The 144,179-nt window shown below is 42.8% G+C and overlaps 1 pseudogene; it reads left to right on the forward strand.

The window, feature by feature from the left end:
• Positions 1 to 5,431: 5,431 nt before the first annotated feature.
• On the forward strand, positions 5,432 to 116,819 carry LOC140202412 (equilibrative nucleobase transporter 1-like; annotated as a pseudogene).
• The last annotated feature ends 27,360 nt before the right edge of the window (positions 116,820 to 144,179 follow it).

The following is a 144,179-nucleotide window of genomic DNA, read 5'->3' on the forward strand; positions in this document are numbered from 1 at the left end:
TTCATCTATCTTGATGGGCCCTTTCGAATTCAAATTCGGGTATCGTCTGCTGTACCCAGACCAGAAGCGGAGTTGGGGGTTCATTCAATGGACCAATAGTCCAGAGATGTCGCCAGGAATGGGTTAAGGCGACAGGGATGTTGTTGGCCCTTTCACCGCAACAAGACCAGGCCAACCGCTGTAGACGATAGGTACCAGTACTTCCTCCCGGTCAGCGACTCTGGCTCTCAACTACAAATCTGCTCATGTGGGTTAAATCTGGAAAATCGGTCCCTCGTTACATCGATCTGTTAAAAATCCTGCGAAAGGTCACTCTAGTTACCTATCCTCTCCAACTTCCAAGCGCCATGAGGTTTCACCCCACATTCCACATATCCCGACTCAAGCTCTTGACTGCTGGCCCCTTGGCTCTGGTTCTCAAGCCATCTCCACTTCTCAGAATTGCTGAGGGATAATGCCCTCTGACTGAAGACTGGCAGACATCCAAGTTTCAGCGCTCCTGTTCCATAGCTGTCAGTATCTCTTTATGACTCCAATTGCCAATTATTGATGCCACATTTTTTCATTAAAATCTGTACTTAAAGAAAATCTACTGAGCATTCAATGCTCTACCGTGAGAATTCCAATTCAAGTACTGCCTTTGGCGATTTTTCTTTATGATTTATTTTGTGTTGTCTTGTTTATTTTCAGTCTGAGATTATTCTACACCATACTCAGCACTTGAGGTCACCAGAATTTTATTGTATTAGTAGGTTATTTGCTCATGGTAAATTGTCGTATGATTGGACTAGTGTTAACAGGTAGGTTGATAGGCAGCGCGACTCAATAGGCCGGAAAGGCCTGTACCTCATTGGACAGACAATGTAAATATAATGTAGACAGATGAAAGCATAAAAGACAGCGCAAAAAAGATCTTAGTGCAAAAATGAGACAATCAAAGGCAAAGATGTGGTGTAAAAGAAGTTCTCGGTATTGTTTCATTTCTAGATATGTGATAAGGTTCGGAGTGAGTTGGCTAGTTGAAGAAGCTGATAGTTGTCGGTATCATAATCAAGTTTATTATCACTGACATATGTCATGACATAAGTTGTTTTGTGGCAAGTCAATAAAAAAATAAACAAACAATGCAAAGGTGGATGAGCAAGATAGACTTAATGGTTGCTGAACCATTTGCAAATTAAATGGCAGAGGGACGAACCGGTTCCGAAAGCACTGAGTATGCGTTGTCAAAATCTTGCAGCTCTTCGTTGATAATAGTAATGAAAAAAGAGCATGCTCCCGGTTATTAGATTTAAGATTCAAAAAACTTTACTGTCATTCTAACCGTACATCAGCTCTGCAGGGCAGAATGAGACAGCGTTTCTAAGGAGCAGTGCAATCACAACATAACAAACGCAACACTAAATAATAAACATAACAATAAATAGTAAAACACAACAGCCACATGTCAGTTAAAATCAAGTTATGTGTCCAGTGCAAGTTAAAAGTGTCCAAAGCAGAGTCAGGTAGAGCAGCTATTTAGCAATCTGACTGCCTGTGGGAGGAAGTTTTTTAGTAGCCTGGTGGACCTTATTCGTGCACGATGCTTTTTTGACTTCCCCTATGGTGGGGAGATGTGCTCTTGATGGGGTTGACTGAGTTTGCAACACTCTACAGCTTCTTTTGACCCTGTGCATTGGAGCCTCTAAATCAAGGGGTGATGCAAGCAGTCACAATACTCGCCATGTACTTTAGTGAGCATGTTTGGGTGACATAACACGTCTCCTAAACTTCGAATGAAGTATAGAGGCAGGAGTGCCTTTTTCATCATTGCATCGGTTTGTTGGGCACATGATTGACCCTCTAAGTAGGTGACACCCAGGAAGTATATACTGTTCCCCTTTTCCATGGCTGACTTCTCGATGAGGACCGATTTGTGTTACCCCGACCTCCCCTTCTTGACGTCCACAATCAATTAAATGGTCTTGCTGACGTTCAGTAGTATTGTAGGAAAGTAGCTAAGAGGTTGAGTGGGAGCTCAGGCTTCTGTATCTCCTGCTTGACTGTAACAGTAAGAAGAGAACATAACCCAGATGGTCTATTCCTGTAGATGCAGTCAACGGTGTGTGTGCTACACCCGTGCTGGGCAGTGTTGTGTCGACTATACACTACAAGCTCTTGTTATTTGCTAATCTGTTGACCACTCTCTCATTTTTGTCAAGATCACCCATCCCGTTAATCCAGTTACACTGAACAAAACAATTTAGTTTCCATACCATCCACAATAATCATTTCGCATCAGTACATCTAGAGAATAATTTGATTTTATTTTGCGTCTAGGTTATTCCAGAATTGGAGTGAAGTGGGCAGGGTTAGGTAGAATGTGCAGGGATAAGTGCAGATGGCACCAGTGATTGTAACCGAATCAAAGCCGCCCTGTAAAGTTTCCAGCAAAGAAGCAAATCAATAAAAATATTACTTGCGATACAGTACTTCCTGAACGAATAATACGGTTGCCAGCAATTTCCAGGACAGCTGCTTATAAGGACCAGTTGATGACCTGTTTCGACTTTTCTAGAAAGTGGGGTGGCAGCGATCAGCCGCAATTTTTACCCAATATGTGTAAATGAATATTTCATTCATAAAAGCTAGAGCTACAGCCATAACTACCAGAAGAGCGTTTGATTGGACAGTGTAGAGCATGGAGTGATTGAATGTCACATATCTGAGAACACCGCCGAACAAATACAGTTTGCCTCAGTTCCTCAACACGCTCGCCAAAGCCGTAGTCACATTCTTAAAACATTAACACGTATTGCAAATACTCCTCATTCCAATGTAAAATGCACTCAGCGAATCCAAACAACAAATCCTTGAAGGGAAAGTGAACAACTCGATTGAAACGGTGGTATGTGTCGTGGTGTCTCGTTTCTCACAAACGGCAAGGAGACGCAGAAAATCTTCCATGCAGTTTTAAACTTTAAATTGCAAATCAAAGCCTAGACAATCAGAAAGCTAGATGCTGACTGTCTTTCGAACCTTGTACATAGCATTTTTATATCAATTCTCCTATCTTAGCTGCATTATCATATCCAATCGGCATGTGATTACATATCATCGAGATATCCGCTCTTGACTTTCCACTATTGTTTTACTCCCCAACTTAATTATGTCCTACTTTACATTTTTGGACCATATGTCTTCTCATCCCTAACCACATTTATTTCTTAATTAGCCTTGCATCGACATACTGCCACCCGTCACCGTTATCTTTCTACTTGGTTTCATTCTAGTTCTCTTCATGAATTAATAGTGAACAGGTCAAAAGTCATGGCTACATAGTGAATACCTTCTAATGAGCTAACAGTGGTTACGTAGTAAATATTGTAGAAAATACAATGTGTGCATTTGAGTGAATACTGTAATACTATAGAAAATACAATGTGCGCATTTGCATTTTCCAATATAATCCGCCCTCTGAGACCCACAGGGTCTCATAGAGAGAGAGAGAACTGGGAGTCTATGCACAAAAAGCTCAAATAAAGCCCAGCATTTTACACCCAAATTTGGGTTAAACTATAATTTCCTGCGCTTAGGACTCAAAGTGCTTGAGCATGCATTCAGAAGGCTGTACACTGAACCGCAAAGCAAAGCCAAAAAGCTATTCCCCACCAATCCACGAATGATATAGAAAACAATTGATAAGTGAAGAGAACATGAGGGAATTACTCGTGATATCCTCGAAGAAAGTATCGAAATTAAATCCGTCAATATTCAAGGTAGTGGGTTCACGAAATTTGCAAATGACACCAATATTGGTGGCGTAGTGGACAGCGTGGAAGATTATCACAGCTTGCAGCGGGATATGAATCAGTTAGGAAAAAAACGGGCTACAAATGGCAGACGGAATTTAACGCCGGCAATTGTGAGGGGTTGCACTTTGAGAAAACAAACAAGCATAGAATTTACATGGTAAACAGTGAACTGAGGAATGCCATCGGGCAGAGTGGTGTGGGAATGCAGATCTATAATTCCTTTAAAGTGGTGTCAAGGTAGATAGATACGTAAAGAGAGCTTCCTCCACATTGGTTTTCATACATCAGCCCATTGAGTTAAGGAGCTGGATATCATGTTGAAGTTTTATAAGACGTTGGTTGAGCCTAATTTGGAGCACTGTGTGTACCTCCGGTCTACCGCTCGCAGGAAATGCATCAATAAGACTAAAAGGTTAGAGAAAGAAAGTACAAGGATGTCGCTGTGACTTGACGAACTGAGTTAAAGGGAACAATCAACAGGTTAGATTTTTATTCCCTAGAGTCGAGGAGAATGAAGGGAGACTTGATAGAGGTACACAAAACGTTGAGGCAATAGACAGCGTATAGGCAAGCAAACCTTTTTCCACTGAGGTTGGCTGAGTCTGGAAGTATGTGAGGTTTGGTATCGGAAGGGTATGGAGAGCTATGATCCAGGTGCGGGCCGATGAGACTAGGCAGAATAATAGCAGACCACTCGATTAGCTGAAGGTCTTGTGTTTGTGCTGCAGTGCTCTGTATGTTCATGACTCTAATTTCATTGTTTGAAATACTACAATATCTTGATGATTTGGGTTGATGGGTGCTGATAAACAACAGTGTGCTCAATAAGCTTTCTATTTCATGTATTTATTATGTGATCTGCTAGATCCACTCTTCATTCTGTACACAAAACAATATCACTTCCAGCTGGAATCAAGGTAATCACCAGCCCTTGTCAACCGTTGACCTTCTCGGCCATCGCGTCTCCACGGAGATCCAAAACCCCTCCCATCAAAAGTAGCCACAGTTATGGGTTTCGTACCGTCCCACAGTACAAAAAAAAAACTACCGGATTGCATAGGTATCGTAAATTTCCATCATCCTTTCATTTCACAAGCTGCCAAACTTATGCTCCCTCTGTGTAGTGAGCTTAAAGACAATATCCCCAATCAACTGTTTGACTGGTCAGCGGATATGACCATCCCATCTGATGACACCAAACAAGATCTTTCTAATACGATCCTACTGCACCGATAGCTATTACTACTGACGCCTCAGAAAATACTGTAGGTGCTATGCACGAACAGCTAGTTGGAGGTGTGTGGCAGCTGCTCGCCTTCTTCTGCCGGCAGCTCCGTCCACTCGAAAGGAAGTACAGCACGTTTGACCGTGAGCTTCTCGGGGTCTATCTGCCTGTGCGTCATTTTCGTTTTCTTCTAGAGGGTCGATAATTCACAGCGTTCATTGACCACAAAGCACTCATGGACTCGTTGGCCAAAATATCAGATCATTAGCCTGCACGGCAGCAACGCCACCTGGCCTACGTATTCGAGTTCATAACTGATGTACAGCGTATCAAGGGGAAAAAGAATGCCGTGGCCGATTGCTTCACACGGCCAGCCGATGAGATTGCACACATAATGGTTGACTATGCCGGCATGGCAGCCGACCAAGTTACTGACTCAGAGGTCCAGACTACCGAACAGCAGTCACAGGCCTGCGGTTGTCTGACATTAAGTTCGGGAAATTGGTGTTTCTCTCCTGTGCGATGTCTCAACTGGTTGCATCATGCCCGCAAACCGTTTTCGACTCCATACATGGCGTCTCGCATCCGGACCGGAAAGCATCACCGAAACTGGTTGTACGAAAGTTTTTTCGTCACGGCATCAGAAAGGACGTTCGTGATTGGTGTGTAGCTTGTGCGGAGTACCAACGGGCAAAAATTAACCATCAGACTCAGGCGACATTGGCAACTTTGGAGGTCCCTGAGCGACGGTTTGACCATGTCAATGTGTATCTTGTTGATCCTCTTCCCTCCTCCCGCGATTTTGCGCACCTTATTGCCTTATTACCATCGATGACAGCTGCAGACGTGGCTCGGGCGTTCGTCGGTTTGGCACCGCATCTGATATTTCCTCTGACTGCGGTCGCCAATTCATATCAAACCTCTGAGCTGCGATGGATCAGAACCTCAGCGTTAGGCTACAAACTCCACAACGTATCACCTGCAGTCGAATGGCCTATGCAAACCGCTTTACCGCTCCTTAAACTTCTCAGGTTTTCCATCAACCCGCGCACCCCTCTCCACCATTTGGAGACAACGAATGGAAGCCAAGATGAAAACCTCAAGGGCAAAGATCAGCAGTCTAACTGAGCTGCAGAAATGTCTGAAGATCAAAGACTCATCCCGGCTGTTAAGGAAGTACAGAGGTATGTCCAAAGCAGTGGCAGCGCCAGAGATTTTTTCTTGCTGGTGCTACAGTGGGGCTGAATTATTCAGTGATGGTGCTGAGGGATGTACCCTATGGTAATATGTATTCGCAAGGCCAGATGCGTGGCTTTCAAAAGTCAGTTTCAAGCAATATGTGCCTACTATAAATGCTTCTGTTGATTCACAATCAACAGCAATTGATAAATATAATATAGAACTGAACGGTGACAGTATCAACAGCATCGGAGACAACCCGGGCTACACAAAGCATAAACAAATTAACCAGCAGAGCATCCAACCCACAGCGTACAACGTGAATCATGCACCAATCCCGCAATCAGCGTCAAATGCGTGCTTTTCAACTGAAAAACACAACACTATCCCACAATGTCCACTGCTATTCGCATTACATCGACAGACAATGCCAAAAGGTACACCTTTATTAAAGTCAAATAAAGCAAACAACAGATGAAAGGCTTTACCAGGAGTTGGACAAATCGTACTCTGATCATGCAATACTTCAATTAATTCGGCTACTGAATTTAAAACAAAAATCAACAGCATCACCGCTTGGAAGTCTAAGCAAAACCAGTAGGCTTGATAGCAGTAAATGTAATGATTTAAGATTTGCAGGAAATATAAGGACTATGGGGTATCTACCACAAAATAATAATAATAATAATAATAATAATAATCAGCATTAGTCTTGGCCCATTTTTTTAAAAAAAAAATCAACTGCACTCACCATTGATGTTTTCAAAGAAGCACAATCCGTCTGTTGTTGTGATTGGTGGGGAAAGCATCAATGATTTTCTGGATGTCAAGTGCCTTGGTCCTCCAGCTGTTTATGGCCAACAGGGCCAAGTTGCTGTTCCGAGCATCGCCGCTGCTATTCCTTAGGTAGTTTATGAGGCGTCTGACGCAAGAGAAACTCCGTTTGCATGAGGCAGATATCACAGGTAGAGTCAGTGATATGCGATTAGTTTGTATAAATCTATAAATGCATCGCGGTAGGGTCTCATTGGAACTAGAAATTCCACTGTGTCATTCACTGCCTGTCCTTGCCAGAGACTCAACCACAGCTCTCATGTACTCACGCTTTTCTTGGACAATCTTTGCATGTCCTTTGTCAAGCATATTTCTCAATCTTAAACCGTCATGTTTTCTATTCTGAATTCGGCCCGTGCCTCGATAGCAAACTTATGAGCTGCACTTACATGGTGGGTTTTGAAAGCTTTTGCAGCTTTCCGCCAGTTGCGGTAACCGGTGACAGTGAAGGTAGACTCAAAATGGAACCCATGTCCTCCACACAGGAAAGGCCTGCATGCGAAGCAGAACGTTGTATCTTTCGTGATCGAATATTCCAGTCAGTCAAACAAACCACGAATAAAACTCCTTTGCTGATAGCCAAACTTGTTGCGGGCAGCGAAGGGTATATTTTCAATGCTGGCCGATGGGGTCCTTCCTCAGGCTGCTGGCCAACATCGCTAACAATATTCCCACTAGCACTAAGAGCAGCTTCATCCACGTTCTCTTCCGAATCCCGCTCCATTTCTTGTTCTTCTACTTCGCCCTCACACTGCTTTGATGAATTGATGTTGTCCTCATCCCCACTTACTTCTTTCTGCATGTCACTTTCAATTAAGACAGACTCAGGCTGAGACACCACTGATTCTTCTGGATGAGGTCGTTTTCTCACTAAAAATCGACCCATTTTTCACGCCGCCAAAATAATGCACGTAACAGGCCCACGCTAGCTTGCAAACGCACAATGTGTGTGTGTGGGGGGGGGGGGACATCCGTTAGTCTCGCGAGACCATGGATCAGCGGCTGGTTGTATACTATCAATCTCTCGCGTGAGTGAGAGAGAGTGATATCACCACCTTAAGTGATCTTCGATCAGCTTAACTGATCTGAGGACAGCAACGGCAAGACATTGACAACGAACGAATAAGCATAAGTGTAGAGTGGATCTGACAGAGTTTACAACTTTATTGCTGCGTGGGTGCTATGGTAATTGGGGGTGCTGTTTCACTAGATCAACTGGAAAAACAAGCTGTATTCAAAGTTATGCAGAGAAAGCAAAGTAGCTGCAATTTGTATGTGAAATTTCAGTAAATTTCTTGGTGGTGCTACGCTGCTGCTATTGCAAATTCTGCTGGGGCTATAGCACCAGCTAGCACCACCTTAGCGCCGCCCCGGTCCAAAGCCTAAGCCCCGTAACTTGCAGAGTAACTGTTAAAAGCTCTGGCTCTAGACTACAGAGGTACATTCACGGTGCAGAGGACAAGCGAATAAATGCATTCTTCTTCGATAAACCAGGAAAAAAGTATTCGCACACTTCCAGAAAATTAATATGCCAGGACCTGAACCAACCCGAACAGCAACTGAGGAGTACAGGAAGAGTATATGTGAGAAATAAGCATGACATAATACCAGTGCGCAATGGCTGAAAGACAAACATGCACCCTGTTTAACCTCGCAGTGGAAGAACAGTTACCATCACAGCCAGTAAATGTCCAGCAACAGTTAGCAAGTATGAAGAACTGGATATCACCAGGGCCTGATATGACTCACGCCTATTGTCAAACAATATGACATACACGGCTGACAGCTCAAATGAATCAGAAGGACAATACTCATAATGAAGGATCCTCACAAAGAAGCAACAGCACGAAACTGCCAGGCTATACCCGAGCTGTCAACAACATGGAAGCTCCAATCACGGATCATAGAGGCCTAGCTGAAGGAAAATGTGTGTAAATATCTGAGCCCTCCTCAGAGGGGGATTGGTAATGGTAACAGAGGCTCCAAGCACCAACGACTGGTATAAAATGCCGTCATGTGAGACTCCAAGACCAGGAAAACCAACCTAAGCATCACCTGCATCGACTACCTGAAAGCATACGACTCAATGTCCCACAGATGGATCTTGGAATGTCTCTTTATGTACAAGATCAACAAGGCACAAAGGACCTTCAACAAGAACTCAATGGTCTTCTGGAGGACAATGCTAGAAGTTAACTAAAGACCAACTGCAGAAGTATCCATCCGATGTGGAATAAACCAGGGTGATGCATAATCCCCACTGCTGTTCTAATAGGCTTGAACCCCCTCAGCCAGACCATCTCAAAGAGTGACTATAGGCACAGTTTCAACTATGTAGCGGCCATCCAGCCAGCTCCGATACATGGATGACATCAAGCTGTATGCCAAAACTAAATAGTAGTGAAAAGTGGCAAAGTGTCAAAATGAGGTATTGAATTGGTCGACTTACAGGAAGACCACAAACCAGATGTAAAGGACAGCGACAAATACGTGAAGATAATGCAGGCGCATAAAGTCACCATCAGGGCATACGGAACGCTTCAACATCCAAGTACCTCCAAAGAGTGGAACAGGTCAGAAAAAAGCCAGTTGAATGAGAAGAACACGATCAGGGCCATAAACACATTCGCCATACTAGTCTTCAGATACCCTGCCACAATAGTGTGCAGGCAAAGAAACGAACTTGAAGCCGCTGACATCAAAACCGGAAACTACTAAAAATAAATGGACGATTCTACCCAAAGTCCAGCATCGAGCGGCTGTACACCCTCTGGAATAAAGGAGGGCGTGAACTTGACTGTGCCAAGGACACAATCCTGGAGGATGCGAAAACATCCATGAGTATTTCAATAAGATGGTCCTTATGAACGATCGGCTAGGAGAATAACTCAGGCAGGAGGCGGGTGGGGGGGGGGGGGGCATGTGAACGGAAGTAGGTGAAACAGAGCCAGAGGACAAGAGGCCATGCCTTGACGAGTCACTGCATGGAATGTACCATCGCGAGATATCAGAGGTGGCTGACATAAGAAAGTCCTACAAATTGCTGAAAATTTCAGGGCTGAGGGAATGCACAGAGGCGCTGCTCATGCCTGCACAAGAACAGATGCTGAGCACAAAGCAAAATAAGACAACGCCGATGGCAACTGTACTGTCAGATTCATCTCAACCCACATCATCAAGTTCGCTGATGGTACTACAGTGGTTTCTCTCGTTAGCAACAATAATGAATCAGCATAGAGAGCGACCATAAGTCTAAAAGATAAAGGAGCAGAATTAGTCCATTTGGCCCATTGAGTCTGCTCCGCCATTCCATCATGTCTGATCCAATTTTCCTCTCATCCCCAATCTCCTGCCTTCTCTCCATATTCCTTCATGCTTCGATCAATCAAGAATGTACTAAACACTGCCCTAAGTAGACATAAAAACTTGACCTTCACAGCTAACTGTGGCAAATAATTCAACAGATTCAGCACTCGCTAAATAAAGAAATTCCTCCTGATCTCCGCTGCAAAAGGACGCCCTTCTATTCCGAGGTTTTGCACTCTGGTCTTAGACTCTCCCACCATAGGAAAGATCTTCTTCACATCCACTCTATCAAGGCCTTTCACCATTCGATTGGTGTCAATGAGGTCACCCCAACTTCCGGTTTCTAGTGAATACCGTCCCAGAGCCGGAAAGCTCTCTTCATAAAACAAGCCATTCAATCCAGGAACCACTTTTGTGAACCTCCCTTGAACTCTTTCCAGTTTCAAAACATTCTTTCTAAGTTAAGGGGCCAAAACCTGCTCACAATATTCCAAATGAGGCTTCACCAGTGCTTTATTAAGTTTCAAAATCTCACTATCGTTTAGATATTCTAGTTCTCTTGAAATGAATGCTAACAGTTGACTTCCTCACTACAGACTTAACCTGCAAATCAAACTAAACATTTAGAAAATAGTCAATTCTTTCAAAGTGCATGACCATGCACTTTCTAACACTGTATTCCATCGGCTATGTTTTTGCCTACTCTCCGTTCTGCTATCTATCATGCAAACCACTGACATACAACGTAAGAGGAATTGATCCCCACACAGATGCCTCTGGATCACCAGCAGACACAGTTAGCCCGCCAGAGAAGGCTCCATTTATATCCTTTCTTTGTCTCCTGCTAATTAGCAACAATCTTAGTTTTGTAGATCATGTAAATGGATATCAGTGCTTGTCTTCGTCAGTAGAATTTGAAAATCGTATTGTAGAAGCATAAACTGTTGGTGCTCTCTCGTTTGAAGTATTGTGTCTGCCAATGGTAGACATTAAGAAGAGGGTGAAGAACAGATGCACTAGGATTTGCCTGAATTAGACAATAATAATAGTAAGAAGAGACTGTACAATCGTAAATTGTTTGCTCGGAGTTTTCAGTACCTGCGTGCAAACAAAATATGCAGTTATGAGAAACATAAATAGTCGGAGTCTATTTCGCAAGGCGGAAATTTTTTTTTCTTAACGGCTTACTAAGATTTAAGGTGAGGTTTACACAGATGTCGGTAAATATCAGAAGGTGCTCCTAGGGAAGTGGTAGAAATACTCACCATAGCATCGCTTAAGGGACATTCATGAGGAAACGTGTACAGTTAGATGCAAATAGTTTTACTTATCATCATGGTCAGCACGGAAACAGTGGCTGAAGTAACTGCTCCTGCCCGGTACTATTCTGTATGCCATGTTCTCTCATCTCTGTTCTATGTATACATTATGTTTGAAATGCTATAATATTCTGAAGGTTGCATTGGTCTCAGATGGTTGCAGCATCTTTGGTGATTTATCAGATTGAACAATTTATCACTTTACCGAAGTGTGTTAGTTTAAAGTGATTAACTAATTTAGTTTTTTTTAGTCCGTGGATATAAATAACATCTACAAGCTATCTGGCCCGAGTGGAACTCGGCATTGAGAATTGCATTGATGGATGAGCTGCTTGTACGATATCAGGTTCACAACTTGAGGTAACCTTATGGTTCACAATTGAAATTCTGACCACTCTTCTGGCAGAATGCTACTCTCAACTTCAAACAATTGTTGCAATCAGATATTCCATTACTTAGTTTTTCTCAGTTAAAACACGAACAAAACAATTTTTCAAAGAATTGCTTTCGATTGGCGTAATCTGTTGGCAGTTTAAATCACTATTTTTAGTTCAGTTCCACATCATTGACACTTGGGACCCGTAGCAAAACCTATAAAGCGGTTGGGAAAGTTTACTTTTGCAAGATATTTCTCGGATTATCTATAGTTCAGAGACTGCTAATGCTCAACAGGAAAATGCTGAAAATCTACTGCAGTGTCGAGAAAATATTGTATGTGATCATTGCCATCATACGCGTCCCTGGTAAGTTAGTACAAATATAAAGTTAAATTCTGTTGGAATTTGTACTAGGCAGAAATACAATGACAAATGCATAAGTAAATACCTTGGATCAGCTTTTTTAAATGGCATAGAAATAACTTTCTCGACTGAGGTCGAACAAAAGAGGGTAATTAAAGAAATGAATTTGTGGAAAATATTGCTGGAGAAAGTCCGCTTTGATTTTCTGAATTTCAGAGTACGTTAAGAGCCAGCCATGGAAGTAAAAATCGTATCTCGTGCATCTTTAACTTACTGCGTATAGTGGAGCTTTGCCTATATATTGAATTGGGGCACACCTTTGCGGAAAGGGACAGACCCACCTGCGAGCTAAGCGTCCAATGATCGATCGATCGATGCAGGAGCCCGCGAGAAAACTCGGAGCAATCAGGCATTGAACTCTATGTCTGTATTAGTAAAGGTGCCTGAGTTCATTTTAAAATACTGCAATTTAAAAATATCCCTTTGGAATGCATCAAGTATATTAGGCAAAGACGTGTTTGAAAAATCCTCTCGAGATCTTTGAGGTTGGAAACTGTGAAAGATGCGATTGACTGGATATTTATATCGCCTCTGCACATTCCAACTTAACAGGTTTGCGTGCACTAAAAAATGGATATCGGTTCGGATGTTACAGTATATCGGCATAGACTGAAAAATAATTGAAAAAGAGAGTAGACGTTACCGATTATTTTTCACGGTGGCAAAACGAAACTGCAATATAGATGTGCTGAGAGTGCATATCATATTCCTATGTTTGCTGACGACATGAAGCCAGTAGAGTTATGATTGGTGAGGAAGGATGGGAAGGGGCTCAGAGGTATTTTAAATGCGAGGAATTTAGGATGCTAGAGTGTAAGAAGGTAAATAATTCCTACGGTATTTTAACAAGGTTTGGAAAGCCGGGTGCTGAGATAAATAGCAATAGTAATTGTTGGAGTAAAATGGATCTGCGTGTTCTAGTACGCTGTAAAAGCAAGCGTTTTGGTTCAGCAAGAAATTAATAAAAATACTAAAATGTTGATTTTCATAACAAAGCCGAATGAGATTCCCTTGGGCTTTAGAGCCCCTGTGGTTTTATAACTTAAGAAACCAGAAGCTGTCGCCTCGGAGACCGTTATACCAAAACGCAACTGTTACAGCGAATCAAATTGAAATTACTTAATCACTGCTGTCCTTGGTCACATTCGGTCAATCAACACTAAACATTTGCTCGAAAGGGTTAGCAGCTTTAAATTGCTGGACAGGTGATCTGTCCACGACCTACCACGTAAATGTCATTGTGAAACAATCACTACAAAGATTCTACTTCCTTCGGAGCCTGCGGATATTCGACATATCGTCTAAAACCTCTATAGGTCTGTTGTTAATTTTTTAAAGTGGCTGCATCACAGGTTTGTATGGAAACACCCATGTCCTTGAATGGAAGATCTTACAAAAGGTTGTGGGTTCGTCCCATCACGAGTAAAGCCTTCCAACCATTGAACACTTCTGCATCAAAGCAGCTTTGTTGTCGCAAAGCAGCATCCATCATCCGAGATCACTCACCACCAAGGCCATGCTCTTTTCTCCGTGCTGACATCGCAACACTAGGTTCCTGGATAGTTAATACTCCTCACCCATCAGGCTCCAAAACAGAAGAGGATAAGTACATTCACTTACCCATCCATTGAGCGTCCCCACAACCAATGATCTCACTTAAAGGACTTGTTGCCTTGTTATTTCATATTATTGTTATTTATTGCTATTTATTTGTTTGCACTCCTGCATTTGATCATACTCTTTTTCCTCGCTCTCTTGTAGCTGTATTGAAACGTTAAAAAGACTACTCTGCACCACCGAATGTTCGCCTATAGTCCCAAACTTGTATACTGTATTTCAGTTTCTCTCTTTCAGAAGCAAGCAGTATACGAACCATTAACGCTATATCTGTGATTTCTGAAATTGCTACAATGTACCCACTCTAACATTCTCCTTATTCTGGTTCAAATATCGAGATCTTGCTCAGTCTCTTATAAATATTTGTGTAATGATAGCTATTATCTTTTCTGTTTCTGTAGTGAATTTCGTGGCAATTTTTATCCTTTCCCGGGAAAAATGCGGCCTCTCTAATTGCACCACTCTCTACTTGGTGGCCATGGCAGTGGCGGATCTACTGCTCATTACCACGGAAGTTATTTTTCGTAAGATCAAGGATCATTATTTTCCAATGTGTTTCCTGGACATCACCATTGTTTGCCGTACGAACCTTGCGTTGACATATCTAGGTTTGGATTGTTCTGTCTGGCTCACCGTAACTTTCACCTTTGATCGATATGTTGCCATTTGTTGCCGGAAGCTGAGAACAAAATATTGCACCGAGAAAACTGCACCATTGTTCTATCAACAACAGGCATTGTGCTTTGTCTGAAAAACATTCCATTTTACTTCTCACGTGAACACAGAGAGATTATCAACAATGTATCGTGGTTTTGTGTGACGAAATCGAGTTATTACATTGAAATAATGTGGGTGGGATTTGACTGGTTTGGGGCGTGTTTGAACCCGTTGCTCCCTTTCGCAGTGATTTTGCCGCTTAACGCCCTGACAGTTAGGCACGTTTTAGTGGCTTATCGAATACGTAAAGGCTTGAAGGGTCTGCGCAAGGGAACGAACTGCAGTGACCCGGAAAATGAGAACAGGAGGAAGTCTATTGTTCTACTTTTTGCCCTTTCCGGCAGCTTTATATTCCGGTGGCTAACTTCTTTTGTAGAATTCTTCTATTATCAGATCACCGGAACTGGAGGAGAGTGGAACGACCCTGAACTTATTGTTCACGAGGCCGGATATTTGCTGAGCAACGTAAGTTGTTGTACAAATACATTTATTTACGCGGCGACTCAGACCAAGTTCAGGGAGCAATTGAAGAATGCGGTGAAATATCCAGTCAGCTCAGTACTTCAGAAGATTAATAAAGTAACCCCTTAGGTAAGCCGGGACTCTGTTATTCAACTTACAACATCCCGGGGTGTGAACCCTGCACTGACAAATTCCGAGAATGCTGAAACACATCATGAACAGTCATGTTCCCGATGCTGCATAGAATAACCTTTAGCAGCGAACCGTACCCATAATGCTGCGTCTAAACTGCAACTCACCAGCACATGATATGCGTTTATACTTGCAGTGGTCCTGTGCTGGCTCTTAATACTAAATCCTCTGGCCACTGACTTTGTGCCAGAAAGGCCTTAAATAATCGATTGTGAGCCATCAATGCTTGGAGACAATGATGCTCTATAGTAATGGCGACGTCAATGACCCAAAGTGCAACGTGGCATTTGTGATCCGCCTGTTCCCCGGTGTCACTGGCACTGATGGTTGTCTAAAGTTAAAGTGCTCGCAGTGAACTCAGTACGAATTCCCGTTGACGCTTTGCCTAGCGTAGCTTGGTCCAAAAGAATTTTATGCAAATACGGATGTCTCACGGTGTCCACGAGCCCTAACATTTGTTTCTAACAATACCCGTGCTCCTTAGTAGTGTGTACAAAGTGTTCATTCTTTTCCTGTGTCTACAACCTCAACTAAATAATACTTCTGGTGATTGTCCGCTCTTCTTGTTGTGCCCTTCAATCATCTGCTCCCAAAATTCAAAGCAGATCAATGTTCTTTCAAACATAAAATAATGTAAACAGTATCATTATCTGTTTCTTGTTGAGCGAAGTTAGTATTATGTCCTTTCCAGTCTCCAGTCCATCTTTCTCTCTCTCTCCCACTATCTTACTTCGCTTGTCATTTCAGTTCCGAATTTTATATTATTCATTTCTTTGAGGCCAGTTCACCCCAGACAGCTCTTCGTCGAAGAGCGCGTCTTTTCCCCTTGCTATCAAGACATTTTACCGCTACCTGTCTTGTTGCAATATTGACAGCGTCTTTTCATCAGTCTTAGTTTTTACTGTTTCTTCACAATTCTGCTCGCGTTGCTGTCGCTGTTTCACTAACTGAATCACTGTCAGTTTGTCAACGATGACTCGAAATGGACATTGTCAGCAAAGTGCATTCCCGAGATAAAACAGACAATTTTTGGACGTCCGTGATGCAGTTAATTTCATGGAAGTGAATGCTCCTAATGTGAGGGGATCCTGGAGTACCCCTATTAACGGTGCTTTTGAAGAGAGAGAGAGAGTTATTTACCACCGATGGTTTGCTTTGAAAAGGGAGCGAGAGACGATGATTAACGGTTAGACTGTCACTTTAAGGCACTGGAAGTAACTTTGGATTTCTACTGAGTTGGGTTTGGAGATAGCGCCGAGCAGCTCGAAAGTTGCTATGGTAACCGACGGCAAATTATTGATGTTACTTTCAAGGACAGTCTGTCTGCTTGCATTTCTTACACAGACAAAGGAAGGAGGGATCATTTGAATGACGGTGAGATAAATAGGAGGTCAGATGATACAGACCTCAGACACATGATCTGGACACTGAATGAGCATTGTTGTGCCCGCAGAGAAAGTGGGTGTGGGTCTCTCTCTCCCTCTCCCTCTCCCTCTCCCTCTCCATCGCTACTCAACTAAATACCACGAAATGAACTGAACTGAACTGAACTTTACTCATCATCGTAAGACTGTATCTTTTCACCCCGAGACTTTAAGAAGCTTGATTTTTCTTACATATATATTACACGCTTACTTTTATATAATCATTGCTAACCTGTTTGATTTATCTACATTTATATTACTGTATTGCGTAGTTACTAATAAATTTTATTAGTGTGTAGCAATACTGGACTTCAAAGTGTTTTCCATCTCTGCTGGTTCTTTATTCCCGTCACGGGGTTCGTGATACTAAAAACCTGGGGAGCATCCAATGTGTTCCCGATGTAGGTGCAAAGGGACTGAACAAGGGGAGACGAGGCAAAGCTGAGGTATGAGGAGCTAAATTTAATAGGACAAGAACACACAGAAACAATGGGCCTTTTAGGAAAATACCGTTAGTAGGTCTTCGGTAAAAAGGTAGAAGAAGCGATAAATGTGGAGCTTGGCTGTCAGGTCAGAGTATTAAGTTGAAGGTGGTGCAAGGGAAATCTGTCGTGAAGACATCAAAAATTTTAACTACATCTGCTCCGCTTGCAAGCCCTGTGATCATTAACATCTCTGTCAGGTTAATTGTGTTCCTCTTTGTGAAGATAAACTCTTTTTGGGTAATATATTTTAACTCTCTCATTTTAATTTAGACACCTATATCAGCTTTCCTGAGCATATATATTCGAATATTTTTAAATAGCTGTTTTAATGCTCGCCGCTATTTTTTCTCCGCCGTTTATAAATTAATCTTCAGTGCTTCTGCAATGGGTTTCGTCCTGCCACAGTCCTCATGTTTTCTTTTTATTGAAACTAAGAAAACCCATAATTTGCGTTTTTTAGCCTCACTTTCTTGACCCTTATTGTTTTAGGTGAATGCCAATGTGGATAAATATTATCTTTGAGTTGCAAAATATTCGCTTCTAACCACGTGATTATGCAGTAATTAATATATTTGCGAGGGATTACTTTTCAGGATAACATATTCAGCTCTACGAAAGTAAGCAGAATTTCCATGGCACCTCTACTAGTAGAGACGGCTACAGACGACAAATGCAAGGGTCGGCCAGGGTCATGACCGCAGATCAACGTGAAACTCTCTGCAATTGCAACAAGAGACAGTCTTTTCTCAGATTATTCTGGGAAACTGACAGCAACGAATGCAACGTAATTTTCTTTGTTTATTGTTCTTTCCACAAAATTCTAGCTGTGGAACTCTGCATCATAGGAAAATCTCATGCTTTTATACTGGAGAGCCAAATAATGTATTGTTACTTGGTAATTCCTTCCAGTTTCACCGAAAATGATTAGGACAAACGAAAATTAATTCGATTATTAGGCGTTTAACATAAACACACTGGTGGTGTTGTCAATGTTAGATGCACATGTCGAAAAATATTTTTAAAAATATTAGAATATGTAATTTCGGCATTGTAAACCAATTTCATATTTTGCTGTAAATTTCTGAATCGCAGTGGATTCGCCCCATGAGATTTCTACCCTATTTAGTTGCCCAATAATCCCTTTTTACTGCCTATTTAAAAGCACGGTGACTTACTTCCCTATTATACAGTACAGAAACCTAAGCTGTGCATTATTTAATGTAAAACATAACACAATTTGTATGCTCTATATTCTAAATTCTGAAGCACGTCAGACATCTATCCGTAATGAATGTTTTTCATCCATCTCTAAATGATCTCATTACATACGGCTTTATTTCTGGCAGACAGCTGGTCACTGAAAACAAAACTTCATCATTTCAAATTCTAAGCATTTCAGTACATTAGCACTCATCTGCTGTCGGTTCGTCCTTTGCCATAGAATCAATTCATTCCACTCTCGGGAGCTCAGAATAACTGTAGCCTTCTGACAGATCGGAGTTTGGCAATTTCTTTTTGTGCACGGTTTCTCACCATTTAACAATAACAGGTTCGGTTGCCGATACCTCACTATCTCCAATTTCGGTACTTTCGGTATTTTCTAAACCCGCCTCTTCATCAAGCTGTTCTGCTGAACAACTTTCACATTGAATTCTGGATATTCCTGGCAATATAGTTTCAAATCCTTGGCGATATTTTGTTTCTGTAGCGATAAGGGTGTGCTCATGTGCGCATTCAGACTTAACACAATTTCGTTTCTCACATCAATGCTTGTAAACTTGTAGAAACTTTCCTGGATGTAATTCACGTCCCTTTAGTCTACTTGAAAAAGGATGTCGTCAGTTTTAACCCAATGGATGAACATATTGTTGATTTCGCCATACTTTCACTGCGTTAACAATCTCTTCTCAAATTCTCCTCTAATATTCTCGAAGTCCCCACTTTGCATGTGGCTCCACTTGGTTGGACACCGTTATTATAGTAAACTTACTTCGTGCTTGCCAGGAGTCTCTCGTTCTGTCCTGTAGCCTCGCCTATCCCTGTCTCCCAAGACCACATCATGTCTTCGCCTACTTCGGGAGTCCGAGCCCCTGTCAGGGCCTAGGTTCTGGGTCCTTGTCCAGTCTCTGGCTCGGCATCCGAACCCAAGCCTCGTCATATCCTCGCCTCGAAGAACCCAAGCCTCGCCGTGCCCTCGCCTCGAGGAACCCAAGCCTTGTCATGTCTTCGCCTCGAAGTACCCAAGCCATGTCCAGTCCTGTAGCCACGTCATGTCCTCGCCTAGTTCCGGGGTCCAAGCCCGAGTCAAGACCCAGGTTCTGGGTCCTTGTCCAGTCCCCAGCTCGGAGTCCAAGTCCAGGATCCTAGTTCATATTTAAATCTTGGTGACTAAGTAAAATTTAATTTGGTGACGTGGATATTCAAATCTTGCTGACTGAGTAAAATTTAATTTTACAGTTGACTCGCTTCCACGGTGAGATTTATTCTCTGCCGCTGGATATTATTTAACAATCACAGGTGAACTATTTAGTCAAATATACTTCCACTCCATACATTTTCTGAAGCAGCCCATGGCCTCTCGCCCACCATCCCACACATACGGTATGAAAGCTTCTGCAGAGTTATCAGCTGCTCGAGGCTTATGGTTTCACAGTGAGTAAGGTTTCCGTGAAACTGGTCATTGAGAAATTTATCCACAAAAACTGCCAATCGCCGCTTGACGAATCATCACAGACAATGGAAGGTTCGCAGAAATATTGAGAACTTGCTGGCCAAGTTATTGAAGCTGAATCTCAAATACTAGAGCAAACAAACAGAAGGACAGTCAACTGAGGAAACTACAGCTGAATAGTGAAAGCCATTATTGTGAAAGAAAACCACGAGTGGAGTGGGAACGTGAGAAGCGACTGAGGACACAATGAAAACACGAACTGCGAATCACGATTATAATAGTGACGTCTAGAATTCAGCGTACTCATTTGAAATACTGGACAAAACAGACACAATAACTGAACAGGCTACATATCTGCTCAGTCTTAATACAATAGTGGACATCTCGGTGTTTGAGATGGTTTTCGCCAGTCGGCCAAGTACACGTTCCTTTAGCATATGACGACAGTAAGGGGCGGTGATGAAAATGACACTTGTTTTCCTTTCCCACCACTTAAAAATTTGGCAGCTTATTACATGGTGTCATATTCCATTTGACATTCTATCTCGTGTCCTGTTCTCGTTGAAGGACAATTTCCGGTACCGAATGGCGTTAACAAATTTGAGCCATAAAGAAAAATATACGAGGTTGTTTTTCAATTTGATGCGGCAGTGGGCTCCGTTGTTGCTTGCTCGCATTTGAAATTACATTGCTCAATAAAGTACATTGAAACCTGGAGACTATGAAAGGAAAAGAAAGTGGCCTACTGGTCTTTAAAGCAATAAATCCAATTCTGGAAGAATGCCGCTTCCAACTTTTACGCGTTATTTTATTCAGATCATCGGTCCCTCTGGTATCTCACGATACCTTCGAGGTACAACAAAATCTGTCATGGAGATTATTTCAACTCCCCATGGTAATTTCATTTCTAATTGTACTCAACGTTCAAAGTCCACTTGCCGTATGAAATTGCTCCCAATATTCAGATCAAAAATTGTGCCTTCAGCCTTAGCGGACACAGCGATTTGTGCAGAAAATTTGTCAGTGAGACATCACGTTAGAGAAGTCTGCGTGATTATGCACGTCATTAGAAAATGTCTTTTTCTAATTAAATTAATCGAACATCGGGTATAAATTTATTGCAAGGAACAGGTTGGTGCACAGCAATAGAAAAGGTGGTTTGTTTCCATCTTCAGAGGAGATATTTAATCATAAACTAATACAGAGTAGGAACGAACTTTTTGTCCTGCCCGACCACTCCGACAGTTAAAACTATTTAAAACCAGCTCATATGGCCTTCGTCATTCAAGTGTTAGCCTTGATGCCTTTTAAACAGTGTTGATTGAATAGGCCTTTGCAATCGCATCTGTGTGCAAATTCCGATATCACTAGAATTCTGGGTAGAAAAGCAATCCTTGTCCTTGACCTTTCCAAAAATCTCCTCTCACTTTAAATAAGTGATCTCTATCTTGGACACACTCAGCATGTGAAACATTATATTATCTCCTCTATCAATCAAAATTTTCTGTAAAGCTCTCACTCTGTAGCTTCCTGTGCTCATCCATTGACGAAGGAAATTTCCTTTCTCGAAAACCCGCGCAATTTATGCAGTGCCCTGATGAATGTCCTTTAAACTTTCTACAGGCTTCTCACACTGCTCAAAGCGTAGGAAACAGATATCTGTAAATTTGTAATCTAAATTTGTAATCTATTCCGTGCTCCATAAAATGAAAGGAATAATGCCTTCTTCACTACCCTGTCTAGCATTATTGCTACCCTCAGGAAAATATACTTTAAATTGTATCCGAAGTTGGTTCAACGATACTCCTCTGGGCCTTGTTATTTACTCGATGCCCCACCTTTATTCATACAGTGCATTCTCCTTGCATGTTCCGATTGAATTCCATCTGCTACTCCTCGGTCTAGCTTTACAGATAAACTGAATATTTAGACAAACTTTTTTTTCTTTATCTACCACATCGTCTATTGTGTCTTTTATTAGCATGCATCTTAGATTCTCGATCAAGTCGCAAATAGGTTTCACAATGAACAATAACGGTCTAATCAAAACCTTTTAAAGCCTCAGCATTACATCCTTGCTCTTATTATCTAGTCCTCTCGAAATGAGTGTTAAAACTACATTTTCCTTTCTTACCAACGTCTTAACCTGCAAGTTAACGTCAGGGAATACTGCTGAAGGACTCCCAATTCCCTTTGTAACTTAATCACAAACAAGAGAAAATCTGCAGATGCTGGAAATCCAAGCAACACAAAAATGCTGGAGGAACTCAGCAGGCCAGCCAGCATCAATGGGCATGACCCGACTTAGATTAGGAGACCGCTTCGCCGAGCACCTACCCTCCGTCCGCCAGAAAAAGCGGGATCTCCCAGGGGCCACCATTATAATTCCACATCCCATTCCCATTTGGATATGGCTATCCGGCCTCCTTTACTGTCATGATAAGGTCACCCTTAGGTTGGAGGAACAACACCTTATATTTCGGCTGTTTAGCCTCCAACCCGACGGCATGAACATCGATTTCTCGAATTTCCGGTAATGCCTCCCAAAACCCCTCCCCCTTTACCATTCCCTATACCCTTTTATCTCTTTCACCTTATCTTGTTGCCCACCATCGCCGCCCTCTGGTGCTCCTTTCCCTTTTTTTCTTTCTTCCATGGCCTTCTGTCCTCTTCTATCTGACTCCCCCTTTCTCCAGCCCTGTATCTCCTTAACTAATCAACTTTCCGACTCTTTGCTTCATCCATCTCCCTTCAGGTATCACCCATCACCTGTGCTTCTCTCTCCCTCCACCCTCTTACGGTGGCATCCGTTACTCTTGCGAGACCATGGATCTGCGCCTGGAAAGTCTTGCTTCAGGAGTGTCCTCCCCGGGGCGCCGGCCTGGGTAAGGTTGTATGGAAGACCGGCAGTTGCCCATGCAGCAAGTCTCCCCTCTCCACGACACCAATATTGTCCAAGGGAAGGGCAAGGGCCGATACAGCTTGGCACCAGTGTCGTGGCAAAAGTTGCCAGAGCGAGGTTGAAGGCAACAACGGACTGCCTTAGGGACTCCAGCTCCGGATTTGTCCTCAGGGTTTACTCCCGAAGCTTTTCCCATGAGTGGGTATGGACGCAAGGTAGCGGAGGTTTGAAATCAGACTTCTTCCTCTCGTAGATAGACTGCCTTCCCAGGCCGACGAGCTCCATCTACCGGAAGCACTGCTTTTAAGGCGCCAGGACCCGCCTTCTTCCCTTCTCCTGTCAGTAGAAACAGTTCCGCCGGGCTTAGAGGCTAAGCAACACTAGAAGGCCAGGAGTTGGACTTGGTTGTCAGAGGCTATTTGAGGCGCATGCCGTGAGGAGCATTTTAAGTAGTGGGAGCCTATTCCCACTACCACTCATCGGCTTGACAGCCTTGGAACCAACACCCTCCTACACACACCGTATAAATGTACTCCTCAGCTTTTTTTCTCTAGTCCTACCGAAGGGTCTCGACTGGAAACTTCTACCTTCCTCTGTTCCATAGATACTGCCTAGCCTGCTTGATTCTTCTTGCATTTTCTGTGTGTCCCTTTATAACTTCATGTTTTTTTTTTCCTCACCGATTAGAAAATGGTCTACGGCTCTATTCCTTCCATCAAAATGCATGACCAGACATATCCCTACACTATAATCTATCTGCCACTTCTTTGCCCTTTCGGCAATCTGTCTAAGTCCTGCTGCAGACTCCCTACTTCCGCAACACTACCTGCCTGTCCATATATCTTTGCAAACCTAACGACAAAACCATCAAATCCGACACCCCGATTGTTTACATACATTGTGAAATGAAGCGACTCCATTAACGAACCCTACGGAACTGTCATGGTCCCGGATGGCAATTCCCCATTTTGCTATTACCTCCTTAATTGGGCCTTAATCTCCTTGTCTGATTTCCAATCATTGCCAATTCCACTAATTACAGCACACCTGGTTCCCATTAGCGAACACAGGATAGAACTCGGGCGGCACAGCTGGGCGTTGCCCGTTCGTTGGTCAACTCTAGCGTGAGTAAATCTCGTTTCCTGATTCCTTGGGACTGTCAGTTCTAAGCTCCGCATCATTTCCCGGATACTCTACGTAAACCTCGTCTCCGTGTAAAGACTCTCCTGGACACTGGTTCCCCGTTCGCGGCGGTGCTAACGCCTCACGACTCTGCCTCCGCACCTGTGTCCTGCACTTGGGTTCGTCCTCAGACTCGTCCTTGAAACAGGAACACCACTAGTCACCGGCACCCAACCAGCGTAGGCCTCCTTTATTTTCACTCTTTGCCTCCTACCTATCAGTCAGCCTTCTAACCATGCTAGCATTTCTCCTGTAATTCCATCGGTTCTAGTCTTATTATGCAGCGTCGTATATTGCACCTTGCCAGCTACCTTCTGAAATCCAAGTGAATAATCTCCACTGATTCTCGTTTGCAATTTTCCAGTCCTCCGGAAGTAGTCCAGAATTTCGTGATTCTTGGAAGATCATTACTAAAGCTTCGGCAATCGCTTCAGTTACCTCTTTTCGAAACCAGGAGTGCAGTTAATCTGATCCTGGTTACAGTTTCCCAATACTAATTCTCCATACTAATAGCAACTTCACTCACATCCATCCCCTGACACTCGCTAATTTGTGGCATACTGTTGGCGTCATCCACAATAATCACAGACACAAAATACTTACTTAGTTCGTCTGTTATTTCTTTGTACCCCATTACTACTTCTCCAGCGTCGTTTTCCTGCGGTCTAGCCTCTCTTTTACACTCTACATGCATTAAAACACTTTTGGTACCCTCTTTTATATCATCGGCTTCCTTGCCATTATATTTCATCACTCCTGTCCTTATGGCTTTATATTTGCCTTCTTTTCTCCCCCCGCCCCCCCACCCTCACTAATTATTATTACATTGTTTAACCTTTCTTTTGCATTTATGCTCTCTTTGGGTCCCCGGATTAGCCACGGTTGCGTCATTCTCCCTTTAGAATACTGATTCTTCTTTAGGATGTACCTATCCTGCACCTTCTGAATTACTCCAAGAAACTCCAGCCATTGTTTTTTTTTTTACCGTCACCTTCCAAAGGAGTTGGTTGAATCCGCTTCCAATCAACACTAACCGACTCCTCTCCCAGGCCTCTGAAACTCCATTTACTCCAATGTAATACCGAGACATCTGATGTTCTCGCTCTCAAACAGCAGCTTGAAATCTATCGTATTATGAACACTCTATCAAAGGGTTTTTTTTTTTTACCTTAAGTTGCTAAGTGAAACCTGGTTCATTACACAATACCCAATCCAGAATTATCTTTCCCTTCGTGGGCTCAGCTACAAGTTACTCAAAAAATTCATCTCGTAACCATTCTACAAATCTCCTGGGATCTAGGACCAACCTGATTTTTCCAATCTACCTGCATATTGAAATCACCCACTACTATCTCAATATTTCCCTTATTTCCCTTATTGCATGCCTTTTTTCCCACCCTTTGTAAGTTGTCTTCCACATCCTTGATACCGTTCGGAGGCCTGTATATAAGTCCTATTATGGCCAATTTGCCCGTTCGGTTTCTACACTCTACCGACAAGGATTCTGCATCTTCAAATCCTATGTCACATTAATTTAAAGAATTGAATTATATGTTTTACCAACACAGCAACCACACATTTTTACCTACCTACTTGTCCTTCGATATAATGTGTATCTTTGGATGATAAGCTCACAATTATAAGCTTCAATTAGTCACAACTCAGTGATGCCGACAACGTCATACTTGTCGACCGCGCTACAAGATATTCAACCTTACTCTGTTTACTGGCGTACACTCCACTGTTCCAATTTACCCCAACGTTACACGTCAACTCATTCCACTAACTGCAGATTAACTGTACCACCTGCCTTCCTTCCTGACAGTTTCACTATATATATATATATAATGGATTGCCGTGTATAGCCACCTCCCCTTCCTCAGCCAATCACTCCGAATTCCATCCCTCTCAATGTTCAAAGTTCAAATTAAATGTATTCTCCGAGTGCATATAGATAGCCATATACAGTCGTGCGATTCGGTTTCTTACAGGCATAATCAGAAAATCCAAGCAGCGTATTAGAATCAATGAAACAAAGCATCCAACAGACGGACAGGCGACAAATGCGCAAAAGACAACAAACGGTGCAAATACAAGAGAAAAGAATAATAAGAATAATAAGGTGGTTAACAACAAATATAAAAAATGCACAATAAAAGACCGACAAATTCAAGATGAACAATACAACGCATTACAGGATCCTGTGGCAGTCTAGCACAATCTGATTACCTTCACAAGCACAATGACCAATCAGTTATTACAGGTAGAACAATCATTAATAACTGATATAATCAGAATATAATAATACAGGATAAACAAGCAAGAACGACCTATGTAATAGATAGTCTGTAGCCATTCCAAACATACATAACCGACAGAAATCAAGAACTGAAAACACCAGAAATATGCTAAATTAAAAGAGGAAATTGAAAGACGTTGGAACATGAACAAGGCATACATTGTCCTGACAGTAATATCAACAATTAGTGTCATCCTGAAGGCACTACAGAATAGAATTAAACAATTAGAACTATACAGTATTAATTATGCAAATCCTCAAAAAGCTGCAATACTAAATACCAGTAGATTAGTTCAAAACTTCCTAGCAATTAACAAATAAGCATATTTGGCTATGCCCACTCCTCAGGCTGCAGCAGATTCTGAGACAAAATAAATAATAATGATGTAATACCGTGGTTCATATTTTTGCTGTTATTCGTGTGTATTTCATTTAGCAGTTCTCTAAGAGCAGTCTGATCTGTTTCAGCTTGTATGGGTTCTTGTTGAAGATAAGAGATGAGAAATGTGTGCTATCTAATTAGGATGGGAATTAAGGGGAGGTTTCTTTGGTGAGGGACACTAAGGTTGGGCTTGGGGCTTTTGTTTGAGAGGAGATGAAGAGGGAAGGTGCAGGAGAGAAGAGGTCGTAAGATTCACCCTGGAGCGGGACCATGATTCGACAAAGTCAGGGCCGAAATTGATTGAGGATTGGTGACTATAGAGAAACTTTGAGCTCCAAGTAATGCACGTTTCACTGTTTTATTAAAATGGGCCCTTTTCTTTTTTTGTTGTTCTTTTCTTTAATCAAATTAAGATTCATAAATATAATCTTTTAATCGTATGCAGTGTTCTGTCTGTTATTTCGTGGCATTATTTCCTGACAGAGTAGCAAATTACACACCATCTACACTAGCAGGGCCTTGGAATGGGAGAGCGCCTCTATTTCACGAGTTTGGCGGGGCCGGAAGTTGTCTTCCCCAGACTTACACAGGCAAGGAAACCAGGGATTTCAATAATAAAATACAGCTTTGTTATTTTGGCATAATATCTTGGTCTGAACCCGATCTGGGGAACTTGATAAGAAAAATTAGAACTGAAAAGACAAATTTCGGATATTTGAATATGCTTTGTTAAACACTACGTTGGGCAGAAGAGGGAAGAGGAATAACAGACATTATAAAGCTACACAACATTCAGGTAGAACTTCTAATGATATACTTTCATCAACGAAAGCAGGAATCAGCACTACAAGCTAGCATATGCAATTCTGATAACAAGTATCTATCCCTAGACCTAAATGACAGCATAACCCAGTAAAATGAAGACATTATCAATCTTGAAGATAACATTAAACAATGGAAGACATCCGGACGATCTGAGCAGCCTGGATGTCGACAAGGAAGCTTTGAATGCTTGGCTCAGAGTTCGAGACCTCTTCGCAGAAACAGAAGGGTTCCTTCGTTGTTAATTTGTTATTAGTTTTGTCATAATGTGGGCGTTGACGGCGGACCCAAATGCAAGACACAGACACTGAAGTACTACGAACCGGACTAGGGATATCGAGGTAGCAAGGTGTGACAGGAAGAAACGACGCTGGACATGACACAGGCCCTGGCCGAGACAAGGATTCAGGGCCTTGGCTAGGCTTGGACTAGAGACACGGAACCTGGCCATGGAACTAGGAACGGGGAGCCTGGACTAGAACCCCGAGCCAGAGACTGGACAGGGACGCAGAACCTGGGTCTTGACTCGGGCTCAGAACCCGGATCTCGGCGAGGACAAGACATGGCTACAGGACGGGACGTGAGACTCATGGACAGGACGAGGGAGCTCCAGCCCAGGATGAGGAATCTCCAGCAGCGGGCTGGTCGAGGTACTCCTGGGCTGGGCGAGGCACAAGGACAGGGCGAAAACACGAAGTCTTGACTTGGTCGCGGGAGACTGGAATGCAGAGCCATGGTAATCTTGGGAGACAGGAACGCAGAACACAGAGCCTTGGTAATATTGGGAGACAGGAACGCAGAATACAGAGCCTTGGTAATATTGGGAGACAGGAACGTGGAACAAAGAGTCGGGACCCCTCCTTGGTTACAGGACGTAGGGCCGGGATTCATACACAGAATACTGAACACGACGAGACGGTTCTCAACACAAGGTAGCAGCAAACGGTCGGACCTACCTAGCGAAAGCGTGGACACAGAGACAGTTCCAAACAACGAAATAGAGCTCCTTATCTAGACACAGTAAGGCTCCGGTCTTGGTCCTGCGGTAGAACTTGATGGCGAGAACAGGAGAGGCTTTAGTCGAGGCTCAGCTGAAAGGTAGCAGGCGAGGCTTCAGGTGAAAGGTAGCAGGCACAGCTACAGAAGGAAGAGAAAGGGAAGGGAAGGGAACAGTCCAGCAACTGAAGCTGAACCCAGGAGCTGTTTATGTAGCCAGCCCAAAATGAGAATCACGTACCTCAATTAAGGCACTAACAGAGGAAGGGAAAACCGGAAAGCCTGGAATAGGGATTGATGGACTGGTCCGTGAACCGGAATGCGGACTTCACGGACCGGACCATGACAAGTTTATTATTTATGTGTGATTAATCTGTAGATTTTATTCTTACCTTCATTTGTTATTGTGTGTTATGTGTGTAAAGTATTTTACACTCTGTTTCGAAGAAACGCTATCTGGTTCCGATATACATTTATATACGTTATATACATATATTGTTGAATGACAATAAACCTCACCTGTGACTTGTCACTCGTCATTACAGGACCTGGTGCTTAACAAAAATACATAATGAAAGAAGAACAAATTCAAGGTAATAAAAGTAAAAAAAATGCCGAGGGGAAAAAAATCAGAAACAATCCAACACAATGTCTAAAACATAAGGCTTTTAGAGATCTACACAGCGAAGAGGTATTCGCGGGAAGCAGAGGAATGGTTGCACAATTGCCTTGAGTTAGTGAGCTGGGCCGTGTTCAAGCGCTCATCTGAGGATCTGAAAGACTACACCAGGGTCATAACATATTAAACGAAATCTAAGGCACAATCAGAAGCCCTAGATAAACCAGGTAATTGGGAATATGCTGAGGTGGAGATCAGAGGCATTCTTCTGGAGGCCAAGAATATTTCAGGAGGTGCAGTTATGATCTCTGGAAAGCCAACGGATGGGCAAAGTGGATATTCCAGACTAGACTGGAATCAAAGAGGGACTCTCGACAACTGGGGCAGGGTTCGAATGCCATAACCTCCTACAACGTTAGCCCCAGAGACAAAGGGGACAGCAGAGATTCGAGGCCACCACATAGGTCAATGCCTTCTATGATTGCTTTGACCACTAGAACAGGTAGAAATAATCGCACTTCCCCATGTCCCCCTATACAGAGTGGTCCCAGTATCCGAATGTAGCTTGCTGGCTGCGTTCAAGAGAGTGAATACAAGGAAACCATGTGTTCCAGACGGAGTACCTGGCCGAGCACCGAAGATCTGTGCTGACAAGCTGTCTGCTGGATTCACAGATAGCTTCAACCTCTCGCACCAGCAGTCTGCGGTAGCAACGAATTTCAAGTGGGCTCAATCATACCAGTACCTAAGAAAAGCATGTTAACCTGTCTCAATAACTATCGCCCAGTGGCACTTACATCCACAGTGATGAACTGTTTTGAGAAACTGGTGTTGAAACGTATCAGCTCCTGTATGAGTGGCGACTTGGATCTGCCTACCGAAGTAACAGTTCTACAGCACATGCCATCTCATTGTCTCGTCACACAACCGTGGAACATCTGAACAGCAAAGATCCACATAACAGTATGAACTTTCTCGATTACACCTCAGCATTTAATATCATCAACTCCTCTAAACTAATCATTAAACTCCAAGCCATGGGCCTCAATACACTCTGGTGCAATTGGATCCTCGATTTCCTCACTTGCAGACCCCAGTCAGTTCGAATTGGCAAAAAATATTTCTTCCACAATCTCCATCAGCACAGGAGCACTACAAGGATGTGCGCTTGGCACCCTGCTCTACTCGCTTTACGACTATGACTGTGTGGCTAGGTACAGCTCCAACACGATATACAAGTTTGCTGATGACACCACTGTTGTGCGCCGTATCAAAGGTGATGGTGAATGGCATACTGGAGGGAGACTGATAATTTGGCGGAGTGGTGTAATAACAAAAATCTCTCACTCAGTCTCAACAAGGTCAGGGAACCGATTGCAGACGTCTGGAAGGAGGAACTAGAAGTCCATGAGCCAGTGCTCATCGGAAGATCGGCGGTAGAGAGTATGAGTAACTTTAAATTCTCGGATGTCGCTATCTCAGAGCACTTGTCCTGTAAACCTCATGTAAGTGTAATTGCAAAGAAATCACGACAGCGACTCGACTTTCTCAGGAGTCTACGGAGATTCGCTAAGTGATCCAAACCTTGGCAATCTTCTATAGATGTGGTGAAGGAAGTGTATTAACTACCAGCATTACGCAATGATATGAGAACACCGATGCCTTTCAGCAGAAAATCTTGCAAAAGGTAGTTAATTCAGCCCCGTACATCTTAGCAGACTTGCATAGATGTGTGGTAGAAAGTGTATTAACTGGCTGCATTACGGCCTGGCATAGAAACACCAATGCCTTTGAGCAGAAAAACATACAAAAGGTACTGGACAGCCCAGTATATCACGGGCAAAGCCTCACGACTATTGAGTGCACCTTCATGAAACATTGCCATAGAAAAGCAGCATCCATCGTCAACTGTCCTCACCACTCAGGACATGCTCTTTTCCTGCTGCACCCACCAGGTAAAAGGCACAACTGTAACAGAACTCGGACCACCAGGTTTAAAACTCTTCAACTATGAGGCTCTTGAGCAAAAAGGGATAACTACACTTATTCTATTTCTGGCGTTCCCCCAACCGATAGAATCACTTTCAGGACTCTTAATTTCGTTCTTTCATGCTCTCGTCATTTATTGCTATTTATTTTTATATTGGTATTTGCACACTTTGTTGTTCATTGATCCTGTTTACAGTTACTGTTTTATAGTTTTGCTAAGTATGCCCGTAAGAAAAAGAATCTCATGGTTGTATGTGGTGACTGTCTGTACTCTGATGATAAACTTTACTATGAAGTTTGAGGAATTTAAATCTGTTGACACTATCTACCTCGGATCTTCCGATAAGGACTATATCATGAGGCTCTGGTTTAGAAACATAGAAACATTGAAAACCTACAGCACAATACTGGCCCTTTGCCCCTCGATGCCGCGCCGAACATATACTTGCTTTAGAAATTACCTAGGGTTACCCATAGCCCTCTATTTTTCTAAGCTCAATGTACCTATCCATTGGTGTCTTAAAAGACCCTATCAGATCCGCCTCCATCACTGTCGCCGGCAGCCCATTTCATGCACTCACCATCCTCTGGATAAAAAAAACTTGCCTCTGACATCTCCTCTGTACCTACTTCCAAGCACCTTAAAACTGTGCCCTCTCGTGCTAGCCATTTCAGCCCTGGGAAAAAGCCTCTGACTATCCACACGATCAATGCCTCTCATCAACTTATACACCTCTATCAGGTCACCTCTCATTCTCCGTCGCTCCAAGGAGAAGAGGCCAAGTTCACTCAACCTATTCTCATAAGGCATGCTCCCCAGTCCAGGGAACATCCTTGTAAATCTCGTCTGCACCCTTTCTATAGTTTCCACATCCATCCTGTAGCGAGGTGACTAGAATTGAGCACGGTACTCTAAGTGGGGTCTGACCCAGGGTCATATATGGCTGTAACTCAATACCTCGGTTGATAAAGGCCAATGCACCTTATGCCTTCTGAACGTCAGAGTCAACCTACTATATTCTGCCATCATATTTGGCCTACCAAAATGAACCACCTCACACTTGTCTGGGTTGAAATCCATCTGCCACTTCTCAGCCCAGTTTTGCGTCCTACCAATATCCCACTGTAACCCCTGACAGCCCTCCACACTATCCACAACAACCCCAACCTTTGTGTCATAACAAATTTACTAACGCATCCCTCCACTTCCTCATCTAGGTCATTTATAAAATTCACGGACATAAGGGGTCCCAGAACCATTCCCTGAGGAACACCACTGATCAACGATCTCCATGCAGCATATGACCCGTCTACAGCCACTCTTTGCCTTCTGTGGGCAAGCCAATTCTGGTTTCTTCCTCATTAAATCAATTATTAGCTCCTTGGTCTTGCTGACACTGACTGAGAAGCTGGCACCACTCAGCCAAATTTTAAATCTGCATCTTATATCCTGATTCGTCATCGCATTTGATTCGGACAACAAGAGTGGTGGCCTTAAAGAAAACTGAAATATGGCATTGGAGTTGTGCTTAGCCTTATAGTCATAAGTATAAAGCGTGTGAAGCAGGCCCTAAGCACGAAGCCTTCTGGAGCACCTGTGCTGATAGACAATGCAGAGGAGATGCTGTTGCATCTGAATTGATTGGGATCTTAAAGTGAGGAAATTGAAAATCCAATTTCACAAGGAGGCTTTTCAAGGAATTATAATAGTTTTGACCGCCCAACTGTAATTGATAAAGTGCATCCTTGTGTAGGGTCCTCAGTAATATTAAACGTAATATTAACTGCTAACTGCTAATAATGAAATGGCTTCTCTGGAGTGTTAAAATGAAATGGCTTTTCTGTAATGTTAACTGATGAGGTAAGGTTCTCTGTAGCAGCATGTTTGAGTTATAATTAATGATAATGGGACGTGTATTCATTTGCTAGCCAATGAAAGAGATGTTATTCTTTCTGTCTGTATGAAAACCATTATTTTGCGCGGGCTTGGGGGTTTTCAGCGAGGAAGCACGAAGAGGAAGGACGTGCTGGACGCGCTCTGGTAGACCACCGTGGTTGGTCCCAGTCGGAGGGTCGAGTAATTCGGAGGAGATCGAATGGTGGAGAGAAGACTCCGTTAATTGAGCTCCAATGGTTGTGCACGAATTGGTTGATTCTGATAAGTTTGGCGCTTTTTTCTTTTCCTTTTGTATTTGTATCTCTATTAACCACATAGTCACATTAAGATTTATAAAGCGTAATCAGTTAATCGTACCTTTTGGGCTGTCTGATATTTTATGTGTGAGCTTGTACCGGGGTGCATTACACAGCATCTACGTAAACATGAGACACGGTTTGGCGGGCGGATGGGGTTTCCCCTAGACAAACGTGAGTCGATAGCCCTAAGCGTTACACTTGTGTATGCATTGTTGCTGTTCAGAGGTTCCAGAAATGGGCGAACAGCCAATGAAATGGTACCTGATGTAGTCCTTTCTTAGCCACTAGGCAAACTGGGGAGCACAGAAGTCGCTTCTGAGGCAGGAGTTGATACGTTTCGACACCACCCTCTCATAACACGTCATCACAATGGATGTAAATGCTACAGGACGAAGGTCTTTGAGGCAGTTACCACGTTCTTCTTAGGCACAAGCATAATTGAAGTTTGCTGAAACAAATGAGTACCTCTAATTGCGCAGGCCGGAAGTTAAAGATATCGGTGAACACTCAAGCTAGTTGATTAGCACATATCTTTAGTACTTGGCCATGTACCCATCTGGGCCGGGTGCGTTCAGGGTTTCACCCGGAAGAATGCTCACATATTGGCTACGGAGATTCAAATAACAGGGCGATGGGGGTCTGTTCCGGTTCGTGAAGGTTCTTCCGAATTTTGACGGTAATAGCGAACACAGGATGTGTTGAACTTTTCTGGAAACGAATGCCTGGTTTCACCTTTGTCGCTTGCTTTCACTTTGAAAGAGGTAATAGCTTTCAAGCTCTAACACAGCTATCGAGAATCCTTCAGTGATTCAAGTTTAGTCCGGACTTGCCACTTGGCCTGTGAGATGGTTTTCCTGAGATCGGACCTGGACCTCTTGTACTTTACGTCATCGCCAGACATGAATGCTACTAATGGATCTGAGCAGAATCAATTCTCATGGTTTATCCAGTGTTTCTGGACTGGGAAGAATCTGAAAGATTTTGTGGGGACACACTCGTCAAATGCTGTTAATACAATGTCAGTAACAACCGTGGTGAATTCAGTTAGATCCTCTGATGAACACAGCCTAGTCCACCAACTCGAAACAAGTCCGTAGCCGCGCTTCCGACTCCAGTGACTAGCTCTGCATTATCCTTATTTATGGAGCTCTTTAGCCTCTGCCTGTGTGCAGGTAGGAGAATGGCAGCCAAATGATCAGATTTCCCCAAATACAGTCTGGACATTTTATCGTACGAAAGCAGTGGTCTAGTGTGTTGGGCTGCAGGATATAGGCTGGTGGTACTTGGGAAGAAATTTTATGAAACAATCCTCATTGAAATCCCCGGTGCAGAAGTAGAACCCCTTCCCGGATATATATTAGTCACCCTCCAGTTCAAATGCAAACGGTCCCGTTTGAAAAGGTTCAACCTAGAATTATGTCAGCGCTCCTAAAAGAGGGCTTATAGAGAGAGTCAAACCCAAAGACCAGAAAGTGCATAAATAATAGAAAGGTGGAGAAGAATTGCAGTTTTATTAACCGGAAGCATTGGGAGGCTTTAAAGCAATTTATAAAGGACTATACAACTTTGTGACAAAGATGGAAATATGCAGGGTATAGTCACAGAATCCGATGTAGCACAAAGTAAGTTTACTATAGTTAGTAAACTAGTGACGCCGAGTAAAACGTGGGTACTGTGAGAATCTTAGAAAAAAAATTGAGAAGAGCTCGTTAAAGCAGTGAAATAGCAGGGAACACAACAACAATATATTCATCCATTGGGTTGAAACTGACGATATCCTTGTTCAAGTAGACTAAAGGGACGTGCAAGACATCCTGGAAAGTTTCTACAAATTAAATGTTACAAGCATTGATGTGAGAAAAGAATTTGTGTTAAGTCTGAATGCGCACATCAGCACACCGTTACCGTAACAGAACCAAAATATCGTCAAGGATTTTGATAGCACATTGCCAATAATACCCAGAATTTGATGTGAAAGTTCTTCAGCAGAGCAGCTCGATGAAGAGGCGTGCTTGGAAACTACCGAAACAGGAGATAATGAGGTATCGGCAACCAAACATGATAATGATGAGACGCCGTACACAATAAATCACTGCCAAACATTCATTATGGATAGATAGCCGACGTGCTATCGAATTTAGCATATAGAGCATATACATAATGCGCAACTCAAGTATAATAGGGAAGTAAATCATACTGCTTTTAAATAAGCAGTAAAAGAGAAAATCCAAAAAATATATGGAACAAATCTCATGCAGGGAATGCACTGTGTTGCAGAAATTTGCAACTTTGAAACTGGTTGACAATGGCGATGTTACATGTTCTAGTTTTTTTTTTAATTGTTTTGGGACATGTGCATCTAACATTGATAACACCACCAGTGTGGTTATGTTAAGTGCCCACAACCGAATTCATTTTCGTTTGTCGTCATGATTTTCCGTAAAACCGGAAGGATTTACCACGTAACAATACATTAGTTGATTCACCTGTGTATAAGCATGAGATTTTCCTTTGATGCAGACCGCCACACCTAGAAGATTGTGGAAAGGGGCGTTAGCAGAGAAAATTACATTGCATTCGTTGCTGTCCGTGTCCGGAGCCCATAACAATTTGAGAAATGTTTGTCTCTTGATTCAATTTCACGGAATTCCATGTTTAAAAGCAGTCATGGGCGGTATGAAAGACTCTTGGTGACTCTTGCTTTGGCCGTCTGCAGTGGTCACTGCTCGCAGCGGTGCGATGGAAATTGTCTTACTTTCACAGAGCTGAATGTGTTCTTGTTTTAAGTAATCCCACGCAAACATATTAATTGGAGCCTAGACATGTTGTTAGAAGCGAATATTTTGCAACATAACAATAATATTTATCCACTTTTGCAATAGTGGTCGAGCACATGAGGCCAAAGAAACAAATTATGGATTTTATTCGTCATAATGAAACGAAAACATGGGGACTGTGGCAGGATTAAGCCCATTGCAGAAGCACTGAAGTTTAATTTATAAGGGCCGGTGAAAAATTGCAGGGAGAATTAAACAACTATATTTTTAAATATTTGATTATATAAGCTCAGTGAAGGCTGATGTAGGTGTCTAAATTAAAAAGAGATAGTTACAATATATTACATAGTGAGAGTTTATCAACATCAAGAGGAACACAATTAACAGAAATGAAAAAAAATCACAGGGCTCGTGGAATTGAAATTCGTAATGTCTTCACATCAGATCACCCTTGCACCGCCTCCAACCTAATACTCTGACCTGATAGCCGAACTCCACATTTATAGCTTCTTCTACCTCTTACCGAGGATTTCCTAATGGTATTTTCCTAACGGCCCGATAGTTTCTGCATGTTGTTGTCTTATTTGCCACCCGGTTCGCATATGGCCCAAGTGTGGAGTGAGAGACACTGAAGCAGGTCGATAGTTCACAGACTTTAATGCGAACAGTGTTAAAGGGAAAAGAAAACAATAAACGCTAGGCCAAACAGGGTCGTTAGCTAATACTCTCAAATGGAAAACGTAGCCTACACTGCGACTGAAAAGAACAACTAAGGATAAAACGAATACCACTGGTCTTCAGTGTCAGTTGACTCGACAGTCCAATTTCTCAGACAAGGCGGAATGCAAACAGGCAGCGAAGTGTTGCTGTTTCCAAGTCTCGACAAATACAGCAACGGAATGCATGGAGTTAAATATTATCACAATGAAATAATAATTAGCTGGCACGTACATAATCACGAACGCAATTGCCGAATCTGCTGCGCTGCCGAATCCGTGGTTGTGACACTATTAGATTCATGTCCTCATACCTCAGCTTTGCCTCGTCTCCTCTTGTCCAATCCCTTTGCTCCTACATTTGGAACACATTGAATGATCTCCATCGTTCAAGGAGCATTCAATTCCGTGAACTTAACAGCATCATGGGCGTCCAAGAATTGTCTAAATTATCTTGGGAGTGTACTTTGATGGCAATGTCCATGTCCAGTCACCGTTGAGAAAATGGTTGTAAGTTAGTAACGCGAGCAGAATTATGAAGAACATAAAAAACTAAAAATTGTGAAAAGGGGTTCTCAATATTGCAACAAGAAGGTTAGCGGTAAAAGTGTCTTGACTGCAAGGGGAAAAGACGCGCTTGCTTTTGACTTCGACAAAGAGGGGTGTCGGCTGAACTTGAATGACAGAAACAAATAATATAAAATTCGGGACGAAAATGAGAGGGTGGGAGAGAGGGATGGAATAGAGACTGGAATGGGCTTCATACTGATTTTGCTAACCAACAAACAGATAATGATGTTGTTTGCATTATTTTATGTTTGGGAGACAATTTAGCTGTATTGGATTTTTGGAGCAATTGATTAGAGGGCAGACACAAGAAGAATGAACAATTTCCAAAAGTATTGTTTCGTTGAGGTTCTAGATACCCGACGCAGTGAGCAGTTGTACACACTACTAATGAACAGAGGGATTTTTAAAAATAAATATTAGAGGTCATGGACACTGTGTAGCATCCGCATCTAAACATACTTCCAATGTACCAAGCTACATTTGGCAAAGTGTCAGTAGGAATTCTCGTTGGGTTCACTGCGAGTATTTAGACTTCAGGCAACCGTCAGTGCCATTCAGACCGAGGAATGGGCAGATTATCAACACCACGGTGTACTTTAAGTACAGGTTCATTGTCCGCGGGAACTAGTGAATCAGGGTAATTATCGTCACCATTGCCATAAAACATAAGTGATTCCGGGCATTGACGGCGCACTATCAATTATCTAAGGAATTACTGGCGCAGTGGCAATGAGGCCCGGGGATTCAGGTCACTGCGGGTGCTGACCACTGCTAAAGGTTATTCTGGGCAGCATCAAGAACACAGGTATTGATGATACGTTTCAACTTGCCCCGGATTTGTCAGTATAGGGTTCACCCTTCGGGATGAAGCGGGTTCAATAACAGAGTCCCACCTTACCTAAGGGGTTGCTGTATTAATCTTCTGAAGCACTGAGATGACTGCATATTTCACCGCATTCTTCAATTGTTCTCTGAACTTGGTCTGAGTTGCGGCGTAAATAAATGTGTTTGTACAACAACTCATATTGCTCAGCAGAAATCCGGCCTCGTGAACGACAAGTTCACGGTCGTTCCACTCCCCTCCAGTTCCGGAGATCTGATAATAGACGAATTCTACCAAACAAGTCAGCCACAGGAATATAAAACTGGCAGAAAGGGCAAAAAGTAGAACGATAGACTTCTTCCTGTTCTCAGTTTCCGGGTCACTGCAGTTCGCTCCCTTGTTCTGACCCTTCAAACATTTGCGGACTCGACTGGCGACTAGAACGTGCCTAACTGTCAGGGCGTTAAGCGGCAAAATCACTGCGAAAGGGAGCAATGGGTTTAAACACGCAACAAGCCAGCCAAATCCCACCCATCCGGGTTCAGTGTAAAAATTAGATTTCGTCACACAAAACCACGATACGTTATTGATAATCTCTCTGTGTTCACGTGAAAAGTAAAAGGGGACGTTTTTCAGGCAAAACAGAATGCCAGTTGTTGATAGAACAATGGCTGCAGTTTTCTCGGTGCAATATTTTGTTCTCAACTTCTGGCAACAAATGGCAACATATCGATCAAAGGTGAAGGTTACGGTGAACCAGACGGAACAGTCTACAGCTATATATGTTAATGCCAGGTTCGTACGGCAAACAATGGTGATGTCCAAGAAATACATTTCAAAATAATGGTCATTGATCTTACGAAAAATAACTTCCGTGGTAATGAGCAGTAGATCCGCCGCTGCCATGGCCACCAGATAGCGAGTGGTGCATTTGGAGAGGCCGCATTTTCCTCGGGACAGGATGAAAATCGCGACTAAATTCACTACAGAAAGAAAAAAGATACTAGCCATCATTGTACAAATTTTCATCCGAGACTGAGCAAGGGTTCGAATTTTGAACCAAAATATGGAGAGTGTTAGAGTAGGGACATTTGTAGCAATTTCAGAAATCACAAGTACAGCGTTAACAGTTCATATACTGCTTGTTTCTGAAAGAAAGAAACTGAGACATATAAGGGTGGGACTACAGGCAAGCCTTCGGCTGTGCAGAACAGTCCTTTGAAAATTTCAATCCAGCTACAAGAGAGCGAGAAACAGGAGTCCGAACTGATGCAGGGAATTGAATAAACCATTGATTTCTACGTTATTTTCATTCCGATGTACATTTGGCGTTTCACACAGCTTGTTCACTTCAAATTTCCCAACATCTTTCCATCTTCCAGTGTTCTCTCAATACCATGACATCAGCAGAATTGGAAGAAAAATGACGTGTGGTCCCCATCCACTAAATATTTTGCATATATTATTAGGTCATTCTAAGTAATTGATAATCGGGCATCATACTATTGACATCTAAAATTTGACCAACTTCGACAGGTGTGTGGTGGAGAGTATATTGACTGGCTGCATCATAGGCTGCGATTGAGAGACCAATGCCCTTTAACGCAAAATCCTCCAAAAGTTCGTGGATACGACCCAGTCCATGATGGGGTTGTGTATGGTGATAAATACGTATCCTGATAAGAAATTACTTTGAACTTTGAACACCATGCTAACCCAAGAATGGTACAGATTTTACAAAGTTTTTACATGACTGCCGTCTGTGTGGTCCTCCCAGTTCCATCGGCATCAACCTTGCTCAACGATTTCCTTCTTAGGACCTTATCAGATTTCTTCTGAAAATCCAAAGGGCGTCCTGCCTCATCGTTCCCTATTGTCTTCTATCTTGTAATCACCATGAATAATTTTAGTAGAGGAGACGGGGATCTTTGGATGGATCTGATGCTTTTGTGGATTTTGTTACGACTGGCAGAGTTAACAGAGCCTCCAGAAACTCGATATCTGAAGGGCTATGGGGGAGGGGCGGGGGGTAAAAATTAGCGGAAACGTTAAAGAAGGTTATCTGGCCAATGAGTGAATGGCAGCAATTTCTTCCTTTTTTTGTATCAATGGATTATCCATAATGTTACCTCATTTTGTGGGTCGTTCTTACCCTCGCCATCATCTGTCTTTATTTTTGTATTTCTTCTGAAAGAAGGGGACATGCGCACTATTCAACGAGACATGACTTTCTACTCTGAATTTCGAAATTCTTGCATTTTGGTTTCCCTGTTTCTTTGTCGATGTGATCAGTCTCTTACGCTCCCACTCAATCACTTACCAGATAGATTAGTTTTGCATCTTAGCCTAATTGTCACCCCGCTTTTACCATCTCACAAACATCCCGCAAAACACCCTACTTGCAGTTTAACAAGCGCCTTTCCCGGTCTGACGGAGGGTCAGAAACATCATTGATGTTTTACTTCCTGCAGATGCGAACAAACAAACAGAATGTTTCCTAGTTGTTTTTTGCTTGTTTCAACAGGGGCTAAGTACTATTCTATTTGACAAGCTGCCTCATTATCATACCACGGCTGGTTCAAAATATACATTCCAGGCAGACAACACGAATCCGTACCACCCGGGTGTGACACGCTCCGTCTAGAGGCCTCCGAAATATTCGAAATTCTATGACAAACCGTAAGTTTTCCAATGCCGTATTGTACCATTAATATAGGAACATAGAAAAATACAGTACAATACAGGCTCTTCGGCCCATAATGCTCTGCCGAACATGTACTTACTTTAGAAATTACCTAGGGTTACTCATAGCCCTCTATTTTTCTGTGCTCCGTGTACAGTTGAAGTCAGAAGTTTACATACACGTTAGCCAAGTACATTTGAACTCAGGTTTTCACAATTCCCGATATTTAATCCTAGAAAACATTCCCTGTCTTAAGCCAGTTAGGATCACTACTTTATTTTAAGAATGTGAAATGTCAGAATAATAATAGAGAGAATGATTTATTTCAGCTTTTATTTCTTTCATCACTTTCCCAGTTGGTCAGAAGTTTACATACACTTTGTTAGTATTTGGTAGCATTGCCTTTAAATTGTTTAACTTGGATCAAACGTTTTGGATAACTTCCACGAGTTTCTCACAGTAAATTGCTGGAATTTTGTTCCCTTCCTCCAGACAGAACTGGTGTAGCTGAGTCACACGCATTTTCAGTTTTGCCGACAGATTTTCTATCGGATTGAGGTCAGGGCTTCGTGATGGCCACTCCAGTACCTTGAACTTGTTGTCCTTAAGCAATTTTGCCACAACTTTGGAGGTATACTTGGGGTCATTGTCCATTTGGAAGACCAATCTGCGACCGAGCTTTAACTTTCTGGCTGATGTCTTGAGATGTTGCTTCAATATATACACATAATTTTCCTTCCTCATGATGCCATTTATTTTGTGAAGTGCACCAGTCCTTCCTGCAGCAAAGCACCCTCACAACTTGATGCTGCCACCCCCATGCTTCACGGTTGGGATGGTGTTCTTCGGCTTACACGCCCCGCCCTTTTCCCTCCAAACATAACGATGGTCATTATGGCCAAAGAGTTCAATTTTTGTTTCATCCGACCAGAGGACATTTCTCCAAAAAATAAGATATTTGTCCCCATGTGCACTTGCAAACTGTAGCTTGGCTTATTTATGGCGGTTTTGGAGCAGTGGCTTCTTCCTTGCTGAGCAGCCTTTCCGGTTACGTCGATATAGCACTCGTTTTACTGTGAATATAAATACTTGTCTACCTGTTTCCTTCAGCATTTTCACAAGGTCCTTTGCTGTTGTTCTGGGATTGATTTTCACTTTTCGCGCCAAAGTACGTTCATCGCTAGGAGACAGAATGCGTCTCCTTCCTGAGCGGTATGACGGCTGCGTGGTCCCATGGTGTTTATACTTGCGTAGTATTGTTTGTACAGGTGAACATGGTACCTTCAGGCGTTTGGAAATTGCTCCCAAGGATGAACCAGACTTGACATCATTTTCTGACTTCAATCCGATAGAAAATTTGTGTGCAGAGCGGAAAAAGCGTGTGCGAACAAGGAGGCCTAAAAACCCGACTCAGTTACACGAGTTCTGCCTGGAGGAATGGAACAAAATTCCAGCAACTTACTGTGAGAAGCTTGTGGAAAGCTACCTAAAAATTTTACCCAAGTTAAACAATTTAAAGGCAATGCTACCAAATACTAACAAAGTGTATGTAAACTTCTGACCCACTAGGAAAGTGATGAAAGAAATAAAAGCTGAAATAAATTATTCTCTCTACTATTATTCTGACATTTCGCATTCTTAAAATAAAGTAGTGATCCTAACTGACTTAAGACAGGGTATGTTTTCTAGGATTAAATGTCAGGAATTGTGAAAAACTGAGTTTAAATGTATTTGGCTAAGGTGTACGTAAACTTCTGATTCAACTGTACCTATCCAGGAGTCTCTGAAAAGACCCTACCGTATCCACCTCCACTACCACCGCCGACAGCCCATTCCACGCACTGACCACTTTTTGCGTTAAAAAAAACTTAACCCTGACATCTCCCTTGTACCGATCTGCAAGCTCCTTAAAACTGTGCCCTCTCGTGATAGCCATTTCAGTCTTTGGAAAAAGCCTCTGACGATCCACACTATCAATTCCTCCCATCATCTCATACAACTCTATCAGGTCACCTCTCATCCTCCGTCGCTCCAAGGAGAAAAAGCCAAGTTCACTTCATATATTCCCATTGAGCAATTATACTCAAGGTAATATCGCCGTATAAATTGTTTCCCCAAGTTAAAAAGTTCAAAGTCAATTTTATTATCAAAGCACATATATGTCACCACACACAACCCCGAGGTTCATTTTGCTGCTGGCATAGCCAGCAAATCTATAGAATAATATCTATAACAGGTCAATGAAAGATCAAACCAGGAAATTATATGCTGCCGTAAAGAGAAGAATAGTCCAACGAATTATAGGCCAAAGTGCAGAAGACAACAAACTGCGCCAATACAAACAGAAATAAATAGCAATAAATAACGAGAATATGAAATAACAAGATAACAAGTCCTAAAAGTGAAATAATTTGTTGTGGAGACATCTCAATGGATGGACAAGTGAGTGTTGTTCAAGAGCCTGATGGTTGAGGAGTAGCAACTGTCCTTGAACTTCGTGGTGCGAGTCCTGAGGCTCTTGCACCATCTATCTGACGGCAGTAGGGAGAAAAGAGCATGGCATGGGTGGTGGAGGTTCTCGGTGATGAATGCTGCTTTCCTACAACAGTGTTTCATGTAGAAGTGCTCAATAGTTGGGAAGGCTTTATCCGTGATATACTGGGTCGAATCCACGACCTTCTGAAGGATATCCGTTTACAGGCATTGATAATTCCATACCAGTATGTAATACAAGAATTTAAAAATTCTCCACCACTGATCTATGGAAGTTTTCTAAGTTTTAGATGACATGCCGAATATCCGCAGACTCCGAAGAAAGAATAGGCGTTGCGGTGTTTTCTTCACATTTACACCAACGTGCTCGGTGGAAGGCAGATCTTCTGTGATAGTAACACCCAGAAATGGAAAGTTGCTAACCCTTTCTAGCAAAGGTTTCGTGTTGATTGACAGAATATAATGAAGAACAGTAGAGATTAAGTACTTTCAATTTCACTCGTGACAGCAATTCGTGGGACTTTGTAGAGTGGTCTCCAAGGCGACAGCGTCTGGTTTCTATCGTAATCAAAGGAAACCCAACTTATAAAATCAAAGAGACTCAAAAGCCCAAGGGAATCCCATTCGACCTTGTTATGAAAGCAACATTTTTTACCTTTATGAATTTCTTGCTGATCCCACACGCCTCTTTATACAGTGTACTAGAACACGCAGGTCCATTTTACTCTAACTTTTACAATTCCATTTATCTCAATACCCGTCTTTCCAAACGTTGTTACAATAACTTAGCAATCGTTTACATTCTTACATTCGTGCAATATTTACGTTCCTCTAATTTATAATACCTCTACGCCCCTTCGCTTCTTCCTCACAACTCATAATTCTGCTGGCTTCGTAATATGACATATGCCCTCAGCACAGCTCAGTGGCAGTTTCGTTCTTCCACCATGAAAAATAATCAATCACGTCTACTCTCGGTTTAAACTAGTTTTCAATCTATGCCGATACACTGTAACATCCGACCCAATGTCTGTTTATTGTGCACACTAACCTGTTAAGTTGGAATCTGCCGACCCGATTTGAATATCCAGTCACTCACATCTTTAACACGTTGCAACTTCAAAGATCTCCAGAGGATTTTTGCAAACACAGCTTAACATTCGTAAATCATTGTCGACTGCCCCTAATATACATGATACTTTCTGAAGGAATATTTTAAACTGCAGTTTTTAAAATGGACTCTAGCAACTAATACCATCATATAGTTAAAAGTTTTATTGCTCGGGGTTTCCTCGCGGACTCCTGTATCGATTGATCAACTGATAGCTCAGTTTACAGGTAGTTCTGTCCCTTTCCAAAAAGGTGTGACACCATCCAATGTGTAGACAAAGCTCCACTACATATAGTAAGTTGAAGATGCATGAGATACGGCTGCTATTTCCGTAGTTGTCTCTTAACGTACTCTGGAGTTCAGAACATCAAAGCACACTTTCTCTCGAATTAATTTCTTTAATTACCCCCTTTTTTTCGATCCTAATGTATTAATTTAATGGTTTTGCCATTGCATTCCTGCCTAACACAAATTCCAAAACAATGTAACTTCATATTTCTACTAACTTACCAGAAATGCCTATGACGGCAATGATCACATACAATATTTTCTCGACACTGTAGTATATTTTCAGCATTTTCCAGTTGAACAATAGCAATCTCTGAACTATAGATAATCGGAGAAATGTTTTTCAAAAGTCTACTTTCCCAAAGGCTTTATATCCTTTGGTACGGGTCCCAAATGTCAATGATGTGCAACTGAACTAAAAATAGTGATTTAAAATGCGAACGTATTACGACAACTGAAAACAATTTTTCTTTGACAAAATGTGCTTGTTCGGGTTTTAACTGAAACTGAGAAACACCAAGTACTTGAATATCTGATTGCAAGAACGGATTGAAGTTGAGAGTAGCGTTCTGCCAGAAGGGTGGTTGGAATTTCAACTATGAACCGTCTGCTAACTTCAAGTTCTGCACCTGATATCGTACAACCAGCTCATCCAGCAATACAATTCTTAATGCCAAGTTTCACCCAGGCCAGATAGCTCCAGTACTTGTAAAGGGGATTGATATCCACGGACTAAAAGAAAAGTTCATCAGTTTAAAGTAACACACTTTAATAAAGTAATAAAGTGTTCAATCTGATAAATCACCAAAGATGTTGCAACCCTCTGAGACCAATACAATCTTCAGCATGTTATAGCATTTCAGTCATAATGTATACATAGAAAAGAGATCAGAGAACCAGGTATACAGAATAGTACCGCGCAGGAGCAGTTATTCAGCGACGATTTCCGTGCCGACCATGATGACAACCAAAACTATTTGCATCTAACTGTACCTAACTGCATCTAACTATTTGCATCTAACTGTACTCGTACCCTGTTGAACATTTCCACCACTTTCCGCAGAGCACCTTCCTAGTCTTCACCAACATCTATGTGAACCTCACCTTAAAGCTAAGGCCTTCAGTAATGGAAATTTCCACGTTCCGAAAAAGACTCCGACTTTCTATCCCTCTCATAATTATATGTTCAGCGTATGATGCACACATTGTTAGTTACAATCAAATTCAAAGCCGACAGTTTTGCTAAAGATAAATTTATTTTCATGAATGCACGCTGACACAATGCACGATACATGATTTTGCTTTATCTTTTTTTATTACTTTCGATGAGCCTCGCTAGCACGTTTTACTTGGGGATTCCAGCGTTTTCTTAATGGCTAACGGTTTACAGCAAAATGCTCCACAACTTGCTGTCTTTTCTGTGGGTTCTTTCTCAGGAAGCCGAGTTAGTCCTGCGTCCGCCCAAACTTTGAATCGTAGGAGGATCTGCAGGGAAGACCCACCATCCACTTTGTTACTCTCTTTGTAAGGGGAAAGCAAAAACGAGATTTCAAGTCAGATATTCGTCATCACAACCACGAAAGAAAGAGGAACGGGTAAATTTAATTCGCAGTGAAATTTACTCCGATGATAAATGGGGTATAGGGAATAACTTGGGGACAGATTGAAGCCAATTGTGCTTTGTTGTCCGTGATACGTCTTGCCAATACCCGGAATGTGGGACACAACAGGAAGTCAGGCTGTACAAACAGAAAACAAGGAACCGAAACATCGTCATAGATGGGTAACATACAGCAGAACCAGCCAGCGCTGACACCGATATAAAACTTACATTCTTCAGTTCTAACGATCGGAGGAAGTAGAGAGGAGACAGTGGATGCTACTAATATTCAAATCGGACAATGTTCTCAGCCAATTTGTGACTCCATGTATTCAAGTTCAAGTATATATACACTGTCATAACCACGGATACACCCTGACCCCCGAAGTCGACGATTGGAAACCAAGATGAAAACCACAAGGGCAGAGGTCAGCAGGTTAACTGAGCTGCAGAAAGGTCTGAAGACCAAAGACTCATCTCGGCTATTTTGGAAATACGGAGATATGTCTATAACCGAACCCTGGAAACTACCAAGCAAGGGTTAACAGCTCTGACTCCAGAACTACAGAGGTATATTAACTATGCAGAGGCCAAGCGAATAAATGTACGCCTTCCAAAGAACCAGGAAAAGTATTCGCACAATTCCAGAATGATAACATGCCAATACCTCAACCAAACAAAACAGCAGCTGAGGAGTACTGGAAAAGTATATGCGAGAAAGAAGCACCACATAACACCAGTGTGCAGCAGTTGAAAGATCTACAAACAAGCCTCTGTAACGTCCCAGAGGAAGAACCAGTCACCATCGCAGCAGAAGATGTCTAGAAACGGTTAGCAAGTATGAAGAACTGGATAGCACCAGGGCCTGATATAATCCACGCCTATTGGCTGAAAAAAACTAACAGCATTACATACACAGCTGGCAGCTCAAATGAATCAGCTGCTTGAAGCAAGCTCCGACCCTGACTGGGTAACTTCAGGATGGACAGTACTCATAATGAAGGATCCTCACAAAAGAGCAACACCATCAAACTAACATCCTATAACCTACCTGTAAACAACATGGAATCTTCTATCAAACAACATAGCCACCTAGCTGAAGGAACATGGGTGAACATTCCTGAGCCCTCCTTAGACGGGCATTGGTAATGGAACCAGAGGCTCCAAGCACCAACTACTGTAAAACAAAGCACTTATGCAAGTCTCCAAGAACAGGCAAACCAACCTAAGTGTAGCCTGCATCGACTACCAGAAAGCATACGACTCAATGCCCCACACTTGGATCCTGGAATACCATTCTCTGTACAAGGTCAACAAGACTCGAGGGACTTTCATCAAGGGCTCAATAAACTGCCGAAGGACAATGCTAGAAGTTAACTCAAAACCAACAGCACCAGTATCGATCAGATGTGGAATATAACAGGGTGATTCGCTATCCCCACTGCTGTTCTGATAGGCATGAACACCCTCAGCCAGATTATCTCAGAGAGTGAATATAGGTACAGGTTTAAGAGTGGAGTGGCCATCAACCATCTTCTGTTCACGGATCACATCAAGCTGCATGCAAGAAATGAGAGACATTGACTCACTAATGGTTTACAGTAGTGGTCACCAACCTTTATAAGCCCAAGATCCCCTACTTTGACCTCAGTGAAAGACAAGGTCTACCTACTAAATCATTCAGAGAGAAAACCATCTCAGGTTGTACTTCCAATTTGAGGCATTTTATTTGGGCGAATTGTATTTGAATAATACAAAATACTTTTGTCAATCTTTCAAATTAATTCAAATAAGAAAACATTGTAACTAGCAAATCAAACAGGCCACAGTGGTCTTTCCTTAAGAATATTGCAATACTTCACACTTTTAATTCTAAGTTTCATTATTTAATTTTATTTCAACACGAAAAATAAATGAATAAAAATTGACTGTTGCACTCAGTGTGATGACTGGGGCTGAATACTTTCTGCTAGTTCCCTGAAATTTGGCTCATAACTACAGACAGCCAGTCTGTGAGGTGTAGGGTTGCCAACTGTCCCGTATTTCCCCCGCTAAGGTAGAATGTTCCTATGAAACCTTTCGTGCCGAAAAACTTTATGCCAAAGAAGCAATTACCATTAATTTATATGGAAAAAGAATTTGAGCGTTCCCAGACCCAAATAAATAACCTACCAAATCATACCAAATAACACATAAAACCTAAAATAACACTAACATATAGTAAAATCAGGAATGAGATGGTAAATACACAGCCTATATAAAGTAGAAATAATGAAGATTAAGCCAAAACCGATTTATTGGGTTAAAGAAAAAAAAAATCGGCACGTACGCGCATGCGCACACAGGTGCCCACGAAAGGCTTCATGGTCATGGTAGTCTTTCACGGGGTAAACACAAACGTCCCGGGATTTGACTGCTACTTTTGTCCCTTATTTGGGAGTGAGGAAGTTGGCAACCCTAGTGAGGTGTCTGTCAGTAAGTTAACTCCTGTACTTAGATTTAGTAATTTTCATCTGTGAAAATGCAATTTCACATAGATAAGTTGACCCGAAATAGGCATTGACTTTTAGTGCTATAAAACCAACGTGCACACTGTGCATTGCTCAGCCCCGTCTGTAGTAATTGCCACCAGTTTATGAATGGGGATGTCATTTTCACGGACATATTTTTTAAACTCATTGCAAATATCCTCACCTCTCGTTCTTTCCTTTAATTGCAAAAGAGTGAGGAAGTGCTCCTTTGTTGGAAAATCCTGGAAATCCATTCTGACAAATACAACAAGCTGAGCTGTTTGCATTACATCCAGGGACTCATCGAACACTAGTGAAAAATATCCATGTCCTCTGACAGTGACTCTACCCTCCTTGTCACTGTTGCAGGGCCAAGCAGTATATTACATATTGTGGTTGTGATGCCGTTATTGTTTTTAAAGTCATTAAAAACAGTCTCTGCGGTAATGACCATTGCTTCCTTGAATAAATCGCCATCTGTAAAAGGCTTCTTGTGTTTAGCCAAAAGGTGACTTACACGAAATGCTGCTTCAATAGCAGCCTTATTTTGAGCAGAATGTTTTGTGGAAAATGATTGCTGGGCCTTCTACCCCGATCTCAGCTCAACTTTCCAGGCACGAATTGTGCTCTTTGGGGGGTAGGTGTCTTTAAATTCCTGGTGGTTAGTGATTCCCTCTTTTAGTCAGTGAGTGCTTGTGTTTGGTGTGTTACATGCTCAAGGAGATCTGTTTTTTTGTGAGAATGCTGTAATTGTCTTTTAGAGGTCACCTGATGTGATTTTTCCGGCCGTTGTGAGGTCACGTGATGACATGTGCCGCCCCGCCCCCCCCCCCCGTGACTATATAAGGGTCGACTCAGGTGACGCAGCAGGGATTTTGAGTTTGTAGATTTCTGGGTAGCACGTGTTGTGCCTCCGTTTTTGTTGCGTGTTTGTTTTTGTGACGCAATTTCATTTTTAAAATGGAAAGTGCGTTCTCTTACAGGATTTGTATTCTTGAACTGTGAATTTGTGGCTGGAAGTGTCAATTTACTCAATTCCGACAGTTTTGAAAGGAGAGTGAAGAATTCGTCGAAGTGAAGGATCGAGAAAAGTCGGCATCTGTTTGGCAGTTAATAAAGGATCGACCTTATTGAGTCTTCGCTGAAGAGAAGTTGCATTGAGATAACTCTTGTAAAAACGCAATGAGTTCATGCACAAAGGCTCTCTCTCCCTAAACAATTTAAGGTCAGTCGATTTAAACTGTTTATTTTCGGTATCGGGAATCCTGTGGACAGAACCGGCAGTAAAGATGCACCGGTGAAGAAATCGTTCTCCAGAGAAGTCTCTCCCAATTGAATGCGTAAAACTGTTGGACTTTTGAAGTTATCGCTTTAAGAACTATATCTGACTATCACTTTAAGAACTGTTTCCGCATTTAACTCGTTAAGAGCCAGAGCCGAGTGGAGTTAGTGAACGGCTGCGTACCTGTTTAACCTCCGGTTAAAGTTTTCCTTTGTTTTTTTTTCCCCCTATCGCTTATACGTGTTTAATAAATGTTTGGTTGTTTTTATAAAACTTGTCTCGATCAATACTCATTGTTGCCGGTTACGTAACATAATTTTCTGGGGGCTCGTCCGGGATATGTTCCGATTTTGAGTTTAAGTGCTGATAATTGCCATTTTGATTTGGTACAAGAGAATACTCGATATTTTTCGGTTTGATTGGTGTGTGTGTGTGTGTTGTATTCGGTAACAATGGATATTGACGAGTTTTTGAAGAGGCCTGACCCGGGATTCATAGAGACTTCGAGAAAACCTGTGGTATTGGAGATTGCTAAGAGGCTGGATATTAAAGGAATTATGAGAAATTCTATCAAGGCTTTCATACAAAGAAAAATTGCTGAACATTATATTAATTTAGAATATTTTGAGGAGCAGGTATTAGATAAGTTTTCACTGAGTAATCTGGAAATGCAGTTGCATCTTGAACAGTTAAAGTTTGAAAGATTCAAAGTGGAAATGAGAGAAAGAGAAGCTGAAAACCAGAGGAAATTTGAGCTATAGAATGAGAAAATAAGGTCTGGGAATCGGTCTTCTGGTCGCACAAAACAATTTATTGCTAGTCGTGTGGTTGTTTTGGCTCCTCCATTTAATGAAACTGATGTGGATGCATATTTTCAGCATTTTGAAACAGTTGCTCTGAGTTTAAAGTGGCCGAAGGACCAATGGCCAGTGATGTTACAAAGTGTAATTAGAGGCAAGGCACAACAAGTTTATACAGTTTTAAATGCTGAACAAGCACTGGATTATGATATTGTTAAAGAGAATATATTAAAAGCATACGAGATGGTTCCGGAAGCATATAGAGAAAGATTTAGAAGTTTAAAGAAATCGGTGGAAAACACTTATGTGGAATTTGCCTATGAGAAATCTGTGTGTTTTGAGAGATGGGTTTCCTCTAAAAATGTGAATGGGGAGTATAATAAATTGAAGGAGCTGATTTTGCAGGAGGAATTTAAAAGAAGCATTTCTGTTGAAGTGAGAACATACTTAAATGAACGGGACACTGCTACATTGCAGGAGATTGCTAAATTGGCTGATGAGTATGTTTTAATTCACAAGAATAAATTTTCTCCAGATAAAAGTTTTAAAAGGAGAACTAGCACAGAGTGTCAAGGTAAATCAGACGTTAAATTTGAAGTTAGTGAGAAAAGTAAGGATGAAGGGAGACATGTGAAGGAAAGACATTTTGGTATTATTTGTAATTATTGTAAGAAACCTGGACATGTAGTGGCTAACTGCTTCCGATTGAAACGGAAATAGAAAGAAGTGGCCCCAGATGCTTGTGTGCAGCATATTGGAAAACCTGTAAAGCTACAGGGTTTTGAAAATATTAATAAAGATGTGTCAGAGTCTGACCAAGTTAAGAAGGGATATGAGACTTTTATAACAGAAAGATTTGTATCCTTGAAAGAAGGATCCAATGCAGTACTGATAAGGATACTTAGAGATACTGGAACTTCACAATCACTAATATCAGATAGTGTGTTAAGGTTTAGTGATGAGTCTGACACTGGTAGGGTAAATTATATAAGAGGAGTAGGGAATTCCCTTATGCCAGTACATTTACATAGAGTAAATTTAAGGTCAGGATTAGTTACAGGGGTTGTTAAAGTAGGACTACAATCCAGTTTACCTGTGACTGATGTTTCTCTTTTGTCAGGGAATGATCTAGCAGGTGGATAAGTTTTTCCTGAAGTGTATTTGACAATAAATTAAAATTCTGAGGAACCACAGAGGGATTCTAACACAGATTCTTCCTGTGTTGCAACAAGAGCTATGGCTAAAAGGACTGATGTAAAGGATGTGGTTGTTACCCATGACAGTTCAAATCAAGATTTGAATTTTGAGGATGTATCAGAAACATTCTTACCTACCTTATTTGATCAGGATTTTGGTAGTAAGTCTGATCAGGAAGATTTGTCTTTATCTCGGAAGGAGATGATAGCAGAGCAGGGTAGGGATTCTGAGATAGTTAAATTAAAAGAACAAGCTCTTCCAGATAGTGAAACTGGAAAAGTACCAGTTGGATATTATTTTGAAAAGGGGGTATTAGTGAGAAAGTAGAGATCGCCTACAATTCCCGCTACTGAGGAATGGTACGTTAATCATCAGGTTGTTCCTAAAATTTACCAAAATGAAATTTTGACTATGGCTCATAGTATTCCTTTGGGTGGTCATTTAGGGGAAAAGAAAAGTATGAACAAAGTTTCTAAACATTTTTATTGGCCTAGTTTAAGACAAGATGTGGTGATATTTTGTAGAATGTGCCATACAGGTCAAATTGTTGGCAAACCTAATCAGGTTACTCCAGTGGCTCCACTGCAACCAATTCCTGTATTTGGTGAGCCATTTTCAAAAATCATTGTAGACTGTGTAGGTCCTTTGCCAAAAACTAAAACTGGACATCAATATTTATTAACTATTATGTGCACAGTATCTAGGTTTCCAGAGGCAGTACCTCTTAGGAATATAACAGCCAAAACTGTGACAAAAGCTCTTATAAAATTCTTCACTTATTTTGGGTTGCCTAAGGAAATACTATCAGATCAAGTAAGTAATTTTATGTCTGGGTTGTTTCAGCAGATAGTTTATAAACTGAGAGCAAAGCAGATTATTTCCTCAGCCTATCATCCAGAATCACAAGGAGCCTTGGAGAGATTTCATTCTACACTAAAAACTATGATTAGGACATATTGTGTAGAAAATGAAAAGGATTGGGATGAAGGCATACATTTACTACTTTTTGCAGTCAGGGAGGCAGTACAGGAATCATTAGGTTTTAGTCCTTTTGAACTTGTGTTTGGACATAGAGTTCGAGGACCTTTGGCTTTGTTGAAGGAACAGTGGATTAATAAAGAAGTACACACTAGTTTGTTAGATTATGTTTTGAAATTTAAAGACAGATTGTACAAAGCTTGTAGTTTGGCCAAGGAAAATTTAAAGATAGCTCAAGAGAAGATGAAGATGTGGTATGATAAGGAAGCATTTAAGCCTGGAGATAAGGTATTGGTTCTTTTCCCAGTGCAAACGAATCCATTACAAGCAAAATTCCATGGTCCTTAGGAGATTAAATCTAAAGTAAATGAGGTGGATTATGTGATAAAAACCCCAGACAGGAGAAAGACAACACAGTTGTGTCATATAAACATGATAAAACTGTATTATGAGAGAGAGGTTGCTACTGTGACTGTTAAGGAAAAGGATTAAGGAAATTAAACTCCAATTTAATAATCCAGTTTAATGTTACAGAAGTACAATCTTTTGATCACTCATATCAACGGTAAACATAATGTGATCAGTGACTGTTTGTCTAGATGTTAAATGTACAATGAAAATTTGTTTTTTTTGGAGTGATATTTTATCATTTGTAACACTCCTACTGTACATTAGTTTGTAAAGGGCTGAAAGATAATATTGTATATATTGTGTATTTTGTAAATTTTATACCTTCATTTTTTTTTGTATAAATTGTTAAATTTTTGTTCTTCAAGAGATCAAATTTTTTTTTTGGAGGGAAGTGTTACATGCTCAAGGAGATTTTTTTGTGAGAATGCTGCAATGGTCTTTTGGAGGTCACCTGATGTGATTTTTCCCGCCGTTGTGAGGTCACATGATGACATGTGCCCCGTGACTATATAAGGGTCGACTCAGGTGACGCAGTAGGGATTTTGAGTTTGTAGATTTCCCAGTAGAACGTGTTGTGCCTTCCGCTTCTGTTGCGTGTTTGTTTTTGTGACGCAGTTTCATTTTTAAAATGGAAGGTGCGTTCTCTTACAAGATTTGTATTATTGAACTGGGAAGTTGTGGCTGGAAGTGCCAATTTACTCAATTCCGACAGTTTTGAAGGGAGAGTGAAGAATTCATCGAAGTGAAGGATCGAGAAAAGTCGGCATCGGTTTGGCAGTTTAATAAAGGATCGACCTTATTGAGTCTTCATTGAAGAGAAGCTGCATTGAGATAACTCGTGTAAAAGCACAATGAGTTCATGCACAAAGGCTCTCTCTCTCTAAATAATTTAAGGTCAGTCGATTTAAACTGTTTATTTTCGGCATTGGGAATCCTGTGGACAGAACCGGCAGTAAAGGTGCACCGGTGAAGAAATCGTTCTCCAGAGAAGTCTCTCCCAATTGAATGCGTAAAACTGTTGGACTTTTGAAGTTATCACTTTAAGAACTATATCTGACTGTATCGCTTTAAGAACTGTTTCCGCATTTAACTCTTTAAGAGCCAGAGCCGAGTGGAGTTGTTGAATGGCTGCGTACCTGTTTAACCTCCGGTTAAAGTTTTCCTTTTTTTTTCCCCCTATTGCTTATACATGTTTAATAAATGTTTGGTTGTTTTTATAAAACCTGTCTCAATTAATATTCATTGTTGCCAGTTACATAACAGGTGGTGCAACATACATACACACTTGTCTTTCACCAAGGTAAATAGAAATTCCTCTTCCTATTCTGGATGGAATTTGTATGTTTTCGCCTTCTTTCGTGGAGCCTCCGCTATGCTATCAGGATATCACGAGACATTGCCCATTGTGTCGCCTCTGATCTAGGCCGACATTTACATGCCGGGCGGCTCCTAATTAATTAGTTTGTTTATTTCGGCATGTTTGTTCTTAAAGATGTGCTGGATGCATCTCGACTACTGCTGCACCCCTGCATTCTTCGCGGCCCGGTGGTTGGGGACCACTGCCGTATATTGATGTTTGCGACAGTCTGTACTCTTATCTAATCTGATTGGTCACTTTGATGCAGCACAGTCTACGCTGAAAATGCGGTGCATGGCGGGGGAACTACACACCTGTGCACTGGGCAGAAATAACAGAACTGAACCCCCGCAACCCAGAAACAATCTCTCTTTACAAACAGCTATTTAGCGAAAATGTTGCTATATTACCATTATCCTAATTAGTATTACTTACTTTTATTATGCTCACATTACAACAGTATTTGTGGATTTATTTTTGCTTTTTCTTCTGGATCTACTGGGAAAGTCTCAAAGATCAACCGGTCGTGACGACGGGTTGGTGACCCCTAGTGTACAGCACAGACTTCGAGATCTCATCTGGACTCCAAAAGTGCAGTCGGATGGTAATGAAAAGAGGAAAACTCTCAAAATGAGGATGTGAAATTGTTGAGTCCCATGAAGGACACAAAACAAATGTACAGTTCAGCTACAAATACCCAGCAATCCAGCGAATGCATGGAAGACACGATGATGACTCAAGGAAGGCTGCAACATCCAAGTACCTCCAAAGAGTGAAACAGGTCTGAAGAAGGCCTGTTGAATGAGAAGAAGATGATCAGAGTTATCAACACATTCGCCCTACCAGCCTTCAGATACCCAGCCACAATAGTGTCCTGGCCAGGGAATGAACTGGTACCCATTGACATCAAACCCAGAAACTACTAAAGGTAAGTGGAGAATTCATCTAAAGTCTAAAGTTGACTGACTGTACACCTGCCAGAGTAAAGGAGGACAGGGATTTAGAAGTGTCAAGGCCACAGTCCTGGACGAAATACAAAACATCCATGAGTATGTCAGTAAGATGGCCTCAAAGGACAGCCTGCTTGGGGAACACCTCAGACAGCAGGCAGAGGGCATGGAAATGGAAGTGGGTGAAGCAGAGCCAAAGCACCAGAGGTCATGTTAGGACAAGCCACTGCACGGGATGTACCATCACCAGATATCAGAGGTGACTGACATAAGAAAGTCCTACCAGTTGCTGGAAATGGTAGAGCTGTGGTTCTGCACAGAAGCACTGCTCATGTCTGCACAAGACCAGGTGCTGAGCATGAGCAAAAGAACAAAATGTCGCTGGTAACTGTACTGTCAGATTCACCTCAAATCGTATCATTATGTTCGCTGATGGTACTACAGTAGTTGGCCTCATCAGCAACAATGATGATTCCACATCTAGAGAGACTATAAGACTATATAGGAGCAGAGCCTGCTCCGCCATTTCATCATGGCTGATCCAAATTTCCTCCAAGCCCCAATCTCCTGCCTTTCCCAAATCCCTTCGTGCCCTGACCAATCAAGAATCTATCATCCTCCACAGTTGCCCATGGCAATGATTTCCACAGATTCACCACTCTCTAGCTAAAGAAATTCCTCAACATCTCAGTTCAAAAGGATGCCCTGTATTCTCAGGCTGTGTCCTCTGGTCTTAGACTCTTCCACCATAGGAAGCATCTTCTTCATGTCCACTTTATCAAGGCCTTTCAACATTCAATATGTTTTGATGAGGTTACCCCTCATTCTTCTGAATTCTAGTGAATACAGGCCCAGAGCCATCAAATGTTCTTTCTTATAACAAGCCATTCAATCCAGGAATCATTTTTGTGAATTTCCATTGAACCCTCTCCAGTTTCCACACATCCTTTATAAGATAAGGGCCTAAACCTGCTCACAATACTCCAAATGAGGCCTCACCAGTGCTTTTTACAGTTTCAACATTATGTCCTTGCTTTTATATTGTAGTCCTCTTGAAATGAATGTTAACTTTCATTGAATTAATGCTTTCCTCACCATAACCACGACCTGCAAGTTAACCTTTGGGGAATCCTGCACAAAGACTTCCAAGTATCTTTGTACCCCAGTTTTTTTGCATTTTCTCTCCATTTAGAAAATAGTCAACCCTTGCATTGTTTCTACTTCTCAACACTGTATTCCATTTGCCATTTCTTTGCCCATTCTCCTAATATATCTGTCCTTCTATAGCCTCTCTACTTCAGAACTAGCTGCCTCACCACCTTTCTTCACATTGTCTGCAAACCTTGCAGCAAAGCCATTAATTCCACATCCAAATCATTGACATATAACGTAAAAAGAATTGGTTCCAACACAGATCCCTCTGGAACATCAATAGTCACCAGCAGCCAGCCAGAAAAAGCTCCCTTTACTGCCATCCCTTACCTCTTGCCAATCAGCCAATACTTTATCTATGTTGGAATCTTTCCTGTAATACCATGGGATCATAATTTGTTAAGCAGCCTCGTGTACAGCCTTGTCAGAAGCCATCTGAAAATCTAAGGATTCAGCATCAACCAATTCACCTTTGTTTATTCTGCTTGTTACTACTTCATAGCATTCCAACAGATTGTCAGGCAGGATATTCCTGTGAGGAAAGCATGCTGACTGTGACTTATTTTTAATGTGCCCTCAAGTTCCCTGAGATCTCATCCTTGATTATTGACTCGAACCTCTCCCCAACCACTGATGTTAAACTAACCAGCCTATAGTTTCCTTTCATTTGCCTCTCTCACTTCTTGAAGAGTAAAGTAACATCTGCAATTTTCCAGTCTTCCGGAACCATTCCAGAAACAAGTGGTTCTTGAAAGACCATTATTAATGCCTCCACAAACTCCTCAGCCACCTCTTTCAGAACTTTGGGGTGTACCCCATATGGTCCAGGTGCCTTATCTACCTTCAGACCTTTCAGTTTCATAAGAACTTTCTCTCTAGTTAAGGTAACTTCACACACTATGACTATCATAACATTGCATTATTACGTGCCTTCTCTATTTCCCATCAAAATTTATATGCCACATCCTAGCTGTTGTTTGGGGGCCTGTATATAACTTGCAAGGTCATTTTCCAGTTGCAATTTCTTTACTCTACCTACAAGGATTCTATATCTTCTGATGCTATGTCACTTTTTTTTTTTACCAACAGTGCCACCCCACCAGCTCTGCCCACTTCCTGTACTTCTGATACAAGGTGTATTCTTTGATATTAATCTCCCAATTTTGATCTTCTATCACCCACAACTCAGTGGTGTCACAACGTCATACCTGCCAAACTCTAACTGCATAACAAGACCAGCAATCTTATTCCGTATAAAGATTGTGTTCAAATATAACACCTTGAATTCTGTATTCGCCCTTTTCAATTTTGCCCCCATGTTATACTTTCTTTTCAACATATTTTGAGCAACTACTTTATATATCCAGAATTGTCATTGGTAGAGGTGGAGTTAGCAGAGTAGTTAAATCCTGGCATACCTAAATGGCTACAAATGAGAATTGCAATAAAAACAGATAGCTGCGGAGTTAGTAAAATGGGGAGAACTGGAGGCATCCTTCATTGTAAAGATTTGAAGGCTAGGACTGGATTGCTTAAAGAAATATTTAATTGTAGGTACTGCAAATCAGTAAGCAGATGTTAAGAAAAATAGGGCTGACAGTTTCTTTTTCCATTCTCCATTCTGGCATCTCCCTTACCCATTTTCTACTCTTCACCTGCCAATCCCTAATGCCCTTGAATGCATCTCCTCTTTCCCTTTCTCCCATGGTCCACTGTCTCTCCTATCAGCTTTCTCCTCCTTCAGCCCTTTACCCTTTCCACTAATGATCTCTCAGCATCTTATTTCATTCCACACTCACCCAGCTACCATCTCTACCATCTCACATGGCTTCACCTATCATCTGCCAACTTGTACTCCTTCCCATACCAACTTCTTGTTTTGGCTTCTTTACCCTCCCTGTCCTGTTCTGATGAAGGGTTTCAGACCAAAAAGTCCACTGTTTATTCTTCTCTATAGATGTGCTCAGACATATTGAATTCCCCCAGCATTTCATTTGTAGATTCTCTTGTGACTGTAAATGTTGCTACTTGGCAGCAAGTACATCTATGTAGTGCATTGATTTCCAAACTTATTATTAGAGAAAAAACTGGAGTTTGCAATCTTCTCTACACAACCATTTAACAAGATTGTAACAGACACTATGGGAAGGATGTGGAAGCATCGGAAAGGGTACAGAGGAGACTTACCAGGATGCTGCCTGGTTTAGAAAGTATGCATTATGATCAGAGATTAAGGGAGCTAGGGCTTTACTCTTTGGAGAGAAGGAGGATGAGAGCAGACATGATAGAGGTGTACAAGGTAATAAGAGGAATAGATAGAGTGGATAGCCAGCGCCGCTTCCCCTGCTCAATACAAGAGGACATGGCTTTAAGGTAAGGGGTGGGAAGTTCAAGGGGGATATTAGAGGAAGGTTTTTTACTCAGAGAGTGATTGGTGCATGGAATGCACTGCCTGAGTCAGCGGTGGAGGCAGATACACTAGTGAAGTTTAAGAGACTACTAGACAGGTATATGGAGGAATTTAAGGTAGGGGCTTATATGGGAGGCAGGGTTTGAGGGTTGGCACAACATTGTGGGCCGAAGGGCCTGTACTGTGCTGTACTATTCCATGTTCTATGTTCTAATTCTCTTTCGTTCTTCTGTAAAGTGAAACTATATACCAACTGGAGAGGCTTCAGAGGACTAAATTCAGGGAGTTCAAGAAGAATATACTGAACATAGTGCAAAACCAGTACAAGTAATGTACTGTGCATTCTGTCACTGTTCACCAATGAATAGGACATGGAGACTAGTGAGGAATATTATACTGCACTATGCTTAAGACATTTTGAGATTGCATAAAACCATTTGGTCTGTTGAAATAATTAACATTGGTAAGTATCCAGTGTCTGAGGGGATATCCCCCAGGTTATTGAGAGTCATAAGAAATGAGAGGACAAGAGAGGATTTATATGTCCTCTCTAGCCACAGACAAGGCCAGAAGACTAACCAGTAGTTAATGTTGGTCTAATATTCAAGAATGGAAATAGGGATAATCCTGGAAATGTTTTACCAGAGAGTCTTAGATTAATAGTAGAGAAGGTATTTGAGAGGATTCTTGGTGATATGATTTATGAGCAATTGGAAAACTAAATGCCAAATGGACTAATTCTGCTCTTGTGTCTTATGTCTTATGGCATTAGGACTCTCGCCATGCAGGAAGTGCCTCCTGTTCTTTATTAACACCAGGCAGGAGAAGCAGGAGCTTGAAGACACACAATCAAAGTTTTAGGAACAACTTCTTCCCCTCCACCATCAGATTTCTAAATGGACAAAGAACCCATGTATACTACCTCACTTTTTTACTCTCTGTTTGCAGTACTTATTTGATTGCACTGCTGCCAAAACAAAACAAAAATTTCACATTATATACCAGTGATACTAAAGCTGATTCTGACTCTAGCTCTGATTCTAATGAGAGGACACTCAACAGCATTGGTGCACAGAGGAATCTTGAGATCCAAGTTCATCATTGCATGAAAGTGGCTGCATAAGCAGATTGGTTGGTAAAGAAAGTGTATGGCATCATTGTGTTTATTAGCTCAGGCATAAGTTCAAGAGTTAGGACATTATAATGTAGATATATACAACTTTTGACCACATCTGTATCAATACTTTCACTTTCTGGTCACCCCATTGTAAGAAAGATCTGGAGGATCTGGAAGGAATGCAGACAGGATTATCAGGGATGCTGCCTGAATGAGATAGAATGGTTTACAAGGAGAGGATGGACAAACTGAAGTTGTTTTTTCTCTCTTTGGAGAGGCAAAGGCTGTGGGCAGACCCAATAGATTGCCTGTATCTTTATCCCAGGCTTAAAATGTACAATGCTAAAGAGCATGTATTTCAGGTGAGAGGTGCAAATTTCAAAGAAGATACTGGCAATAAGTATTGCAGAAAATTAAGAGTGGTAGGTGCCTGGAATGCACTATCATAAATTTGATGAAGGAAAGTAAGATAGATGTGTTTAAAAGGCACATGAATATGTAGAGAATGGAGAACTATGGACTTTATACAGGACGAGGGGGTTAAATGTCATTAGTTTAATTAGTTCAGTGCATTAGAGGGAAGAACAGCAAAGTGAAAGCCACATGCTGCTTGAGGAAAAATTACCTCTTTCTACTAATGGACCTTTTTTTTAATTTAAGTTGTTTGGTTTCCAAGAAAGATTAATAAAATGAAAGAGTTGCCTAATTGGCTTTTCGGGTCTGTGCTGTCATTCAAAAATATGGTAGCTGATCTTTTACTACAGCATAACTTTTTCTGCACTAACCCAATTCCCTCTTTCTTCAACATTGAAAATTTATTGATCATGCACTAACAAAGTAGTTCTTTTAAGAACCCTGTCAACATTTAAAGGAAAAGATAATATAGAAGGGGCTTATGACCATCAAACTCAGAGAAAATGGATGGAGCTAGTATGGACAGGAATTGCAAGTGGAACATCTACAGTTAACATTTAGGATACAGCAGGACTGAATAAGCATACTGAGCAGTTAAACTGTAAAATTAAAATAGAGATAGTAAAGGGCTATCAGGATACGAATGAGATAAGCAGAAAAATGCCTGCTCCTGGAGAATGGATTCTAAAGCCTAAAGAAGAAGTGATAATAACTACTATAAATGCATTAAGGAACATATTTGGAAAAAAGCAGACATAGTGCATGATCCATGCATTCTGCATGACTACATTCAAAAGTACAAGGTGGCTTGTCATGCAATCCTTAACTGGATATCAACCCAAAAGCTTAAACAATTGAGCCATAACACGCACCCGACTGAAGCCACAGACCTTTGAAGTCAACCAATATGTTAATCTTAGTTTGGAGCTCTACATTTAGTACAGTCATTATTACTCTATAAAGAAATGTTTCTTAAGATTTCATTTCTAAACATGCAATTATTACAAATGAGCTTAGCTTATAAAGTAAATTCAAAACTTACTAAGTTTATGATTAACTTAATGATCACATTGGAGCAGCCATGGATGATTCAAAAAGGTCCATTCTCATTGGCTAAAAAAGCCATTCTGAAAAGCATCCCTGATTAGCTAATTGTAAGATTATAGTCAATAAGATGGTTGCCATAGAAAGGCCGCTCCATCTTCAAAGACCCTCACCAACCAGGTCATGCACTGCTGCCATTATGTAAAAGTGTAAGTGCCTCAGGACTCACACTATCAAGCTCAAGAACAGTAACTACCCCTCAACCATCAGGCTTTTGAACAAAAGGGGATAACCACACTCATTGAAGTACTGTTTTACCTTGTTATTTCAATTTAATTATTGATTGCTATTTACTTCTGTCTGCATTTGCAGTTCATTGTCCATTGTTTACAATTACTGTTCTATAGATTTGCTGAGCATGCTGGTTGAAAAAGACTTCCAGGTTTGAATGTGGCAACATGTATGTACTCTGCTAATAAATTTTACTTTTTGAACTTTGAACTCTGAGTAGAAGACAGGATTCAGTAGAGCAGCAGTTGTGAGAGTGAGCTAGCAGATAGAGGAAAGTAAGGAGATATGCTCAGCTTATCTGCTTACCCCAAAAGCCTTTGCACATCATCATCTACGCATGTTCCCACTTAGTTTTCTGACACATTGAAACTTCAGAAGGTGACCTTCAATCACACCAACTCGATTGTCCATATAGAATCTAAATATTATGGCTCCACACGCTAAAGCTTACAGCTTTCCAACCCAAGTAGGACTCTTTTTTTATTTAGCCAAGCAACGCTTGGTCCTCATTCCTACCATTCCATTATTTCTTGCTCACCAATCTCCTGAGGATAATGTGGATAAGTTTTATGAAAACTCACTTACACCATATCTACTGGCAACCTTATCAATTTCATCAGATCCATTTCAAAAAACTCAACCCTATTGCTCAAACACAATTGCCCTTCATTAGATACCATGACAAAATATGACACAAGTTCAGTCTCATACATGTGTGCACAGAGATCTGCCATGATATTGAGAAATAATTAATTTGGAGCAACTTACAATCTGCTTACCTGTTTCAGTCTTGCTCACAGTCACAGGTTTCCTTAATCAGTCTCTGAGAGATGGAAATGCTTCTACAGGGCCAGTTCCTGCAGACTGATCTCTTTCCCTTGGGGCAGACCTCAACTCAGACTTTCTTCAATGGTGTCTCTGGAAGGACCATTTCCCCCAATGAATGAACTTCCACTTATCCACTTCATAGCCAAATAAGGCTCGCCCCCATTTATCTTAACTATGTTTTTATAGGAGCACCATTGAGAGTGTCCTGACAAGTTGTATCTCTATCTAGTATGGGAGAAGTTGAGCATCAGACCAGAAGTTTCTACAAAGGACTGTGGGAACAGCTGAGAGGATCATAGAGGTCTCCCTACTATCCATCAGGGACATTTATCAGGAGCGCTACATACGCAGGGCCCTTAGTATTGTTGAGAATTCTACGCATCCGTCCAGCATACTCTTTGACTTTCTACCATTAGGCAGAAGACTATGATGCATAAAAGCAAGAATGGTCAGGATGAGAACCAGTTTCTTCCCCCTGGCCATTAGGCTCCTGAACTCCCTGCCACATTGTAATCGTAGTGTCACTGGTTAATCTGTTCCATATGTAACAATATTTAATAAAAATGCACTTTAGTTTGTTATTTATGTGTGATTCATCTATATATTTTATCCTTACCTTCATAAGTTAACATGTGTTATGTGTGCTACGGTTCTTTACACCCTGGTTCAGAGAAATGCTGTCTCCTTTCTATATACATTATATGTTGTTCGTCCATCGTAGACCTCGATGAGGACCTCGACACCATTATGATGGTGTCGAGACTAGCGCTGTGATTTGGATTTAAGTGAGGGAGGGTTGTGCAGCGTCAGCCTCACTCTCTCTTCCCAATTCCCATCTGGATCCAGTGATAAGACAAGAGTCGAGACGGCTGGAGATGGGACTAGGCACAGCGGATGACCAGGACGGCTTCTGTGTCTTGTCCTGCTCTACACGTTCCACGACGCTTGCAGAGACCGCCTTCTTGACCGTTGGACCTTCCATAGGTCTCGTCCACTCAATCCGCCGGAGTCTGTCTTCATATGCTGGGATAGACAACTCCCTATCTCACCGAGGATTTGAGACCCGTCGGCTACCCTCACCTGGTTTAGCCGGCTTGTTGAAGCCACTGCCCAGGCTGTGGCCGCTGTCGCATGCAAACAGCTACGGGGAGCCACGGGTGAGAGCTGAGTGCCAGGTGGGGACCAAAGGTGGACTAACCGCCCTGAAAAGGACGTAACACATTCCCCCACCAGAGGTGCTACCCCTCCCTGACACCCTATACACCCCATATAGTTATATATGTTATATATAACATATAGTTAAATGACAATAAATTTCACTTGACTTGATCTGTTACCTACAAATTACCAGGCATTTGAACAGTAAAGTGGTGAACCATACTACATGCATTCTTCATCCTGAAAGGAGAATATAGGGAGCTAAGAAAGGAGTTGAGAAAAAGGACCGCAAAGGTAGTAATCTTGGGATTACTGCCTGTGCCATGCGACAGTGAGAGTAGGAATGGGATGAGGTGGAGGATAAATGCGTGGCTGAGGGATTGGAGCAGGGGGCAGGGATTCAAGTTTTTGGATCATTGGGACCTCTTTTGGCGCAGGCGTGACCTGTACAAAAAGGACGGGTTACACTTGAATCCTACAGGAACCAATATCCTGGCAGGGAGATTAGCGAGGGCTACTGAGGTGACTTTAAACTAGAATGGTTGGGGGGTGGGAATCAAATTAAAGAGGCTAGGCGAGAGGAGGTTAGTTCACGACAGGGGGATGGGAACGAGTGCAGAGAGACAGAGGGGTGTAAAGTGAGGGTAGAAGCAAAAAGTACTAAGGAGAAAAGTAAAAGTGGCAGGCCGATAAATCCAGGGCAAGCGTTAAAAAGGTCCACTTTTCAACATAATTCTATAAGGGCTAAGAGAGTTCTAAAAGAGCGCCTGAAGGCTTTGTGTGTCAATGCAAGGAGCATTCGTAATAAGGTGGATGAATTGAAAGTGCAGATTGTTATTAATGATTATGATATAGCTGGGATTACAGAGAAATGGCTCCAGGGTGACAAAGGATGGGAGCTCAACGTTCAGGGATATTCAATATTCAGGAGGGATAGACATGAAAGAAAAGGAGGTGGGGTGGTGTTGCTGGTTAAAGAGGAGATTAACGCAATAGAAAGGAAGGACATAAGCCGGGAAGATGTGGAATCGATATGGGTAGAGCTGCGTAACACTAAGGAGCAGAAAACGCTGTTGGGAGTTGTGTACAGGCCACCTAACAGTAGTAGTGAGGTCGGAGATGGTATTAAACAGGAAATTAGAAATGTGTGCAATAAAGGAACAGCAGTTATAATGGGTGAATTCAATCTACATGTAGATTGGGTGAACCAAATTGGTAAAGGTGCTGAGGAAGAGGATTTCTTGGAATGTATGCGGGATGGTTTTTTGAACCAACATGTTGAGGAACCAACTAGAGAGCAGGCTATTCTGGACTGGGTTTTGAGCAATGAGGAAGGGTTAATTAGCAATCTTGTCGTGAGAGGCCCCTTGGGTAAGAGTGACCATAATATGGTGGAATTCTTCATTAACATGGAGAGTGACATAGTTAATTCAGAAACAAAGGTTCTGAACTTAAAGAGGGGTAACTTTGAAGGTATGAGACGTGAATTAGCTAAGATAGACTGGCAAATGACACTTAAAGGATTGACGGTGGATATGCAATGGCAAGCATTTAAAGGTTGCATGGATGAACTACAACAATTGTTCATCCCAGTTTGGCAAAAGAATAAATCAAGGAAGGTAGTGCACCCGTGGCTGACAAGAGAAATTAGGGATAGTATCAATTCCAAAGAAGAAGCATATAAATTAGCCAGAAAAAGTGGCTCAACTGAGGACTGGGAGAAATTCAGAGTTCAGCAGAGGAGGACAAAGGGCTTAATTAGGAAGGGGAAAAAAGATTATGAGAGAAAACTGGCAGGGAACATAAAAACTGACTGTAAAAGCTTTTATAGATATGTAAAAAGGAAAAGACTGGTAAAGACAAATGTAGGTCCCCTACAGACAGAAACGGGTGAATTGATTATGGGGAGCAAGGACATGGCAGACCAATTGAATAGTTACTTTGGTTCTGTCTTCACTAAGGAGGACATAAATAATCTTCCAGAAATAGTAGGGGACAGAGGGTCCAGTAAGATGGAGGAACTGAGCGAAATATATGTTAGTAGGGAAGTGGTGTTAGGTAAATTGAGGGGATTGAAGGCAGATAAATCCCCAGGGCCGGATGGTCTGCATCCCAGAGTGCTTAAGGAAGTAGCCCAAGAAATAGTGGATGCATTAGTGATAATTTTTCAAAACTCGTTAGATTCTGGACTAGTTCCTGAGGATTGGAGGGTGGCTAATGTAACCACACTTTTTAAAAAAGGAGGGAGAGAGAAACCGGGGAATTATAGACCGGTTAGCCTAACGTTGGTGGTGGGGAAACTGCTGGGGTCAGTTATCAAAGATGTGATAACAGCACATTTGGAAAGCGGTGAAATCATCGGACAAAGTCAGCATGGATTTGTGAAAGGAAAATCATGTCTGACGAATCTCATAGAATTTTTTGAGGATGTAACTAGTAGAGTGGATAGGGGAGAACCAGTGGATGTGGTATATTTGGATTTTCAAAAGGCTTTTGACAAGGTCCCACACAGGAGATTAGTGTGCAAACTTAAAACACATGGTATTGGGGGTAAGGTATTGATGTGGATAGAGAATTCGTTAGCAGACAGGAAGCAAAGAGCGGGAATAAATGGGACCTTTTCAGAATGGCAGACGGTGACTAGTGGGGTACCGCAAGGCTCAGTGCTGGGACCCCAGTTGTTTACAATATATATTAATGACTTGGATGAGGCAATTAAATGCAGCATCTCCAAGTTTGCGGATGACACGAAGCTGGGCGGCAGTGTTAGCTGTGAGGAGGATGCTAAGAGGATGCAGAGTGACTTGGATAGGTTGGGTGAGTGGGCAAATTCATGGCATATGCAATTTAATGTGGATAAATGTGAAGTTATCCACTTTGGTGGCAAAAATAGGAAAACAGATTATTATCTGAATGGTGGCCGATTAGGAAAAGGGGAGGTGCAACGAGACCTGGGTGTCATTATACACCAGTCATTGAAAGTGGGCATGCAGGTACAGCAGGCGGTGAAAAAGGCGAATGGTATGCTGGCATTTATAGCAAAAGGATTCGAGTACAGGAGCAGGGAGGTACTACTGTAGTTGTACAAGGCCTTGGTGAGACCACACCTGGAGTATTGTGTGCAGTTTTGGTCCCCTAATCTGAGGAAGGACATCCTTGCCATAGAGGGAGTACAAAAAAGGTTCACCAGATTGATTCCTGGGATGGCAGGGCTTTCATATGAAGAAAGACTGGATGAACTGGGCTTGTACTCGTTGGAATTTAGAAGATTGAGGGGGGATCTGATTGAAACATATAAAATCCTAAAGGGATTGGACAGGCTAGATGCAGGGAGATTGTTCCCGATGTTGAGGAAGTCCAGAACGAGGGGTCACAGTTTGAGGATAAAGGGGAAGCCTTTTAGGACCGAGATTAGGAAAAACTTCTTCACACAGAGAGTGGTGAATCTGTGGAATTCTCTGCCACAGGAAACAGTTGAGGCCAGTTCATTGGCTATATTTAAGAGGGAGTTAGATATGGCCCTTGTGGCTATGGGGATCAGGGGGTATGGAGGGAAGGCTGGGGCAGGGTTCTGAGTTGGATGATCAGCCATGATCATAATAAATGGCGGTGCAGGCTCGAAGGGCCGAATGGCCTACTCCTGCACCTATTTTCTATGTTTCTATGTTTCTATGTTTCATGGGTCCTATACCCAGACACTGCTAAACTGCATCTTCAACAGAGCAGTCTCAATCACGGTTGCAGTTATACAGTGTTGCAGTCAATAGAGAAAATTTTCAAGCAATGTTAGATTATCAATGGTCTGATCCCCCAGGGCCCATCAAACATGGCTCTATGTTTCTGGTCTCCCCTGCGACCGACACTTGCCATGTCGCACACAGTTGGACCACCTGCAACTCAGCCTCCACAGACCAAGCACTTTATAAAACATTGATTAGAATACAGATGGAAGGATGTTCCTATTCTAGCTGGCATATTCTGGGAAGGATACAATTGCACTACAGAGGAGATTCACCAAGATGTTGCCTTGGACTAAATATTTCAACTATCAAAAGACAGTATTTTCTGAGCTCATTTACCTTACAGTTGGGAGTGACAAGGGGAAATATGAGAAATCTATAGAAAATTTTGTGTAGACAGCAAAATCCTTCTTTGTGACTGCAATGGTGTCTAAAACCAGAGGCATAAATTCAAGGTGAAGAGCAATCTCATGGATTTTTTTTCTTATTCTGAGAATAATTGCAGTCTGAGACACAACCTAACAAGGTAGTGAAGCAGATAATCTCACAACATTTTTGGAGAATCTGGATGAGTATTTGAATTGTAAATGCACAATAACCCACAGATCGTGTGCTGGTAAATAGGATTAGCACAGAAAGACTAATGGTTGGCATAGGCACCATGGGACAAAGGCCCATTTCTGCACTGTGTGATCTGTGACTTCAGATGCCAACATTCTTATTAAATGATAGGCATACACCTACCATTTGTTTAAAATCTCTACTTCACTTACTTCATTGAAATCAACATATTTTAACCTTTGGCCAACACTTTTATCCCCAATGTTAATATGTGTCTGGGGTGATATTCACAGAATGGTCTTTTTTTGCAACTTGAACCATCTCACTCAGATCCAAGCCTTGCACTCTGTACATGAAATCACATCTTCCCTTAGAATTATTTTTGATCTTGTTCTTTTTATTTGGATTGGAGAGCTACAGCACATTCAGTTCATTAGACCCAACTATGATGACAGATTGCCCTCCTCCATCCCACAAGAAGACTATCTATTCATGCAACATAGGATCTTCTCCACCTTCCACACACACATCACTACCACTGTCCTATTACTGTGTCTGATCTGCTCACTACCACTGCTCTCATCTGGGTATCCATATCTAACTTTCTCACCTTCACTGCTTAGTTGCCTTCTTCTTCCAGGCTCACTCTATTCCTCAGGAACCCGCTCTACTAAATCACTGATTTTGTGTATTTATAAGTAATTTTTTTAATGTTTTGTTGGACAGTTTCTGTTTCCCTCCATCCATTACTATGTTTCCACTGTAGATGCTAACATTCCCTTCCTGGCCCATGCCCTCCACCCCTCTTCTTTTGTGAAGTTTGTCAATTTTCAGCAGATTCAGACCCACTGTATGGAGTATATTAACAATTTACAGAAGGCTGCACAGATCTATAGTATGTGTCGCCTTGATTGGGAAGTTCACTACAGCTCCTTCTTTCTTGGCATCTTTTGGCATGATAGTGATGGACGTTACAAAATTCTGATCCTCTATTATAAACAATATTAACAAGAGGTTTAAGGAATAATTGATATGCGAGGGGAATCATATACTGATTGGTCAAATGGACCAGATCCTCCCAGTCTGTCTCACTGCATCACTATCCCTGGTCACACAAATTCAACCACCCCAGGGTGGCACACTGTTCGATCCCCCAGAATGTTAATCTTCATAGGTCATACCCTAACCCATTCCCGTAGCCCCCATCATTCTGGGCCACACACTGTCCAAAGATCTGGAACTTGGTGTGTAGTCATTCCTTCTGGTGAATTCCCAGTATTGCCACATTAAAGTTAAACCCTGGACCAGAAAATTTATGGGACCATCTGCCCTGATCTTCCTGTTGATTCTGATTCACAACTACGAACCAACCTAGACACTGAATCATGATTGGTCAGTCCTTACTGTTATAAACACACTTAAGGAGAATACAGGTAAGAAGAAACACTTCCATCAGTATTACAGGCTCATAGATTCAGACAAGACACAGAACATAACTTACACAATTCTTTGTCATTAATGACATACATATTGTGTCATTATCAGACTTGGAATTGTTGTGTTAGCTCCATCATCCAAATTGTTGACACAGATTGGGAACAACTGGGCTCCTAGCACAAAATCTGACAAAACCCAATGGTGCAGCCTGCCAACCCAATAAAGGTTTATTTATTCCTTCTATTTAAGCACATAGATACTAGAAACAGATGTAGGTCATCTGGCACATCCAGCCGGCTTGCCAATCAAAACGATCACACCTGTCCCAACCTAATCCCCAACAGCACTCCCCTTACCTCACTTTTCCCAAACCATTGGCCCCACCTGCAAGTCAACAGTCTACTGGTGTCTACTACCAATACATTGAATCACTCTGCTCCCTAAACTTTCCACAGTTGAACCTCTTAGGGAGAATCAGCCTCTCCTGCTCACCTCCCCACTGTCAAAGAGCAGCCTCCTGTCATCAACCAGTGATATTATTCATTGAACTCCCTCTAGCATAAATTTCCACTCAACCCCCATCATCTTGCCACTTTTCCCATTCCAAAAGATTCCAATTGTCCCCCATCCCATGCTTCTTCTGGGATCTCGATCATTTTCCTCCGTGGATGCCCATTCCTCCAGAATATTGTGTATGTTGCTCAAGATTTTGAGCATAGGTAGAATCTCTTGTGTTTACTAATTGCCAGTTTTTTTTTCCCAACACAACCTACCAAACTCTGTATGATACTTGGATAAAAGCCGGTATTCCCAGTTGTAACAAGGAGAACAATTGGTATATTTGAAGCTGAAGAGGGGTGGAGCTTTGAAACAGGCAGTTTTGGTGTCAGTATTGTTCAAGCCTTTTCATCTTGTGTTCTCGATATTTATTGCTTATTGATTTATTATTATTATTATTTCTTAGAATCAGAATTAGGTTTAATAAAACTGGTGTATGTTGTGAAATCTGTTGTGTTTGTGGCAGCATGACAATGCAATACAAAATAGAGGTAAAAACTAAATTACAATAAGCATGTATACATTAAATTGTTACATGAAGTATGTAGTGCAAAAATGAAAAATAAAAAAGTAGTGTGGTAGTGTGCATGGGTTCAATGTCCTTTCAGAAATCGGATGGCAGAGGGAAAGAAGCTGTTCCTGAATCACTGATTGTGTTCCTTGAGGCTCTTGTTCCTCCTTCCTAATGATAGCAATGAGAACAGGGCATGTCTTGGGTGATGAGGGCCTTTAATGATGGATGCTGCCTTTGTGAGGCATCACTCCTTGAAGATGTCTTGGATACTACGAAGGCTAGTGCCCATGATGGAGCTGACTGAGTTTACAACTCGCTGCAGCTTATTTTAATCCTGTGCAGTAGACACCCCGCCCCCCCCCCACCCCACCACCCCTGCTTACCAGATGGTGATACAGCCAGTTAGAATGCTCTCCATGATACAACTGTGGAAATTTGTGAGTGTCTTTGGTGGCATACTAAATCTTGTCAAGCTCCTAATGAAATATAGCCGCTGTTGTGCCTTCTTTGTAGCTGCATCGATATATTGGTGAATGGAACCTGGAATAGATCCTCAGAGATATTGACACCTAGAAACATGAAAACGTGCACTGTTTCCACTTCTGATCCCTCCATAAGGACTGGTGTATATTCACTTACCTTGCGCATTCTAAAGACCACATTGTTCTATAGTCTTTCTGATGTTGAGTGCAAGGCTGCTGCTGTGATACCACTCAACTAGCTGATACATTTCGCTCCTAAACACCCTCTCGATACCATCTGAAATTCTGCCAACAGTAATTATGTTGTCAACAAATTTATAGATGGCATTTGAGCTGCGATTAGCCACACAGTCATGGGTGGAGAGAGAGTAGAACAGTGGGCTAAGTACTTTGTATTTGCAGTTTGTTGCATTTTGCACACTGGATGAACACCAAATCGGTGTGGTCTTTCATTATTCTATCATACATTTATTGAGTATGCCTGCAAAAAACAACCACAGGATTGTTTTTGGTAACATGTATGTACTTTGATAATAAACTGACTGTGAACATTGAACATTTAATCTAGCATGTCCAGTGTCATGGATCATACAGCACAGAGGCATGCTGTTCATATTCTGAGCATCCACTTACTCTGTACACTGGTCCCATTGATCAGCACTTGGTTCATAGTCCACTGGCAGCTTCAATGCTCATGTACTTTGTAAATGTTGTGAAACTACCTACATCTTCCTGCTCCTCCTCAGGCACTGTGTTCCAGATTTCAACTACACTTCGAATTAAAACAAATCTTCCTCAAATCACTCTCAGCCTCTTAATAATTTGCTTCAATCTGTGCTCTCTGGTTTTGAACACCTCTGCCCAGGTATATGGTCTATATGGACTTCACTAAGGCCTTTGATAAGGTTCTGCATGGTAGGTTTATAAGAAAAATTAGATCATATGTGATCCATGAAGAGCTGGCTAATTAGATTAGATTAGATTAGATTAGATTCAACTTTATTGTCATTGTGCTGGGTACGGATACAAAGCCAATGAAATGCAATTAGCATCTGACCAGAAGTGCAAAAAAATAGTATTATTTACAAAATAACTGCGAATAAAAAGCAAGTGCTACAGCACACAAATATAAAAGTACTGAGACAGACCAATATGGGTGCAATACTGCTTAGCGCTGTGATGTGAGGTTCAGCAGAGTAACAGCCTCAGGGAAGAAGCTCTTCCTGAGCCTGCTGGTGCAGAAGCGAAGGCTCCTGTAGCACCTACCGGGTGGGAGGAGAGTAAAAAGTCCATGGCTAGGGTGAGATGCATCCTTGAAAACGCTTTTCGCCCTGCCCAGGCAACGTTTATGGTAGATGTTCTCAATGGTGGGCAGTTGGGTGCCGATAATCCGCTGGGCAGTTTTCACCACCCACTGGAGTGTTCTGCAGTACGATACGGGACAATTGCCAAACCACACTGAGATGCAGTTGGTGAGTATGCTCTCAATGGTACAGCAGTAAAAGTCCGCCAGTTTCCTGGGACAGAGGTGAGATTTCTTGATGCTCTGCAGGAAATAAAGGCGCTGTTGTGCCTTTTTGATCAGAATGGAGAAGTTAAGGGACCAGGTGAGATCATCGGAGATGTGGACAACAAGGAATTTGAAGCTTGATGTAGATGGGACATGAGTGTGTCTCCTAACATGCCTGAAGTCTACAATGATCTCCTTGGTCTTCTGGGGGTTATGGGCCAGGTTGTTATCGGCACACCACACCGCCAGGTGCTGGACTTCGTCCCTGTAGGCCGTCTCGTCATCCCCCTCTGATCAGGCCAACCACCGTGCTGTTGTCTGCGAACTTGATTATGGAGTTCGAACCGTGTACGGGAGTACAGTCATAGGTGAAAAGGGAGTACAGAAGAGGGCTCAGCACACAGCCTTAAGGCACGCTGGTATTCAGGGTGAGACTGGAGGAGAAAAGGTTGTCTAACTTAACAGATTGGGGTCTGCTGGTTAGAAAGTCCAAGGTCCAATTGCAGAGGGATGAGCTGATACCAAGCTTGCGAAGTTTGGCTATCAGCTTGGAGGGGATCACAGTATTGAATGCTGAACTAAAGTCAATGAACAGCATTCTATCGTAAGAGTTGGGACTGTCCAGGTGGGTCAGGGCAGAATGAAGTGCCATGGAGATAGTGTCCTCTGTAGACCTGTTGTTGCAATAGGCAAATTTCTTTCTCTGTTCCAGATATACTAGATAAACAAATTGGCAGGATAGTAGCAAGCAAAAGGTAATGCCAGAAAGTCATTTTTCGGATGGGAGGCCTGTTGCTAGTGGTGTTCCTGAGTTCATCGCTAGTAAACTATATGGACAGTTTGGATGAGAATTAGTTAGTAAGTCTGCAGATGACACTTAAGTAGGTGGAGTTATGAACACTGAAGATACTTGTCAATATTTACAGAGGGATGTTGATCAGTTAGTATGCAGAGGAGTAGCAAATGGAGTTTGAATTGGATAAGACATTTACAGACGTTTACAGCACATGCTGTACCCGCAAAGCTAACAGCATTGTGAAAGACCCCATGCACCCTTCACACAAACTCTTCTGCCTCCTGCCATCTGGCAAGAGGTACTGAAGCATTCGGGCTCTCACAACCAGACTGTGTAACAGTTTCTTCCCCCAAGCCATCCGTCTCCTTAATACACAGAGTCGAGACTGACATCTACATCATTTATTATTATATTGTAATTGGTCCTCTACTCCGCCTATTGTCTTGTTTATTAATTATTGTACTGACCTGCACTGTTTTGTGCACTTTATGTAGTCCTGTGCAGGTCTGTAGTCTAGTGCAGTTTTTATGTTGTTTTACATAGTCTAGTGTAGCCTTCTACTGTCTCACATACTCTAGTGTAGTTTTGTGTTGTTTCATGTAGCACCAGGGTCCTGGAGGAACGATGTTTCGTTTTTACTGTGTACTGTACCAGCAGTTTATGTTCGAAATGACAATAAACTTGACTTGACAACTTGAATTCTCAGTCAAGTAATTAAAAATAATTTGGGATCTAATTATGGAAGGTTAATGTCAGTAATATTGGGAGTGAAACTGTCAGATTATCCTGATGAGTTAAGTGGTGCAATCAAATTTTGGAATTTTGATCTGGCCCTTTCCCCACACCTTGCTCCTGAGGCAAATTTTCACTTGCCCTCAGTAGTATATTAGGGAAAAGCTTTGTGCTAATTAGAACTTTATCTCAGTGGTGATGGGGAGGAGTGATGACAAGTTGACGTATTGGTCGTGTATTACATCTTATTCGATTTTGGATAGTTGAAATGCATTTGAATGTGAAAGGGGAATGTGTGCCCTCAGTTTTAGCTCGAGAATTTTACGATGTGATTACATTTAAATCTATAGCCCTACCCATGATGCATACTGTGTTTATAAACAAAGAGGAGATTAGAATAAATGTTTCAAACCTATGCAATGGTACAATGGAAGGAAAGGCACAAAAATTTGTGCTAAAGTTGGGAGTAATTACCATTTGTTCACAGAAAGTAGGTGTCTCTGGGAGAAGGATGTAGATACCTAAATTTATAGTAGCAGGACACTAGCCACTGTGGGTAATGACATTTTATTTTGGATTATTTAATTATTTGTTTAATTGCCTACAATTAAATTCCTAGTATCGGGCATAAAGACCACTCTGTAACCAAAGACCAGTGGTCTCTGTACAGTGGGATTTAATTTATGTAGAATTAGTGAAAGTTAAATGATGCAGGATTTGAAGCCTGAGAGTGTGGGAATATGTTTACTATATACACATTGTAATGGAGACATCTGATGGGCCTTTATTGAGATCTGACCATGGATCAATTGAAAAGACCATGTGTGAAGTCAGATAGAATTTGTTGATGTGACTGTGTGACTTTGTCAGATGGAAGGATGCTGCCTGATAGCGGATCAATATTTGGTTTGCTTTTGCACATTTTCTTCAGATTTGAGGACTACAGTTACTGAGTGTGTGGCAAACTGGGACATGTCAGATTCATCAACAGAGGTGAAGGGTGTAACCCAGGAAAATAGGAATGGAATGACCCGGTGCAGGATGCGTGGTTGGTACCTGACCTGAGAAGGCAGGATAGTTGGGTCTCACAGGGATGGGGTGGGAGAGGTTATAAATCAGGGTGGAGTGGGTGTGACCTGATTAGGAGAATAGGGAGATTATTGTGTGGCGCCATGGGTGGAAGGGGTCAAGTAACCTGGGTGGGTATGGGCTGGTGTGATCGAGTAGGGGATATGCATGCCCAGGAGAGTCAGACAACTTGTGACCCAGGCAGGTTTTTCATGTGGAGAATAGTAACAGCAACATTTGCCAGCACCCCTGTGGTAATGCCAGTAAGATCCACTATCAGTGCATTTACTTGTTTTGTGTTATGTACTCTGTCTGCCTGTTTTTCTTGCTCTGTTCTCTGTGTGTACGTGCATTTATTCACCCTACCAGTCACCCAATGAACATTCATTGGTGTTGCCTTGCTCCAGAATATGCTCACCTAGAGCCCTGGCTCAGCTCTAAATCATTCTGCTGTAGCCTGCGGTTTATGGTGTTTCGCGTGGGAATTATCCCTGATATTGAAAGTTTCCAAGTGATTTTTACTACTCAGTCAATCAAAGAAAGATGATCAGGACATGGGAGCCATAACACAAAAGCAAAGTCATACTGAGGATAATATCATTGTGGATCCAGCAACAGAGGAAAGGGAACTGGAGAGAGTGATGTGAGAAACACTAGAACTGGCCCAAGTAAGGCAACTCCTCTCATCAGAGACACAGTCTCAACTGACGAACTAGTGAGGAGAGTGGGGTGGGGGGGACAGACATGAAGGCAAACAAGACATCTTGTTGGGGGAAAAACAGTAGGTGAGAGAGAAAATTGTGTGCTTGTGAGGGCAAAGATGTACTATATGTAATGTAGTGTGGCAGGAGAAAGGAGGGGTTGTGGAGGGTGGTAGAGCTGGGAGTTGGACTGCGGAACTTGCTATGTGTATCTCATGGATGTGTATTGGAGGAGGTGTAGCTGCAAGATGAGGGTTCCCCTGTATCCACTGCCACTAGTGCAGGGTCCTATTGGTTTAGGAGGATTTGTCAGAACAGTTCAGGGAAGTAACTACAAGCCATTTTATAGTTGGCAGCCAGTTTCAGCACAGTATACCCATTGGTGTATTGAGTGAATGTTAATAATGAACATGAGAATAAAGAATTGCACATCACATGCTCAACATACTTGCTGTTTAATGAGATCTGATTTGCTCCAGCTGTGTCCTCATTGCCACTTTCCTGCTCTCCCCATGCCCTTTGATTCTTAGTTCATTCCTTGGTCTACCAATATTTGTCCAGAATATATTTTGAGCATTCACCTCAACAACTCTATTGGGTAGAGAATTCCAAATGGTTGCTGCTGTCAAATTAAAAATTCATTCTTGCCTGTTTAAACGAGTGGCATCTTGTTTGGAAATTCTGCGCCTTAGGGTGGGAGGAGGTCAGTGGGGCAAAGTCTTATCTGAAAATAAACATTGTCAGTTTCCCTCAGTATCATGTTTATGTTAATCATACTCACACCCATTTTATTCTCCCACACTCTAGTCAACCCCTTGGAGACTCTATCACCACCCAAGCACATGGGTCAAAGTACAATGGCCAACTAACTTGCCAACCTGTAAATATTTGGGATGTAGGAGGGGTCAAGCATCCAGAACAAACCTATGTGATCATCTGGAGACTAGCAAACTCCACACAGCTTTGAACTCATGTCGTTAGAGCTGTCAGGGAGATTTTAGGAAGATGCAAAATTAAGTGATGATGTCATGGATGACTTCAACTTCCCTAATATTCATGAGAACCTCCTTAGTGCAAGAGGTTTAGATCAGGAGTCCCCAACCATATTATGCCATGAATCCCTGCCATTAGGCAAGGACCCCAGGTTGGGAACCATTGGTTTTGATGGAACAAAATTTAGTAAGTGGGTAGCAGAAGGATTCTTGACAGAAAAGGTAGATAGGCTGAATAGAAGAGATTTGGTGCTCAACAACCAACCTGGTCAAGTGAAAGATTTTTTATTGGGTGAGCATTTCAGAAACAGTGACCACTAGTCCCTGTCCTTTAGCATAGCCTTGAACAGGGGTAGGAGCACTACAGAGAAGTATTAATTGGGGGAGTGCCAATTACAAAGCTATTAGCCAAAAACTTATGAGCATAAATTGGAAACAGACATGCTCAGGGAAATGTACAACAGAAATACGAAGATTGTTTAGGAAGCACATTCATGGGGTTATGGATATATTTGTCCCATTGAGGCAGGGAGAGATGGTCAGGTGAGGGAACCATGTTTGGCAAGAGAATTGGAGCATGTGTCCAGAGATTGTGATGGAACAGATTATTTTTCATGAGATTAAATGTCCCTTTGTCCCCTTTGTCAGGTTTTGGTGGACTAGGCTGTAACAGCTTATCCCAAGTGTTTCTGGGGAAAATTTTGTAGGACACGTGAGCCTAGGCAAGTTTTGGCCTAGGCTAGACTAGTTTTAACTTTTTTTGAGAAGTCCGCTTATCAAATAGTTTTGAAGCTATGATTCACCAGTTCCAACATGTGAGTTTTGAGAGTTTTGCCACAGAATTAGTTGTTTGATTTAGTTGTGTCCTCATGTATTTTGGCATGGCATAATTGCAGCAGGTTTACTAATCCATTTCTGTAGGTGTGCTATTGCTCGTGCTATGCAAATCTGGAGCTGGCAATTAATTTATTGAGTGCACCAAGAGATCTGATAGTTGATGTAAAGGCAAGTATTGGAATTTCACAGTCAGAAAATATGTTTGAATGTTCAATGTTTGTCTCTGTGTTAATGAAACTTTGAGGGTAGGATGTTCTGTTTGTTATTTTATTGTCAGCTACTTGATGTGGTTGATGTTCTCCCTTGCCCAAATGCCTGATTTATTCAGCTGTAACATGTGTTACATATTATGCTGCTCACTTCTAATTCCCCCGTAAGCAGAGGGAGTGACCTTGGGAGCGAATGCAACAAAATGATTTACCGGACACTCCACTTACCATGTTTTTGACTCAGATGGATGACTTTAATTTCCATCTGCCATGTCCTTGTCCATTCAATTGACCTGTCAATCTCCCTAATGCCACTCTTTGAACTCCTTGCAGCCAACATAGTTGAGGTTGCATTATCATCAAGCTTAGATATGTAACATTTTATCCCCTATTCCAGTTAGTGACACACACTGTCTAGAGCAGAGCCCCAGCACTGATCCCTGTGAACCCTTCTTCCACTCAGTAACACACTGTGTAAAGCTGGGCCTTAGGACATTGCATACAGCTGGGCCTGACCCCCATGGTTCTGCATCCATTACAGCTCACAAACCAAAACTCAAATGCTTTTCAAATGCTTTCTCTTCATTCCCCAATTAACATTTTTATACAGATCCTTTAATTTTATTTAATAATCTTTATCATTGATGAAAGATTTAAATTTGATTGATATATGGAGAAGAATTAATCCTAAAGAAAGAGACTATTCATTTTATTCTAATAGACACAAAACTTATTCAAGGATAGATCTTTTCCTATTATCAATGCATATTCAACACAGAGTGAAAAATATGGAATATAAAGCAAGAATATTGTCTTCTATTAATGACAATAATAATGACTGATAAGGAAGAAGTGGCTTATAGATGGAAATTTAATTCAACATTATTAAAATGTCAAGATTTTTGTGATTTTATGAAAAAACAGATCCAATTTTTTTGGATACAAGCTCTCATTCAATGGATGATAAATTTATACTATGGGATGCGATGAAAGCATATTTGAGGGGTCAGATAATAAGTTATACGTCTAAAATTAAGAAAGAATATATGGCAGAACTAGATCAATTGGAGAAAGAGATTATAAAATTAGAAAAAGAATCTCAAAGACATACGTCAGAAGAAAAACGAAGACAACTTCTCAATAAGAAGTTACAATATAATACGCTTCAGACATACAGAATGGAAAAAGCATTCATAAGAACTAAGCAAAGATATTATGAGTTAGGTGACAGAGCACATAAAATTCTTGCTTGGCAGTTGAAAACAGAACAAGCTTCCAAAACGATAAATGCAATTAGAACAAGTGCAAATAAAATTACTTAGAAACCTTTAGAAATTAATGAAACCTTCAAAAATTTCTATTCTGAATTATATCAATCAGAATCACAAAATGATGTTAATGAGATAGAAAGGTTTTTATCACAAGTATCTCTTCCAAAATTGAATTCGGAAGAACAGAAGGGATTAGATATGCCTTTTATATTAAAAGAGGTTGAAGAAGCTTTAGTATCACTCCAAAGTAATAAATCTCCAGGAGAAGATGGTTTTCCACCTGAATTTTATAAAAAGTTTAAAGATTTCTTATTTCCTCCCTTTATGGAGTTAATACATCAAGCAGAAAAAAATACATAAACTCCCAGAATCCTTTTCAACAGCAATTGTAATAGTATTGCCAAGAAAAGATAGAGATTCTTTAAAACCAATATCATATAGGCCTATATCTTTGTTGAACACGGATTATAAAATAATAGCAAAAATTTTATCAAATAGATTATCTAAATATTTACCAAAATTAATACATATGGATCAAACAGGATGTATTAAAAATAGACAATTGGCAGGCAATGTAACTCGGCTACTCAGTATAATTCATTTGGCACAAAAAAGGGAGTAGATGAGTATAATAGTAGCCCTGGATGCAGAAAAAGCATTTGATAGATTGGAATGGGATTTTTTATTTAAAGTATTAGAAAAATATGGACAAGGAACATCTTTTATAACTGGATTCAAACCTTAAATACTAACCCTAATGCTAAAGTAGTGAGAAATACTCAAATTTCAACACCATTCCAGTTAAAAAGGTCAACTAGACAAGATTGTCCATTATCACCTGCTTTATTTGTACTGGCGATAGAGCCATTAACAGAACTAATTAGAATTGATCCAGATATTATGGGTTTTAGAGTTAATCAGGAGGAATATAAAATTAATCTTTTTGCTGATGATGTTTTGATTTACTTAACAAACCCACAGCATTTGTTACATAAATTATCTTCTAGATTGGATGAATATGGGAAAGCATCAGGGTATAAAATAAATCTGGATAAAAGTGAAATTTTACCTCTTACTAAAGGAGACTATAGCCAATGTCGATTAGCAACCCAATTTAGATGGCCAGTAAATGGCATAAAGTATTTAGGTATAAGACTTGATAATGATGTAAAAAATTTATATAAATTTAATTATGTACCACTATTGAAAAAAATTCAAGAAGATCTTGACAAATGGATGATACTACCAATAACATTAGTGGGTAGAGTCAATGTTGTAAAAATGAATATATTTCCTAGATTACAGTATTTGTTCAACCATTACCAATACAATTGCCACAGAAATTTTTTCAAGAGTTAAATAAATGTGTGAGAAAATTTCTTTGGAAAGGTAAGATGTCAAGAATATCATTGGAAAAATTGACAGGTAAATTTGAGTTAGGAGGGTTACAACTTCCAAACTTTAAGAATTATTATAAAGCAAATCAGCTTAGATTTATTGCATCTTTCTTTGATGATCGAAAACCGGCATGGATTAGAATAGAATTAGATAAGATAGGAGAAAATAGACCTGAAGATTTTATATATAAATGGGAATCTAAATGGATACGGGAAAAGAAAGAATCTCCTATATTAAAGCATTTGATTGATCTATGGAATAAGATAAATGTTGATAATGAAATACAGAAATCTTTATTAGCAAGGAGACCTTTGTTCCAAAACAGACTTATTCCTTTTACAATGGATAATCAACTTTTATATAATTGGTACCAAAAAGGGATTAGATCTACAGGAGACTGTTATGAACGAGGTATATTGATGTCATTTGAACAACTAAAGAATAAATATAAAATATCAAATAACACTTTCTTCTGTTACCTTTAAAGGCAAACTGGGTCAAACAATATTTTTGCCAAAACCTAATGAAATTGAAATTTTAATTCAAAAAGGAAAAATTTAAAAATGTATTTCTTGTATGTATAATTTGATTCAAAAACAGACAATTAAACAAGGAATCCACAAGTCAAAACAAAAATGGGAAACGGATCTGAATATTAATATTGATGAAACAAATTGGTCAAGACTTTGTCTTGACAGTATGACAAATACAATAAACGTTCGACATAGGTTAGTACAATATAATTTTTTACACCAATTATATATTACACCGCAAAAAATAAATAGATTAAATTCAAATCTATCGGATCAATGCTTTCGGTGTAATCAAGAAATTGGTACTTTCTTACATTCTACTTGGTCTTGTTCTAAAATTCAACCTTTTTGGATAAATTTAAGAGTCTTATTGGAACAAATTACTGGAACTCAATTTCTACATAACCCTGTATTATTTCTATTAGGTGATATTGAAGGGATAAAACCAAAACTTAAATTGAATAAATATGAGAAAGTATTCCTAAAAATTGCACTGGCAGTAGCTAAGAAGGCCGCAGTTACTTGGAGATCTGATTCGTTTTTAAGTATGAATTGTTGGAACAATAAAATGGCTAGTTCTATTCCACTCGAAAAAATTACATATAATTTAAGAGATAAATATGAAACATTTTTGAATATTTGGCGTCCTTATTTACAAAAGATAGGATGGCATATTTAGTTGCTCCAATGATAAAAATCTTGGTCCCTTGGGGAAAGTAATAAATAAATATACTAAATTTATTTTGAATTCCATGGAGCATGTGGAAACCTTCCAATATCCAGGCGGTTCTTCTCTTTTTTTTCTTCTTTCTTTCTTTTTTTTCTTTTTAGGTAGGAGTATACACTGGGAGGAAGGGTTAAGGGGAGGGGGGAGGGTAGATATTATCTTTTCATGTATTCATTTTGAAAATTCAATAAAAATTATAATTAAAAAAAAACAAATATTTGACATTCACTGTTTGTCTCTCATTTATATTGCTACTTAGAATCATAAATATAAGCTACTTTTAAATGTGGTTTGCTTTCAGAAATATTTTCATTTCTGATCATAGATTGCAAGTGGACAATTTCCCAGTATGTGGTGTAGTGGAACAACTACCAAAAGATATTGACGCAGGAGATTGAAGAAGGGGTTTCTCTGTCCACCAGAGAAAGCAGGATCTCCCAGTGGCCACATATTTTAATTCCACATCCCATTCCAATTCTGATATGTCTATCCACAGCCTCCTCTACTGTAAAGATGAAGCCACACTCAGGTTGGAGGAACAACACCTTATATTCCATCTGGGTAGCCTCCAACCTGATGGCATGAGCATTGACTTCTCAAACTTCCGTTAATGCCCCACCTCTCCCTCGTACCCCATCCGTTATGTGTTTATTTATATATACACATTCTTTTTCTCTCTCTTCTTTTTCTTCCTCTGTCCCTCTCAGCATACCCCTTGCCCATCATCTGGGTTTCCCCCCTTCCCCCTTTTCTTTCTCGCTGGGCCTCCTGTCCTATGATCCTCTCATATCCCTTTTGCCTATCACCTGTCCAGCTCTTGGCTCCATCCCTCCCCCTCCTGTCTTCTCCTATCATTTCGGATCTCCCCCTCCCCCTCCCACTTTCAAATCTCTTACTAGCTCTTCATTCAGTTAGTCCTGACGAAGGGTCTTGGCCCGAAAAGTCGACTGTACCTCTTCCTAGAGATGTTGCCTGGCCTGCTGCATTCACCAGCAACTTTTATGTGTGTTGGTCCCCTCAATGTGCTCTGTTTATACTTCTCACTGCCTCAGTAAAGCAACCAGCATAATAAAAGATCCACCCACCCTGGACATTCCCCTTTTCCATTGGACAGAAGACAGAAAAGCCTGAAAACATGTACCACCAAGGTCAAGGACAGCTTCTAATCTACTGTTATCAGACTCTTGAATGGAGCTTGTGTACAATAAGATAGACTCTTGATGTCACTATCCACCTCATTATGATCTTTCACAAGCAAGAGAAAATCTGCAGATGCTGGAAATCTGAGCAAAGCACACAAAATGCTAGAGGAACTCAGCAGGCCAAGCTGCATCTTGGAAAAGAGTACAGTCAACATTTCAGAGTGAAACACTTCCACTTGGCACAAGACATCGACTGTACTCTTCCTCGATGTTGCCTGGCCTGCTGAATTCCTCCAGCATTTTGTGTGTGTTGCTCATAACGTTCTTTCACCTTATTGTTTACCGGCACTGAAATTTCTCTGTAACTATTACAATTTGTTCTGCATTCTGTTATTGTTTTGTCTTGATGCACTGTGTAATAATTTGATCTGTATGAACAATATGCAAGGCAAGCTTTTCACTGTTTCTGGTTAGATGTAACAATAATAAACCAATACCAATTCCTTGGCAGGGTTTTGGCACACTATGAAACCCCCACGCACCCCTGGAAGAGTCCTGATACTCTGCCTCCTCTCCGTGATATAAATTGATATTTACCTTCAATTATTTCCAACTACTCTGTAATCCCCTTTCCTACATTTTCTATACATACGCCTTCCCTGCTTTCTATTTGCTATATCTGCTGGGTCCATAGAGTAAAAGGCCATGGAAACTGCCTCTTCAATTTGTTCATTCCAGCTAAGATTCTTCTCTGAGCTAATCCCATTTGCCAATGTATAGACCATAATCCAAAATCTTTTCTATCGACGTGCCTGTCCAAGTGTAATTTTAATGTTGTTACTGTACCTGACTCAACCACCACCTTTAGCAACACATTCCACATGCCCACCACCACTATGTGGATATTCTTGCCTCTCAGTCCCCTTTATACCTTTCCTCTCAATTAAATACATGGCTGATAGGTTTGGATTCCCCTACCTTAGGAAAAGACAGTGACTATTCTGCCTGTACCCCTCATAAGGTTATAAAGCTCGCTTAGGTCACCTCCTCTGCCTCCTTCACTCCAGGAAGACTACCCAGGCCTATCTGAATTCTCCTTAGACCTCAAGTCCAGGCAACAGTCTTTGTGAATCTCTTCCACACCGTCTCTATCTAATAACAGCCTTATTGTTCTGGACACAATACTCCAAGTGTGGTCTCACCAACAGTTTGTATAATTGTAATCTGACAACCAGATTCTTATATTTAGTTTACTATGTCTGATGATCACCTTCACCATCCTGTCAACCTGTGTTTCCACTGGCCTGGTATAACTTCTCAAAATACAATGATTTGCAGTCGTCTGATGTAAATTCCACCTGCCACTCTGTTGCCCACTTTTCCAGTGACTAAGATACTTCTGTAAACATTGTCAATCTTCACTGTGCACTGTACACTCAATGTTGGTATTGCCTGCTAACTTGCTTACCATACCACGTACATACTTATTGACATTACAGCTCAATAGCTCCCTGAATTAAGTAACACAGCTGCCCATGGTGGAAAAGAGTGCATATGGCATGCTTGCCTTCATTGGGCAGGCCATTGAGTATCAAAGGCAGAATGTCATAACGCTGCTGTATAAAATTTCAGCTCGGCCACATTTGGAGTATTGTGTAGAGTTCTGGTCACCACATTACAGGAGTGGTGTGCAGTCTTTGGAGAGAGTGCAGAATGGTGCTTGCATTGGAGAGTGTTAGTTACAAGTTTGTTTTTTTTTCAGTGTCTAAGGCTGAGGATGATCTGACAGAAGAATATTATGAAAGGCCTAAATAGAGCAGACTATCTTTTTCCAAGGCTGAAAGTTTCAAACAACAGAGGACATTGTTTATGGTGGAGTTGCGTGGAGGGGGTGAGTGGTCGGGTTCATAAAGCTAAATAGAAATTTGCAGGTACATATTTCTCCTACAGAGGGCAGTAGATGTCTGTTCCACACTGCCAAAGGATAGTAATATTTAAAAGGCATTCAAATAGACACATGAACATACAAGAAATGCAGAAATACAGATGGCGGGCAGGGATTAGTTTGTCCATGATCAGCACAGACATAGTGGTGGACAGAAGGGCCTGTATTGTTCTACAATTAATATACATGACAACCAGGAGACACAGCAATGAACCTGAGTCAAACCACTAGCCTCCACCACCATCCTGTGCCTCCCACCACCAAGTCAATTTTGTTTTCAATTGGCTAACTCACCCTAAATCACATGTGTTCTAACCTTCCAGACCAGCCAACCAGAACCCTATCCAACACCTTGCTGAAGTCCATGTGGACAATTCTACTGCCCTGCTCTTGGTCACCTCTTCAAAATAATAATAATAATAATATAAATTAATGTACTTCGAATTTTTGAATCTGAGGCATGATTCCCACACACTTTTTTTCTCTTCATCCAGCCTTTGGTATTTCTTGACATCCAAGGTTCCCTGAATGCACTGCCTTTGCTTCCACACACATGGGAATCCATTGACTCAGCTCTTATTGTTTCACCTTTGAATGATTTCCTCTTGTTAGATGAGCACCAACCTAGGTGCTGTGTTGCCAGGTCCTTTTCCTGGCTGATGTTTTGTATTGAAATTGGCCTTCCCACATTTCAGACATTCATTTGCCAATACCAAAGTACTGGTTGAAATAGCTCACTACAATGCACTTTACGAATTACACTGACTCCAAGACTTCCATACAATGCAATCCCAGTTAGCCGTAGGAAAGATGAAATCCCCTACCTCTACAACTTCATTGCACTCGCCCCTCTCTGAGTAATTTTCTATATACCTTCCCCTGTATCTATTAGTGACTTTTCAGAGGTCTCCAGTATAATTCCAGCACCATGGTTCCTGCTTGTACAGTTCTAGGCTAGTTTTTTCTTAATGATTAAACAGAACTGCATCCTCTTCATTGGTCTTTTATTCAGCTGTCATCTTTGATTTGTTGTTTACACCTCAGTTGTTGATAGAATGTTGCAGTGGAAGGAGATTGATTGCTAACTGTAATTGATAAATTTATGAAAATGGATGAGATGCATTTGGCTTCATTCAATGTACAGAACTGTTGTTGTTGTTGAGATCAATAGGAGAGATGGGATCCATTCTCCTCCCATCTATGCACTTATCCAAACCTCTTAAAGGTTGAAATACTGAAGTAAGGCATGAGAAGAGTTAGAAGGTTTAATGAAAGAGTGCGTTTAGATCCTCAGAAGCTGGGAAGCTCAGCTATAAGTGTGGGCCTGGAAACTTGGGAGGAGCAGAATGGGAGAGCTGAGGGAATTCTATTGGTAACTGTGAAGTGATAGTATAACCCAGATGGTGGGAGTCTCTTGGGGGAACGTTCATCTTTACAGCTCAGCTAAAATAAGAGTGTGAGGATTGGATTTTTATTGGGAACTCTTCAATATTGAGTCACTTCATATGAAAGCATTGAGTTAATACATGTAATCTCATACATTGTATATCTAATTCGCCCATTTTCTGTCTGTTGCCGTGGAAGATGTTCAGCAGAAACACAATGAGTCTTTGTGGGCACAAACTAAAGCTCTGAGAGTAACCACATTCCTGACGAGGAAGAAGGTGAAGGGTTTCATCAGTCTGATCAATTGTTCCAGGGCAGCTGTTCCTAGAGTGAATACAAGTCTGGGAGTTCCCAGAGTGAATCCAAGTCTGCAAGTTCAACAGCAGTAACTGGAATGCTAGAGATTGGGAAACAAACAAGGATGCAAAAGATTACTCATAACTGGGCCACCTGAAAAATCTAACAATTTCAATTTGTCTTTAGTTCCAAGTTCCAAAATTTAAACCCCATTAATTGTAAAATAAACTTGAGGGAGCTGATTCAGGATCAGTATTCCTACTTTAGGAATATCCTGGGAGATATCTGGAAGATCTTGGAGGGACTGTTGTTTATATCTGATGGTTTGGATGAATTCAAGCACAGAATAGATTTTGCTGACAGTCAGAGACACACAAAACCTCAGACCTGTGCAAAGATCCCAAAGATTGGTGTGAAGTGTCTGACATTGTGTGCAGTTTAATCCAGTACAAGCTACTCCCAGGGTGTTCAGTAATGGAATTCAGTTTCCCAGGTTGGGGTTCAGTCTGTGACACAAGTAATGGCATCCAATGTCACGGGGTTGAGTTCAGTCTGGGACAGTAGTGTACTCGATTAAGGCTCAGTCTGGGGTATCGTAATGGCATTTGGTGTCCCAAGGATGGGTTATTCAGGGACAGAACCCATTTAGCCACATTACAGAAGATGGTGCAACTGAAATTTTGACTCCAGTTCATGCTGTAGCCCTTTGATATGATGTTAATTTATCAGATATGTGACTCATCTGCAGAGATCTGTCACTGCCCAGAAGTGTGATTTTATAATCACTGGTCACCCTGATGCAGAAAGACAGTGATAAATAGGGTAGGTTACTTAACCTGCACTGATTTCTGTCCACTAATTATATGTGATTGGAACTGCACTGTGAACTGATCATTTTGCCCACAGATTGCAAAGCGATTCTGCACTTAGGTTAGAATTACAAAGATGAAAACAATAACTGGCTATCATTTCCTGCCTTGGTGTCTGACATCTGACGTGACCTCCATTCAGCCCCTCATACAAAATGCTGTTTACTCTTTTTTATAGATGATGCTTGGCCTGCTGAGTTCCTTCAGTATTGTGTGTGTTGCTTGGATTACCAGCATCTGCAGACTTTCTCGTGTTTTCCATTCAGCCTCTGCTGATTCAGGCTGAAATTCCCAGCTCCGATCTTCAAACACTCTCCCCGGGTTCCAGTCGCCCTGGGCAAATAGCTTCTCTCACTCTCCTCCACCTGACACCTTTCTCTTCCTCTCTCCCCATGCCTATTATTATGAAACTTCCCCCACTCTTCAACTTTCCAAATCCCAGGCAATGCATTCTGTGTTGTAATATTTCTGGTTAATGTAACCCTGGAATGCTGCTATCATCTGATCTATCCATGGTGTCCCAAGGCTGGATTCTCCCTTCTCTGGTGTGGGGCTGTGCACATCTCCCTATGTTCCTAGTGTAGGAACCCAGGACTTTGTACCTAGGATCTCTGAGGATCTAACCTGGTCCCAGCACAGTGATGTAGTCATAAAAATGACAAGACATCGGCTATTCTTTATTAGGAGTTTGAAGCGATTTGGCATGTCAACAAATACACTCAAAAACTTCTATAGTTGCATTGTGGAGAGCATTCTGACAGGCTGCATCACTGTCTGGTATGAAGGAGCTACTGCACAGGACTGAAAGAAGCTGCAGACGGTTGTAAATCTAGTTAGCTCCATCTTGGTAACAAAGTATCCAGGACGTCTTTTGGAAGCGGTGTCTCAGAAAGGCAGTGTCCATTATTAAAGACCTCCAGCACCCAGGGCATGCCCTTTTCTCACAGTTACCATCAGGGAGAAAATACAGAAGCCTGAAGGCACACACTCAGAGATTTAGGAACAGCTTCTTCCCCCCGGCATCCAATTCCTAAATGGACTTTGAAGCTTTGGACACTACCTCACTTTTTTAGTATGCAGTATTTCTGTTTTTGCACATTTTTAAATAATCTATTCAATATAATTAATTTATTTACTTGTTTATTTATTTTTTTCTCTCTCTCTGCTAGATTATGTATTGCATTGAACTGCTGCTGCTAAGTTAACAAATTTCACATCACATGCCGGTGATAATCAACCTGATTCTGATTCTGATTCTGAATCAGATTTTATGAGACACAGAATGTAGTTTTCATTAGCCCTCTGCTTAACTTTTGTAAATGCTCAAGGCATTTACAGAAACAATGTACAGGGACTTCCAAGTCACCTTAACAGCTGAACAAACATCAGTTCAATCATGTGGGGAGTGGAATCGAGGAAGCTACAAAAGGCAGCAGTTCCAGTGATATATGAGCTGGGATCCAATATCTGAGCTGTGAGGCCACAGGTAGAAATGGGATAAGGTTTTCTGTTGGGCGGGTGTGAGGGTGGACAAGGGTGGGCAATGAATGATGTGTAGGAGGAGCTGAATGATCTGGGATTGAATATAGAGGGTCCAAATCTGAAAAAAAAAACAATCTGCTGGAATAACATGACAGGTCAAGCAGCAGCGAAGAAGACAAAGAGAGTGTTGACATTTGAGATTGGGCTCCTGATTGGCACTGAGGACAGCAGGAAAGAGGGGGCAATGGGTAGTGGTGCTGGCTTGGGGAACAGTGGTAGGGTTGAAGTTGGGAGAGGTAACGCAGGGTTGCCAGTGACGGGGCTGGGTTTCAGGCACACATTGATGGGAGGAAAATGGGATAACATGAAATGAGCAATGATAGGGGATGGATGGGATGAGCAGAGGCATGAGTAGATGAGATGGATGCATGATGGGAGGTGGGTCAGGCAACTAGGAAGAGCAGGCAAGGCAGAGTAGTTAAGATTGGTGGAGATTGGTGGGATTCAGTGAGATAGACAATGATAGGGTGCTGCTGACAGTAGTGGGTGTTGCATGGGTAGAGCAATGGAGTGAAATAGACAGGATGAGGTTTTGGAGTACTTGGAGGCACATGATAAAACAGGCCAAAATCAGCATGTTTTCCTTAAGGAAAATCTTCCCTATCAAATCTGTTGGAATTGTTTGAGGAAATAAGTCAGGATAGACAAATCTTTCTTGAGATTTCCAGAAAGCCATTGACAAGGTGCCTTAAATGAGGCTGCTAAATAGGATACAAGTCCATGGAATTACACAAAAGGTACTAACACCAGTAGAAGATTGGCTGACGGGTAGGAGGGAAAGAGCGGGAATTTATGGGATATTTTCTAGTTGGCTGCCGATAACTAGTGGTGTTCTGCAGGGGTCAGTGTTGGGATTATTTATTTTCATATTCTATATAAATGATTTGGATGATGGAATTGATGGCTTTGTGGTCATGTTTACGGAACTTCATGGCTCTGGGGTCAAGCACAGAGCCAGACTAATATTTTCTGGTAATTACCAGGGTAAGGAACAATGTTTTAGATTAATAGAAATTAACAGAGTGGAGAAGACAACTGTAGTGCTTGGCAAGTTTTAATAGCAGAGTCTAGAGATCTTGGTTCAGGAGAGACATTTGGAAACATGGGTTGAGTAGTGGGCAACTGTTGAGAGATGGGAAGAAGATGTGTGTAAGTGTTACAGAGGAAGGAAAGAAAAGTTAAAGAGAATAGGATGAGAATGCTGGTGAAGGGGCAAGAGAGAAAGAGTTATGTCATAGGAACAGCCTTTAGGAACTGTGACGGTGTTGTTGAGGGTCCTCTGAGGGAGGAATGCACCAATTGAAGGACTGCTGAAGGTCCAGTATACAATCAGAAGGGCAATGCTGATAGAGCACAACCTGATTAGAAGGGGAAAAAAGGGAAAGCACCGATAGAGTACAGTACAATCAGAACCACAGTAGTGAGGGAAGGAGTACTATTAGAGGTGGTGTTACTGGGGAAATGAAACACTGTACTGAGTACAGTATTGCAGAATAACTGCAATAAGAATGACAGTGAGAGGGAGGGGATTACTGTGGGAATGGCATTTCTGAGGGAACACTATCATTGGAATTGTAGTATTGAGAATTGGTGACACTTCTCAGAGCATACTGAGGAAAACCTGCACGGTCAGATTGGCGATAGCATGTGGAATACAGTTTAATGGCTAGTGTTGAAGGAATGTCATAGTAATTCATGAGCAGAGGGTTGGCAGCAGCACAGTGCCCAAATAACAAATTTGGGATTTTTGAGTTCTATTGTGCTTTAAATAGTGGTGAAGATTCCCACCACATTAAATGTGATGCATAAAATCATGGATATTACAGCAGAAAAACAGTCAAGGTGGGGAGAAGCAGAGCGGCTTGATGCAATTCATTAAACCACATTGCAATAACACAAGAGACTGCACATGCTGGAATCTGGAGCATAATAATTTTAAACAACTCAGCACAAAGAACTGCCTTTGTCCCAGACTGGTCAGTATCACCATGTAAGGGGATGTTGTTATTCCTGTTGCACAAACACTACTTGCCTTGAAAAACCACCTTCCCTATCACCTTTTCCACAGAAATAGTTATTACACTCACTTCTGCCCTGACACTCTGAAATTTCTGACATAATGCTGGTGTCTTCCAAAGGGAGGACTGACAGAAAGTATTTATTAAGTTTGTCAGTCCCTTCTTTGTCTCCCACTACTATGTCATTTTCCAACGGACCGATATCCACTCTCGCCTTTCTTTAATTCTTTATATATATTTGGGGAAAAAAAAAACATTTTGTATTCTCTTGCATATGATCAGCTGGTTTACCTTCATATTTCATATTTTCTATCATTATTATTTTTAGTTGCATTTGGTTTGTTTTAAAAGCTGCCCAAACCTTTAGCTTCCCACTAATTTTTGCTATATTATATGTCCTCAGTTTATGTTTCTATTCTGTCATTGATTCCCTTGTCAGCCATGGATGGTCCATCCTCCCTTTAGAATATCTCTTCTTTGGGATGTATCTATGTAACTGTGCCTTCCAAATTCCTCACCTTTCTGACCATTGCTGCTCTGCCATCATCCTGCTACAGTCCCATTCCAATCAACTTTGGATAGCTCCTCTCTCAGGCCTCTGCAGTTCCCTTTTCTCCACCATAATATTGATACATCTGATTTTAGCTTCTCCCCCTGAAGCTGCTGGGTGATTCCTAATGTGTTAAAATCATTGCCTTCCAAAGGTTCCTTTACTTATGCTCCATAATCAAGCCTGGTTTATTACGCAACACCCAATCCAGAATTGACTTTTCGCTGGTGGACTGAATGGCAAACTGCTCTAAAACCTCATCCCAAAAATTGCTTTTTGTGAGATCCAGCACCATGTAATTTTCCTAATCTACCTGCATATTGAAGTCCCCCATGACAACTGTAACATAGTACTTTTCTATCTGCCATTGTAATTTACATCCACATCCTGCCTACTGCTTGGAGGCCAGATCATGCTGTTTTTTTTTAATGTTCCCAGTTCCTTAACTCTACCCACAAAGATTCTACATCTTCTGAAACACTTCACCTTTTTCTAAGGATTTGCTTTCATTTTTCCTACCAGAGGAGCCACACCTCTCCCTTTGATTACCTGCCTGTCCTTTCGATACAATGTGTATCCTTGGATGTTATGCTTCTATTTATTACCTTCTTTCAGCCACAGCTCAGTGATATCCACAGCATCATACCTACCAATCTGTAACTGCTCTACCAGATCACCTACCTTATTCCGTAAACTGTGCACATTCAAATATATCACCAGTTCTATAATCACCAGATTTTTCAATTTTGCCCCCATGTTACCAGATGTTAAATTTTTATCTCTTTCTAAACATCTTTTATTTATTCTGGAGACTTCTGTTACCTCTCCTGCACTCTCCTTCCTTTTAACTTTGTCCTCACGTTTCCAAATTGTTGAATTATTGAACCTACAATTTAGTTTAAGGACACACTTCAAACCATCCCAATGATCTAGAATTCTGAAACACTGCTCCCTGCATCAACTCATCTGCCAAGTTATCCTATGCTTACACTCACTCATGCGTGGCACGGACAACAATCCAGTGATAACTACCTTAAAGTCTTGTTTTTCAGCTCTGCCTAATTCTCTCTTCAGGTCCTCATCTCGGTTTCCTAAATAATCTGACGCTGGCACCTGTGAGAGCAATATACCATCCGGTTATATCCATCACCTCCACAGAATCTCCTTTCTGATCCTCTAACTATGGAATGCCATATCACTACTGCACTCCTCTCCACTGCCCTTTTAGCCACAAGTAGATTTATTAATCATAACTTCCTTTTCATAGATCATTGTCAAATCTCCCTGACCGTGTCACATTTTCACCTATTGCATCTTCTACAGAAGTTTAGAATTATCCGTAAAACCAATGTCGGAATAACCAACCCATGATTGCTACTTTTATCTCTGAAAGAAAACGGAGTTATGCTAGTTACCCTGCAAGTTATTAACACTCTTTTTGAAGACTGGAAAAATTATTACCACAAGCTGAACATACGACAAGGATACTATCTTCATACGTTAAAGACAGGTAAATACAGGTGGAATTCATGAGCATTAAGTTACGCCGAAAATATTTCAGGAGGTATCGAACAAACACGAGAAAATCTGAAGATGCTGGAAATCGAAAGCAACACACACAAAAAGCGGAAAGGCAAAAGACCAGGTTGCATCTGTGGAAAAGAGTACACAGTCGAGCCCTTTCATCAGGACTGGAAAGGAAGGGGAGAGTCAGCATAAGAAGGGGGGGGGGAGGGGAGGAATTGGTGTCCGTCATTGTCGTAGCTCAAACTTAATTGTTTTTACTTTTGTATGGGTAGTTTTAGAGACAGCGTGGAAGTTAAGCGTCAGGTTGAAGTTGAAGGATGAGGAACAGTTAGAGGTCAGGGGCAGTAAATAAAGAGTCAGGGCAGTATTAGGTGTTCTGAGCCCTCGGTCGAAAGTCAGCAATCCCGGAAGTCGAGTCTGCAGACGCTGAGGAGACCAATGATAACCGAGTCGGCCATCACTATGTCCCTAGCTCCTGAATGGGAAATCCGCACGGGGGAAAGGGAGCAAGGGCACCGGGGAACCACACAAGTCTAGAAGTCGTGGCCCGAAGGTCAAACTCATGATCAGTGAGTCCTGATGTCGATGCCCAATTATCATACCTGTGACCACAGAGTCCTGGAATAGTTACACAGAGGTCAGGGAAGTCTGGAGGTAAAGATCCGAAGGTTGCAGATACTGGGTAGGCTTGTCCAGAGGTCAGAAGATCGATATTTGCGAATATGCGATTCCGGGACCAAGAACTGATGTCCCGAAAACGGCCTGATCAGAAATTAGGGACTTACTTTTATGTGCGAGAGAATGGGCGGGTGGGTAGGAAGCTATTGTCTTGTTTTCCTTCGTAGTTGTTACTGCTGTTTGTATTGTTCAGTCGAGCATTGCGGGCATGATGTGCTGGTGGAGGAATGTATGGCGAAACTTCAGGTCTCTATGGAGTACATCCTTTTGTTTATCAGTTGTTAATGTAAGCGAGGAATTTCACTTCATACTTCTATGTACTGTACATCTGATAAACAAATTTGTGAATCTGAATCTAGTGAGAAAACAGAAAATGAAAGAACAGTTCATCAGGTCAGTCCGTATCGGTGAGAAGAGGAACGGAGTTAAAGTTTCGGATCGACGACTATTCGTCAGGATTGGAAAGAAAACACACAAAAAAAAAAATTGCCCTGGAGGGTGGGAGTTCAGAATGTCTCCGGTGGAGCAAAACTAGATTTACCAGGGGTATAAGCTGTGAAACAATGTTATCTGTTCAGTGAGTAGCTGGGAGCAGTTAGTGTGAAAACGTAGGCAAAAGATAATGAACAAAAGAATGGAGCACTTGCGGAAATCAGAGCAAGAGGGCGTTCTCGGCAGGGTAGGGAGGGGAAAATCACCTCGGCAATAGCATAATGGATAAACGAAAGAGACAGAAACATCAAGTTCCTGTAGTTCATGAACAAGAGACAATCTGCAGATGCTGGAAATCAAAGTAATACACACAAAATGCTGGAGGAACTCAGCAGGCCAGGCCAGAATCCTGTCCTGATGAACTGTCAGGGTCCGAAAAGTCGACTGCTTACTCCCTTCCATAGATGCTGCCTGGCCTGCTGAGTTCCTCCAGTATTTTGTGTGTATTACAAGTTACTGAAGTTGAATTCAGTTTTGCGTCAAGGACCGTGCTGACAAAAGATGAGATACTGCGGTCAATCACGTGGCAAGAATAATATTTTCTAACAATTAGCAGAGTAAGGAACAATTTTTGTAGGGTATTCAAGGAAGTTAAGAGAGTGGAAAAAACTATCAAAATGGTTGGGAAATGTTAACACTAGAGTCTAGGGCCCATCGCTCTGCCCGGCGGCGTAGGCCGTTGTGTGTGTGTCTCTCTCTTCTGATTATGTTGGAGGATGTTACCGAGGTTTGTGCGTTTATGGATTTGGAAAATGGCCGTTTTTCAGTGTCATGGTTTTTATATTCTGTGTTTTTGCCCGTTCTTTCTTGTTTCTGTGCAGGGGAAGGGGCGGGGAGCTTGGAGTCGATGTTCTTGTTGCGTTTTATTAGTTATTTGTACGTGGAGAGGGGGAATTGGAGGCCAGTGTCCTTGCTGCGTTTCATGCGGGGATAATCATACTGCCGTTCGTGTTTTCTTGTGCAGGGGAGTGTGGGTTTGCTGTTTCTCCATAGCTTTTTCATTGTTTCGTGGCTATCTGCGGAAGAATCTCATCGTTGTACACTGCATATACAGTATGATAATAAACCTTTGAACTCTGCAATATCTTGGTTTCTGGAGAGAAGTTTGGAAACACAGTTCGAGTGGTGTGCAACTGTTGAGAGAGGGGAAGAAAGTACTGCGAGAGTGATTTAGAGGGAAAAAATGAAAAGCTGAAGAGAATGGGATGAAATAAGACTAAAAGTGCTGGGAGAGGGAAAGGATGGGCACATAGAAGAAAGAAAAAACAGTTGAGGACGAGGGAAAAGATCAGAGAAATGGGGAAAACGAGAGAATAGCAGTGAGGAGTGAATGAGAGAGGGTGCAGTGACATGTTAAGTGCTCTTAATATGCAAATTTTGCATATTTTGCAAATTTTGCAAGGTACTGTTGTTTGCTCGTGAAATAATTCGGAAAGTTCATTCGGGCGTTGAATACATGTTGTCAAATAGAACGGGAAGGAACATCACGATCCGGTCTCAATTTATTTCATTAATGTGGTATTTGGCGTTGTTTATTTATTATGCTATTAAAAAGAATAGAAAAAGGACAGCACTGCTGTTGCGAAGCTAAGCACAACTGGAGCGCTAGCTGCCGCAGGAACAGATTTAAAGAAGAGCCGCACTATCACGATGAAGGTCTCCTGAGGGAGGGGCGCACCATTGCAAGGACTGTTCAAGGTCCAATACACTAACAGCACCTGCAATCGAAGCGACGGCAGCGCTATTCGAACGGCGGTACTGAGGGAACGCTGTATTGCCGGAATACCAGTACTGAGAAAGAGCAGCATTGTTGTGTGGAGAGTACCGACGGAGCGCTGAGCTTTTCGGAAGTGTAGTACTCAGGAAACGCTGCGCGGTCAGACGGATGGTACTCAAGGTGTGCAGTGTGGTTTAAATGGCAGTGTCGAAGGAACTCCACAGCATTTCATAAAGAGGGCTTAGAATTATCTGCACGGTGTTAGGCAGTGCTGCTTATTCGGGCGAATAGCCCGTGTCTCTAAACGGTTACTATCACCCTATAAGGAAATGACGTTACTCCTGTTGTCACTAACACAACTTGCCTTGAAAATAACTAACTACATCTTCCCCGCTGGGTTTCAGGTGAAGTTAAGGAAGTCACTAGTTTGCTTGTGTACGCAAACGATGCATTTCACTGTATGTTTGATGTACATCTGATAAATCTGAATCCGCTATGAAAATAGAAAATATGAAGAAAAACTCATATGCTCAGTCCGTATCAGTGGGAAGAGGATCAGAGTTAAAGCTTCAGGTCGAAAACCATTCGTCAGAACTGGAAAGGATTCTTTTTTTAAAAAAAAAACTTGGCTAACCTGCAGAGAGAATCGGAGTTGAGAATGGATGTGATGATGTAAAACCAGAGCTAAGCTTGAAAACAATGTTGTATGTTCAGTGAGTGGTTGGGAGCAGTTACAGGGTGAACTCGGCCAAAAGAATGTAGTAGCTACGAAATTACAGACTTAAATAAGCGCCGCGTTATCATGACCAAGGTCAACTGAGGAAGGGGCGCCCAATTGCAAGGACTGTTGCCGGCCCAGTACACTAACAGAAAGACAATTCTGAAACTGTAGCACTCGATAAGAAGGGGAATAACGGGGAAACACTGAGGGAGCGTCGTACAATCAGAATTGCAGTAGTGAAGTAGGCGGAATATTAAATGCAGTTCGATCTTTGGCTGATTGGTAGGAGGCAGCGATTGGGAATAAAAGGATCCTTTTCTCGTTGGCTGCCGGTGACTGGTGGTGTTTCGCAGGGTCGGTGTTGGGACCACTTCTTTTTATGCTGTATATAAATGATTTAGATGATGGAATAGATGGCTTTGTTGCCAAATTTGCAAATGATACGAAGATTGGTGGAGGGCCAGGTAGTGTTGAGGAAACAGGTAGGATACAGAAGGAATTAGACAGATTAGGAGAACGGGAAAGAAAGTGGCAAATGAAATACAAAGATGGAAAATGGATGGTCATGCACTTCCGTAGTAGAAATAAATGTGCAGACTATTTTCTAAACGGGGAGAAAATCCAGGAATCTGAGAGTCCTTGCAGGTTGAGTCGGTAGTGAGGATGGCAAATGTCATGTTCGCATTCATTTCAAGAAGTCTAGAATACGAGAGCAAGGATGTGATGATGAGGCATTATAAGGCACTAGTGAGGCCTCACCTTGAGTATTGTGAATAGTTTTGGGCCCTTCATCTTAGAAAAGATGTGCTGGCATTGGAGAGGGTCCAGAGGAGGTTCACAGGGATGATTCCAGAAATGAAGGGCTTATCATACGAGGAACATTTGATGTCTCTGGGTCTGTACTCGTTGCAGTTCAGAAGGATGGGGGGGGGCGGGATCTCGTTGAAACCTTTCAAATGTTGAAAGGTCTACGCAGGACAGATGTCCAAAGGATGCTTCCCATGGTGGGAGAGTCCAGGACAAGAGGGCATAGCCTCGGAATACAGGGGCGCCCTTTCTAAACAGAGATGTGGATAAATTTCTTTAGCCAAAGGGTGGTGAATTTGTGTAATTTGTTGTCACATGCAGTTGTGGAGGCCGGGTCGTTAGGTGTATTTAAAGCAGAGATTGATAGGTTTTTGATCGGACATGGCATCAAAGGTTACGGGGAGAAGGCCGGGGACTGGGGTTGAGGAGGAGATAGAAAAAAAAAGGATCAGTCATGATCGAATTGCGGAGCAGACTCGATGGGCCAGATGACCTAATCCTGCTCCTATGTCTTATGGTCCAAAAAGAAAAGAAAAAAATTAAAAAGGCCCGTTAGTTAACCTGATTCAAGTGTGCACATAAGTTGGAGGTCATCTTGAAGTTGTCTTTAACTCACTCGTTGGACCCTCTGTTTGCGTGAAAGCAAGCACCACCTACCGAACGGCGCTCGAACTCCTTCTCGAACGAACGGGCTCCCTCATGGCATTATAGGTCCTTCCTCCTTGAAGCCATTCATCTGCACAAAGCACATTGTACAACAGAGATGACATCCTCAGCCATCTTCGTTCCTCTGTTCTCCCAGTTCCCACCAAAAAACCTCTCCACCCAGCCTTCTCTGGAACCTTCTCCCAATTCCACCATCCTGACTGGCTGACACAACATTCCTGAGTAGAACAACAAAGCCCAGATATCTCACCCTGCAAAAACTCATTTCAGGGAGGTCTCAACCTGAAGTCTCAACCTCATAACAGACTGTGTCAATGAATTTGTTAATTTTGCAAGACACCAGATTCACAAGTTTTTGTGAGATAGCTGACTTCTGAATTCTGTCTCAATGTGACACACCACGCTGAATGCACTTTCTACATCACAATTTAGATTTGGCAGCACCAAAAGCAGCTTCATCAACTGGCAGAGCTCTTTGAATCTCAACTGCCCTGTGCTCACAGATTTTACATTGGACAGCTTCCCCCAAAACTCATCAACTGGAAAACATTTGTAGTTTGGCACCAGTCTTTCAAGCCCCTTATCTTAGTTCAAACACAAACAGGTTGAAAGCAGAACAAACTGCTCTTAGAGGACTGCTAAAATGAAATCCCTACTGCGTAGCAGAAAAAAAAAATCTTAACCAGGGCGTTACACAATGTTATCTGTTCACTGAGTGGTTGCGAGCAATTACAGAGGGGACATTGGCGATAGAACATAGACAAAAGGATGTAGCAGTTGCGAAATTTAGAGCAGAAGGTCATACCCGAAAGGTCAGGGTGGGGATCTACTCCTCTCTCAGAGAGAAAAAAAAATCCGTGGGATCTTGCGCTCAAGTTCCCTGCCTTCGCAAAGGTGCCCCTTTACCTATGAATCACATCGGGAGCACTCCAAAAGCATGGAAGAATGTTTCGGGACATCCATTCTCTCTTCTCATAAAACGTCATTCCGTTGCTTCTTTCGTCCCTCACTTCCGCTCCCCAGCTCACAGAAATAAATGTGTTTCATCAGTACATCGCCAAATTTTTGAACTGCGTATTTGCTCAGCACTGATTTGCCCAATGAGCTTGCAGAATTAGCACCACACGGCACAGGAGTGGATCCCGGGCGGAGTGACAGTCGCAGGGGGAGTGCTGGCGGAGCGCTGTGCCGAGGGAGAGGGCGACAGACGTCCGCACACTAACTGCCAGAACGGTACTGCTCAGGATTGTGTGAGGTGATTTACTCCGAATCGTGTTAATGCGGCGGTTGGGCGAGAGGGTCAAACGGTGTATAACCTTTGCCACCGGCCGGGTCGAATGCCTTTGTTTCACCGGTATGATTGCTGGTTGGCCCTCGCTCGTTTATGTGCTGAAGCGAGATCGGTACTTCGCTGAGCTTTGTGTGACGGTGCACAACTCCAGCGGTCCGCGGGCACCGAATGCCACCGGTGAGTGTGACTCTGCGACTCTACTAAGAGGAAGCGGGGTGGTCGGGGAAACGAGAGGTATCGGTAGAGTACATGAACCGGGAAAAGGGAAGGCGAGACGAACAGAGCAGTTGGGGAGAGAGTGGGGGTGAGGAAGAGAACGGCTTGCAGGGGGAAGCAAATGAAAACAAAGTCATGGAGAAAGGGGGATCAAGAAAAGCTAAGAGGGGGTAGCGTATGAGGATGAGCCGCAACAGAGAGTGGAAAATAGAAAGTTGGACTGGAAGGGAGGCAGAAGAGATGGAGGTTGAGAGACAGTGAAGCGCACAATGAGCGGGGAAGGAAGAGACTTCAACTTGATTTTGTCCATCGTCAGATTCCATTCTCGCCCTCTTTTCGCTCCATATCTCATCTCATTTTCCGTGCCTACCCTTCCTCGTTTTAAATCTCCCTTTTCCTCTCATCACTCACTGTACTTCTCTCTCTCCGCTGCAAACTGCTGCTCCTCTCGAAAATGTCCTTTCTCACCCAGTCCCCCTTCCTTTTTCTCACGCTCTCCCCATCGCATTCTTCTTCCGTCATTACTACTCCCTCCATTAATCCCCCTTTGCTCTCCCAGTTCCTTACTGTTTCTCTCCCTTCTCCCTGCATCTCCTTTCATATCTTTACCCTTTTCTCTCTCCCTTCCACTTTCCCTTTTTAGTTCTCTCTCTCTTATCCTCTCTTCCAAATGCATTATACACTTGATCACATCTTCCATCCCTCTACCCTTCCACAGAATTTCCTTCTTACTATTCTTCCCTTCTTCTTCCTTTCGTTCCCTCCCTCTCTCTCTCTCATTACTCCCTTCTTCCCTCACTCACTTCCTCGTCCTTGGTCCCCCTATCACTTCCTCTCTCCTTCCTCTGACGAGCAATCACCCGCTCACCCACTCTCTCTATCACACAGTGGACTGCACTCTACAGGACGAGCAATTCACGCTAATCTACACCATCTCCACTTTCGTCATGAACATCGCGCTGACAGCCATTGGCTTCATGTTCGATTACTGTGGCACCATGGGGACCCGCTTCGTGGCCATGTAAGTCCTTCTGGTGAGCTGGGTGTGGAGCACAGGCAGTAGTGATTGGGTCAACGGGAAAAGATACCGACGAACTGGAGTCCGAGTGTCCTGCTGGTGACGAGGACGCAGGGATGGGGTTTGAACGTGTGGAAGGCGCGGTCATGATTGGTTCTGAGAGGAAGAGGGACGAAGACAGAGAGCGAACTGAAAGGAGGAGCAAGAGGACATGGTGCAATCAAAAAGGGAATGAGATATAATACCGATAATAGATCATCCAGTAGTAATAGGAATCGGGCGCAATACTTCGACGAAGTTCTGGGGAAGATTTCTGAAAAAGGTTAGGCCACGAATTATTCCTTCGCCCATCGAAACGTGATTCGAAAACTCTGAGGTTGGGAACAGTGATGGAGAATAGGGTACCTACTCCCGGTGGTTATGGGTGAGGGTCAGAGTGCCCTGCGGGAGGAGTGGGCATTGACAGCCGCGTCTCTAGTGTTCCAATTCGTATTCGTATCTTCGCAGCTCCTTCTGCACTTGCGCAGCACTGATGGCCGCCTTCTCCACGGCTGGTGAATCTGGTGTGCGTGTGCTTGTTAACATGTGTGTTTGATGGCGAGAGATACAAGTATGCCCATTCTATCTGTTACACTGGCAGCTTATAGCCGGGCCTATCCTCACATTTCCTATCATCTGGTAAGCCACAATTGTGGAAGAGTTGCACCAAAGTGCAGCGCAGAGGGACTGCCGAAATACTGTGGGAACGCCGACATAAGGTCGGAGCATTTCAGAGGGAGCGGTGGTACTAAGAGTAGAGAGAGATCAACGTGGTTTTACCGAGGAAATAATGACTTCTTGTACCGTTAGTGTAGATGGAGCTATGAACTCTCAGCATGGTAGGTGCTGAGGGAGCGCCGCAACGTAGGTGGGGAAGTACGGCCTGAGTGTTGTGCAATGGGAGCTACAGTGATGTTGACGGTATTACCGAGGGAGCGCAGAGCTATGAACGCACTGTTTGACAAGAATCTATCCGCCATTATCGGCGCTGTTATTCCTCAGACCTTTCCCCTGATTGTGTCACATCATATGGATGTAAAGATAATCCAGCCACTATTATAAATAAATGACGTGACGCCACAGTCCGGCCCTCGATACTTATCTTTAAAGCACTGCCTAAGTTGTTGGAACATGTGGCGCCAGGAACTGTTCCTTCTGGTACACCAGGCACCTGAGCTGAAATAATAAAGGTCTCCTTGTTTGTCCGACGTGTTTGAACAGTCGGTGAAACTTCTTGCTGCAATGAAAATTTTACAACTAGAAAGCAGTCAGATTTGTCTTTGTCTCTCTCACTTGCAGCTTCGGCAAAGCTCCTGTTTCCTGCACTTGCCCTACTTGGACTGGGCGGAGCTATCTTGCTGATATCAAACGTACAGGTAAACTGCTCCTCTCCAACTTTGCAATGATCCCTCAACGTATTTCCTTAGTGCGACCACTCTTCTCAGCAACGGCGATCCCTCAGTGCGGCGCTCCATCCGTACCCAAGCTCTCACAGCGTGGCGCTCGTTCCGCACTCCGGATTCCACAGTGCAGCGCTCTGTCAAGCTGCGACCGCACACACTGCTCCGCTCCAGAGACATTGCCCCTCCTACGGCGTTGCTGTCCTTTACGGAGTGCGGCACTACTTGGGTTCTGGTCTCCTGCGGAGCGGCGCTCCCTCAGCAATAACTTTCCCCAAATGAAATGCTCCCTCCGGTTGACTCTCCGATAATATATTACTTGAATGCTGCATATTGAATTCCATATAGCAGCAGCTATGCAAGTAACCCCCACCTATCGGATAGAGGATATTACTTCAATTGCCTTTATGCGTGTCTCCGACATCTAATCACAATGCGAAAGATGCCTCTTGCCCGCATGTTGCAATTTATGTTGTGAAATAATTGGATTTCAATACCAAGCCTTCTTCCTGACATCCCGCTGAGTGTTGTTTTGTTTTGTTTGTTTTTTTTTTTTTGGTTTTACAACATCCCCCAGGTTGGAAATCTATTTGAAATCAAGCGCTCTATTGTTATCACACTGTACCTCGGAGCCTACAATTCATCGCCAGCCGTGTTTCTGGTTGTCAAGGTAAGAGCTCCAAGCAGCGACACAACTTTGAGTGTAGTTCCTATATCTCACACCAGGTTTAAACAAGAGAGGGATTGGTAATTACCGTAAGTAGGAAATTGCCACGGTCACAACACGTTTAGACAGTCTGACCAAAGGGGTAAAGGGGAAACTGAGAGAGAGGAAGAGATATTCTCGAAGGGCTGAAGACATCGGTGAGGGATCAGCGCCGGGGTACAAAATGATTGGGATGAGAGAAATCAGAAGCACGGAATTGTGAAGCAACAGTTCCTCGTGCTGCTCCAGTGTGAGAGACTATGGAATGAACGGGAAAGGATAGGTGGCAGAAGGAGGCAGGGAAACAGAAGTTATGAGATTAACAGACAGAACAGAGTGAATGTTTTATTTCAGGGAGAAGCGCTCGTGATTAAGAACAGGAACATGAATAAATAGGGGGGAGGGGTGATGATGTCTGAAAGTCACACTTTTTCACTCTCTACATATTTCCTCCCGCACTCTGCCCTCCCTGCAGGTGTTGTACGAAACTGGTTTCTCCCTGAGATCCATCTTCCTATTCATCAGCTCCCTGAGCCTCTTACACATCTGCGCACTATCTTTCTGATGCCACGGACACATATCCCATACCCCATTCCAGAGGGATATACCTACGGGTAAGGCGGAGCTGGGAATACATGGTGGGGGAGGGGATTGGGAATCAGCGTGGTTTATGTGGAGAATAATAGACACCCAGGCGTTAGTTACAACTCGGCCTATAATTGTGGGATTCTTGGGGTTTATGCAAGGGATATCATATGCCAATGAGTAAGTGACAGGCACCAATCTAATCGTGGGGTCCTGATGGGGCAGCAGATGGACGGAAATTAGATACAGGATGAAATCTAATGGAGGAATTCGTTTGGGACTGAAGGACATGTTATATATAGAATAAGGGATAACACTGAGAGGAAAATAACTGTGATGTCGGGAGTTATATGGGACGTAACGGATGGAGAAATCACAATGCAAAATGGAATCTACTACTGGGAGTTATCTACAGAACAGCAAACCCTGGCAGTGAGCTGAAGGTTGCCCTCTAATCATTGTGTTCGAATGATCACTCACAGGGCAAAGATGTATGCGAGAAAATAATAGACTGGCATCTAATCGGAGAGTCCATGTAATTTATATATAGAATAATACCTATCAGAGGACGTGTTTGCAGGCTGAAATGTATCCGATGGAATCGGAAAGTTTATATATGGAATAACAGATAATCAGGAGTGGTTTCTGGGCAGTCAGTAATCGAGGTTTACATGCATGTTATACGTAGAACGGGCACTTGGGAGAATGGAAGGTATGCAAAGGTTAGCAGATGGGACGGGATTATATCGAAGCTAACCGGTGCCATATACCAAAATATAGACGGACATTAACTAGATTTTGCATGAATTCATCTGTTGATTACATGATCGTCTTGGAAAAATGCTTCGCACTAGTTCATCTCCTCCCACATTAAATCGCCCGAGAGCTGGTGCCGCCATCTTACCTATCCCAATAACATGTAGTTTGTCGAATATTTTTCCCCCAGGGCGACCTGTAAGATGTTTAAATTGATCACGGTCTCCCGTGAAGAGCAGACGTTCGATCAGTGGCGCTCCAGCTGGGAAACACCCAGAACTAGGAGCAAGAGCATGGAACAGACCGGAGGAGGCGTTGAAGAGGGAAGGGACGACGCGGTGGTCGGGGGGAGACACAGGAGGATGGAGTCCAAAGGGGACACGGCAGAGATACATGGAAGTAATGATGGGAATCTCCAGCCCAATGGGAAAGAAGGCAAGAACTACCTCAGACCATGTGTCATTCCCCACTCAAACACTGGCCTCGCCACTGTTCTGCCCTTCTCCTTCTGTCCCTCCTAGCTTCACTCTGTTCACTGGCTTTCTTTTCCTGCCTACTCTCCCTTCTCTGCCGTTTCATCCCTTGACACCAAATCAACTCCTCCCAAGCACTGCACTCTAGCCTCAGCCCGCCGTTCCCCAACTACCTCCCCCTACCCCCGCACTCCCACATCCCGTCCGCTCACTAGCTCCTTACATTGCCGTCACCCTGATCTCCACAGGGCTCGTTCCTACCCTTAATTTTCCCTCAACATTCCCTGTCTGTCCTCCTTACTGCTCTCGAGGTCTGTCCATTCCTCCTTGGCGCCCATTCACCCCTCGCATCATCCCCGCAATGAAACTTCCTACTTCTCCTCCCTCTCAGTGTCTTCCACATCCTTCCATACCCTCCCTTTCATTCCTCTGTTTTATTCCTTGGCATCAAAGCAAACACATCTAAGCTTTGTGCTCTAACCTCACCCGGCCCTTCCCCTCCATAACTCCCTCACTCTCCCCACGATCCTCCAACAGTAGCTCCCTTCACTATATTCCCAGTATTCTGACCTAATACCACCTCTTTCTATAGCACCTCACGTATTACCAAGTCCGTACGCTTCGCCCCCCTTCCCCCATACTTTCATTATCCATCCCCCTTCCTGCACTTCCATTAGTTCCCTACTGTCTCTTTTCTTCCACGTCCCAAAATTCCGCTTCCCACGTCTGCCTACCTCACCCCACCCCGTTTACTCTGTAATCCATTGTACCTTTTCATACTCGGCCCCTCTTTCCCAGCTTAACCACAAAACAACCTTGCTGTCTTTCCTCCTGCAGTCTTTCTGCCATTGCCCCATCACTCTGCCACCCTTTCTCCACCTCAAGCCCTTCTATAATCCACCTCACCTGTGGGGCTACAGAAGCAGGATGAAGCGTTGCGGGAGAGCAAGAAGCGCTTCGAACGAGTAGGGCTGAATGCATCAAATATCTGCGAGTCTAGTTTTGTTCGCCACGTTTCAAGAAGGGCACGGGTGCGCTGGAGATTCCGCCGTTTGTTGACTGGACCGGAAGGACAGGAGTTACGAAGCGATAAGGAATTGCCTGGACGTGTTTTCCATGAAGAAAGGGAAGTCGAGGGTCACTTAATAGAACTGTGTAAAATCATGAGCGACATCAGTATGGTCGATGATCAAAAATATTTCCCCCAATATCTTTGTATAAAGATAAACCAGAAGTAAGAGGGTTAGCATAAGAGGAAAACGTTTTAATGGGGTCTGAGGGCAAGGTTTTCAGAAAGTAGTTGATATTGGGAACCCGCTGTCAGAGGGGCTGGTGAAATAATATGCAATCACTACGTGTCAAAGGCATTTACACAGGTTCGATGGCCAAATGGTTTCCCTATGACCTGAGAAGTAAAAATGTAAAATATCCGACGATTTATGTTACACGAACAGCTGCCTCCGCTGTCTGAAATGAAAGGACATTGCTCTATGATGCGGCATGGTCCCGATTGGGAGAACATCGCGGAGACACAGAATCATAGAGCACAGACATGAGCCCGTTAGGCCCACTTCATCCATACCCACTGTGATGCTCTTTGCGCTGATCGTGTTTGCCTGCGTTCGGCCTGTATTTTGCTACGCTTTTCTTATTCAAGTTCGAATGTCCTTTAAACGCAATTGCATTTGTCTCTGCTATGTCCTCAGGTCGGCCGCTCCAGTTCTTCACCATCACCTTACTCATCGTGTCTTCTGATAATTTCTCCTCTTTCACCTCAACCTTGTGCGCTATAGCTGTACACTTCGCTTCCATGGGATAAAGATCGTGACTGTCTCTCGTATCTTTGTCCCTCATCATTTTACAATGCTGGGTCATGAAAATTGGTAAATAGGTAAATTGGAGGATTGATTTATGATTATCACATGTACAGAGACACAGTGAAACAAAAACGCCTTTCACACGCCATGCATATAGATAATTTCAGCACAATGGTGCATTGAATGCGAGGGGAAAACAATGCAGAATAAAGTCTGACAGTTACAGAGAAAGTATAGTGCTGGCTGACAATAACGAAAATGGGCCACGACGAGTAGATTGTGAGATCAAAGTTCATCTTCAGGATGCTAAAGGATCATTCATTGACATTATAAAAGGGGAATAGAAGCCTACTGTATGTGTTTTTAGTCTTGTATTTTCTGCCCTATGGGTGATGGACAGAAGTGAACGACAGGGATGGATTGGGTTTCTGATTGTGTTTGCTACTGTACCAAAACAAAGTACAGAGACAATCAGCTTCTTACGCTGCAACGAGAATTAATTTCTGGAATATACGGCCTGGATATATCCACCATGAATCATCAGCTATTTTCAGATCTATTTTCCCCTTGTTCGTTACAGAGTCGGTGGCCAGAGACAACCAGGATCAAAGTCCCTCTTTCAGGAATTGCATTTTCTCCCGGCTTTATCTTATGCACCTCCTCTGGTTCTCGCTTATCCAGCTCCGTCATTTCCTGTTTATCGGGACGCTGAATCCCATGCTGAACTTGATGACGGACGGGGATCCCAGGAAAGGTAAGAGAGGAACCCATTGCAGTGACAAGAGACAGTAAGATAGATGATTGATAGATAGATAGATAGATAGATAGACAGATGGATAGATAGATGGCTAGAGAGAGAGAGAGACAGAGAGAGAGAGAGAGAGAGAGAGAGAGAGTGACAGACAGACAGACAGAGAGGGGGAGGGAGAGAGAGCGAGCAGAAAAAAGGTGATAGGCTGCTGGGGTAGAAGCATCAGAGGATGTAATAGAGATAGGGACGCATTTAGGGACTTGAGAGTGTTACAGAAATATAAGAGTTGATGTTTGGAGGGTATTTGTAGAGAAAGTGACCAGCGCGGATAACAAGCGGGAGTGTTTACAGATCTACGGAGGAAGTTATAGACGGCAAGGGTGAGTCCTGGGCTGGACGTCCTGCTCACTTAAGGAAAGTGAAACGTCTCCTATAGCCTCTCCCTTCCAGGTGTAGTGATCCCCGCAGGACTACTCTTAGCCTTGCCATGCAGGAGGTCACTCGCATATGGCCGCTCATACACTACTGTGCCCATAGAAACGCCTTCACGTGGCATCCCTATTCTTACTCAGTTTTCTATGTCATGGCGTGACCGAGAGTCCAGAGGTATAACTGGGCAGGCAGGCTAGGCTCATCAGCCTTGGCTGGCAGCCAGACTAGTAGAAGAACAACTCCGATTCCAAATCTGGATAGATGGGACTCCTTAGCCTAGCCTTAGCCCTGCCTAGGAGAAGGAAAACGCCAGTTCTCCACCTACAGCCTTGCGGTCGTCGCAGTCGCCGCAACTTGCTGTGCCAGTGTGGAACGTTCCACGGCCTAAAGATGAGGAATCAGTCCGTGCGCACCGACCCTCACTACAAATCTACGCGATGCAGTCGGGAAGAAAAGTACTTCAGCGATGAAGAAGGGGCGAAGCGATCCCTCCTAAGCTTCGCAAGCGAAGAACCAGCCAGATAGGGGGGAGTAAGATAGTACATGAATACGTTGGGCTTTGAAGACTGGAGGGGCTTACGGAGATGGCGGGGGTCTAGAGGCCGTAAGGGGCTAGTAGATAGATATCTGGAAATGTGTAGATACAGTAGCAAAAACTGGGACTGGTGTCAGTGAGGCCAGTTCTAGAGAAAAGGTGAAGCGTATGATTTGGAAAATATTTTGCAGATGGGAGATGTTCCATAATCAGGGAGATTACAGAGATAGAGAGGGTTTAGGGGCGCGAGCTGGTACAAAAGTATAAGATCATATGACAGTTAAAACCATAGTTGGGGCGTAATAGCTGTAACAGGACGACAGATATAAGATTATTTTTAAAAGATTAACTTTATTTGTCACATGTACGTCGAACCATACAGCGAAATGTGCCATCCGCCTCAACGACCAACTTAGTCTGAAGATTGTGCTGGGCGCTCTGGAAGTGTCACCATGCTTCTGGCACCAACATAGTAGGTCTACAACTTGCTAACACTACGTCCTTGGAATGTGGGAGGATACCGAAGCACCCGGAGGAAACACGCTCCATCATGGGGAGAACGTACAACCTTGGCGCTGCAAACTGTTTTGCTAGCCTCTAAATATGCGCATAAGGAGCATTGTATAGTCCGGAGCAGGCTGCAGAGGTAGATATTCATATTGAGACTAGAAAGTGTTTCAGATAACCGAGATGGTCGGAAGAGCTAGACTGATTAGACCATAAGACCATAAGACAAAGGAGCAGAAGTCGGCCATTCGGCCATCGAGTCTGCTCCGCCATTTTATCATGAGCTGATCCATTCTCCCATTTAGTCCCACTCCCCCGCCTTCTCACCATAACCTTTAATACCCTGGCTAATCAGATACCTATCAATCGCTGCCTTAAGTTCACCCAATGACTTGGCCTCCGCTGCTGCTCGTGGCAACAAATTCCGTAGATTCACTGCATTCTGACTAAAACAAATTTCTTCGCATTTCTGTTCTGAATGGGCGCCCTTCAACACTTAAGTCATGCCCTCTCGCACTAGACTCCCCCATCATGGGAAACAATTTTGCCACATCCTCTCTGTCCATGCCTTTCAACATTCGAAGTGTTTCTATGAGGTCTCCCCTCATTCTTCTAAACTCCAAGGAATACAGTCCAAGAGCGGACAAACGTTCCTCATATGTTAACCCTCTCATTCCCAGAATCATTCTAGTGAATCTTCTCTGTACCCTCTCCAACGTCAGCATATCCTTTCTTAAATAAGGAGACCAAAACTGCCCACAGTACTCCAAGTGAGGTCTCACCAGCGCCTTATAGAGCCTCAACATCACATCCCTGTTCCTATACTCAATTACTCTTGAAATGAATGCCAACATTGCATTCGCCTTCTTCACTACTGACTCAACCTGGAGGTTAACTTTAAGAGTATCCTGTACGAGGACTCCAAAGTCACGTTGCATCTCCGAACTTTGAATAATAGTCTGCCAGTTTATTTTTTCTGCCAAAGTGCATAACCATACACTTTCCAACATTGTACTTCATTTGCCACTTCTCTGCCCATTCTTCCAATCTATCCAAGTCTCTCTGCAGACTCTCTGTTTCCTCAGCACTACCAGCCCCTCCACCTATCTTCGTATCGTCAGCAAACTTAGCCACAAAGCCATCTATTCCATAATCCAAATCGTTGATGTACAATGTAAAAAGAAGCGGCCCCAGCACGGACCCCTGTGGAACACCACTGGTAACTGGCAGCCAACCAGAATAGGATCCCTTTATTCCCACTCTCTGTTTCCTGCCAATCAGCCAACGTTCTATCCACGTATGTAACTTTCCCGTAATACCATGGGCTCTTATCTTGTTAAGTAGCCTCATGTGTGGCACCTTGTCAAACGTCTTCTGAAAATCCAAATATACAACATCCACTGCATCTCCCTTGTCTAGCCTACTGGTAATTTCCTCAAAAAATTGTAATAGGTTTGTCAGGCAGGATTTTCCAGAAGGAATCCATGCTGAGTTCTGCCTATCTTGCTGTATGCCTCCAGGTACTCTGTAACCTCATCCTTGACAATGGACTCCAACAACTTCCCAACCACCAATGTCAAGCTAACAGGTCTATAATTTCCTTTTTGCCTCCTTGCCCCCTTCTTAAATAGTGGACTGACATTTGCAATCTTCCAGTCCTCCGGAACCATGTCAGAACCTATCGACTTTTGAAAGATCATCGCTAATGCCTCCGCAATCTCCACAGCTACTTCCTTCAGAACACGCGGGTGCATTCCATCTGGTCCAGGAGATTTATCTACCTTCAGACTATTCAGCTTCCTGAGTACTTTCTCTGTCGTAATTGTGACTGCGCACACTTCTCTTCCCTGCCACCCTTGAGTGTCCGGTATACTGCTGATGTCTTCCTCAGTGAAGACTGATGCAAAATACTCGTTCAGTTACTCTGCCATCTCCTTATCTCCCACTACAATTTCTCCAGCATCATTTTCTATCGGTCCTATATCTACTCTTACCTGTCTTTTACTCTTCATATACTTGAAAAAGCTTTTAGTATCCTCTTTGATATTATTTGCTAGCTTCTTTTCATAGTTAATCTTTTCCCTCTTAATGACCTTCTTGGTTTCCTTATGTAAGGTTTTAAAAACTTCCCAATCCTCTGTCTTCCCACTAATTTTTGCTTCCTTGTATGCCCTCTCCTTTGCTTTAACTTTGGCTTTGACTTGTTAACCACGGTTGCATCCTTTCCCCACTTGAAAATTTCTTCTTTTTGGGAATATACCTGTCTTGCACCTTCCTCACTTCTCGCATAAACTCCAGCCACTGCTGCTCTGCCGTCTTTCCCGCCAATGTCCCTTTCCAGTCAACTTTGGCCAGTTCCTCTCTCATGCCACTGTAATTTCCTTTACTCCACTGAAATACTGACACATCAGATTTCGGCTTCTCTTTTTCAAATTTCACAGTGAACTCAATCATGCTATGATCACTGGCTCCTAAGGGTTCCTTCACCTCAATCTCTCTAATCACCTCCGGTTCATTACACAATACCCAATCCAGTACAGCCGATGCCCTAGTGGGCTCAACAACAAGCTGTTCTAAAAAGCCATCCGGTAGACATTCTACAAATTCTCTCTCTTGAGATCCAGTGCCGACCTGATTTTCCCAATCCACTCGCATGTTAAAATTCCCCACAATTATCATAACACTGCCCTTCTGACAAGCCTTTGCTATTTCCAGTTGTAATTTGTAGTCCACATCCCTGCAGCTATTTGGAGGCCTATAAATAACTGCCATCAGGGTCCTTTTACCCCTGCTATTCCTTAGCTCAACCCATAACGATTCCGCACCTTCCGATCCTATATCACCTCTTTCTAATGATTTAATATCATTTCTTACCAATAAAGCCACGCCTCCCCCTCTGCCTACCTTCCTATCCTTCCGATACACCGTATATCCTTGGACGTTCAGCTCCCAGAGACATGCATCCTTTAGCCAGGTCTCAGTGATGGCCATAATATCATACCTGCACAGAGATAAAGGGGGCTGTGGAGATCGGAGTGGTTTACAGAGGTAGGGAGGGGCCTAGGTGCCAGGTGGTGTTGCAAAGAGAGGAGTAAAGGCTCGGCAGCTACTGATAAGCAGAAGGGGTGTTTCAGAGAGCGAACAGGTCTCATGAGATTACGAGCTTTATAAAGGTTCGGGGAATTTTCTTGTGTTCCGAACTGCATCATATAACGTCAGCCATGTTGCTTTATTACCATCCAGACAGGTCCGTGCTGTAAAGTAATGCTACCCACCTGGGAGTGTCACTATATACAGAAGCGCACCGGGAGAGCGTCGGTGCGCTCGGAGTGATCTACCCAGGATGGGAAGGACGCTTTGTGTAATTTCCCCCAAGTAGAGGGGCTCTATATATACTCCACAGAGTGAAGCGGCCCTCGGTATAATCTCCCCAGAGGAAATGGATGCTATCCTTTTAGAGTTAATTGTGTAACTTGTAGAACCAGAATATGTGGAAGGGGAAGTGGGAGAGAGAATAGGGAAGGAGCGTTGGAACATGAGTAAGTGCATGCATAGGAATTAACATGAAGGTAACTTTGATGGAAAGGGACAATGGGGGAGTGAGAATGAATACCTGAGGGCTGTTGGAGTTCAGCAAATAAAGGGGAAGTTCAGATGTAAATCGAGCGAGAAATGGGAGTGAGAGAATAGTAGGAAAGACAGCTTGTGTGAGAGAGAATGGAGAACAGAATGTGTGAATGAGGAGAAGCTACTGTAGTGGAGAGGAGTGGGAGGTTAGAAAGGAGAGAGAATCGGAAGAGACAGCACCTGCTTGAGATTCATGAGTAGGAAGAGAAGCTGAGCGAGATGTGCATGAGACGAAATTGAAAAGTAAAAAAGGGTATGTGGGAGGGTCAGTATATTGCCGTTTGCAATCCAACCCTGGGCGTTCACTGCAAACAGGCAGGTCACTGAGGAGGTCTGTTTGCGCGTATTTTTAACGTTGTGGTGAACTTCAACGGCTCTTTACATTGTCTGACACACTCTAGCCATGTACTATACTAATGATGTGGTTCCCTGTTAAATACTACTTGAAGTCGTTTACTTCGTTAAAAGAATACGACGAAACTTACTAAGATTTTACATTTTTTTCCATTTCCTCGTTTCCCTTCCCGCCCCATCCATCTATCTATCTATCTGTATATCTATCTGTCTATCCATTTATCTATCTATCTTTCTGACTGTTTCTCTGACTATCTGTCTGTCTGTCTGTCTGTCAATCTATGTATCTATCTATCTACCCATCCGCCCATCTGGGCCATATCTGACCCGTTCCTTCTCTGTGTCTGCCCACAACCCCTCTCCTCTCTGACAGTCAGCAGCTATACAAACGCCTTCGCGTTCACCCAGATGTTCGCCATTTTCTGTGCTCCCTGGAATGGGCTGATCCTGGATCGACACAAATGAAGAGGTCGACGGGTAGACTCAGTCACAGGTAATCCATGGCAGTAAAGATAGTTTCCCGCCTTCGGAGGTCGGAATTTAAAACCATTTAGGGGACTAACATTTCCTTCAGAACTCTGCGTTCTTTACCCTGGGCATCGCTATCTCGGGTTCGATCAGAATTCCATTTCTACACTCATCCCACGCTTTCTCCTATTCCCTTCTTTGCTAAACGCTTTTCTCTGACTCACCTTCCTCCTGCCCTTCTGTCCCCCCACTCCAACACTCTATCTTTAACCGCTCTCCTTGCGGACCACCCATCACGCACTCTCTCTTCTCTCTCCTCTCCTTCCTCTCGAACTTTTTTGGTATGTAACTCCTTCTTTCCCCCTCTCTCTGACAGTCCCTCTTCCTCCTTCACGCACCTTACCCTCCTTCTCTCTTTCTCTCTCTCTCTCTCTCTCTCGCTCTCTCCTCTCAGATCCATTAAAATCAAGAATGTTATTTGGATAGTTGTATGCTACTTGATTACGAGGCTAATATTATTGGAATTATTAAAGAAAAGATCTCTGTATTGCTCTAAAATAAGAGACAAAGGCCGAAAGCAGATCTGGCAATATCGAGGAACAGAGAGAGTGAAAGATACATGTCGGTAACCGCAATACAGAAAACAAAATGTAAAACGTATGAAATTGTAGAGAGGAAAAGATTAGAAAGAAGAGAGGTAATGTCCCTGCATGGCTGCAGACAATAATTGCCAAGAGAACACTGAGCCAGGAAGCTGGAAGTCAGGGAGGGAAGAGCGAAACATTGAACTATATCACTTCCAAAAGGTGCGCCCAGATCTGATTCCAACATCTTCAGTTTTTGTCTCGGTATTCTAAAAACGCTAGATGCTATTCTAACTCCTAGTGCTGGAATACTCCTGTCTGTCCAAAACAGATGTATTGAAACAGGGAAAAACTAACATTGATCATCCGGTTCTGTGGGGTCGCACTGCATTATTTTCCGGAATAATTGGTAGCATTCCCATTAATAATCCAACACGCTTTAACTTCACCTTTAAATTGTTACTTATTTCTACTTCTGTGGATGCTGCTGATCTGTTTGTCTGTCCGGTGTTTTACCTTGTGGTTTGAACTGTCCGTATGGATAAGGAGGGTCCCGGAGTAACACATAGCTGGTCTCCCCTCCTGTTTTCAGGCTCGGCTGCCCGTCAGCGACTGGAAGACATGCAGTCAGCGGTTCTCTCTCTCATTTTCACCGTCATTTTCTCCGTCCTCTTCTCTCTCTGCGCCACTATCCCAGTGCTGAAAGTGCAGTTCCTGACCTTCATCCTACACGTGATCCATGTAGCGTTCCTCTACGGAAGTGACTCCGCATCCGTCGCCGTCGCGTAAGTCCAAGTACAGTCCAGCTAGCACACAGTTGTACTTGTCACTCACGAATCTTACTGCTTTCCCTAAAATTATATCAACGATTCTGGGCTCCCATATTGCGTGTAGAATCCCCATTTCATTTCAACAATGAAAGAAGGACCCATGCTCACCGAGTCTACCTCGTCCACAGAGACATTCGACTCCCCGAATAATATCCCCACAAAACCGACCGCAGAAAGTCTTACTAGCCTGCTAATCAACTACCCAGCATGTAATTCGGATGTGAAAGGAAAGACGCAGCCCCAATGGGAGATCTAGACAGCGACAGGGGGAAAGTTCAAGCTCAACTGGGACAGCACACACAATCAGCACGAATCTGGGACACTGGTCTGTAGGACAGCGGATCTAGCAGCTGAGCTCCTCCCGGCTTTCCACCCTGGAAGGAATGTGGTGCCTACGTTCCGGACCTTAGAGTTGTGGTCACGAAAATACAATCGCAAAAGGAGCGGGGTTAGGCCACTCTGACCATCAAATTTGCCCTAATCACCCACTTAATTTGACCTACAAGATGCCTTATCTCCTGTTCTATGCCAATAATCCTTCGTTTATACGTATGCTTCGTCATATTACCCCGTCACCCTCTGGGATAGAAAATTCCAAAACTATACTGTAAACAAGAGAATATATGCAGATGCTGGAAATCCAAGCAAGATGCTGGAGGAACCCAGCAGGCCAGGCAGCATCTACAACCCTTGGGTTTCAGCCCGAGATGTCGTCTGTACTCTTTTCCCAGATGCTGCCTAGCCTGCTGAGTTCCTCCAGTATTTTGCGTGTGTTGTCCAGAACTACACTACCGTTCTCTAAAGAAATTTCCGCACATATTTACTTTAAGTGGTGGGTCCGTTTCATTGAAAATGCGTCCCTCTCGCTGGAGTGTCTCTCATTCCTGGAAACATCTCGGAATCTACTGCTTTCCACCTGCTCGGGATGTTTTATGCTCAGTAAGACCATTCTCATTCGGCTGCACTTTTAGATATTATAGTTGTTCACGCTCAACACACTTTCAGTCAGTTTTCTGGTGTACCAGGTAAAATTAAACAATTGAATGTTTCAAAAAAGCGCGGGGAACGGGCCACAAAGATACTAATTGGAGGCCGGAAACGAGGTTCCGCTGGTTCTAAATGCAACGCAGGGAAAGGGGACCAGAGAATGTAAAGGTAGGCCAGTTCATTGGCTATATTTAAGAGGGAGTTAGATATGGCCCTTGTGGCTACGGGGGTCAGGGGGTATGGAGGGAAGGCTGGGGCGGTGTTCTGAGTTGGATGATCAGCCATGATCATAATAAATGGCGGTGCAGGCTCGAAGGGCCGAATGGCCTACTCCTGCACCTATTTTCTATGTTTCTATGAAACAGACTGTCCTGAGCCAACCCCAAAACCGTCAATTTCGCCGAATCACTCAATTGTGAAAGTGCGGAATTTTAAACATTTAACTGCCTCCTTCTCCTCTCGCCACAGTTTCCCCCCGTGTCATTTCGGGAAGGTCTGCGGAACCACGCAGGCTCTCGCGGCCGTGGTCTCCCTCATCCAGTATCCGTGTTTCATTCTCGTCAAGGGACCTTTAAAAATAACCCATTGTACGTAAGTATCGGAAGTTCCTCCCCAGTCCAGGGCGTCAGGACGGTTCCAGAAAGGTAGATAACCTGTGCCCTTCAGCAGATTATCCAACTGCCATTTCTGAGGATACGGTATTATTGGGGTGCTATTCGACCAATGGACCATCTCTATCTCCTGATGTGGAGAGATTCGAGAAGGAGAAGTTTCATACACAAACACGAGAAAATCTACAGGTGCAGGAAATCCTGATTAAATGTCTCGGCCCGAAACGTCGACTGTTTATTTATTTCTATAGATGCTGTCTGACATGCTGAGATCCTCAAGCATTTTATTAGGGGGTTCATACAGATAGGCAAGGTGAAAGAAACGGCAGTGTTTGAAAATTGGCAGTGGAAGTGATAAACATTCCCCATTCTGTATGAGTGAACAAATTCAGTGGCCAATGTACCGAGAAAAGAAAGGACAGAGCGCACCTGAATAAGGCAGATCTATGCTGAATAAGACGAATGAGGTTGAAACAAAAGTAGCTGAATCTGATGAAAATCTATTAGGATGAGTTGGCGAAATCCAGTGACAGATGTATCTAATATTCATACATACGTCTTCAGGACACGGTTCTGAATGGAACATTTTCAGATACATCACATATACTTCGTCCAAAATTCCATCCTCGTGCGTATCAGAACCAGACCATGTTAGTTATTTTCTGGATTGTTGCTTACAATGTTGGATTCAGATTTCCAGATCAGCTCCAATATGTATTTATGTAACGGCATGAACGAAGGTCATGGAGTAGTATATCGGTACAATAAACCACGTTGTTTAGTGGGAGGGTCCAGTGGCAGAGGGTTAGGGAATGGGAGGGACTAGTAGGGAGTTGTGGGCTTAGTGGGTACTAATGGGGGGGCGTTGTCGAGAGTGGGAACTGATAGGGAGAAGTGTGGGATCAGTAGTTGCTGGTGGAGGAGCTGTTGTATTAGTGGCATTGAAGGGCAAGTATGCGGTCAGTGGGAGCAGGTGGAGTGGTTGTGTGGTCGGTTGGAGCTAATGGTGGAAGGGCATCTGTGCCAAAGCTTCTGGGGAAGTCGGGTGAGTCAGAGCTAGTGTGGTGGAGTAGGGCTACTATTAGGAGTTCACACTTTCCTTCAAATAGGCTCATAGAGCTGTTTAGTATGAAAAAATATCTATATGCGCATATTGTTTCTTAATGAGATATACCATCTCCTGGGTAAAGATATATTTACATACCTCTTATGATTGATGTTTACCTAAACTGCCAGAAATGTCACATGTCCCCCTTTCTTCATAATTTCCTTCTTAGGTGTACATCCTTACACCCTTCAATGGTCTGTCTTAACATATACCTATACTTTCCTGACTAGAGCCTGAATACAACTTGGAAACCATAACCACACCCACCTATGGTTTACCTACTTCTCTGTTATTTCCGTCCAACAATCCGGAATATTTAATTTGGGCGATTTGTTTCTGAAATATCAACAGAGAGTGGAAGATTCACAGCTCGCGTCGTGTTGTATAATCAATGTTTTCGTCCGTAACACAATAAAATTTCTGTTTCCCTCTGAATTCCTTTATTTCTTACTAACATTGCCAGTCAGACAGGGATTTCATTGCATTTTTTAATCTTAATTGTCCATTGTGATTTCTGCTCCGCGGAAGGTAACCTCTCCGGCAAGGCTGGTCTTTGTCAATAATCTCAACTAAACAAAGAGGCTTCGGCGTACAGCTCGGAACTGTGTGAGAACAGAGAAGTCCTTTCATCCGAAACCGTATTTCGGGATAAAGATCGCGCAGAGTACTGGTAACTCCGATATGGAGTATTGTTGAGACCCGAGAGCAAAGCTCACATTTCATGTGGTGCAATAGTGAAAAAGTAAGAATATTAATGGATTAAAGTCCTTCCATTCAGTGATAAAAAGCACAGAGTTATTGTATTCACAAAATTAAATCTCTTCCCCGAGTGTGCCGCAGTACTCTGCATTCATACGAAAACAAGTGAGACTAAAATCGATGTGTCTCTCCATTGTTTCGGAGCTGAACTCTCCCTGTAAGAGTCACACAGCACAGAAGTTTACCCTTCCGCCCACCGACTCGGTTCCGACCATCAAGCGCCAAGTTACACTAATCCCAGAGCACCTAAAGAGATGCTTTAGGAGTAGTGGAGGTATAATTTTGTCCATCTGTGCTGATCACCCCATCCTTGACTAAGCTGTTCCACCGTGAACACGATCTGTTATGAGTCAACATGAGGCCTTCACATCAGGTCATGCACAGCACATACCTCCGCCGCACTGCTCAGGTGTGTTTCTGGGGTACGGGCGCTAGCGACCCTTGGTCCTGTTCTATGTACTTGCTACGAGCTAATTAATTGTACATATGATTTTTAGTGGTCTATCGCTGAGCAGCAGTGAACCATCTGATTGGCCTACCAGAGTTCTCTTTGGGAACTAGTTGACTTGATCAGCATTTCTGATTTGGCCATTGTTCACGATTGCACTTAATAAATAAAAACGCGTAGAGTCCGCTCCGAGCATCACTCTGATCCGATGTCTTTCTTCCCATATTCTCATCAACTCCTCTCAGAATCTACAACCGATGGAACTTATGACAGTACAGCACACTACGTCCTTGCACCCAAGATGTTGTGCCGACCTTCACCAAGATCAAACTAACCCTTCCAACACGCATCCATCCATTCCATCCATCCATTTCTTTCCATCCATTTGCCTAACTAAAAGTTTCTTGAATATCCGTAATTTCCATGTCTCTACCTGTCCCTGGCAATGCGTTCCATGCACTGGGTCAAACAAAAACGACCTCTGGCATCCGCGCCCCCCATACTTTCCTCTAATCGCCTTATAAATATTTCATGTATTACCCATTTCCTCTTTGGGAAAACGTGCTAACTGGCAACTCTACCTTTGCCTCTGATCTAAACCCCCAACGAAACACTCGAGATAATTTATAATAATCCATCATGCGGCCTTTTTGGTAGGTGGGATAAATTGGAGTTTACTGAATAAAGTTCTGAACTCAAGGCGACAATTCCCACACCACAGAGCCAGAGGTCAGGATCAAACGCGGGTCTCTAAAGCAGTAACTGTCGCCCCAATGTGGTGTAATTGTATTCACATTACAAATGGCACTTAAGTGATGGTATTCAAAAGAGGCTGATTGAAGTAAAATAGAAATGTTATTTATAGGAACCGTAAACACAAAATAATCTGCAGATGCTGGGGTCAAAGCAACACTCACAACACGCTGGAGGAACTCAGCAGGTCGGACAGCATCCGTGGAAAAGATCGGTCGACGTTTCGGGCCAGAACCTTTCGTCGGGACTGTAGGGGGAAGGGGCAAAGGTCCTATACACAAGGTGGGGGGAGGGTGGGAAGGAGAAGGCTGGTAGGTTCTAGGTGAAAAACCAGTAAGGGGAAAGATAAAGGGGTGGGGGTAGGGAGGCAGGGAGCTGATAGGCAGGAAAGGTGAAGAAAGAATAGGGGAAACACAATGGGTAGTAGAAGGAGGCGGAACCAAAAGGGAGGTAGTAGGCAGTTGGAGGAGGGGGCAGAGTGATATAGGGATAGAGGAAGTGAGGGGGAGGGAATTACCGGAAGTTGGAGAATTCAATGTTCATACCAAAGGGCTGGAGACTACCTCGACGGTATATGAGATGTTGCTCCTCCAACCTGAGTTTAGCCACATCATAGCAGTAGAGGAGGCCATGTATGGACATATTTGAATGGAAGTGGGAAGCAGAGTTGAAGTGGGTGGCTACTAGGATATCCTGTCCGTTTTGGCGGACGGAGCGGAGGTGCTCGACGAAGCGGTCCCCCAATCTGCGTCGGGTTTCACCGATGTAGAGGAGGCCGCACCTGGAGCACCGGATGCAATAGATGACCCCAACAGACTCACAAGTGAAGTGTTTCCTCACTTAGAAGTACTGTTTGGGACCCTGAATGGTGGCAAGAGAGGAGGTGTAGGGACAGGTGTAGCATTTGCGCTTACAGGGATAAGTGCCAGGTGGGAGATCCGTGGAGAGGGATGTGTGGACCAGGGAGTCGCGGAGGGACCGATCCCTGCGGAAGGCGGAGAGGGGTGGAGAGGGAAAGATGTGCTTAGTGGTGGGGTCCTGTTGAAGGTGGCGGAAGTTGCGGAGGATAATGTGTTGGATCCGGGGGCTAGTGGGGTGGTAGGTGAGGACAAGGGGAACTCTGTCCCTGTTGTGGTGGCGGGAGGATGGGGTGAGAACTGAAGTGCGGTAAATGGAGGAGGTGCGGGTGAGGGTATCATTGATGACAGTAGAAGGGAAATCACGATCCTTAAAGAAAGAGGGCGTTTGAGATGTCTTGGAACTTCAAAGCCCTCCGCTACTTTCTGGATAATAGACCTCACCAGTTTCCCACCACCACTACCCTCCTCCGGTTAGCAGAACTGGTTCTCACACTCAATAACTTCCCTTTTGGCTCTTCCCACTTTCTTCAAACCAAGGGTGTAGCTATGGGAACTCGCATGGGTCCTAGCTATGCCTGCCTCTTCGTTGGTTATGTGGAACAGTCTGTGCTCCAAACCTATTCTGGTACTGCTCCCCAACTTTTCCTTCGGTACATTGACGACTACATTGGTGCTGTTTCCTGCACCTATGCTGAGCTCGTCAATTTCATCGACTTTACTTCAACCTTCAACCCAGCCCTCAAATTCACTTGGTCTATCTCGGACACTTCTCTCCCCTTTCTCGATCTCTCGGTCTCCATCTCTGGAGACAGACTGTCCACTGACATCTTCTACAAGCCCACTGACTCTCATAACTACCTCAACTATACCTCTTCCCACCCGGCCACATGCAAAAATGCCATTCCCTATTCCCAGTTCCTCCATCTCCGCCACATCTGCTCCGAGGATGAGGTTTTCCGTTTCAGGACATCTCAAATGTCCTTCTTTCTTTAAGGATTGTGGTTTCCCTTCTGCTGTCATCAATGATGCCCTCACCTGCACCTCCTCCATTTACCGCACTTCGGCTCTCACCCCATCCTCCCGCCACCACAACAGGGACAGAGTTCCCCTTGTCCTCACCTACCACCCCACTAGCCTCTGGATCCAACACATTATCCTCCGCAACAGGACCCCACCACTAAGCATATCTTTCTCTCTCCACCCCTCTCCGCCTTCCGCAGGGATCGGTCCCTCCGCGACTCCCTGGTCCACACATCCCTCCCCACGGATCTCCCACCTGGCACTTATCCCTGTAAGCGCAAGTGCTACACCTGTCCCTACACCTCCTCTCTTACCAGCATTCAGGGCCCCAAACAGTACTTCCAAGTGAGAAAACACTTCACTTGTGCGTCTGTTGGGGTCATCTATTGCATCTGGTGCTCCTGGTGCGGCCTCCTCTACATCGGTGAAACCCGACGCAGATTGGGGGACCGCTTCGTCGAGCACCTCCGCTCCGTCCGCCACAACAGACAGGATCTCCTAGCAGCCACCCACTTCGACTCTGCTTCCCACTCCCATCAGATATGTCCATACATGGCCTCCTCTACTGCTATGATGAGGCTAAACTCAAGTTGGAGGAGCAACACCTCATATACTGTCTAGGTAGTCTCCAGCCCCTTGGTATGAACATTGAATTCTCCAATTTCCAGTAATTCCCTCCCCCTCACTTTCCCTATCCCTATGTCACTCTGCCCCCTCCCCCAGCTGCCTACCACCTCCCTCATGGTTCTGCCTGCTTCTACTACCCATTGTGTTTTCCCCTATTCTTTCTTAACCTTTCCTGCCTATCAACTCCCTGCCTCCCTTCCCCCACCCCTTTATCTTTCCCCTTACTGGTTTTTCACCTGGAACCTACCGGCCTTCTCCTTCCCACCCTCCCCCCACCTTCTTTATAGGGCCTCTGTCCCTTCCCCCTACAGTCCTGACGAAGGGTTCCGGCCCGAAACGTCGACCGATCTTTTCCACGGATGCTGCCCGACCTTCTGAGTTCCTCCAGTGTGTCGTGAGCGTTGCTTATTTCTAGGAACGTTCTGTACACGCATACACGCAGATTTTTGTTTTTAGTCCTTCGTACGGAGGAGGCTGCGGGCTAGGGTAGAAATCATTTTCGGTTGGGGATGGATAGTAAGGACATGTTCCCCTTAAAAGGGGCACAAAGCAAAGGTTTACAGTACGGTGTAGAGGGGTTAGAGGATGTCATTTCCCTTAGCTGGACTCTGTAGCGCACTATCTGAGGTTACGATGGAGGAGGAAGTTCGGACAGAATTAAGAGGAATCAGGACGCGCACTTGAAGTCAGAGAAGGCCACAGGCCATGCGCAGAGAAATGGGTTCTTGCTGACAGATAAGGACTTTCTAGGTACCTGGGGAAGGTTTTGAGCTCAACCATTCCCTTGGCCAATGTGTTCTAGAAAGATTTCAACCATCCCTTGGTGTGATAAAAGATTTTCCTCAAATCCTTATCAAATTCCGAATCTCTTACACCTTTACTCTCTGGCATTAGACTCCCCTTATGAGGGGGAGGTGGGGAGAGGTTTCGTACTTCAGTAAAGTTACGATATCCCGCATAACCTGATAGATCAGCATTAGAGTCAGCGGGAGTTCTATTACTAACGCTCTGTTTGAACACAGCTGGTGTATTGGGATATTTATTAGACAATTGTGTAACATCTAACAATAAAAACAACAAACGGTTACAGGTACTCTACTAATAAATGTAACATACAAAACCCCAAATTAATTGCCAGTGCGACACCACTGAAATTACGAGTTTGTCGAATTTATTGGCGCACTAGACAACCGGGTGACCCGCTGGGGCACCTTTTGAGAGAAAGGTAGTGCAGTGTGATGTGATGTGCTGTGGAAATTAAAGAAGAAGAACTCAGTGTATTAAAGAACAAAGACACGTAGCAAGACAAATATTGCTCTTCCTCGTTTAACGAAGGACACATTTTATGACCACATTTCTGGTTGATCTGCCACCCATCAGGAATACTCTAACATTTTCATTCCTTTTCCCCCGGCTTAAAGCCACACACAGCTGACCATGCTGGAATACCGGTTTCTCCAGATAAATCAACACATTCTCCATGGTTTGCCCTTGTGCCTTATGTATAGTCATAGCAAAGCATGACGGCATCGGGAACTGGCTCCGCTCAGGAGGGACATCTTCCCCTTCCGATAAACTGAGAGGAATTCTTGGGATCATGACAGTGTCATTTTTGAATACATCAATATTTATCTTTGCTACATGAGATTGTCGTGCCGTTCTTCCACCATCATTCGCGTTCCAATGCAAAGCCTTGGTGGATCCAAGTTCCTCATTGAAATGATGGGAGATCCCCTCTTCAATTCCAGTTTATGTGGTGGCAATCCAGAGAGTTCAACGGAATCAAGGAATTCTGCAGGAAAATGAGTGGCATTAACTCCTTTACTTACTGCATTGAAGGAGCAGTATTTTTTCATGATTCCAGGGAAGTGTCTAATGCATTTGAAGTTCGTTTTTCGCATCATTTCATTAAGAGGAACCAAGATAGAATTCCTTGAGAAGAGTTCTGCAGGATTGTGGAACGTCAGGTAGATGAGGAGAGGATGATGCTCCTTCCGATGTTTCCGAAATCATCGTCATCATTCAATGCATCAGTCAGGCCTCTATATGTTGTTGATCTCAAGGTTGCTTGATTCGTTCCGATGTAGCTCAGCCTCTCGCCTTCAATCTTAGCAGCCATATCGACCAAGTATTGTTGGAATAGACGTCCTCCGCTGAGAAGGTAATTAAACTCATTTTCATGGTTCATTATTCGATACGCATAATGACGCATTGCCGTCAGTTTCTTGTTGTTCGTCATTCGGAGTTGATGATGCCAGCCATCGTCTCCAAGTGGAAAGAAAAGTACGTATTGAAAGCTGTCATATGAGCGTTGGGACTCTGAAATTATTTGCAAATCACCTCCTCGTTCTTTCAACACAATGTGCCGTGATCTTACTTCAGGTTCGGTGCTGTTCGGTGTAATGACAGTGACTTCGTTGGCAATTTGTGCATTCTCATCTATTTTGTCTTGACTTTTTGATCCTGGAGTCGTATGGCCCTGGCCTCATCCGATTGCTGTTCTCTCCCTCTCCCTGCCGCTTCCCTACGACGTTTGGCGTTATCTCTTGACCATAATGTTCCCTTTTTCTTTCCACGCGGCATAATTAGGCTATCCATATATTTTTACCCTGATGCTTGATAGAAGATAGGAAGCAGTAACACCAAAGCCTCCAAGATGCTCTTGTTTCTTGATGATGTGGTTGGTGCTCTCCCAAATGGACGGGATAGCCCTGCCCTTTAGCTGCTATGAGCATCGGGAGGCGCTGCCGAGGCTGGCCGTGCGCATGCGTCGGGGTGTGGCGTGGCCGTCTCCATGATGGCCGATCGGGTCGCCGGTGAAAGACAGCCTGTTGATTTTTGGCGAATGAGCAATTTTATACGAATATGTAACCCTGAAATTTGTCTGCATTCTGTAAGTTAGCGCATTTTAATTCGATTTAGCCAAAAAATGAGTGTCGCTGTAATGCACCGTTTGCGCTAATTGAAGGTCACAAAGACAGACAGAGCATGAGAGTTTTAGTAGTATATAGATGATTTTTTGGACCAAAATGAATACGAAGGAGCCCTTGATAAAAGTTAAGAGTATCGATATAACTGCGTGTAATATATAGTGAGAATTAGGCGTTGGTTAACAAGTATAAACTAAAGGGCAGAATAGACTGGTTCCTCTCACTTTAGAATACGATGCCTATTTGAAGATATCGACAATCATCTTGAATGTTACAATGAAAATGAATACTTGGAGATTGCAGTCGTCAAAAGCATTGTATGAAGCTAATCTATTATCTGCACTAGGTGCCTGCGCTGATTTTGCTTATTTAAAGTCAATCGAAGGAACATAGCGGCGTAAACTAGATGAATTCCTCGTTGATTAGGATCCAATACACAATTTTACAAATACTACTCCATTACTGTAATGTTCTAATTTGTTCTGTATTCGATTTAAACTTTTTTTTTTAAACTTAGTTAAGCGGTCGTTTGTCTTCCTTTGTACCTTTTCAATTATTTCCATGAAACTATTGCTAATTGGAGCAACTGCTTAATTGGGACAAAATGTACTGGCCCCATGTGTCCCAATTAACCACATTTTACCGTACAACCCCTGTTTAACTTTTTTGCTCTTAAAGAGGGGGGCGACAAGTTCAAAGTTCAGAGTTATTTTTTTAATACATAATGTCACCATATTCGTTTTCTGCAGGCATGCTTATCAAATCGATAGAACAGTAACAAATCTCTAGAATAGGAACAGGATCTCTAAACTGTAAACATTAGGAATTGTAAACTGTAAACAAACTGCAAATGCAGATAATAAATAAATAGCAATAAATAATGAGCATGAAATTAACAAGAGTCCATAAATGAGTGTAGTTATTCCCTTTTGTTCAAGAGCCTAATGGTTCAGGACCAGTAACTGTTCCTGAACCTGGTGGTGTGGGTCCTGAAGCGCCTGTACCTTCTATCCGATGGCAGCAGCGATAAAAGAGCATGGCCTGGGTAGTGAGGATCTTTGAAGTAGAAGCACTGTCATACTTCCTTCGCAATTATGTTTATATGTTGGGTCCAGGTCAGATCCTCTGAGATAGGAATTTAAAGTTACTGACCCTCCAATGATTACTGGTTCATGGATCTCTGGTTTCCCCCTCCTGAAGTCTACTATCAGTTCCTTGGTCTTACTGACGTTCTATGAGAGGTGGTTGTTCTTACACCACTCAGAGGGCTACATACACAACCATGCGGTGCTCCTGTGCTGATTGAAATTGTGGAGGAAGTGTTATTGCTAATCCGAACTGACTGGGGTTTACAAGTAAGGAAATCCAGGATCTAATTGCTCAAAGAGGTATTGAGGCTCATGTCTTGGAGTTTCGCAGATAGTTTTGAGGGTGTGATGATGTTAAATGCCGAGTTGTAATCGATAAACAGCATCCTGATGTATGCATCTTTGCTGTCTAGATGGTTTAGGGTTTTGTGAAGAGCCAACGGGATAGCATCTGCTGTAGACCTGTCGCTTCGATAAGCAAATTAGAGCGGATCCAAGTCACAATTCAGCAGCTGAGATTCTTCAACACCAGCCTCTCAGAACACTTCATCACTGTGGACTTAATTGCCACTAGGCGATAATCATTTAGACAGGTTACCATGTAACGGTGTGATTGAAACCTGCTTGAACTGTACCAATATTTTCTGGGAAAGATGTAATTTTATCAACTGTTGCAAGAAGTACATCCATGCCAAGCCTTGTTAATGAAGGAGGTATGGTTATTTCACATAATGTCCTGTGAAATAACTATGCCTGGGAACTTGAAAGTTGAAAGAATGCTAACTGTGGAGTTGCTGATAAGTGGGTGAGTGGAGAGAAGACACATTTATCCTGAAATTGATATCCATCTCCAAGTTGTTGTGATTGCACCCGGACGCTATCTTGTTTACCGTACTCCTCGTGGTACTTGGATTCATCGCCTCTGGAAATTGGTCCAATGATAGTGATGTCATCTGCAAACTTATCACTTTAACTGATTGATCACTGGAAATGCAGTCGTTACTGTAGAGAGAAAATGAGAAGGAAGAGAACACATTCCTGCTGACTGAGAAGGATGTGGAGATGTGCTTATCTAATTTCACATACTGCCTCTTATCAGAAATGATATTTAGCTCTTGTTGCCCATTGTGACGATAACATACCCATCGTCCATATATTTTCTTACCTCTCCAGAAAAAGAAGGCAGGAAAACTTATCATACAGGTCTTTCCAACAAGACCAAATGAATCCATAATTGGTCATTACCTTTCTAAGTGGAGATTAATTCCATCCCTCAGATTTTTATTTTTGCTTTTATTTCACTGCTGCTGTATTTTATCTCCTATCATTTTAGTCACCTGTCTGAAAATATTGACACCTGCCTTTCAAAATTTTTGATCCATCCGCTTGCATAACTACCTGCTGATCGGTATATTATTGTCACATGTACTGAGATATCGTGAATCTTGTTTACATGCTTTCCAAACTGATCATTCCATTTACATGGAGGAAGTACAAAACGAAAATTGATGCATACAGGTGGGCAAATAAAGTGCAAAAGCCAAGAAAAAGGTACTTTGGGAGAACATTAGTTCATTTTGTTGCATAAGAGGTCCTATAATTGCAGGATCATAGCTGTCTTTGTATCTGGTGGTACATGTTCTCGAGCTTCTGCCCGACTGGAGTACAGAAGATTACCGGGGTGGGGTGGGGGAATTACGTTAACATTAAGGCATTGTAATTTAGAGTTATGATCACTATGTCCTACTGACTCTTGAACCACTTATATTGCGATGGTGGTTGTGATGGTTCATCAGAGCTCGGAATGTTAGTTCAGAGCTTCTAACTGTAAGCATGATTAGAAACAAGAACATCGTCTTTGGAACTGCATAAACAACAACAATCATATGCTATTCCTCCAGAATTCTGTCCGCCACTCAGCCATGTCTCTGAGATGGCAACAAGGTCACATTTTGAAGTTTCAAGTCCATCTATCTACCTGATTATTTACCATGCATTAAAATAGATGTATCCTTGCATGCATTTCACTGCCTGCTCTGCGTATTGCACTGACTGACATACTTTATCCAACTGACTGCACTTCCCAATCTGAAAATCTACTCTAGACCCAGTTCCAGTTTGAAAATTCCCCAGAAACACATAAATCTTCCCTGCAAAAATGTTGGTCCCCGTTCTTGATCTGAGCACAACCTGCCCTTCTTGTATGCACCAGATCTTTCCTAGAAACAGTCCCAATGATCCAAGAAACTAAAAGTGATGTGTGCCATCCCTTCAGTCACATATTCCTCTGACTTTCTCTTTCCTATAGCTAGCGAACTGGAAGAAATCCAGAGATTATATATGTAGTGCTGCACTTCAAAGATCTGTTCAAACTCAGCCTGACAGAGCACCTCTTTTTGTGCTGTGTTCAGAAATAGGCACCACAGGCAAAATCCAGGTGGTCAGAGTGCCTATAAACTAGATTGAGGGCATTCTGGGGATGGTCGCTATGACTGCGCCTGCAATGTCCAGACAGTAAGGGGCACTTAGAGGTAGCTGGTAAACTGTACCAGTGCTGTTCAGCAAGTGAGGGGCATGGATGGGAGATGATTCAAATTTGTTACAAAGTGGTAGGACCTTCCTGATTCCCCCCTTATCAGAACACATCTCACCTACCTGGTTCCAATCTGCTTATCACCCTACCTCCCTCAGTCTGGTTTCACCCATCACCTGCTGTAGCTACTGGTCCTCTGTCCATTCAAACTATCGACTATCTTACTTATCCAGATTATCAATATTCCTTACTGCCTCCACAACTTGCTGTATCTGTACAACACTCCTCCTTCTCTTTACCCATTACCCCTTGTTCTCAGTTCCACACACTGGCTACCCTCCCTCTGTATTTTCTTCCTGATGCAGCGTATTGACCATTACATAGTTGCACAAATGCAGCTTGATCTAACATGTTATTCCAGTGGTTTTGTTTTTGAGTGTGACCCGCAAGCCTGCCACACTGGAGCAGAAGAAGCACCTCCATTCACAGACTAAGAAGTTCCTCCAGGATGTAGTTCGCATGCATTCAAAATACACATCTTTCCCTCTGCACCATGGCATTAATATTTCCAACTCTAGCTTTGCATCAGAGGCCCATTCTTATAAAGCAGCTCAAATTGCTCTGGCACAGCTATACATGGGCTTCTCCATACCAAAATTTTATCTCACTTACCAAGTCATGACCAAACAGAAGAAACAAAAATTCACTGACTGGGACTCCATGGATATTGATCTTGTAATCATCTTGGTATTTACATAAATCAAACAGCAACAGCCAGCTCCCAGTTTCTTGGAGAAGGTGGGCTGTCTTACTGAAACCTCCTGCAGCAGTGGAGAATGGCTCTGATACAGTAAGACTAGAGTGACTATTCTGACAGAATAAAACTAAAGTGACACTGGGGATAAGCTGTAAGACAACACTATCTGATCAGCTGGTGGGGATGGGAGCAGTTAGAGTGAGGACATAGGTGGAAAAAAAAAAGTAACAGTTGCAAAATTCAGAGCAGGAGGACATGACCAGCAGGTCATAGTGGGGATCTACTCTTCTCCCAGAAAAAGTTTTGAGCTATAGCCAATGGATAACTGTGGGAGTACAGAGCTGTGCAGACTGTGGGAAAGAGTCCAGCTACTGAGTGGATGCCTCAGACTGATATTAAGATTCTGGAGTTGCTTTATATGCACAGATTATAAGTACAGAGAAAACTTACAAGGATGTTGCCAGGACTTGAAACCCTGAGTTAATCGGGAAAGGTTAAATAGGTTAGGACTTTCTTCTCTAGAGCTCAGGAGAATGGGGATGCCAGTGATCTTATAAGGTTGTAGTAGATTCTGGTTAATTGGGACACATTGAGACCAGTACATTTTGGCTCAATTAAGCAGCTATCCCAATTAGCTGGTTTCACCGAAATAATTAATGACAAACTAAAAAAAAATTTTTTTACAAAAATGAAATACAGAATGAATTAGAACACTACCAATGGTGCTACACTACTATAAGCTAAGTATTAGGTTATCTATGGAGGAATTCATCCAATGTATGCAATGAACCAAATCAGCGCAGACAATGCAGTTAGTGCAGTTTCGGTACAGACTAGAAGGACCAAATGGCCTGTTTTCTGTGCTGTGGTGTTCCATGGTTCTATAATGGACTACCTTCATATGTTGATCGCATCCTCCAAGTATTCACTTTCATTGTAACATTCAAGACAATTGATGATACCTCCAAGTTCTTCATAGTTACTATCAACATAGTTACTACTAGGAGGCAGAGCTTAGGAGGGTTAATGGTGCCTAACGGTGACTCCTTTGCTAGCATCTTCAGAAACAGCTCTATTTCCATCTTTAATATCTGTATTTTTCCCTTTCAGGGTTCTTTTGAAGACCCTGACCTGGAGTTACACGCTGACTACGGTTCTTTACTGGAAAGGGACTTGCTGTCGGGGTCTCACAAGGCCAAGGGCTCGGCCTAAGAAGTCAGCTCACCTTTGGAGGTGGAGGATCTCGGGGCTCTGAAGACGGGTGGATTGAAGGCCAGTGTCACGGCAGGAGATCCGTGTGACGGCAGGAGATCCGTGTGACTGCAGGAGATCCGTGTGTCATCAGGGGAGTCAGAAGATCTACGGCTGTGTGCACAGAAACCCGAGATCTTTGGGCACAGACCTCAATACAGAGTGACACCACAGACTTTAACATCGTAAACCAGCGAGTTGTTTGTTATGTCTCTCCTCTTGCTGTGAAACAGAGACACCCCTTCCTCCCTTATTGGGGAGACAGAGAACCTGTAGCGTGTTGAATACCAGGTGAACAAGTAGTCTTTGGGGTACTGCAAGTCTGTGTCTTTACTGTTGCTTTGCTCAAGCTTGACTGCTTGGTGGCGGGTGCCGGTATTTTTTTCTGCTGGTGGGGGGAGGGAGAGGAGGGATTGTTGCTTGCTGCTGCTTACACTGGGGGGGGTGTCTTTTGGGCTCAAACATTTAACTGTCATTCATTCTTTGGGACACTCCTGTGTTTTCATGGATGGCTGTGAAGAAAAAGCATTTCAGGATGTATATTGTATACATTTCTCTTGACATTAAATGTACCTTTGAAACTTGAAGTGCAATCCTTCCATTTTCACTCTTGGTCATTTCTGGCACCTCCAAGACTGAATGCTTGAAACCACAGTGAGGAAAACAATTCTAACTTGTCTTACTGCTTATTTATCATCAACTGTACATGACAAAATCACTGGTTTTTGAACATCAACAAATACAACAAATGCTACTTACAAACTGTTTGATCTAAACATGGTGTAGGGTCTAAAGGTCACAATAAGCACATGCAACTGCTGCCAATTAGAAACCATTCAGCAATAGTCTTCTGCCCAAATTTAAGCAGCATGAGTCCCAAATAAACAGAGAATCCCAGCAATTGTCTCAATTTTGTTCTTAAGAGTTATTAGAATTGTCCCAAGTAAGCGGCTGCACCAATTAGCCAATGCTGCAAATAACTGGAATCCACTGTATATAAAATTATATATTTGGGTTGTACGAAATAAGAGGATAAGGATAAGGTTAGAGGCATGGAATATATGAGCCAAAGGGCCCATTTCAGTGCTGTAGGTCTCTATTACTCTATGGCAAAGTAACTCTCATTTGTGGATAAAATAAGTTGCACAAAGGTTCTCATTACAATTTCAATCCCACAGCATTAGCATTCATGTGACAATGAGTGGCAGGCTGAATATTCAATCCTGTGTTTTAGTGTAATTCTGCGCAAGACCATTGATTATAAATTTACACTCAAAGGTATGTAATAAACTATCAGACTTTCAGGCTGCTGATCGGATGAGAAAAATTTCCCACATCACCCACAGCAATGTGGACAAAAGGATTGTCCCTAGATAATCCCACCCGCCCCACCCCCCAAGAATAACTGCAACTACTAGTGTCCCAAAGGAAGAGCACAATAGCAGCTCCATCAGGAAGCACTGAATGCCTTCGGTTTTAAACCAGAGCACTATCATTTTGACTACATGGCAGGAACTTTTGAGATGGTCACACTTCCACACACAGTTTGGGTCTGGATCGCTGCAGTGATTCCAATTGTAGGACCCCAGCACAACTTAATGCATTCTTTTCCAGCCTAGGAAAGAATGAAAGAATCAAGAAAGCTAAAATATATGGGTTTCACAAGTGTCAACAACACAGAGCTGAGATTAGTACTTGCACACAAACAGCAACAGAAAGGTTTATGGATCAGGTATGTCAAACATTAGCACACTCACCAGATCCGTTCCAAATTCTGGCAGATCTGTATAAAACGCTGGAAAGCTGGGATTGATTGGTCTGTGAAGCAGTTTGATCTCAAGCCCAGATCTGTCAGTGAGGGGATTGTAATAAGAGCAGAGATAAAATTCTCCGTGCAGGAACCTGTGAGGCCATTGGCGCCCAGCCTGGAGATCAGAAAGATTGAGGGTAAAGGGCACAGAGAGACAGACGACAGTACAAATCCCCAATGTTTGTCAGTAACACAATTACTTAGCATTTTAATGATCAGCGTCAGCCACCCAGCCACTGAACACAATCTCTCTCATACTTACCACAGTTCCTCTATTTTACATTCTAGGTACTTCAGAGCCTCAGTGAGCAGCTTCACTCCAGAATCTCCCAGTTTATTCCCACCCAGGTCCAGTTTCGTCAGTGAGCGACTTGCATTGAGAGCAGAAGCAAGATCCAAGGTGCATAAATGTGTGAGACCATTAGCACCCAATCTAGAGATCAGAGAGAGAGAGAGAGAGAGAGAGAGTGAGGACAGTGCAAATCCCCATTGATTAGACCATAAACCCATAAGACATAGGAGCGGATTTAGGCCATTTGGCCTACTGAGTCAGCTCCATTTCATCATGGCTTATTTATCCCTCTCAACCCCATTCTCCTGCCTTTTCTCCATAACCTTTGACAATCAAGAACCTATCAATCTCCACTTTAAATATACCCAATGACTTGACCTCCTCAGCCTTCTGTGGCGATGTGAGTACAGGCCTTTCAATTTTTGACAGGTTTCAGTGAGATTCCACCCCACCCCCCATTCTTCTAAACTCCTGTGAGTACAGGCCCAAAGTCATCAAACACTCTTTATACATTAACCGTTTCATTCACAGGGTCATTCTCATGATCCTCCTTCGGGCCTCTCCAATGTCAGCATATCCTTTCTTATACAAGAGGCCCAAAACTGTTCATAATACTTTGTGTGATCTGACCATTGTATTATAAAGGCTCAGCACCACATCCTGGCTTTTATATACTAGTCCTCTTGAAATAAATGCTAATATTGTATTTGCCTTCCTTATCACTGACTCTATAGGCTGGCAGGATGCAGGTGCTTCTCTACCACATAAGATGTAAGACGCTCCTTCCCTCCACTCACCTGCAGGTCATGTTTGGGCAAGGTGTATCACCTGCTTAGCCCCCCGATTCAGGGTCACGTGAAGCCAGGGAGCAGGTGGTGGACGGTCGTTTGAGCACCTGGTACATTTCACAAGTCCTGGTTATGCAACCACTGACACCAGATAGACAATCTCTGAAGAGTATTGATAATGGCTGAGGCCATCTGTCTTGTAAAGACACAGACCAAAAGAAGGCAATGGCAAACCACTTCTGTAGAAAAATTTGCTAAGAACAATTATGGTCAAAGATCATGATCACCCACATCATACAACATGGGACATGATGAAGATCATCACCAACTCAACCTGTACGTTAAACTTTAGGGAATCCTGCACAAGGTCCCTTTGCACCCCTTATTTCAGAATTTTCTCCCTCTGTAGGAAATAGTCTGCACCTTTTTTTCCTTCTACCAAAGTGCATGAGCATAACATGTAAAGAAGCAGTCCCAACACTGTTTGCTGCAGAACATCACTAGTCACTGGCAGCCAACGAGAAAGGGTCCCCTTTATTTTAATGTATGTGTTTATTTATTTATGTATCTGCTTACTTATATATAATTTATTGGCAGCACCAAAACTGATGTTGTTTCAGATACCCAGTGGCTGTAAAAATAATCTCTCACAGTATGGTACTTACAGCAATTTCTATATTTTACACTCCGGGTTCTTCAGAGTTGCACACACGAGTTTCACCCCTGAATCTCCCAGTTTATTATTATCCAGTCTAAACAGAGACAGACAAAATGAGATGCCTCCAGTCAGATGCAAGGTGCTGCAGAAAGAGTGCTAGCATAGAATGATAACTGTCCCAAAGAAAATAGTTGTAATAAATGGGCACTTTTCCCAGCTGGAAGAATGTAGTGAGGATACAAGCCTGGGAATCTGTTCTTAGCTCTCAGTTGTCTACTGTTTACACTGATGAGTGGAGTCAGAAAAGAAACGCAAGGTTTTCAAGTCTGCCAATGATACAAGATAGGTGGAAGAGCATGTTGTAATTAGGGCAACGTGATTCTGCAACAGAAGATGGATGGATTGAGCAACTGAGTGGTTAGAGTTTAATTGTGCAAATGCAAGGTCATAAAATTCAGTAAAAGAAATCCAAAGGCAGACTATTACTTAAAATCACAAGAGTGTAAATCCAGGTGTTTGCATGCAGGTATCATAGAAAGTTAGCAGGCAGGTCCAACAAATAGGTCACAAAGAAAACAACATCTTGACCTTCTAGTGAAGGAGATGCCGTTTCAAAATAGTGACAGTTTCTTGTGGTTGTACAGTGTGTTGATGAGGCCTCACCTGGAATACTGCACAATTTTAGTCCATGATCCCTCCTTCAATACATTACATGTCTTGACCATCCACTACCTCTCCATGCTCAAATACTGGGCCATGACCTTCTATACCATTGGTCATCTAACTGCTACTTCATGGTAAGAGTACCGCCTTCACCCCACCCAGCCACCGCCCCCAACAGTTCGCTCTGGGTGAAACTTTCTTCCCGAGTTCCTTTCTAAACCTCTTAGTCTGGACGGAAACTTTTGCCCTTTGGTTGCAGACACCTCTGCTCTCAGGGAAAAAAAAGTGCCCCTTCTATCCCCCACATAACTGCTTAGTTCCTTTGCCAAACTATTCCTGAAGCCTTCCACACTCCTTGGAAAACAAACCCAGTGTCACTACATAGTGAAAGTGCTCTATCCCAGGCAGAATTCTCATTATCCTCTGCATCCTCTCCAGTACAATTGCCTCCTTCCTACGGGTAGCAAAATGGTACTGAGTATTCCAGCTGTGGTCTAACAGCTGCTAAATACAGTATAGTTTCATCATAACCACCATCCTCTAATTCCAGCCAATGATATTTCAACATATTGATGCAATTACAAAGGAAGCATGACAGTGGCAAGACTTCATTAGGAGCTGGAGGAGATTTGGTATGTCATCAAGGACTTTAGCAAACTTCTACAGATACACCATGGAGATCATTCTGCTGTCTGGTGTGGAGGGGCCACTGTATGTGATCAGAAAAAGCATCAGAGGATTATAAACTCAGCCAGCTTCATCATATACACTAGCCTCTCCACCATCGAAGACACCTTCAAAAGCCAGCATCCATCATCAGGACCCCACCACCCAGGACATGCCCTCCTCTCATTACTAGCTGCAGAAGAGTACTACAGGACCCTGCAGACCTGTACCCAGCAAGTTAGTAAAAGCTTCTTTCTTCCCGTTCCCCAATCAGATTTTTGAACAGAATGAACCCATGAGCACTACGTCATCACTTTTTGCACGACCTGCAGTATTAATTTTGAGTCTTGATAAAGGGTCTCAGGCAAAATGTCGACTGTTATTCCCATCCATGTTATTATTCTCACAGATGCTGCCCAACTTGCTGAGCTCCTCCAGCACACTGTACCGCTCCAGATTTCCAGCATCTTCTTGTGTCTTTTATTTTCTAATATGGCTCACTGCAAGTTAAACTATATTTTATGTATTGCACTGTACTGCTGCCACAAAGCAACAAATTTCACAACATATCAGAGATGATAAACCCGATTCTGATCATGAAAGCAAGCATCTGGCAAGTATTAAAGTCGTCAAGTCACTTCACAGAAACAAGCCTTTCAGAGTACAGTCTGTGCTGACCATCAAACACTCATTTTATTCCCCCACATCCCTATCATTCCCAGATCTACCTCTCACCTATGCACAAGAAGCATTTATATCTCATCTCTGTGCACTATGTGGAAGAAAAGAGCGAATGGAGGAAAGACAGATGGTGACAAGGAGAAATTGTGGAAGAAATGCCACACACACAGCCCTGGAGATCAGGATCAGAACAGGATCACTAGTGCTGTGAGGATCACTAGTGCACCCTACCACTGTATTCTCTCTGTTGTCAATACATCCAGGGACGTGACCATTCAAGGTTCATACCCAAGCATTATTAGTGCTTCAAAATGCAACACCTCATTCCTCAAGATTAAGTTCTCACCACAGACTGTCCAAGAGTTTTGGGCTTTTCAGAAGTTCTCTGAACAGGACATTACACGGGATGGATTGCAAGGAATTCCTGGGGTCAAAAACTAGCAGTATCCGCGGCATTAGATACCACACTTTTGGCCCAACCCCCAACCTTGGGGAAAACTCAACCCACCCACTGATAGCCTGGAGCTATACTGTCCTTTATTACTAAATTCCTGGTTTTCCTGCTCGCACTTGTCCTGCCACATGGGAAGAGGGCGAGATGGTCTGGCACACAAACCACTGCTGTTAGCATCAGCCTGGGAGCCAGTAACAGCAGGAAGGAACCTCAGTGAGAACCACAAGTATAAACAGAATTAACACACTGGATGGTATTACTGTTCTGATAAAAACCCTAACTGCCCATCCCAAGGAGCCAGTTTATTCCCTCCATACCTGGAAACAATTTTAGATATGGTCATTTGTCAGAAGTGTCTTATCTGCTTCTCTGCAGTTCTAACCGATTGTGTCATTTTGAAGCAAAACAAAGAAAAAAATTACAATTCTCTTTTACAGATAAATGAACGGTTACCCAAACTCTTGGCATTTGTGCAACTCAGGTCCCAGCCTCTGGAGTCCTTCACACTCAATATAGCAGCATTCCAGATCAAGATGTCTTATTGTATCACATAACCCAATGACATGAGACAAGACTGCACAGTCAATTGGGGTCAGTCGCAATCCACAGATCCCAGTGTGGCCTGAGCCAGTCCACTACTCTGGGACTCAAACACATAGTGCAATGTGTTCAAAAGGTTCCTTGTTCTCGCAACACTCCTGGAGTTTTCATTCTGGCGTTTAATCTCTCCCTTCATCCAGTCAAGCACTTGGCAGGTTGTTTGGTGAGGAAATGGACCCAGAAACTCCTCCAGGCCCCAAGATGACTCTGGGGAGGAGAGACGAGCAACAAAGCGAAGAACTATGTCATATCACCCATCTTCCTTGCTGTGGGCTTCAGTGAAGATTTTCAGGATTCCCCCAAAACCTGGGGTCAGGAATTGTGCAAGTGCAGCTACAAACTCTTGGATGGTGAAGTGTGGGAATGTGTACACCACACTCCAGGCACAATCCTCTCTCTCCAAAAGTTCCAACAGGATTTGGGAAGGCTGTAGATTGTACTTGATCAAATCTTCATCTGTAAACACAATCTTCCGCTCAGACACTCCTGCAAAGGCCATCTGACCAACCCTCAGTAGTACATCACGAGGGCTTTCAATCTCACGGCTGCAATGTTTCAGAATGTTGCAAATATAGTGAGAATACAGTTGGGTGATGGTTTTGGGAAATTGCCCCATCTCTATATCTCTCTGCGTGAAGAAGCCCAGTGCCAGACTGAGGACGAGGCAGTAGGACGGGTTGTAGCTCATGGTGTACAAAATCTCATTCTCCTGCATGTGTTTTAAGACAGCCGCTGCCATCGCCTGATCTTCAGAATATCTGTTAAAATATTCTTTCTGTTCATCACCAACAAATCCCAGAATTTCAACCCAGACACTGATCTCCGCTTTTTCCAACAAATGTAACACAGTGGTACAGGTGGTCACAAGCACTGAACACCCTGGGAGCAGCTTGTGCTGGATTAAACTGTGCACTATGTCAGACACTTCACACCAGTCTTCAGGATCTGTGCACATGTGCTGAGGTTCTGTGTGTCTCCAACTGTCAGCAAAATCTATTCTGTGCTTGAATTCATCCAGACCATCGAATATAAAGAGTAATCCCTCTGGGTTCTTCCAGATTTCTCCCAGGATATTCCTAAAGTAAGGATACTGATCCTGAATCAATTCCCTCAGGTTTATTCTACAGTTAATGGAATTTAAATCTCGAAATCTGAAACTGAAAACAAATTGGAATTGTCGATATACTTTTCCCATGGTCCAGTCATAAACAATCTTTTTCACCATTGTTGTTTTCCCAATCCCTGCCACTCCAGACACTGATGCCGAAATCCCAGACTTGGATTCACTCTGGGAAATGCTGCTCCGGAACAATTCATCAGTCTGGATTTTTTCCAGCTCACCCTGGAGAAGTTTCCATCTCCACTGCTCATGGTCTCGGCCTTTTGCCAGCAGCTCCTGTTCCACCAGCTTCTAACCTTGAACTGTAGAAATGACCGTGAGCTCAGCACAGCGGTCAACCAGCAGGAAACCCTTCACCTTCTCCTTCATCAGCATCATGTTCACTCTCAGTGTTTGAGTTTGAGCCCTCAGAGTCTCCTTGTGTTTCTTTTGAACATCTTCCATGGCAAGAGACAGAAAGTGGCCACAATGTTAGCTCCTGAACTTAAAGTAGAACTTGAAATATCCAACTCACTCAATGTTTGGCATTTAATTCAATATTTCCATGAACTTTAGCAAACAATTTGATTAACAGTCACTGAGTAGCTAGTGAACAGCAAAGGGGAATGTCAGATATCATATTTTGCTGTGCACCAAGCTATAAAGGTAGAAGTTTGACACCTTATTGTTCCACATCCGTACTGTAGGGGACGTTGCACTTTAAGCTGCAGCTACCACTTTCCCATCGACACTTTCAAAACTGCTCTTTTTGGCTGTTGTGGAGAGATGGGGTACACAGCACTGCATATTCTGGGAAGAGTACAGATTTGAGATTCACAAGCATTATGTCAGATTATAGCAGGATGTGCTGTGAGATCTCAGTGAGCTAGCTTGCACCTGCAGAGAAGCAGAGTTAACATTTCCAGTCGAGAATCTGTCATTCGAATACGGAGAAGTTGGGAAACCAGAGCGTCCTCAGCCACAGAGAAAAGGGTGAGTGAAGAGCACAGAGGGAATGTCTGTGAGGGGCTGGACTGAGGAAGACTGAACGATGCACACGGTGCTGAGTGAGGGTAGTGAAAGCTGGTCTACTGCATGAGAGGGTAAGGTAATGCTGGAGTTGAGAGGAAAAGCCAACAGGTTGAGTGGCTTCTCTGGAGAAAGGAGAACTCAGTTAACTTTACAGATTGACAGGCTGTCATAATGAGAAAACAACCAGATACAGACTGGAGAGGCTGTAATATGGAGATATTGCATTTAAAGTTGAGGTCAGAGTGCTGTTATGCATCTTGTTGAAAATCAGTGTGTTATTCCTTGAACTACTCTGGACTTTCTTGGAATACATGGAGGGCCAAAGTTAGTGGGGTCAACTTGTAATTCAACATGCAGAATTCAAGTGGAAGGCAATTGAACACTCAGATTCATTACTCAGGGATTGAGTTCAAGAGCCTCAAGGTAATGTTACAGCTCTATAAAACTCTGGTTAGATTACACTTGGTATGTCATTTTCAGTTCTAATCACTTCATTATTTCAGAGGATCAGTCCTGGGCTCAGCACATAAGTACCATTACAAACAAAGCAGGACAGGACCTTCGCTTTCTTAGAAGTTTGCGAAGATTCGGCATGTCATCTAAAAGTTTGACAAACTTCTATAGATGTGTGGTGGAGAGTATATTGACTGCATCACAGCCTGGTATGAAAACACCAATGCCCTTGTACAGAAAAGTCTACAAATAGTAGTGGATATGGCCCAGTTCATCTTGAGTAAAGCCCACCCCACCACTAAGCACATCTATATGGTGCGCTATCACAGGAAAGCATTATCCATCAAAAACCCCCACCATCCAGGCCATGCACACTTCTCACTGCTACCATCAGGAAGTTGTTACAGGAGCCTCAGGACCTGCACCACCAGGCGCAGGGACAGTTATTACCCCTCAACCATCAGTCTCTCAAACCAGATGGATAACTTCAATCAATTTGACTCGCCCCATTACTAAACTGTTCCTACAATCTATGGACTCACTTTCAAGGACTCTTCATCTCATGTTCTTGATATTTATCATTTATTTGTTATTATTATTTCTTGTCTTTTTGTATTTGTAAGGTTAGTTTTTCTCTGCACATTGGTCATTATCCATCTTGTGGGGTGCGGTCTTTCATTGATTCTATTGTGTTTCTTGTATTTACTGTGATTGCCCAGAAGATGATGAATCTCAGGGCTGTATTTGGTGTCATACATGTACTTTGATAATACTTTGAAATCTAGAAAGGACGTGGAAGCTTTAAAGAGGGTGCAGAGCAGACTTACTAGGATGCTGACTGGATTAGGAAGCATTTTTTATAAGGATAAGTTGAGCAAGCAAAGGCTATTCTCTTTGGAGCAAAGCAGAACGAGAGATGACTTGACAGATGTACAAGATAGTAGGAGGTATAGTTGGAGTGGATAGCCAGTGGCTTTTTCCAAGGGTAGAAACAGCTAATACAAGGGGACATAATTTTAAGGTGGCTGGAGAAAACTTAGGGGATATCAGAGGTGCTTTTTAAAAAACACAGAGAGTGGGGTGTACGGACACCCTGCCAGGGGTGGTGGTAGAGGCAGATGCATTAGGCACATTTAAGAAACTCTTAAGCAGTTATATGGATAATTTTAAAATTGAGGGCTATGTAAGGGGAAAGGGTTTGATTGATCTTAGAGTAGGTTAAAATAACGGCACAACATTATGGGCCAAAGGGCCTGTACTGCGCTGTAATGTTCTATGTTCTATCCTTTACAGCTGAAAAGTGTCCAACTGTCTGTGCGTGGAAGGGGGTGGGGAGGAATGTGCAATCGTGTTGCAGAGTTGTCACCCAGGCTGTATTTATTTATTCCAATGTAAAGGAGGCCACCAATGAGTACCTAATCCAATGCATTGAAGTACAAACGCAACACACTACTGCTTCTGCAGGAAGGTGTTTCTGTCCCTGGATGGTGGCAGGGAGGAGGTAAAACAACAGGCTGCAAAAAGATGAGTTGGTGTTGATGAAGATGGAAGAGAAAACTTGGAATTCAGAGAAAACTGTCAATAAGCAGTGATGAGAAGGGGAAAAATTATGTCCATGGCTGGCATCACACATCTGCTGGCGGCTCTTGCTTCAGCCCTTGGATAGGTTTTCTGGAGGACACTATGCAGGGAAAAGGGCAGCCCGCTCCGTGAATGGGCAGGGGTTGCACCTGGACTGTATCAATGTGTGCTTTTGTTACCCCAATCATCAGTGCACTGGGAGAAGAAAGGATTTTCACTAGACTGTTTCCACTGGGTGTCCACATGAGCTGGGATAGTGATACCATATTCTCTCCATAACAGGATCCATCCACCTTCACAATATCATCCCATTCCTGCTGTATCGATGGGTCTTCAACAACCCACTCCTTTCATTTCCTCACCTCCTCAGATGGACTGCTCTGGCTTTCTGCTTGGTTTCTTTTCCCCATTAACATGAATTTTTTTGAAACTTTAGTTACTGTCCTTTAACATGTGAGAAGAAGAAAGCCTTTAACTCCGAGTGAAGTCATCGGGATGCTGTCATGACGGCGTCTTTTTTTTTAAGCAGGCTTTCTTATTTTTACGAGGCCAAGTTGCTAGCTCGACGCTCAACCCAGCATGGATGGAAAGCGTGCAAGGGAGCCAGCTGGAGACGAACTCGAGAGTCTTCGCTCCGAAGTCCGGTGCTGATGCCACTACACCACCAGCCTGCCCTTTAACATGTAGCAAGACCCTCTTCATTCAGCCAGCTCACACTTCACTCCATATCTTCACTGCTTGCCCTACAGTAGCCTGAATTAACAACTGAGTTCCCATTCACAATCTACTGCAGGTTCTTGATGCCTCTGTCTCTATAATCTGCTCCAACCTGATATCCCTCATGGTCTTCTACATCTGCAATTTAGCCATTCCACACTCTCAACAAATGGGTGCAGTCTCAGAACACCACAAGAAAATAGGAGCAACACAGACCACTCCACCTATCAAGCCTAACCCCCATTGGATATGAAAATGGCTAACCTGCACTGACCTCAACTCCTCTTCTGTGCCAATTTCCCATAACCTTCAAATCCACAATCTTTCAAAAAAAATTGTATATAATATTGTGACAAGAATACACATAGATGTTAGCTGTCCTGTGTGATCAGCAGTTGGTCTGCCACCTGTCTTCGGGAGAGAGAGAGATAAGGAAGACCATGTAGCAGCATTTGGAGATGTGTAATGAAGGGACGGGAGAGAGAGTTGTCTAGAGCGGCTCCCCCTTTGAACCCTGAACTGTTTGAAGTGATGGACAGGCGATACCCCAGCAGGGGGATAAAAAGGGACAGGTTCGCTAAGGCAAGACACACACGACACCACGAGGTAACGAGACCCTGGAAGCGGTGCCCCCCCCCCCCGCAAGTCGGCGGGAGTCGTTTTGGAAGGCTGGTTGCGGAACCAAGCCATAGACGCCCAGGGTGGAAAGGTATGATCGGCGGGAACCCGGTGTGTGTCCACCCTTGCTTGGGTGCCAGGTTCACTGCAGAGGATCGACCGCATCTGGAGGAGGGGTCACAGTCGGTGACCTCAGGTGATATCACAAAGGACTCGCCCGAAAGCTGCTTGTGAGCAATATCGCAGGTCTGTGTGTGGAAGCTGTTTTGAATGATCATTCGTTCTTGTTCTCTCTCTCCTTCCCCCCCACATTGTCCATCGCCATGGCAACGATTACTGCGAACTGAACTAAATCGAACTGGACTTTGTGTCACTTTGAAATTGGTCATTTACCCCTAGACAACGATAGAGCTTGATTGATCCTGTTATCTTAATTCTGTGCACATGTGTGTTTATCATTGCTGAACTGTTGCATTTATTATCCTTTTGATTACTGTGTTGCTTGTTTCTTTAATAAAACTTTCTTAGTTCTAGTAATCCAGACTCCAACTGAGTGATCCATTTCTGCTGGTTTGGCAACCCAGTTATGGGGTACGTAACAATATAAAAAATATTTGAAAGATTTCAAATCTGCATTCCCTCTCACCTTTCAGTTGATTGGATAACTCAGATAAACCTTGAGTGACGTTCATGTATTCATGAGGATTAGGACCTGTTAAGTTAATGAGGATTCATGAAACAAAATTTGAAAATTATTAATTTTCCACTGTTTTATTCTAATTTTGTGTTCATTGTGTTGTTTTACCATACCCATCTCCTGGATTTTATTTAGTGCTTGGTCCAACTTTGGGACCCCATTCCGCATTTTCACAAAGGATTCCCACATCACCCTGCAGGCCTGTAAGCTTTTCTCTGTCACCAGGTTGAGAAAGAGTGTGCAGCTCTCTGTCCGGTTTCCCTTCCCCACAAGCTCTGTGACTTTCTGTAAGGTACAACAGTCAGATGATAAACGGCCTTCTACCCACCACACTTATGCTGACAATCTGCCCGTCTATACATCCCAGTTACCTTCATTATAACAATTTCCTTCTATGGTTTGTGTGCGTGTGTCTAAATGCCTCTGAAACAAAGTGAATCCATGTTCTCTTCTC

Source organism: Mobula birostris, chromosome 9, assembly GCF_030028105.1.
Source record: "Mobula birostris isolate sMobBir1 chromosome 9, sMobBir1.hap1, whole genome shotgun sequence".
Classification (NCBI taxonomy): Eukaryota; Metazoa; Chordata; class Chondrichthyes; order Myliobatiformes; family Myliobatidae; genus Mobula; species Mobula birostris.